Source organism: Engraulis encrasicolus, chromosome 14 (assembly GCF_034702125.1).
Source record: "Engraulis encrasicolus isolate BLACKSEA-1 chromosome 14, IST_EnEncr_1.0, whole genome shotgun sequence".
Classification (NCBI taxonomy): Eukaryota; Metazoa; Chordata; class Actinopteri; order Clupeiformes; family Engraulidae; genus Engraulis; species Engraulis encrasicolus.
In genome coordinates this window covers 16,751,661-16,871,660 of record NC_085870.1, presented here as the reverse complement: position 1 = coordinate 16,871,660, position 120,000 = coordinate 16,751,661, and the positions used below count along the sequence as shown (strand labels likewise).

Here is a 120,000-nt window from a genome sequence, read left to right as displayed (position 1 = left end):
GGTTATAACATAGTTGCTGTGCAAAGGGGTTAAAAAAAGAAATATAAATGTAGGCTATGCCTTTGAAGTGCAGACGTGCAGCCTTACAGTAAAACAAACAGTGATGCCATTTCCCAGCCATGCACAGTCAATGAGCTGTTCAGTGATTCAGGTAGGTGAGGAGACTGGCTCACTCTCAGCTTCATTCTACTCTCTGCCAGTGGCGGAGCAGAGGGGGGTGGCATAGGGGCCAGGAGCCCCGGGCCTCACCACTTGGGGGGGGGGCCCTGCCAAGGGCTTTCGATCGCCAAAGAACCGTGCAGGGGGCCAACACCATTAACATGCACATTCCTATGCTGAGCAGCAAACTCAGTATATATTAACTATTACACTGAATGACCAGACATTATTTACAGCCTATTACGATGGCAGACTCCAGCGCGACATTTGTCAGAGGGGGCCTCTGAAACATCTCCAGCACCCCCTGTTACGATACCAGTGCTCCGGCCACGCTCTCTGCCCAGCAGTGCAAAGGGGAAAACTGTTCCTGACATTCACACTAGGGGAACTAGTGCCATTTATAACATCAATGAGAGAGAGGAGGGGGTGGGGGGCCGGGTATTGTGTTTAGTGGTGTAAATTTTGCCATCTGACTTGTGCTATTTATAACATCTGTGTGTGTGTGTGTGTGTGTGTGTGTGTGTGTGTGTGTGTGTGTGTGTGTGTGTGTGTGTGTGTGTGTGTGTGTGTGTGTGTGTGTGTGTGTGTGTGTGTGAGAGAGAGAGAGAGAGAGAGAGGGAGTGTGTGTGTGTGTGTGTGTGTGTGTGTGTGTGTGTGTGTGTGTGTGTGTGTGTGTGTGTGTGTGTGTGTGTGTGTGTGTGTGTGTGTGTGTGTGTGTGCATGTGCATGTGCATGTGCGTGTGCATGTGCGTGTGCGTATGCTTGTGTGTGTGTGCACATGTGATCTGAAAGTGAAACGGCAAAAAAATAGCCTTTATAAATAGTTGAAATTTTGGACATTTCAATAGCCCATTGAAAATGGGAACTGGAGAAGGGAAGAAACCCCCCAAAAAAAGACCTCACCAATGTATATGTACCAATGTACCAGATCTGCAGACTATACGAGTGAAATTAATTTATATACATTTTAAAATACTGATTGATAGAAGAAAAAAACGACATGAGATTTTGATATTTGTGTGAAGTAGTGTAAAGAAACGGTGCATACTGTAAGCATTCTTTTTGGCCATAATTAATTCTGGGATAACAAAACAAGCTACTAAAACAAGCTATGGAGAAACTTAGCTATGGAGACATCGGTTTACCAAGGAAGGTTGTGGATCGGTACAACAGGACCACACAGATCTTATCTTATCAACAGTTACCGACAGACTACACTTGTGCAAGTCTAGGGTCAAAAGATGTGTCCCTTTGTGCAGTCAGACCATCTTGAGTCAGACACTGGACGGTGAGTTTCAATTAACCCATTGATGCCTAAAGCACCTGCAAAAAAGGCTGCTGTGCCTAAGCCCTTTTAAAGAAAAGTTGCCTAAAAACATGCAATAAGACCCTCATCTTTCATTAGAATGTGTTCATTCATCTTGAACATACCAAGATTTTTTTATAAAATTGTTTCAAATCTCATGAGCCCGGCGCCAGGGCCAATGTTGTACAACGCAAAATCCAGCATCAATGGGTTAATCTAATGGATGGGAGAGTCTGCATAGTCTGAATCCAGACCAATCAAAGCTGTAGACTGTGCATACTATGCTTTAAGTGGAGGGTTTTGAAATGATCTGTGGGTTCCTCATTCAAAATCCTTTTTCCGATAACACTTTATAATAATGTCTGCTTAGTAAAGACTTTGTAAATAATTTACTAATGATGAACAAAACATTAACAAATGTTTTTATCATTAACTAAGTTTTATTAATGCTTTATAAAATATCTACAAAAAATATATACAAGATTTTACATACCTTGTAACAGACTATTTTATTCATTTACAAGCAATTTGTAAATGTTTGATAAATATAAGATATTAACATAACATTTCCTAGTCATTTACAAACATTTGTTAACATTTCCTAGTCATTTACAAGCATTTGTTAATGTTTTGTTCATCAATAGTTAATTATTTAGTAAGTCTTTATAATGCTTTTTTGCATCCATTATTATAAAGTGTTACCCCTTTTCCAAGCACTCTCACCTTCACCTCAACCTCACTACACACTATCCTTCATACTAATAAGCGCCAAACATGATTCACAACGTCCCACTATGACATGATCAATTCAAGGAAGGGAAATCTAATGTCCTTCAAAATTGTGAAATAAATTGCAGCTGGGAACCTAGAAAAAAAACTTTTTAAAAACGACCAAATTTCCTCTTCTGTTCCTGTATTTTAAAAAAAAAGTTCAACATTGCATTCGGCAGAACGGTGTGCGAGTTCCCCTTCCTTGCTTCAAGTTAATCCACTGGAACCTACGCACCCACCAGGCATCAAGTTCAAAGGTGCGGTACCTCCACTGAAAGACTGTTCCTGTATTTAACCATTAGGGTAATGGCCTTCTTCCACTTAAAAAAAAGATCAGTGCTGAGAAATTAATGAAGCTCCTTAAAATGTTCCACCTCAATTCTATAAATTGCTTTTGGTGTCATTGCTCCTGTTTTCAACAGTACGCTAGGTGTTGCCCTCACCTCAAAATGCACTACACCAGTGTTTCTCAACTGGTGGGTCGCGACCTAAAAGTGGGTCGCGGAAGGGTCATGGGTGGGTCGCGGAGCCTTGGTGTAAAAAAAAAAGTAATTCCAAAAACTTTTCCTGCAAAAATGTACAACTTTTATTTTGATAGGCTAGTGAACTCCGTGTCATCTGCTGTCATAGATACAAACTGAATGTTTATGCGAGATAGATAGCATGCAACCAGTCATTCGAGTCTTGGTTACATTTTGAGAATTGCATTGAATAGACTTGAACGCTAAAAATATTAGGTCGCGACCGAATGAGAGTGGAAAATGGTGGGTCCCAAGACTGTTCCATTTGAGAACCACTGCACTACACTACGTTTTCTTTTTGAGGTTTTGAATAAAAAAATCTCTTAAGTTGTTGCCTGATTATCATCGACTTTCAAATCTCGTACCGAAGGTGTTGCATCACTACGAGGAGGACGTGGCCCGGCTATTTAAGTTGGGGAAACACCTGTCCTTACCAACAGCCTTGTGAAATATTCAATGTAAGCTTCATTCATAGCAAAGGTGATCCAGTTTAACGCACTGCACTGTGCTGCTGTATGCAAACACATGGAGACATGAATAGCAAACACTGACATGAACACTTCCTCACGTGTGCTAATTGGCTATTTGTTTATTCCTGAGAGCTTTGAGCTTTTAAGCTTGACAAAAGGCTCTTTTGTATTTGAGGTTGCGATCGGGCATCCGAGTACAACACCGATATGGCTGTACATTCGAATGTATTTTTAAGCAGCCAATCTGTTCCAGGAAAAAAGGAATTACACCACGTTTGCACGTTTCTACATGCAAGTATAGCTATTGCTGTAGCCTCTGCTTACTGCAGATGGGCCCGTTGACGGACCTTTTCACTCTTTGCTAAAAACAGTTGAATACATCATAACAACACTGCTATGACAATGCAGAGAGTCTTAAAGTGATACTGTCCTATTTTTTGGAAATAAGCTCATATTACACCTCCCCTTGAGTTAAATAATTGAGTTTTACCTTTCTCCTGTACTAACCAGTTGGTGGTTAACTGGTCTCATAGGAGTCAATGTTAACTGCTAGCTTGGAGGTAAAATTTGCACTGCTGTACTCCGAGAACAGTTGAGAGTACAGGAGAAAGGTAAAACTCAATTATTTAACTCAAGGGGATGCGTAATATGAGCTTATTTCCAAAAATGTGACAGTATCACTTTAAGTAACCTATTAAGACTTTTTTTTACCATTTTGGTGACAGTAAGGGTATAACTAAGGTTCTGTGCTACCGCTACGGGGTTACCTAATACAAATGGTAGACCAGCTATGAGGCATTACATCTGTAAAATTACAAATTGAAATTGTGGAAGCTGTGGAATAACGGTCAGGAAATGTCTTGGTCTTGGGCTCACAGGGTTGCAGTTTGGAATGCGTACCTGTAGGAAAAATGACCGGCGTGCCCTTGAATAAAGCATGTGACCATGAATTACTCCAGGAAATGCAGCCTGTTGCTTTGGGAGAGATCGTCTGTGAAATGTGATGTAGTGAAATTGTTATTTAAGTCCACAAGTTGATCCCCAGAAACGAAACAAAGCATATAAACTCTATCAGTTGTTTACACACATCAGGCTTCCAATGTTCTATCCCAGCATGCAGCTTACCAATGTACGCACAATTACCAACGTACGTCCAAATTGCCCTGCACAAATACTTGTTCTCACAATAGGTCAGATTATGGGGTAAACACACAATAATTAATGGGATTACAGGGTTAATGAGGGCATATAATTAGGTTGGAAACACACAGAGCTGTTTCAGATTTAATTTTAGACCCTCTTTCAAAAGTATCACGGTGCCAGGAAGATGTATCAGTTCATGCCACAAAAGCTACTGAAATAAAAACAACCATTACACTGACTGCATCACATATCAATGGCATTCTCACACCCAAGAGGTGTCTACCCGCCAGTGTTCTGCAAAGCTCACTTTTGATGAAATTGTAGCCATCTTTCTCGTGATCGCTACAAACCATTTACATGCCAAATCTAATGTTCCAATCTAAAAAAATCACAAGTCATCATATTATGCTTATGCATATGCATATATGCTAGCCTAAGGGCATGAATTCAACCTTATTGATGTTGATTGTTATAATGTCTGATTTTGGGTGCAGTTCTGTCTGATCAGTTTTAGTTAATGATATCAAAGCTGAACACACATTTTAGTGTTTTTTTTTTCAGACAGTTGACGTGAGGGCGTGTGGGTATACAGGGCAATTAAATTGGCGGCTTTTCACCGCCTATGATCTTCTTACATAAGCATTTTATTTTTTCTCTTAAAATCCCCTAAAACCCAATTTAACTGGCCTTATTTTGATGACAACATTCACAAGTGAAAGTGGATCAACATTAGCTCCTTATCCCAAACCCCTTTGGGTTGTTGTATTGTAAAGTGTCCCTTCACAACTCTTTACAGACCTCAGCAGGTCTGCAGCTCAGAAAATGTAATAAGGCCTTCAGTTCTTCAGACATGGTCAAACCGACAGGTTGAGTTTGACACTGAATTTAAAAAATAAACAACAAAATCCCCAAACAAAACAAAACGAAACGAAACAATGGTTTAGAAGGAAGTTAAATGCTTGATCTTGATTTAACCCGTTTTTAATGATGGCTGGGGCAGAGAGATGGGGCACAGGGCAGGGGCAATGCGAGTCTTGCCATGAAACGTGTGACAATAGCATAGCAATAGCAATGGGAACTGCTGCCTATAGAAGCCTATAGTGAGAGAGCCTAGGGCTGGGTGGGCGACTTCAAACACCATTGATAGGGTTTATCATGGAGCCTAGATTATGTTGATCGGCCATGTTATGATCGTTGAGTGTGACCTGCAGTCCTAATCTGACTAAATCCATTTTTCAGACACAGTTAGGGGTGAGTATAGGGCACAGCAGCCACAGTGCTACCCATTTGGGGGCCCTAGGCAAATATAGACATGGGGCCCTTTTAAATTATTTTCACTGGTATTTACCATGGTGGGACTGACAGTTGTGGGGGGCTTCAGAGGGCAAATTTGGTGGGGCCCAAGGCAATTGCCTAGTGTGCTTATTGGTAAGACATGAAGAACATAGACCCTGGTGTATAAAAAATGTGTTTTTAATCCCTAAGCACGGTCTCTGTTATAATAACCTTACTGTCACCAAAATGGTAACGGTTACTTAAGACTGTCATTGTCATAGCAACGTTGTTATGATGTAGTTGAGTGTTTTCAAAAAAGAGCGAATAGGCCCGTCAACTATGGCATTTTGGAGGACGAGAAAGGAAGTTGACAACTATAATTTTTGGCTAAAATTGAGAATTACATGCATTTGACTGTAGATTTATCATTTTCCAGCTTCAGGTGTTCTGGAAATCATGTACAACTTCTAAAATCAGCAGAATCAAGGCTTTATGCTAGTATTTCTCAACAGGGCCTCTCCAGCCCCCGGGGAGGCGTTATGGCTAAACTGAGAGGGGCAGGACTTCATTGCATATTTGGGGAATACATGGGTTCTAAAATTTTGCTTTCTCCTGACTGCGTGAAACTAGCTGCGCACAACTCAACCTCTGATTGTTGGAAACCGCTGTCGGTCAAAAAAATAGCTCACGTGGTTGGCTGCCAACGTCTTGCACCTCCTCACAACACCGTGTTTACAAAAAAAAAACCATCTATAGTCCATGTTATTTTTTTAATACTAAGGGAGGTCTTGGCAGGTTTATGATGATGTCAAGGGGGCATTTCGTTGAGCAAAAGGTTGAGAACCACTGCTTTGCGTTTAAGTCAACTGGAAAACTTCCAGACTAGACGGCAGCTTTAAGTTTATGGCATTTATCATATTTGCATCACTGCTTTATGCATAGATTACTTACTCAGGGCTGCCACATACAGTACCTCACACCGGCTCAGACATTCCTGATCAATTGACCATAGGGCTCATTAATACAAGTTCCAAAAGGACTTTACATGGCGCTATGTCAAAACACACTGTGCCGTAATGTATATAAATCTGACAACAACCCTCCACAAATATGAATTAAGGCTGTTAGCCAGGCCCTCTTATAGCTTATCCCACGCCAAACTCTCAAACTGGAGGGATTTTCGAGGTGGGCTACAGGTTTAAGCTGTCCGAGAGGGCCCTCAACACCATGGGTGGAGATTAGCATGCTAGCACCATGAGAGACGTAGTTAATTACAAAGGGCTGATTGTTGGGAACCCTGAGAGGAGGAGGAGGAGGAGGAGGGAAGGAGGGAGGGAGAGAGAGAAGGGAGGGAGTGCTTACTCAAGCCACAGGAGAGTAGTGGTTTAATATGGCCCTACGAGCTATATAAGAGAAAACAGGCAAAACACATGGTCACTTGACACAGAGGGTCAGAAAGTCATTGGATCAAGGGTGAGTCCTGGCTGCAATTGATGTTATTTACAGTGATGCCTATGGTGAATTCTAAATACCTCACTAAGATGTCACTAAGATGTTTAGCATGATGTGTCCCCGGACATATGAAAACTATCCTATTTCATATGAATAATAAACCAGACTTTTTTTTTAAAAAATTATATATTTTTATTTATTATGAGTTTCAAATTAGCCAGAGGTTAAAGTATATGGGTTTAGAACCTCTTCTCTTTGGAGGGATGTTTGTGGTTCTAACTAAGAAAGGTCTCTGGTAACCTTGAAAGAAACCATCCTCAACTGATGACACTGATCCATATTTGTCACTCATGCACACATGCAACAATCTCTTTGCAGGAGACCTGAATACTGTATATGCAGGACAATAGGCTTTCTGGTATAAAGAAGCTGAAAGGAAAAGGGTCAATAAAGGACAATAGGTAAAGGAGACTGCAACAAAACAACATTCTTCAAAGCACAGATTGAGTAAGTGTGATGCAGGCAGCACTTTTCCCTGGAACCACTGGTAAGGTTGGGGAGGCAGGCCTCATTGGAACACGTCACTAGGGGCACCTCTTCAAAAGTATGAGGAAATGGACAATAAAATACTGTAGGACAATGTGCTCTGACAGAGATAGCAATCGTGGAATGTTACATATTGCCAAATACAGTGTAGACGTTTCAGAGAATGTCATCTAAAACAACAAAGTCCAAGTCGCAGAGGGTTTTAACTTTGGCCATTGCAGCTCTGATGTTGCTGTTTGTGAACAGAAACTGCTGAGCTTTGGTGTCTACAGAAACAAACATTGCTTTGGTCTGTAAATGAATACTGTCCATAATCACCAAACCATTCCTAAAGCTTTTGGAGCAGGTACACCCAGAATTGTGTTATCGCTGCTATTCGAGGACACTTGAGGACTATGCACACTACCACGGCTTTTACCTACTTTCCCATCATCCTGTCATCCAACAATGTTGCAGAGATGTAACTAACGTCTACATTGGGTGGAAGCACAGATTGGAAGAAGAACTGCATTCTCTGAATTATTTGCTTCTAACCTCAGCCTTTTTTAGCCTAGTTTTACACCTTTAGGAAATTGCCCTTAGGCCATAGTACAACACCCAGGAATAATAGAGGAAGGAACTGATGACCTCACTACACTCTGAACAAGTTTTGCATTACCCTTAGCTGACACTTTCATCCAAAGTATTTTGTTATTTTACAGGGTATTGGTTGTAGTCCCTGGAGCAATGTAGGGGTAGGTGCCTTGCTCAAATGCACTTCAGCCATGGATGGAGGTGTAGGGAGAGTTAAGGCTGGGATTTGAACCTGCAACCCTCTGATTCTAAGACCACCTTCTGAACCACCACAGCTGCCCCACAATAATTTTTTTCTGCTGGCCTTTGGTATTGATCGTAGTATTTCAGACTGAATCTTTGTACAACGATTTGGTAATAGCAGAGATTATGGACTTGTGACGATAGCAGCTTTGTAACGTACAGTACTAGGCTAGGTTTCATACTGTACGTGCAAACGATCATACTGTATGTCCGAAGTACCTTGCCCTATGTTGAGAACATTGGGTAGGGAACTGATCCTAATCCTTTCTTTGATTAATCAACTCATTCTGCCAAGTGATTTACCGCTGACAAATGTTTTACAATGCAATGTTAAACACACATTTCTCCTTCCCTCAGACACGGTGACTATTCAGATTTTATTATAATCATAAGAGGGCATGCCAATGGTGACCTTACCGCATACAGGAAACAGCATTGTGAACTCGGTGCATCACCGCCATTTGGACTTTGATCTGCCATTTTGCCAGCCCTGTCTGCTTTGGCACATTGTGGCACAGAAGTGTGGTGGCAGGGGCAGGGAAACTGGCATGGGACATTACAAAGAGGTCAGTTGCCCCAGGCCCAGAGAGAGAGGGGTTCCTAGATTTCTGTAATGAGTCCTCATTACATTGTATGTATTGGATGGGGGCCACTTTTAGATGACTGTCCTGTGCCTGGCTTTAAGTTGCCAGCGGCCCCGGGTAAGGGAGCAGGTTTCTGCCAGGGCTTGAACTTCCCCATTGTCACACCTCTATGACTGACTGTGTATGACTCAGCAACAGTCATTTGACACCAGGACCGCATTTGCTGGCGCTGAGGTGGCGTGAGCTTGTGGGTGGGTGGCTGCTGGTGCCTGTGTGTGTGTGCCCAGATGTCGGCATGCCAGGCCTGCCCCTCAGGTTAAATTGGTTCTCAACTGACCAGGGATGACCCTGGTGTTGGACTTCGTATAGAGGTAGGTAGGGGTCCGATGAGGAATCACTCTCGGACGATTTGGGTTACTTGCCCGGGCCAGCTCAGATTTAGCTCTTCCATTCACTGATGGAAGGTGCAGGAAGGGCAGAGGCAATGACAAAGTATTACCCTGGCAAACGCAGCCAACTACCAAGATTACATTCAGGGTTTCGAATGACATGGCAGAATTAATAGTACCAGGAGAGTTGTGAGACAGGGTGGCATCTAGCATAGGACAAGGAATGGGGGGCATTATGGGGCACGCTTGCCAGCTGGCTGAGCAGACTGGTATCTGACAGCCAACAGAGATGTTCATGGGTGTTCTGAAAGGCGTCCTTGGCCTTATAAAACTGATGCCAGCGAGTTACCTGGACGCCCTGCCAAGGAAAAATCTTTTGCATACACTGGTGGAAACAAGGTCTAGAATCGGGTCAATCCCCTCACTCACTCTGCATTGCTCATTGGGGCACATTGACCTGAACTGACTTCTTTCAACTCTGTGCAACAACTGACAACCTATCAACTCTGCGTGACAATGGCAACAGTTCAGAAAGGCCTCAATGAGCAAGAATATGAATTGCAAGCACAATTATGATTATCACGCTTATCAAATACAATTGGCTAACTCAACTCTGTAGACACAATTCTATGCAATAGTGCTACGCTTGGCAATGAATGGATTGCCTACTGTGCAAGAGATTGTTCTCCTGTGTGCTTTTGAAATATTTTTGTTTGTACGCAAGATTGATATCTGCAGACAGATGTGTGCTATCACCTCCATAGACACAATGAACAAAGGCTGCGCTGTGCAAAATGGCACCTGTGCCTGGACAATCACAGTCACGTTCGGAGTCAGAGAAGCAATATGTGCTGTAGGTGTATAATAGTTACAAGACTGAAACAAAGTTTAAAAAAAAGACATACATAAAACTCCTTGCATAATGTTAATACAGGGGTGCATAGGATATTGTCTCAGGCCTACTGCAGTGCCTAATATACTGCTAGAGAATGCTGCCAAACGGAATGCAAAGCCTTATTGTCATGAAATACAAAGCCGCCCCTGACAAGTGTTCTTCGAGATTGTGAACCACTACTTTAAGGATTGTTGATACTGTTTTATATAAAAAGCCATATATTACTAACCTGGTTCTCACGTGGATGGTTGTTACCAAAGTTGGGCGAAAATGCAAGAAGGCCTGCGTGAGAACCAGGCTAGTATATTACTGGTTTTTCACCAACCCAGCAGGACTGATACTTACAAAAAGTTGCCTAACTTCAATTCACTTTGGAAATCTGCAATGCTGTTGCGTATGCTATGACTGTTGAAGGATAATTTTGCATAATTTTGCATGCATTTTTCACAAACATGGTTGTTACCTCGTGTAACTTTACTACCAGGAAGTTTTGTGCAGGTCTGTGAAACTGCGCCACGGCCTAAACTGGTTCTGGCTAACCCTGTCAAGACATATTACTCTCTCCCCAAGAGGATTGTTCTCTCTTCAGAGATGCCAATTGTTCTCATCCTTTTATCTTCTGAACTCAGTCAGTCAGTTCCCCCGCAGGCAACACAATGACCACCAAACAATGAGCATAGAGCTTGAAAGTGACGTCACTTCCCCCCATTTCATAATAATAATAATACTAATAACTTGGTTTTATATAGCGCCTTACAAGGAACCCAAGGTCACTTTACATTGGGGGGGGGGGGGGGGGGGGGGGGGGGGGGCTGAAGGGGCAGGTGGGGAGAAGGGGCAGGGGAAGGGCCAGTGAAGTTAAAGTCCATATGCCTCTGTGAATAGATGTGATTTAAGGTGCTTCTTGAACGTAGCCAGTGTGGGGGCCTGGCGTATGTTCCAGAGCGTGGGGGCAGCAACACAAAAAGCTCTGTCACCAACAGTACGGAGTCTGGCTCGGGGGATGATGAGATTGTCCTTTTCAGAAGACCGCAGAGACCTGGACTGGGAGTGGGGTTGGAGGAGTTCAGAGAGGTACTGAGGAGCAAGAGAGTGAAGTGATTTGTATGTCAACAGGAGAATTTTGTACTGAATGCGGGACTTCACTGGGAGCCAGTGAAGCTGTCTGAGTGTGGGAGTGATGTGTTGCTACCGCTTCGTGCGAGATATAATTCTCGCTGCTGAATTTTGAACATACTGTAGTCGTTCCAAGTCTTTCTTGGGTAGGCCATACAGTACCCCATTGCAGTAGTCCAGGCGGGAAGTAATGAAAGCATGGATAAGTGTTTCGGTCACAGAGTCGGAGAGTGAGGGCCGGAGTCCGGAGATGTTCTTGAGATGGAAAAAGGCAGATTTGGTGATGTTTTTGATGTGAGACTGGAATGAGAGGGAAGGGTCTAGGACGACACCTAGGTTTCGCACCTCTGAGGATGGCCTGATGGTATAGCCATCCACATCCAGGGACAGATCACCAACCTCCTTGGCCCGGGATGTGGGGTACACTGCAATGATCTCTGTTTTGTCGTTAATGAGTTTGAGTAGGTTTGCAGCCATCCAGGTTTTAATGTTGCGCAGGCAGTTGATGAGTTCATGGAACCTCAACTGCGTTTTTAGCCGAAAATCGTAGCATGTAATCCAATGGCGGTATTAAAATGATATTTCGATCCCTTTCGAATTGTGCCACGAGCTCCACTTATGTTGTTTCTGATATTTTTGTTTAATTTTTCGTACGAAACTCCAAACGATTTAGAAAGGTGTGTTTGTTAACATTTTTCATGCAGGCGACCTCGGAACAAAATATTGATACTTCTGCATGAATAATCTAGATCTAGCCTCATAAACAGCATATTTGTAGCCCAGCGCATATAATGACTGCAATCAGAAGATAATTACTCGCTACTAGGGCTGCACGATTATGGCAAAAATCATTATCACGATTATTTGGATCAAAATCATAATCACGATTATTAATCACGATTATTATATTAATTAATTAATTATAAAAAATTATAACAAAATGAAACATGACCAAGAATGAATTATATGCGGGATGAGCAAAATGAAATAAATTTCAATAATTGACGATTAATTGTGCAGCCCTACTCGCTACCATGCTGTTAGATGATCAGCTACGGTCCCATGAAATGCGGAACTAGGGGGCGGGACTTTCAAGCTCTATTCAGACAACTTTGAGAGGAATCAAACATGCTTTGCTGATCTTAAGAAAAGGTCGATTGAAACTTACCCATAGCGTACATTTATTGAGGTCACTTATCTTTAAATTCTGGTATGTGTTGTACGAAAGGTTACAAGCAAAAGAGCGTTTCTTGTCCCAAAAGCAAAAAAATACAAATGGCTCTCTAATACTGTGTATGCAACTTAGCTCTCTGGCATAGCAGCAGACAGGTCTGGTGAACATGCAAAATATCAAACTATTTTAAGGTCATGAGAAGACACAAAAGGGCTTAAAGCGCTCAGGAGGTTGTGCAAACAATATTACTCAGGTGCTCATCTATACCGGGTAAAGTGTAAGTCCAAAAAAAGAGGAAAGAGCATAGATGTCTAAGATTTCAGAATAAATATAAAATGCCTTTAATACAACATGGCAATTCTGTTTAAAAACACATGGGCCTACACCTTGCGGCCATATTGGCCTTCATCATGCCCAATGAAGACCAATATGGCCGCAATGCAATGCGTAGGTTATGTTGTTGTGATCCATCACAAAGAACTATGGACAACATCAATATAGGTACCTGGACATGACAAAGGGAGAGCAGGAAAGATATCACTGTGTTTGGGGGTGCTGTAGGGCATCATACCATATACAGACCCGGGTTTGAGCCTGGCCTGGGTTGTTTCCCAACCCTACCTTCACTATCTTCATTGTCTTATCATAATAAAAGCAGAAAAGGCACAGAAAAAAACCTCACCGTGTGAACTTGAAGTGGCTGAGGGATTATGGGGCAACAATAATGAGGTGATACAATGTCTTTTGTTCGGGAGTAGCACAAACATAAACAGCGCATTAAGGGCTCCTTAAAGCCTGTTACGAGAAAGCCCTCCTGGCATTGTGGTGCCCCTCTGATTAGAGATGTTTACGGCCTTCCCGTAATCTCATCACCTTCCCTGTGCTCTCTTGGCTCAAGGCCTGATGGGGGTTCCAGGTTTAGATTGCCCACCTGATGTGTGACCCATATATCTGCAAGAAAGGTGCGCTGGGGCCAAGGAGCAGGGCAGGCAAGGAGCGCGGCAGGCAAGGAGCAAGGCAGGCAAATGCTACTGCACACACTAGCCTGATTATCATCGACTTTCAAATCTCTTTGAGACTTGGTCTGACCAAGAGCATAACAATTAACGTTTCCCAAACGGCATGGTTGACCCGCCTCCCTGGGTTTGCTACTGGTTGATTGTGTCAGACAAAGTGGGTGGAGTTCCCGATTTTTCGGGAGATCAGAAACAATATTTGCATTGTTCTTGGCCTGACTAGAAGCAATGCAGAAGGAGCACGACAAGCAAGGAGCAAGGCAGGCAAATGCTGCTGCACACCACCCACTGAGGGGTAGATGGATGGAGCCAAGTGGTGACACAACACACCAGAGACGTATGGAAAAGTAGTAGCACTGTTACAGATGTAATTGCAGTATGATGTAATTTATTTGCAACTACTTTTTTGTGCGTACATTTTCAAGAAATATAAAACATACGAACATGACACTGAAGACAATAATCAACAAAATAAGATAAAATAAATTAAATAATTAAATAAATAATACTAAGAAAAAGAAAAGAAAAGGGCGCTTTATTACATTACTTCGAAGCTATCTAGTGTTTATTTGCAACTATGTACAAATCACTGATTCTTGAAAGTTTGGCAAAAACATGTCCCAGCAGTAAAATGCTAATTCTGTTGAAAATCAACTAAATTTTCACGAGCAAAATGAATCCAGGTAATGGCCAAGGAGTCTGTTACACAAATACACAGTTGTTTGAAATATTTAAGTGTAATTTTATTACTTTTCATGGCTATAAACCTGTCCACACCCTGTAAAAACGCCTGTCCCAAGGGCTGGCATCATCATTTCAATTGACTTAAAATACAAAAATCACTAACAGAATTGAACAATATCACCATGATGTGGAATACCACATTAAAGTGGTTCTACAGATATGCATATAGTGCATGTAAAACAATATTTACTATTATTTTCTGATTGCGCAAAATGTGTCCAGCATATTGGTCACCACCGTCAGATTTTTTCTAAAAGACAATAAAATCAGGTATGCACAAGGTCATTTTCATTACTGAGGACCCCTTTTCAAACCTTTAGGTCTACTGCATACTTCACCATCACTGAAGCTCCTGTAAGTTTACTATTTTGTCCTTAATTTGTTAATTTGTGTGTACACTGGTACTGTCCCAACCATAAACTGTCAACACCGTCGGATGTTTTAATAGTATTATATTACATTAATGTTAATTAATATATACTTTCTCAGAAAAGGTATGAAGCACCCAAGAAACAGAGCGAAAATGAAATGGCTAATGTGAACAAACAATGCATAATATGTAAAAGAGTGTTTTTTTGTCTCACACCGTCAGATGTCACCACCGTCAGATTTTGTTCCGCTCATCATCTTGTTCCATATTTTACTAAATTGTGCTGGTTAATGAAACATTACTAGGCATGTTAGTAATAATTGTGATCCAAAATGATACTCTAGCCACCACTGAGGTGCATTTGGAGGTTTTTTTGTCAGAAAACCTGACGGTGGTGACATCTGATGGAGTTCACCAAAAAACACATGTTTTACATGTTTTTGACATGTTTTAGGAATATGCATACAATAAGTATCTACAGTTATGTTGAATTGTTAAAGTAATTCACTTTAATACAGTAAACATATGTTTTTACTTCTAATTCTGTCTGCCGCTGTTGACAAAACAAGAAAGAGCCCATTTTATGAAAAATGTTAAACATGGGGAGCTTGGGCAATACATTCACTGCACAGCCAAGACCTACATTTATGATAATACACCTCTATATTTTGGATTTGAACAACTTAAAACCTGTTTTTGCCACATTTTCAAGAACCAGTGGTCTACTTCCTAGACTAGAGAATCTAACTAATGAAGAAAAAACACATGTACAAACATACTGTGCACACACAAACATAAAGTGTTTATGCAAGATGCCATTGACTTGAGAGGGCTATTTATTTTGCTAAATGCAGGTACAAATTAGGCCACTTTCACCACTCTCAGATTACTGTCACCACCGTCAGTTCTTAAGTCACCACCGTAAGGAGTTTTGGACATTTTAAATGAATGTGCTTACAACATTTTCCTTAGGAGTTGTTGAATTATCAAAGTAATAGCCAATTTAAGCCTACAGGAATATTTGTGAAATTACAAAAAATTGTTTGTTCTATTTAGGCGTTAAGTAAGCATCGTATGACGGTACATATTTTAAAATTAGAACACATGAAACAGTATTAAAATAGAACAAAAGTGAATTTTCAACATTTAAAGGCATATGTGTGAACCAAAAAATACACATAATCACTTAAAAACTCCAGATACATATGCAACCAAATCACTACAATTTTAATTACTTTTAATTGTGTCTGACGGTGTTGACAAAAAACAAGGTGTGATCAGAGAAAAGCCTGATTTCTGAAAAAAATACAAAATGGGGAGATTGGCCTTGTGCATTTCTGAAAAGCCAAGACCTTAGTCAACAAGGACATACCATATAATTTTGTAATTCACTTAGTTTTTTTCTGTCAACATTACAACCTGTTTTAGCCACTTTCTCAAGAATCAGTGAAATATCAAACTACTTGTACTGTAATAATTACATGCATAACAGGACTTCTACGTCTACTTTATATATCTTTGCAACACACACCTTTAACTTATGGAACATGGAAGCTTGTGGGTATTCTCTGACTAGCCAGGCCATACCCTCCTGGTGACGCAACACCTTCGGTGTTGCTTATAGTCAGGCCAAGAGCAATGCAAATACTGTTTCTGATCTCCCGAAAAATCAGGAACTCCACCCACTTTGTCAGGAGCTAATCAACCAGTAGCAAACCAAGGAAGGTAAGTCAAACAATGCTGTTTGGCAAACGTTAATTGTTATGCTCTTTGTCAGACCAAGTCTCGAAGAGATTTGAAAGTCGATGATAATCAGGCTATTCTCTGACTGCCATAGCAGTTTTTGTATATTGTTTTCTAAGTGCATGTTTGGTACCCCAGAGATGCAGGATAGAAGCTGGGTGGGGTGACTTGTTGTCCCCTATGCAAAACACAGCCTTTGAAGCGTTTGTGTAACGTGTTTTTTTTATTGAGAACTCTAAGGTCTGGGCAGTAAGGTACTGTACAGCCGGACGAAGGCCTTACGCATGCTTACGCACCCAGAGGAAGACCCCCTGACTGGAGGGGAGAGATGCGATTATTTGGTCTGTGCGGAGGTAATGGCGCGAGAGCCCCTTGGTGCCTTTTGTCACGGCTTCCGCTTTTAGATCCAGGTCAGAGTTTCTTTTGCAGATACAGTACCTGATCAATGGGTCACCGTTTCCCCTTCAGTCCCATGGGGTGACGGACCACTGCGGTGGAACCGGCCCACATCCGCTCCGCCATGCGTCATATCGATACCAACTGCGCATGGATGACGCGGCTGCAGCGCAATGATGATGTCAATTGATGAACAAACAATGCTGGAGGCATTTGAAAGAGACTTGCTTGCAGATCCTTCATTTGTAACGCGGAAATGCTTTCATATCAATGATGTTGACCAACCAACAACAATGGCGGGGCGCAACAAATGACAGCCGTGTTGTAATTGTGATCACGTGCACCTTCATCCTTGCAGACCATTGCACTATAGTCCACATGCCCGTTGGTATATGGACATGTCTTTTTTTTTTCAAGTTTAAAATCACTTCTCCATTCACTTGTTTTTAACCTGTCTTTTAAAAATGCACTCCACAATAAGCTGATGTAGAGGGGAATTAGCTGTCACGCTTCAGGATTTCAACAGTTATGTAAGAGTTGTATGGACCTGTTGCACTGCATGCTGCATGCTGACAACAAAGCCTTCTAACAATCCCCCAGCCACCTCTCCACAGGGCTGCATATAGTATGCATTGTATCGCCAAGAATGTAGTTAGTTTCTCCTTAATGTGTTACCAGAATGGCAATGTCCGATAGCAATGTATTTTAGTAATGTATTACTAAAAAAACGGTATAATGTTGTAGTACTATGGTATTTCATGGTCTTTTCAACAACTACTACAGCGTTCCACTGCTGGAACACTGCACATTATGAGGCTACGACCAGTATGAGTATGAGTAAAATATAGCAATGTCATGTATGAATACTTTTCAAAATGACGCATACCGTAATCTTATTTGAAGTGTTGATTCAGCACTTAGAGATTAGAAGGACCATACACACTCTACAGAAGAATGCTCAATTTGACTCTCTGGTACTGCATTAAAACACTTTGTGAGTGGATTTTAAAACTGTTCTGTGGGGTGTACAGTCCAACTCTGTATATAAATCGTAATGTTGACCTATTAGGCTGCATCACAGCCATCTCTGCATCTCTGACGCTACCCAAGGATGGGAAAACAGCGTATTAAACCAATTCCCCATAAATTCACGCCAAGGCTCTCCCTGCTGTTCTTTGGAAACGGGACATTTTATTTGCCAAGCACAAAAAAAGCAGTTGTTCACCGGGGCTCTGGCTTGACATGCAGCGCACACAATGTGCAAATTAAGCAAAGCAGCTAAGCTAAGCAGAGTATTAAGCCAAACAAAAAGTCCTCTGAATGAGATCAGTTGGTCGAGTACGTGCGGGAGCCCACCGCGCTGCCAGGGCAATCACATGACGCCATGACGACCGACCCAGGGCTGAATTAGCCCGATTGGTGCATTCATTCCCCGACAGCAGACGCAGCACGGCCCTTTCAAATGTCAGAGGGGTAAACCTACTGTACCGACCTCCCCACACACGTAGCCGACCAAACTGGCCACAGCTGGTCCGGTACCTACGTATAGTACAGTACAGTGCATTGCACTGCGCATGGGAATGGTAGGGGTCAGTGGCGGAACAACTGTTCACAGAGACCCAGGGCAAAGAACTGATAGGCCCCCCCCCATATGGTCTGGCAGGGTCCCCCACCACCAGTATGGGAGGGCCCTGGGCCCAGTGGTAAATGCCCCACTCACCTCTCCTATAGCTGTGCCCCTGAAAGGGGGTGTAGAGTGCAAAGACATGTCTTTTGAGGAGAAGTAGTTTTTTGCTCATGTGACTAACCGTGAGAACAGGACTTAAGGCTCACCTTGACTGTATGTTGAAGATTTCGAAAGAAAGTAGCTGCAAAGCAGCCCTTAGGTATAATGACAGTAGAGTTGGACAACAACAAGACACAGAAGCACTTGAGCATTACTAAAGATATCACATACGTAATGTCTGTATAGCCCGTCCTATTCCCAATGAAGACTGAGTGTAAAAAAAAATCCTTAGGATGGTTGCTGAAAAGACACATGCATGTCAAACGTGTCCACTTTGTGTAAATTTAGAAATAGTAAATTTTACTATTTCTGCTACACAATCAGGTGGTTCTGATGGATGGAGGGGAAACTGTTTGATTTGGACCGCAATGCAATGGTGCGAAGAAAGCCCATTGTTTTACTGTGGCCTGTTTATGTTTTCTCTGGCTAAAAGGAATTTTTCGTCCAAAGACGCATAAAGCGCACGGTTCTATATCTCGTCAGTCTTCTCTGAGTCACAAACGCTTCAGCATTGTGTGTGAAAGCCATGCTCTTTCCTGTTTCACTCACTTGATTATTTATCCTCTCTGCACGTGTGTACCGGCCAGATGTCTCCCCGCCGTCACGAACAATAGGTAAGGGCCATCATCCGCGCTGAGATGAGGTGCTCATAATGAGTCATATCTTCTCCTGATGTCCTGTCCTGCAGCAATGAAATGGTCTCCCAGCAGGCTACTGTAGAGTGTGAAAAAAAGATTTATTTAACTTGTTAAGATTTATTGACAATAATTCAAATTTTAAATGTATTACTTCGTAAGGGCGTGTCAAACTCATTTCGGTTCGGGGGCCACATGCAGTCCATTTGCTCTCAAGTGGGCTGGACCAGTAACGTAATAACAAAATATTGCAAATTTCTGCTTGATATTGGAATCGCGTTGCTAGTTGATCATCTCGAGGTGGTTGTCAGCGGGTATATCAGGAGCATTGACTGCTGTGGTGTATTGCTACACACGTAGTAAAATTGCTTAAAGGGACACTGTGTGAGATTTTAGTTGTTTATTTCCAGAATTCATGCTGCCCATTAACTAATGCTACCTTTTTCATGAATACTTACCACCAGCATCAATTTCTAAGTATTCATTATGACTGGAAAAATTGCACTTTTCATACATGAAAAGGGGGATCTTCTCCATGGTCCGCCATTTTGAATTTCCAAAAATAGCCATTTTTAGCTGCAAAAATGACTGTACTTGGACCATAGTAGAAAATATTTGTTTATTACTTAGTAAACTTTCATTTAAATATCAAATTTGGCAATAGGCAGCCCACTTTCAATGAGCAGCATAGTTGCAGTACCTTTTCTGACCATTTCCTGCACAGTGTCCCTTTAAGCAGACAACTGGAAGAACACGAAGGCGGATATGCAAGATAACACTTAACTGGTTTATTGGATAACCATAGCCACTATACATCAGTCATCAGTGCACTACCTAACTCGGCACGTACAGGAGAGAGAGAGAGCGCCTAAAGGCACAGTACCTTTTGTACCTCAGGGAACAGCCAATGAAAACACATCATTCACCACTTCAGTTTTGACAGCCTTCGTTTTGACAGTCTTCAAGCCCGGGGGCTACATCTGGACCCCGGGCCTTGTGTTTGACACCCCTGGCTTATATCATGCAGTAGGCCTACTGGATGTAGACTATAACATGCAGACACATACCCATAAACCATATACAATGGGTGGGCTAAAAGGGCTAAGACTAATTTCTCATATGGATTAAAATATGGATACATAACGACAACAAAGTCCAGAATCTTAAAATGCACGTCTGTACATTTTCCGGTTGACAACCATAAAGCCCCAATTTTGGGTCTATGGAAATTGCAAATGAATTATCAGAACAAACGAAGTTGAAACATATAGAAGTATCCAACTTCCTGTCCCATCCTCCAAAATGCCAGCAAAGATGTTTGATTTGACAGCTATTGGTCCTGACTTGCACTTAAATGCCTGTCTTGTTAGTGTCAGTCCAGAGTATGGGAAACGTGATTTCAATTTGAAGAGCTCTTTTCCAAAATGAGATATATCCAAGAATGTTGAGAAATTGACATTTTTGTATTGGGCATTACATTGAATTGCATTGCAAAATTAATTGTATAGAGGTTTTAAAAGTATGTTCTCAAAACATTTGAATGGCAAGAATTCACACATAGATGATAGGACTTCTTAACAGTCAATTCCAATATTAAAATGCAAAAAGTAAAAAATGTTGTACTATATAGCGTTTTGGAAAAGAGCTCTTCATTTCCTTGTATGACCTGTGCATATTAAGAAACTGACTATAAAGCTATGACTTGACTAGAGGATGGGCATGATTGACAATGGGCTTTGCATTTGCTTGACCATCAGAAAGTTTGCTAATATATCTTCCCGCATGTGAGCCAGTAGGAGCCCCTGAAGATAACCAAAAAACAATCACAAAGTCAAAATGAAATGTGAACAATTAAACAAAGTAGACTCAAAAGTAGACAAGAAAACAGGTTCAGTAATCCCATGACAGAGTGGAAATACACGAAAATGCATGCATTGGTGAAGAATGCATGGTTGGAATAAGACAGTCTTTGGCAGGTAGACTGTCCAGGGACCTTGTGCTTTGGGGTGATTGGAACTGTGATGAGTGATTTGTGTTCATCTACTGAATTTCCCCATATTATCCTAAACAGAAAGATGCCAATCCCTGTGTGTCTATAGGTCTGCTTATTCCCTCTGTGCATTGCTTAAGACCATGGGAATAATTGATTTACACTATAGCTATGGTGCAACAGGTTATTGGAAGGTCAGAGAGGTGGTGACTAGAGGTGGAGTGCAAATGATTTAGTGTTGCGTAGCGCAAATGCTTTATGCTTGCGCTGTGTGCCAGAATGTGACTGAGATGGCACAGTGGGGGGATACAGCTCTAATTTTTTTTAGTAGTACGATCACACATAGAACATTCACAATGTTCTTGTTGCCAGGTTAAAAATATCTTGGGAGATTTTTTTAGAACATAGTATTATATGACAATTGTAGAATGTTTATGTCACCTAAAATTCTAAATGGAGAATTAAAGTTTGACTTGGAACTGAATATTGCATCTCAAATATTCTACATTCTTTTCTATTCTGTGTGCATTGCTTTGCATTCTGATTTTTGAAGAGGTTGTAAGAGTTAACTTGAATATCATAAAGCACACATACCGAGTGAGCAGCTCTTTATGCTAGAAGCTTACTGTCAAGCTTGATGTTTACGGGCTCATGTCATATTTCATGTGATTCATGTGACACCACACTGCTAACTGTGCTCAGTATAGATGGCATAAACCTAAATTAAGAGACACTAAATATAGAGTACAGGAGACCTACATGAACCCCCCTAGTGTATAAATAATACTGTATCTGAATGATGCTGAATTGAACCTCTCAACCTGTAAGTTCTGAGAAGACATAGACTGCATGAAACATGTACTGTTACAATGTATAAAAAAATCTTGGAAATTTTACACAATGCATACAATATACAGTAGGCATGTAATGACTGTATACAAATAAATCTGCCTACAGGGTAAAAGAAGCCATGGTAATTTAGCACTTACTGTAGAGAGTACTCTGGAGAAAAATAAATTCCTGAAGATGTTCAAACACTTTTTTACTATGTATACATGCCAGAGATGCAAACGATTAATCGATTAATCAACTTTAATCAATCAATGCGTTAATAGATTAAAGAACATTAATCGCAATTAATCGACAATTCAACTGATAAGAGACCAAGGTGAAATGGGCATGTGTGAAGAGTGTGTGTGAAGAGGGGTGTGAATAGTGGGAATATTTAAATCACCTTTGGATTAAAGAATTGAAATAGAATTAATTGAAATGTGGTATATTATCTCAATTTTTAATTAAAATGTTTAGATTTAGTAGGTTTTTTTTCAAGAAACATTGAGATTTCGGGGGGAATCGCCGCTTATCAATTAATCGTAAGTCTATCGATAAGGCTATCAACTAATGATTAATGAATTAATCGATAATTTGCATCATTACATGCACAGAATTGAATATTGCAATGCAAATGTATTCGGCTGAAATGAATGTCTGATCCATCATTGGGCATGTCTACCTGCCAGCTGTGCTGCTCTCTTTATAGTCTGTAAATACAACAATTCTTCCTTGTTTTAGTGAAAACCTATTAAACTTAACTTAAGCTTTCATCCAAAGTAATGTACAGTTATTAATGTATTGGTTACAGAATCTCAAACCAGCAACCTGCTGCCGATAACAAGACCAACTTCCTGTCCCTTAGGCCACGCCTAGCCAGGCCACGCCCTCCTAGTGATGCAACACCTTCACTGTTGCTTCTAGTCAGGCCAAGAGCAATGTAAATATTGCTTCTGATCTTCCGAAAAATCGGGAACTCCACCCACTTTGTGGGACACTAGTCAACCAGTAGCAAACCTAAGGAGGCGAGTCAAGCATGCCGTTTGGGAAACATTAATTGTTATGCTTTTGGTCAGACCAAGTCTCGAAGAGTTTTGAAAGTCGATGATAATCAGGCTAGGCCACGACTGCCACACTTCATTTCATATGATTCATGTGACACCACTCTGCTGACTGCTCAGTATAGATGGCATAAATCTAAATGAAGAGACACTAAATATAGCGTTCAGGAGACCTAAATTAACCCCATAGTATAAATCAGGGGTGTCAAACTCAAATTCACAGTGGGCCAAAATCTAAATCTGGAACAAAGTCGCAGGCCAAACTCAATATTAAAAAAGTACTAAAATTGTGCATGAGCGCACATGCTTACAATACTCAAATCAAATGCTTAAATCTTAAACACTCAATCCCAACAGGTAATGTAGTTCAAATGTGCCTGCATAGTCTGTTGTAAATGAGTGGAGGACATCACTGATGCACTTGCATGAGCATGTGGCGCCCAAAGTTTCATGTTCAAGTCATATTAAAATACATTAATGTGTAGGGGGGGGGGGGGCAACTGTAATACACATTTGAAATGATCGCGCGGGCCAAATAAAATGTCTCTGCGGGACAGATTTGGCCCCCGGGCCTGAGTTTGACATCCCTGGTGTAAATAATACTGTATCTGAATGATGCTGACTCCAACTTCTCAACCTTTAAGTTCTGAGAAGACAGACTGCATGAAACATACTGTTACAATGTATAAAAATCTTGAAAAAATGTACACAATGCATACAATATAGGCCTATGCAATGACTGTATACAAATATCTGTCTATACTCTTAAAGTTTAAACCCTACAGGGTAAAAAAGGCATGTTAATTCAGCACTTAGAGAGTACTCTGGAGCAAAATCAATTCCTGAGGATGATGAATCAATTCTCTAAGTGCAATTACTATGTATGCATACAGAATTGCATATGGTAATGAAAATGTATTTGGCTGAAATGAGTATCTGATCAGTCATTGGGCATGCACGACTACCTGCCAGCTGTGCTGCTGTTTTTATTGTCTGTAATATTACAATTCTTCCTCGTTTTAGTGAAAACCTGTTAAACTCAACTAGATTACGCTTTCATCCAAAGCAATTTAAAGTTATTAATGTACGTATTGGTTACAGAATTTCAAACCTGAAACCTGCTGCCGATAACAAGACCAACTTCCTGTTCCCTAGGCCACCACTGCCACACTTCACACCCAGGGCCGGATTAAGATGGCCTGGGGCCCTTTGGCTACAGGTTGTTGTGGGCCCCCCGGGAGGCACATTTCAGGACACGTTTACATACACATTGTCATAATAACGAGCTAGGAATTAAGGATAACATGTCTACCAACTGTACTGAACATGACAGATGACATTTCCAATATTGCATCTTGTCACAATTTCGCACATTTTTCACTTTTGGCCAATCAGGGGCCTCCTGGCAGGTGGGGGGCCTAGGCTGCAGCCATATCTAGCCTGTGCGTTAACCTGGCCCTGTTCACACCCTCCAAAAGCTGTCCTCTGATGAGGAGCAGCAGGTCCTCTGGGGTCATGGAAACGTTGCCTTTCGCTGGCCCATACCCTCCATCCCCCCCGTCCTCTACCTAGCCAACACTCACTCAAGCAGGGCTGGTCTGGTCATCTGGCATGCAGGGCATTTTCCTGGTGGAATGACAGTCTTCAGTGGCCATTTTTTTCAGTGGTCAGTGTATTGTTTGATGTAGTTATTGCTGTTTTTTTTTTCTTAGACACTGGCCAACCATCTAGATGGGGCAGCCCACTGGTCCATCTTTACAGTAAAAAAGACAATGGACTAACCAAGTAGAAAAACACTGGGGCTGTGTGAGGGGCTTGTCTATGCCAGAATCGCCCAGGCCGTTTTTTTTGTCCCAGTCCAGCTCGTACTCAAGCCTACCTGGCCACATGCCCATGCTGTACCTCCCCTCAGACCAGCCCACTACCGCAGACTATGTGGCCCGCCCAGACCCCCTTTGTCTGTTCACTTGCCTGTTATCATTGTTTTAGCCCAATTTCAAAGGGGCCCTGCACACAACACAAAACAGCCCCAGGAACACATTTCATTTTGGCTCTTTTTTTTTTAAAGTCATTCTGTGATATTTTTTTGTCTCTGTCAAGTCCCCGCCACGTTCATTGTGCCTAAATGTGTCTTTTCCTGTGTTGCTCTATTGATTATTTTCATTCCTTTTGGTGGCTTTGTCGTGGGCCGGATGCCATGCCCTGTCTCATCTCAAACAAAAGGTGAAAAACATGGGTCCACTTTGATTTTCTCCGGCAAATCTGTTTGTTTGGACGCACCAGTCTGCCAATAAACACTTGTCAATTGCCATTTTCTGATGAAAGTAAATGAAAGTACGTACAACCGTGACGCAAAGTTTATCCCAGGCTTACTCCCAGCGTTTCTACAGGCCGGATGCTTGATATCCAATCTGGACACATGAGGAGTGTGAATGGACACTGCTGATGCACAAGGTGTGATGCTCAGCCTCACATCATGGAAACTGCTCCAGGCACAATGAATAAAGCAAAGTTAGTTATAGGTGACTGATAGAAATGCATATGATAGGCCTACTGTATAATATGCATATAATGTGCAATAATAATGCATAGGCTACTATACACAAGATGAATTCTTTAGTATTATTTCATTACGTATGCAATTGTAGGCTACCTGTGGAACAAACAAATTTGGTCAGGGTGTAGTAACATAGTTATAGGCCAACAGACCCTGGTACTGTCAGTCTGTTGATGATTAGTAGTAACATAATGTTTTTCAAGTAGGTATAAGTTTCAGTCTGTCCCTGTCAGAAAAGTCCCTCTGTACTCCTTACAACGAAAAGGAGAAAACTACAGGGAGGGACGCTTTCCCGAACTCCCTGAATGAGAATTCCAAAGAAATATCCAAATGTGTGCATGTGCGCCCTCTCGCAGCGTAATGGATATACCCAAAGCGCAGACTGAATTCAGTGGCGCATGTCAAAGTCAGAGTGAAATTGTTTATGTGTCACTTTGTAAAATCCCTAGATAACTCACTATTGGGTATTTTGTTTGCACGTATCTAAGATGAAGTTAAATTAGCGCGCAGCGGTGAGTTTTGCGCTTTATTTTGGCTTTGTTGTGGGGCACTACGTTTGGGCCCATGTCGTCCAATGGGTGCGCAAGGACGACTCCGAGCCTCCGCTCACACCCTCCGTGGCTCACACCCCCCATAGAAGACAGTCCCAGTCTTGCGTCAGCCAACCAATCACGCTAGCTGGTCGCTGCGAAATATATTTACCGGCTTATTTCCTCTGCGACACAATTCCCTGGTTAGACACTGACGTGAAGTGAACTTACATCGCAGAGCGAAACTTTCAGGCATCGCTACAGCTTTCGAGAACAGAAGATCTACTTACGGAAAAGTTGTGGACTTTTGAGAAAACGGTACCAACTCATCTGGTTACTTACTGGGGGAAGACTGACAGCTCCTGCTAATATTGTCTACGATTATTGTCTTGTCTTCATCATTCAAAATGCTACACTAACTACTACCAAGAACATTCAAGAGTGAAAGAGAGCGAACTAGACCGTCTACAAAGAGCAACTTCATATCGGACCCTCACTTTTATCCACATGGATTCTGGCGGCAAGGTAAGTCAGGCTAACAAAAGCTCGGTTCTTTAAATGGTGGGAAAACAATGCAAGCAAACCATAACAATAGTACAATTGTCCAGCCAATTCTACATGCTGTCTTACTTGTTTAAGTGTGTGCGCCAACTCGTCTATCTTTTTCTATGACTACCAAAACTTACCCAACTTTTTCCAGCGCTAATGTTATCCCCAGTTACACGTTGCTTGTCTATTGAACTGGCTAATAAGTCTTGAACTAGCTATTTGGGCTTGGACTAGCTGGGTAGACTACCTCTAGAGTTAACGTGTCTCTGGTTGACGATGGTGACTGCTCAGACAAGGGAAGCGAAGACAGACGCGCTATGACTAATGTCCTACAGGTGACTTGGCATCTAGGCTACCTGGAGTTGTGTCCGCATACTCGCTGGAAAGTGACTGTAGCTTGGCATAATATCGTGTCTACGTGCAGAGAAAAGTGTCGCTGCGAAACCCTCACGGAAAACCAGTTGGCATCCATGTTTGACAAGCAGATGAAACGTATCCAGAAGTCTACTAGAACCTATGGCAAAAGTTAGTTATTGAAGTTGCGGTGTCAAATTACACGGACATTTAAATTATTCAAACACATTGATAAACACAGCAGAACGAAAACGTCTAGTTGGTTATTCTAAACCGAGAAACTTCTGCTCATTATTGGCAGAAACATTTGCCTCTTGACATCATTGAACTAGCAAGCAACATCACATTTGACTAAGTTTACTGTTGAACTTATCGTCAAGTACACAAGTCACGTACTGTAATGCTTACTCAACTGCATAATCAGAAGCAGACTGATATGTCTACTAACGTGATTAAGACAGCTGAATAGATGTAGGCCTGCAAACCAAACACATGCAACATTACACTATAGCCTCGCCGAACTAATCAAGATTAAATAAGACACCAAACAACATCGAGGTCTTATCCTATACTTCTATCAATTGCCTTTGCGGTTAGTTGAGGTTAATTCGGTGGCTACGTGCGCTTCTAAAGGAGAAAGTGAACTGTAGGCTATCCAAAAGTTATACGTGACTCGGCATAAGAGAGCTATGGTCTTCTTCCTTATGCGTAATGATGTGGTTACCCCCCTCGTTCATGGTAAGACGTAACAGGGTGATGTCTGGCCATTTTCTGTATTATGCAGCAGTGGTGAACCTCGTCTTGTTTACTTGTTTGCTCTTCCTTGAGAATATCAGTGGTACTTTCACATGGTCCCTCCGCTCTTGTTTGGGTTGTTTTGTATGCGGTTCGCTGTTGTGTTTTTTTCTGGACCTGCCTCCCAGCCCCTTTCCAGTGCAGCATGCTGCTGTGCTGAGGGAGATGATGGGAACCATTCAGAAATAAGTCCACAGGGACCATGGAGCTTAGCACGGCCTGTCCTTTACCAGGGGAATACACCGCAGCCTCCACAGAAGGTCTCTTCGCTGACCTATTCCCAGTCTCCCCCCCCCCATCCCAGCCGTGCACACTGACAAGCAAGGAATCATATTGCATAAGAAAGTATAAACTGCTCCTGCAGATGCAAGCATCAGTTGCCTCACTGTGTGCCTTTTGCCTCATTCAGTAAGTTACAGACAAGCACAGGCTAGATAGCTCAGGCCTAGATAACTTGTGACACAGGTTATTACCCTGTCCATGTGTAATAACATATCACAACATGCATGTTGGTGTTTGTTAACATGTGCAGGTGCATATCATATCACATTTGTTATAACAACTTGCGGGTCATACACACTGTTATACACGCAAAAGAGGCACATCTTGTTTGTGTCCGTACGTCAAGCACTCATGTGCACACACACACACACGCACGCACACACACACACACACACACACACACACACACACACACACACACACACACACACACACACACACACACACACACACACACACACACACTTAACAGTGTAGTGTATATGTATACATTTTAATCCCAGAGGGACGTGTGCACTTGTTGCTTCAGATAAAACTCTCGTGGTTGGGCTTTGCATGCCTTTCCCGCTGCTGATCCTCTCAGTGTGTATCCGAGGAGAGGTAGGGGCAAGCTATGACTTAGCCCGCGGTGCCAAAGGCCACCAGTTGGGGACAGCGGCAAGTGACAGGCACACTAGCTTAGTCACACGTAGGCAGTGTGGGTGATGAAGTTTGACATAGTCATGCAACAGTGTGGCACAGGCGTAATGGTGGTGAAGTTTGACAGGACTGACACGCACAAAAATATTGTGTGCGACTGATCAACTGCACCCACTCTCGTAGATAATCACTCTCATTCTTTTATTCACTGCATTATCAGTGAGAGTGATATCACCAGACAGCTAAAGCACTTGGGCTATGAAGGAATTTGAAGTGAGCTATTCTGACAATGTTCATATCCAGAATAGCAAGCATATTTTCTATATTTGTTAGTACAAATGTATTATATTTTAATAGTATTTTTGCAGGCACTCAAAGCCCATTCACTGCTGAAAATAAATAGGCAAACATATCAACATTATTTTCTACATTTCTAAGTGTTGCTGCTTTTAAGTGTTGCAAAATTAAACAGTTGGTTTGGGTTATTCTCATCACCTCTCTGTGAACCTGAGAGAACAACAGCGGTGCGACTACTACGTAGGCCCTCTTAGGTCATTGCTGCCCTCTCTCTCAGGTGCAACTGCAGCTGGTAGTGCATTATTCTCTCAACGTTGATTAAATGCTCGTAGACGTAACAAAACACAAAGTGGAAGACAGGGGGGGGGGGGGGGCTGACAGCTAGAGCTTCTGATTTTGATGAAGTCCTTCACCAGAATCTCTCTTTCTTTCTCTCTTTTACTCTCTCTCTCTCTCTCTCTCTCTCTCTCTCTCTCTCTCTCTCTCTCTCTCTCTCTCTCTCTCTCTCTCTCCCCACAAACTACTGCTGTTTACAGGAAAAAAGACCATAAGCCCAATACAATGGCCCCAATGGATTCTACTCTACTGTAAAGCCTCATCTGTCAAATAGGTATTCAGCTCCCCTTCAACAAAAAAGAGGAAAAAAAAACAAGGCCGTACTTGAAGGGAACATGTTGTGAGTGAGTGAGGCTCTTTATTTCTTACCCCCTGAGCTAAGAGCATTACTATTTCTCTGGACTCACTAGGCAAAGCCTTTTTAGTGGCAGTGGTGTTGGTGGATGTGTGGTTGGTCAGACAGGGGGAGGTTGTTTGTCAGCGTCCGGGTACAGTAGAAGGTAATTGGGGTCAGGCATACAGTTGACCTGATCCACAGTAAGTGGAATGAAGTGGTATTTCCGAAGGAAAGGAGGAGGAGGAGGAGAGAGGGGGAAAGAAAGAACAAGAAAAGGAGGAAAAAGGCCTCAAACTTGATTTCTAATAGAGCTGGCAGTTAGAGCTTTTGATTTTGATTAAGCCCTTCACCAGAATCCCCCTCTCCCCCCCCCCCCCTCTCTCTCTCCCTCTCTCTCTCTCTCTCTCTCTCTCTCTCTCTCCCTCTCTTTAATTCCATTTCTCTCCTCCTCTAGAGGCGTTCTACTGTATGGCACCTTTTCTTATGCCCCCCCCCATGCTTCTTGGTTTGCATGACTGCTTTTTCTCTTCTCTTCTCTTCTCTTCTCTTCTCTTCTCTTCTCTTCTCTTCTCTTCTCTTCTCTTCTCTTCTCTTCTCTTCTCTTCTCTTCTCTTCTCTTCTCTTCTCTTCTCTTCTCTCTGCCTGTCTGCTCCACTGTAACTGTCATTCAGGCTTAATAAGTAGTAATGAGGTGTGTGTGTGTGTGTGTGTGTGTGTGTGTGTGTGTGTGTGTGTGTGTAGTAAGTAGTAATGACTGTTAACGAAGGTTTTTTTACGGAGCCTGGGAATAGTGCATGAACTTGGGGAGTGTGGGGAGAGTGAGGTGTGTGCGCGTGTGTGTGCGCGTGTTTGTGCGCGCCTATGACTGGCATCGAAAAGAGCGCGACTCTAATTCATTTTCTTGAGGACAGGGATGACAGATCGTACACCCTGTACCCTCCCACTGCACACCTCCCCGCGACATCCCTCCGTACACACAAACACATGTGCGCTGCCGCTGCGCATACACACACGCACGCACGCACGCCAGTACGCACGTACGCACAGACATAGATCTCAGCTGGCCGACCCCCTGGACCGCAGGTTGCTGAGTAAAGTCCCAGAAGCTGCTGTGGTGCCATTGGCCTGAAGAGAGAGAGAGAGAGAGAGAGAGAGAGAGAGAGAGAGAGACTTGAGAGATATTGGATTTCGATGTGAAACCAGAGGCTGTGGAGGGACGTGCGGGAGGCAGAGTAGGCCTATGACGGAGCTGGCACGGGACATGGCACTGGGTGAAGGGGTTGCCAGGTATGACTCACGACTACTAGCCTAATAACAAGTGCTCCAAAAACGCTGGCCTGGAGGCACTAAATCCCGCCCAATTTGAACGAAATTGTGGTTGATTTCCATGGCCCTAAATCTAAAAACCAGCCACGTACATTTTTTGTACACGCAGATGGGCCATGGATGGGAAACTGCTCAATCTGGCAACCATACTGTGTAGAGAAGGGTGTGTGTGCATGTGTGTGTGATGGGAGGAATAAAGTGTTGTTGCCAGGAATAGTTTTGGGATTACAATGTGCTACATAACAACGCAGCATGGAGTTGGATTGTACAGGTGGACTATGGTGGTGCACAGGTGGTGTGTCTGAGTGTCATTACGCTACATGCAAAAGTTGTTTTTTAGCGTAATTAGAACTAGAAGGCCTCTACTTCAGCATACTCTTATGGCTGTGACAAAACTGACATCTTTTTTTGTTTGTTTATCTGTTTACACTGTCACACCTTTTCCACAACTTTCACACCATCACATCCACCCCACCCATCACAATAATAACAGTGACAGAGTAACACCGAAAACTGAGGTGAGGCAGCACTTCATCGGATATTCACTAGAATACACAGACCGCAATGCTCTCAGCTACCATGCTGAGTCTAGGCCTACATGACATGAACGCAGTCCCTCTGTTATAACCTTATTGTCACCAAAATGGTAATGATCAAGTCTGAATCGGTTACCTAAGACACCTAACATTACCTAACATTGTCATTGCAATGTTGTTATGATGTTGTTATGATGTGGTTGAGTGTTTTCAGAAAAGAGTGAATAGGCCCGTCGACTCGTCCATCTGCAAGAGGCTACATTCGATGGAAATATTTCTGTGACCTTTTTGGTTGTCTGTGCACAGCTGACTGACAGCCTGTGACCTCACATGTCTTGCAGTAGTAGGCCTTCATGATGATGGTGAGGCGCCTTCTTCTTGACAGCATATCGTGTCTAACAGTACACGATGCTGTGGTTCACCTCAGTGTGTGATAGCTGGTTTCGGGCTAACCAGAGGGGCTGTACGAGTGTGTGTGACAGACGTGCTCGCTGCTCTGGCTCATATGGCAGCTCAAAACAGGACGTGACACACTCACACTCAGAACTTCCTGCCATAAAGCATATTTCCCAGATCAAACAACAGGCAGGCACCTCATGCAAACTAACTATGCCACGAGTTACGTAGCACCCAGGTGACTTGTTTGTTGTCTGTGGCTTTGAGATATTGCTCAGGGACTTGAATAGTTGTTATTGATTGTTGTTGTTATATATTCTGCAGTTTGATTATATATTACGCTTACCATTGCTAATAACAACTTCCCATAGAATATATCTAGTTATCCACAGTCTGTTTGCACACTATTGTATTGCATTATATTAGTTACTATTGTTATTATCATTATTATTGTTTCTCTGTTATACCTGTCTGTGTCTCATGTGCCAGCGTCTATACTGCAAACAAAATTGCCCCATGGGGGACAATAAAGTACTACTACTACTACATTATTAATATAATAATTATTATTATTAGTAGTAGTAATAATAGCATTATTATTATTATTATTATTATTATTATTATTATTATTATTATTATTATTATTAAGTCATCATTGTTATTATTATTATTACCTATTGCTTTTTAGGAAGGGAAAGGCCCTTAAGTTAACACAGTCAGTGATGTGACATGAGTAAAACTTTATTAAATTGAATATACAGTAAGTCTTACGTAGTAGCCTGTTTCAAATCAAATGTAGTGTTTCCATAATCCACCTGTATTTCTTTCCTGCCTCTCTCACATGATCCTTTTGTGGTTCATGTAGGGTGGAATGATTCTGTCACTACCGTGTGCCAACATAATAGGCAGCTATAATAGCCCTGCTCTGCTCTGCTCTCCGGCGGTCCATGTTTGGAGAGCCTCTGTGGCCGTCATAACGAGTTGTCAGCGTCATACCTTTTATTGCGTCATTTGGTCGTAATCTCAAGGGTCTGTGCAGTCTTTTCATTATTCAGTCACCTGTGTGTGTGTGTGTGTGTGTGTGTGTGTGTGTGTGTGTGTGTGTGTGTGTGTGTGTGTGTGTGTGTGTGTGTGTGTGTGTGTGTGTGTGTGTGTGTGTGTTTACCTGCGTGAATGTGTGTGGCAGTAGGTATGCTTTGTGTGTGTGTGTGTGTGTGTGTGTGTGTGTCCACTGTGCAAACTGCAATTCAGTTCCAAGAGTGTAATAATCCGACAGCCCCAATGGCCTCTCCAGTGTTTACTGAAGGCAAGCTTGTTGTCAGGTACTTATTGCCTGTAGCGACGAGCTCTCTACTCTCTACTCTCTACTCTGCCCCTGCTCTAAAAGCGCCTTGTTTCGTCCCCTTTACAACAGTGGAAAATGCAGTGTGAATTCAACACGTAGAGAGTCGATTCTAGAGTGCCTTTGGTCCCAGAGTACTCTCAAAATGTTGAATTAACATTGCATTTTTCTACTGTGTACGTCAGTGTCAAGGTGTAATTTGTCCAGAGGTATCCCAGACGCCGGAACCGCCCGAAGTCGAGCGTCCTCCCCCCACAACGGATGGCCTCTGGCGCGGGCGCGGCTCTCTGCTGTCCCGGATCAGGGCCGGATCGCGCGGCTCCACGGTCTGGGAATCCTCCTGGATGACCCAGATCTGCGCTCATTTCCACACGAGGAAGAAGAAGAGGGTATAGGCTGCATACCAGAGGCAAATTGAAATCTTTTGGGTTTTCGTCTTAAATTTCGTTTTTCGTTTTTTTTTGTTTTTGTGTTTGTTTTTCATTACTACTCTCCCTCTCAACACCCCATTAGGATGTCAGGATAGTGTAGGGATGGGAATAGTTAGTCGTTAGCAGTGAGGTATTAAGGAAAACAGATGTTTAACCCCTTAGCACAGCACTATGGCTCTCTGTAATGTCATAGCAATGTTGTTATGATGTAGTTAAGCATTTTCAGCAAGTGAATAGGGTCGCCGGCGACCCCAGCTGCAGTAAGAGGCTACATCAAATACCGTAGTAGATAACTTGCTTTGGAAGAAGTCCCATGCGATCCATCACATTGTTGATCCCAAAGCATACAGTTGCCTAGTGTAACTCTACGTATTCAGTATTGGCCCCTCATATAAATATTATGGGACATGAATAGTCTGGTGACGCACATTCACATGTGCAATGACTGTGTTATGCCCTTTAACTACACATTTTTTTCATTGCAAACATTCACTTGGCAATAACTTCACGACAGAACAGTACTCAGCTAGCAGCAGCAGGGAAGGCTAACGTACCTATAGGCTAAACCAGAAGAGTACAGTAGGGTGATGTGTTCCAATCACTTACATAACTGTACTGTGCTTAATGACGAATCACGGCGAATCGGGATGATTTCTCTGATTTAAGTGTTGCTTCAAGTCTGATCGATTTGCTGTTCCGCTGTCTCATCCAAGATCGCATTGATCAAGTTTTAACCTAACTGTAATGACTAAACCAATGATGCAAAACCCAATGAAATCTAGTTTTGTTTTGTACTACTCTTTGTACAGTTTGTGTAGTACATTGGGACATAAGCAGCCTATTTTCCGCAGACAACTCCCAAAGCAGAGGAAAGCTATATATGGCCTGGTGTGAAAACTGTTTACACTTAGCACTGCAGTGACAAGTATTTCAACTATTAGAACAGTTCTGACATCAACGATAATCCCTGTCATATCTTGCGTTTGTTATGGGGAGCTGCGAGTACACAGCAGATTGTGGCACATGGCCTATTAAGAATGTCAGTCAATGAAAACCTTCTGAAAACATGTTAAAAAAATGTGAAATACAAACTCACGTCTCGATAGAGTGAATACTCCCACACAATGCAGGTTAATGTCTCATGTACGCCTGTCCTTCCGTACCTGGCCAGTGTTAGAGAACAGAGACAAGGGCACACTTGATACCACTGACCTACATCCATATCACTCTCTTCCACACGTCACTGTGTGTGTGTGTGTGTGTGTGTGTGTGTGTGTGTGTGTGTGTGTGTGTGTGTGTGTGTGTGTGTGTGTGTGTGTGTGTGTGTGTGTGTGTGTGTGTGTGTGTGTGAGCGACTATGAAAAGAGCACGACTCTAATTCATTTTCTGTGTGTGTGTGTGTGTGTGTGTGTGTGTGTGTGTGTGTGTGTGTGTGTGTGTGTGTGTGTGTGTGTGTGTGTGTGTGTGTGTGTGTGTGTGTGTGTGTGTGCGTACATTGTGTACCAGTATGTGCAGTATAAAAGAAGTCAGTTGTGCATTAAGAATTTGGGTAAAGGCAGATGACATTCTGCTGAAATACCTGACTACACACCCTTGCCTGGGCTTGTGTGTGTGTGTGTGTGTGTGTGTGTGTGTGTGTGTGTGTGTGTGTGTGTGTGTGTGTGTGTGTGTGTGTGTGTGTGTGTGTGTGTGTGTGTGTGTGTGTGTGTGTGTGTGTGTGTGTGTGTGTGTGTGTGTGTGTGTGTGTGTGTGATGAGCTACCTGCCGATGTGTAAGTAACTTCTGTGCCATAATTAGATTCTTAGCCACAGTGCAAAGCATTCTTCTACGCCCCCTTCTCCTCAGGCATAGTGCACACAGTGTTTACATACCTCTCTCTCTCTCTCCTCTCTCTCTCTCTCTCTCTCTCTCTCTCTCTCTCCCCTCTCTCTCTCTCTCTCTCTCTCTCACTCTCTCTCTCTCTCTCTCTCTCTCCTCTCTCTCTCCTCTCTCTCTCTCTCTCTTCTCTATGTGTCTATGTACACAACCCAACTTGTAGACTCATAATGCACACTTTCAGTCTGCAAAACGCATCACTATTTTTTGTTGAAAAGACTTAACTACCTTAGTACTACACTACTACGACAGTATTTAGAGCAATTATGTTACAAGTCGGTCATTACCATTCCGATAGCAACAAACTTACTTACAACAGGGTTCATGTTTGGTGTCTTAGCCTAATCATAGAAAATAATGAATGAACTCCCTGTACCGCTGCCATACCAAAAAGGCTCCACGTGTAACAAAAACAAACACAGTGACCCACAAGGGAAGATGTGTGTGTGTGTGTATGTATGTATGGAGGCAGGTCACAGATTGTAGTTAGGTGGGTGTGGTGTTCGTATGTGCATGTGTTCATACATGCATGTTTATGTATGACCCACCGGGATGGGAGGAGGAGTCTGTAATCGTCGGGGTGATGTAGGCGAAAGGTAAAGATGCCACAAAGCAGCGTTTCAGTCAGTCAGGAGGCAAGGCAAAGGCAAAGCCAGGCAAAGATTATTTATATAGCGCATTTCATACACAGGCAGCGCAATGTGCTTTAAGTAAGAAACGCAATGAACACGACAAAAACCAAAAGGGAAAAAAAGAAGACATGTCTAACATTGTTAAGAGACATTAGTAGGATAAAAACAAAACTAAACAAGGTATACAAACAGCTAAAAGTTAAAAGCTAAAAGGTTAGGAGGAAAAAATGAGGAGAGCGAATGAACATGTCCTAATCGGGAGGCCTCCAGAGGCAGACCAGAGGAGTCCATATTTAGTGCAGGTGGGGGTTGGGGGTTGGAGAGGAGACGAGAGGGAAAAAAAACTGCCTGTTTCTTTCCGGAGCCAAACACTTCTCCAGGACACTTGGCCACGAGTAACATCACTCAGGTTTAATTCAGTTTAGTTTAGACACAGTAAACGCAGTGTTAATTCAAAACTTTATAGAGTCAATTTAGCATCAGAGTGTATTTGCTCTAAGTGTTGTTATGTTTTAGTGTAGAGCTTTTAATTGACTTGAGAGAGGTATTAACTTTTTTGCTAAAAGCATTTTTAGTTGTACAGGTAGTTAGACAAGACTCATAAGCTCAGCTCATACACTGTTAGCGTCCTTCAATTAGTTCCTTATTGACATTGCAATAATGAGGATGAACATCATGCATGAGTATTTCGTATCATGCATTAGACTGAATAAGGGTGTGTATGAGATATGAGAAGGGTTTATGAGATTATTGTACTTATATGAGGTATACTACTGGTTTATTGTTATATAATAGGGAGTTACTGGAAGAACATGGGACCAGGCCAGAGATAAAAGACATTCAAAAGCAATAAAAAAGCTCATATCTGTTTCAGGGTTTTTTTGTGTGCCTTTGATGGTGCTGCAACTGTGCGCTCTCCCTTCAATCCCTTTTATTAATATATCTGCAACTCCATTTGTGTGCGCATTTCTGTGTGTGAGAGAGAGCACGCTCACACCCTGTTCTTCTCGACTACTAATATGACGTTGTGAACTCAACGACCTGAAACAAGAAGTCATGGGGACACGGGATTGGAGAATAGTCTGTAGTGGGCAGGGCTAGGATATATGAGCCACGACGTCCCAGAAATGACTACAAGTGGGTGGGCGGATTCTCAAGGATGGACACACACACACACACCATCTTTCTCTTACACAGACGAGCAGATGCAGTACACACACGCGCACACACACACACACACACACACACACACACACACACACACACACACACACACACACACACACACACACACTTGGTCTCTCACACACATTTCTATTTAATTTTTCCGAAACCTGTCTCCTCCCTTCCCCCAGTTGGTTAGGTTACCCAAGCAAGCTCAGGATAAATGCTGTGACTCCTGTTTAAATCCAGGTCTATTTACATTTTTAAAGAAACATATATTTGATTTAATATAAAATTCGAGTTGGCCAATCAGATCTATTACATAAACTGGTCGTCCAAATAAAGTAAAATTAAAACATTTGGAATTAGAAACTTTCAAAGAAAAACAAAAAGTCTGACATGCTTGCGACAAAACTTCCCTTTGTTTAAATATGTATATTGAAATATGACATAGCTGTCTGATGTTTTTCTGACTTCCCATTTTTATTCACGCACTTCCTCATATTTTCCTTGTTGGGGTTAATGGGACATGCTGCAGAGATCTGAAACGTCACACACTCACATGATCAGTAGTGGTGTGAGAAACATAACACCCCAAAGAAATCTTGATTTGTCATACTTGCATCCCCACCCAAACATTCTGATGTGACTGTTGTCGTAGCAACCAGACTGCTGTGCTCTCGACCCTTAATCCCTGTGTTGTGTGACGACACATCAACAGACCAGCCAGACCCCCCCGGCCTGCAAACATGTCAGAAAGAAGAGATACTCCCAAACAGTGGAAAAGTACCAGAGCCAAGCCACTCCCCAGCTCCAGCCAGCGCCAGTGCTATCAGGAGGCCCCTATTGCTCAGCATAGCCACGACCACACATTCGGGACAGGATGCTAGTGGACTATGTGATAGGTCTGACTCTGAGCCGGATGAGAGCCAGGTCTGGGCCAAGTCCAGTGCCAAATGTGGGGTTTTGAGTGTTCCACACCACAATCCCCTGTGTGGCAGGATGCGGCGTTGCCTGAATGCCAGGTTGGCGTGACTCATATCTGGTTTTGTTTACGCTGTACCACATTAACATGAGAGAACACAGACACACACACACACACACACACACACACACACACACACACACACACACACACACAAACACACAAACAAACAAACAAACAAACAAACACACACACACACAGACGGGCATTGCGCTGCACATCATTGGCCCTTTGACAGGGTAAGATGCCCAACACACCCACACAAAAGCATGCGAGCACACACACACACTCATACACACACACACACACACACACACACACACACACACACACACACACACACACACACACACACACACACACACACACACAGCATGCAGCATTCCAGGCAGCGTGTTTGTCATTGGGTGTTTTCGTAGGAGGACTGTGCTAAGCTAATCCAACCCATCCAACTGGTTTCTGTGGAACAACAGGAACCAGGACAATAGCCCTGCTACCGCCCCGGCTACGTACCTCCCCGGCCTGGCCTCTCCTCCTCTTCCTCTCCCTCACTCCCTCCCAACCTGGGAGGGAGCCAGGCTGGACGTAGGGTCCTATGCGTAAACAGAGCCCCAGATGATGGTCAACGTCGGCGAAACCGACAGTGGAGGGAAAAGGGGTTATTTGTCCTGGGCCCAGGGAGAGGGGAGCTCTCATTGCATATGTATGGCAAAAGAGGCCCTTTCAGATGATTTGGTTGTGGGCCTGCCAAAAGCTGTCAGCTGCCTTGGTCATTGTGACCTCCCTCATGACCTTTCACCTCTCTGTGGGGCCACTTGCCCTTTTGTTTTTTTGTTGTTGTTTTTAAAAAAGAAAGTATTATTATTACGAGCGCTGGTCATTGGGCAAGGCAACAAGTGAACTTTAACCACATTTTAAGTTTAACATCATCAGTGTGTTGTTGTGCAATGACTTAGAATGAGGAAATGTGAATGTGATGGGCATCTCTTCATTTGATACTTGCGCTGGCAATTTTAATTACAAATTACATTTCCCTTCCATGGAAGGTGTATGTTTCATTACTTTGCTTCAGAGGACCGTGTCACGCTTTTGTCTGCTATGAGGAACTGATGGATATTGTCGAGAACCACTCTCCCAGGGAAGTAGATAAAGATATTATGCGCAAATAACATTATAAAATGAGTCAAGGTTAGCTGGTCTGTACAGTTCTCAGAGTTATTGTCTTACAGTGCTGCCTGTTCATGAAGAACACTGAAGTCATGTGTTTGGCACAGCCAAGACAAAGTTTTCGTCTGTGTGTGTACGCATGAACAGAGTGGCCTACAGCTATCATGCGGGACATCTTGTTTGTAAACAATTTTCGACTCATGGGTTTTCTTAAGTCTCGTGTCTTTAACACAACTTCAGTGTTGGTTCTTATTTTCTGCATTTTGTTGTAAAAGTCTGTAGTAAAATACAACTAAGTTACCGGTATTTCCAGATCTTGAAGGACATCTAGACATAGAAAAAGACATAGATTGGGGTTACATTTTATTTGAAGGTATCTACGTAAGAGGGACTTGAGCTTGTTGTGAGCATGACTTGACGTATCTTATAGGTGTTATTGATGTTCATAATATGTGTCATGTCGTGTTTGTAAGGGGCTCACGGCACCCCTATGGAGACACCGTCAAACAAAGTGTAACACTAAGACTGAACTCATGTTGTCAAAACTCAAAACCAACATAGTGGTGGTTTTGGTGCTGTTCATTCTGCTTATTTTGTCAACAACAATAATAGTAAGACCGAGGTGTGTGTGTGTGCGTGTGTGTGTGCGTGTGTGTGTGTGTGTGTGTGTGTGCGTGTGCGTGTGCGCGTGTGTGTGTGTGTGTGTGTGTGTGTGTGTGTGTGTGTGTGTGTGTGTGTGTGTGTGTGTGTGTGTGTGTGTGCTGTGTTTGTGTGGGGTTTGGGCCACTTGAGTAGTTGTCTTTGCACAGGTAGTGTCAGCAATCCTTAACATAATAGCATGTAACCTAATAAAACTATTGGTTTGCACTTTGAGTTTCAAATGTTTTTGAGGAATTGAGTCAACCCAACCTCAGAGTTTGGGCTCTGGGCTTACAAGAAACTGGCTGGTATTGGTTGGCAGAGGAACAGAAAACTGCACTGAGAGAATGGAACTGAGGCTCTGGTATTTTTTGCCAGAGAATTAACTGAAAGCTGATTCATTTCATTTTACCAAAGGAATGGTGTTCTGGTGTCAATAAGACAACCTCAGAGCTACTTGGATCTCTTGAGAAAAATCACAGAATGTGTACTAGTGTTAAATGTTAGTGTTGGCCAAGAATAGTGACTTCACATACGGTAGGTAGTTTAAGGGACCAGGAGTTTTTTTTTTTTTTTTACCTCCGTGAAGGTCCAGAGAAATGTTCAGTTAAGGCAGGCAGACTTTTAAAAACTTCTACCCAAGATTTCTTGCAAACAAATCATAGAAAAATGCTGTTTTATGTCGACACTACCAAAACAAAATCCTAATGGCTAATATCAGTATATAATAATAGCTAGGGCAGTGTGGCTAATAATAGCTCATAATGATAATAACAACAATGTAGCGTGGCTGTTTATAACAACTTGACATGTCTGATTCGCTGTGCGTCTCATGTACATATCGTATATTAGCGTTTGTGAACTATAGACGTGACTAAAGTGGTGAAAGTAAGCATGCTCTGCTCTGTCTCTCTCTTTCTCTCGCAGCAACAAGTGACCGCCCAGCTGCTGTTGGCTGTGGGGACGGCGGTGATCGGCTCGCTGCAGTTCGGCTACAACACCGGTGTCATCAACGCCCCTCAAAAGGTGAGTTTGTCTGCGCTATAAATACAACCCGCTTGTTTGCACAATACAACCCTTGCTTAGCATTTGCCATCCCGTCCCACTCAGTAGGGCTTTAAATTATGAATTTGTTCATCACCAGCCAAAATGGCTTGTAGAAGTTTATCTCACTAGTAACAGACTGTGGCTAGTAGGTTGGTCTTTTCTACCAGCCAAACTCAAATTTCACCTGCATTTGGCCAGTTGGCTGGCGTTCATTTAAAGCCCTAAATACAGCTCTTAGCTTTCACCATTCCCCTCAGATTTAGCAACACTGTGGTTGGGTGTGCTGCCGCCTCAGCGCTGGGTTTGCACAATACAACCCTTGGCATTCACCATCCCGTTACGGCTGGCTGTCAGAGGTGGGATGGCATGGCACAACAGGGCAGGATGGGCTGAGGATGGTGACCACAGAAGTAGGTGAGGTCGACACGTCAGGGCAGCCGACAGGAGTGGGGCAAAGGGGTACTTTGTCCTGGGCCCAGCGAGGTGGGTGGGTGAGCCCAGAGGGGTGCGTTAGCAACTTACTTGATTGCAATGCAATTTCCCACTGGCAACCTCTGAAGTTGCTGACTGGTACACAACGATGCTTTCGAGAAACAGGGTTCAGGATTAAGTCATCATTGCATTGTATCTATACAGTATAGTATGAAGGGTGGCCCTTTCAGATCACTTTGTCCAGGGCTCCAAAGCTTTCAACGGCCCTGGGAGGGGTAATGGGATGGTCTGATGATTACGGCGGTACGGTAGTATGCTGAGTAATCGGGTGAGAGGTGGGTGTTGTTGGGTGGGCAGGGCTGGCTATATTTGCCCCCCCCCCTACCACACACACCTTTGATCTCACAATGAGACATGGTCCCCTTTGCTCCAGTGTGGTCTGCTGGCGATGTGCATGTATGTACGTGCCCGCTGGTCGCCCGCCAGCCAGCCAGCCCGTGCCGATCCAGATCAAGATGTTCCTACCCATGGCGCGGATCAGAGCGGCAGGCAGCAGGGTGGCCAGATTGGGCGGTTACCTGCCCAATTGGGCTACTTGGGATGGCCGTCTGCGGGTAAAAACGGGAAAATTTGGCCACTTGGCGTTTTTCTATGTCGTTTTATGCCCATAGAAATCAATGTAATTTGTTGAAATTGGGCGGAATTTTGGGCATCTTGGCGTTTTTTGAGAACCTTTTGGGCTGGATTTGATCAGACACATCTGGCAACAGTGGCAGGTCAGGGACCCAGAGCAGAGCCCAACACCGTGACTCTAATTATAGCGGCCGAGGAGGTGTCGCAAGCCTCAAACCCCCTACCAATCAAAAAGCCCTCTCAGATTCCTGGCCGCCACCCGCCAGCCCGCCCGCCCGTCCGTGTTCTGGGACTTTTCCATTCCGTAAATGGAACCCGGCGCTGGCGTTATTATACGGAACATCAGGTGAGGTCCCTAACGGACTGCAGAGCGCATGTGCCGTCAGCTTCCACCTGAAGCTGAGGCTGAAACATCTTGAATGAACTAAACAGCGTTGCAGGCTGCATCAGAACTACAGGCCGCTGTATGCAAGCAAAATGCTTGTGTATGCTATTAGGTCAGCAGGTTCAGATCAAAGCAGCTGATGCCAATTAAAGTGTCATGTAAAGAGTCATATTAAAGCTAATATGTAACAGCATGGGACCGCCTGTCTAGACTCTTGGTACCCTTGCCCACTGCGCTGTGTAGACATTCAGCCAATCAGCCAGCCTGCCAGTCAGTCTATTAGCCAATGGCATCGCTGCCCTTTTCTCTACCTTTGACCTATGCGGACATTCCTGCAAAGCCCCCCCCACACACATAGTTACACACACACACACACACACACACACACACACACACACACACACACACACACACACACACACACACACACACACACACACACACACACACACACACACACACACACACATACAACTATATATACAACTATATATACACACACGTGTATGCACACACAAATAATTGCACAATCACAGACAGGAACTCACACCTACAGTCACTGAAACACACAGACACACACAGACACAGACACACACACACACACACACACACACACACACACACACACACACACACACACACACACACACACACACACACACACACACACACACCTTCACCAAGGATACTTCTTTAGCTGCAGCTGTTGCCTTGTATTCATCTGTCAGAGAGGCTAGCCACTGCCTGAGCATAGACAGTAGGAGAAAGCATCCACCAATCATTTACACACACACATACACACACACACACACACACACACACACACACACACACACACACACACACACACACACACACACATACACACATCATGAAGTGTAGTGTCAGCGGGTGTACACATTCACAACCACACAGCGTGTCAGTCCGTCAGTCTGTTCTGCTGTAGCCCTAAGCTCTTACTTCAGTGGGCTAGTGCTGACAGACCAGCATGAAGGTATTTTCAGGTGTGTTCGGCTCCGCCGTTCAAAGCCTGTGCCACCTGTTTTACCTCTTTTTTTTACAAGGACACTCCTGCACACGCCACATTTCAAAGAGGAAAAATGTCCAGGGTCGTTACTTTTTTTTTTTTTAAAGACAAAAGCGAATGCTGATAATAACTATTTGGACACATCTGACCAGTTGGCCTACTACTCGAAGCAAAGCTCCTCTGCAGCAATAAAATGGGGTTTAAAATTGGATTTTAAACTCTATCCCTTAGAATCACGCAGTCCACAATTGTTTTACAGACATTAGCATATTATGGAACCAAACATCACAAACTATGGGCTCTAGAATGTCTTGAATGTCAACAATGTTGATTGTGTTTGATAATTCAGCGGTCTTCCTTAAAACAAGCAATTTCCTGAAGCTAAACTGTTTTTAAACTGAACTGAATTTTGGAAATGCTGTCCTCTTCCTATGTAATGCTCTGTGACCTCAAGGCATAGTGAAGAAGATGGAGCCCCTCACTGTCTGTGCACGTTAAACACCAACAAAGTATGACCAACAAAGGAGTGTTAAATTCGACTCTGAAAGCGCTGAGTTAACACTGCAAAATGAAATGGATGAGCGGATGAAGGAAAGCAGGATTCTTTATGCCGACTTGGTTTGGAGTCAGGAATAGCTTCTCCAAGGAAGTGATTGGCTGAGGGAGACCGCCTGGAGAGTCTGACTGGGGGCCAGAGAAGGCAACATGTGGATCAACAGAGAGCTCCTCACATAGAGAGACACAAGGCCTGCACAGAAACCCTACTAGTACTACTCCGTCTCACAGGCTACCACCTCCCAAAACCTCCCTACCTCGCCCATCATCATCATCATGCTAAACACATGGCTCAACATAGAGGGCCCCTTGCACCCCATGACTTCACGACAGCGGTGGAGAACCCAACTTAACTTTAGAAATTACAGACGTTGAAAATATCACGTTTGGTTGGACCATTTTCTGCATCAGCTCTTAATGCCAGGAAGAATTGGGAAGGTTTTCTCTTTGTGGATCTTCACCTGTGATAACTGGCGGGGAAGGAAGGCTAGAAGCCTCAGCTCTTGTCATAGTATCAGATCCAGTTTACACATTTTGTGAAGGCATCCATTTGGGCCTCTTGTTTGGAACGAAGAGTTCTAGCTCTTTAAAATGGAGATTTTCTAAAACGCACCTGTTACAACGGTGAATATGTAAACAGATATTTAAAAGGCTTTAGAGAGGCTACAAAGAGTCATATTAGATCCTAGCTCTTGAAAGGACTATGACAGGCAACTAATGGTAGGCATTTTGAGGCACAGTCGTACATGGAGGAGAAGTGGTACAGATCTGTGCTGGTGCTCTGTGTGCCGAATGGCAACCCTTTTGGGACTTCAATCTTACTAAGCCCATGTTTGCACAGTTCACTGCATTCCGAGCATGAGGAACTGCGATTGTCGCTGTGGAATGAGGATCTAAAATGCTTCACCCTGGTAACAATCTTTATAGCATTGCAGTTGCACACACAGCACTCAGCAGGTGTGTCTGTCTGGGACTTAAAAATGTTTCCTAGTAGTTTTTGTGGCATATTAAACTGCACAGTATTGTTAGGCTGAAGCGCACTAACCAGGCCACACCCTCCTAGTGACGCAACACCTTCTGCGCTGCTTCTAGTCAGGCCAAGAGCAATGCAAATATTGTTTCTGATCTCCCGAAAAATCGGGAACTCCACCCACTTTGTCATAAACCAGTCAACCAGTAGCCTAGGGAAGCGGATGAACCATGCCGTTTGGGAAACGTTAATTGTTATGCTCTTGGTCAGACCTAGTCTCGAAGAGATTTGAAAGTCGATGATAATCAGGCTAGAAGTGCACCTGCTCAAAACTTTTTTTTTCAAATCTCAGCTCAATTTTTCCAGCTTACGTTGCATGCCACCTCACACACTCACAAACAATGCACATGTATTGGGCAAGTGTAACACAACATAAAATACGAGATAACACTTTGTTACTTGTTTTGAAAGCACAATGAGGGGAAAAATGTCAACGGGGAAGTGTGTCAGATTTGCAACATAAAACAGCTGGCATGAGGCTGTCTGCCTCACTGATACTGTATTATTTGCAGGTCGTGATAAGGCCAAGGAGTGAGGTTGCCTGTCTGACGCAGGCCTTGCTCTCCTCTCGGTACACAGTCGGCCTGTGATTAGATAAATATACTGTATGTTCAAGCAGGGCCGTAACCAGACATTTTCAAATACTGAGGTCAAATATTGTGTGCCGTACTGCATATTGTACATTTAGAATGCTTCAAACACTTTGTTTTCATTAATCACTGCCTTGGTGATAAATGGAGGTGACGTATATAGACTGAATTTATCATTGTTGATCATATATCGGTTTTCATCAATAGATACAATTTACATTGCTGAAAAAAATACAGAGGACATGACCTCTGTGTCCTCAATGGTAGTTACGGCCATGTGTCCAAGGGCTCTGACTGCCATCACTCTCTCCTCTCTCTCCTCCCCCTTCACAAGGCAGCTGCGGATGCCTTCCTCCCTCAGATGAGGGCCACGCGTGAGCCTCAGGACCTGTCTCTACAATGTGAAACATTGTAAACCAGTTGAACGTAAACTGTAAGTTGCCCTGCTGTCTTAAGTTTGTAAGTTCAGTCAACCCGATGCTCTCTCAAGTGGAGTTAACTTGAAAACTTAAGCAGCAGGGTAACTTACTTTATTACGTTTAACGTTTCTGAGATAAAAGAAACTGCTTGTCTCTTTTTAGAAGGGATACAATCCTATTGGAGGGATTCTGTTAAGGAATCTTTGTCCTCTGGAAGCCCTCTTGATTAAAAAAAAACTGCTGGTACAGCTGATTTCTGAGCCAACTCTTGTCACGAACCAGAGAAAGAGATATTGTCTGACCTCAAGGTTAGCTCCTAGTCATGGGGACACCTGTTATCGTCCTCTGGCTCTGATCTATGCTCCAGGGGGGCAGAATAGCCTGTGAAGTCAGGGCTCAGGGGGTTGGACCATTTTGCTGGAAAACCTGCTGACCTGTTTGGGGTGGGGGGTGACTGACATTCACGACCCAGTCATAATCAGGTCTCGGAAATGTCTGTAAAAACCTGAAATACAAGTTAGAAAGAGTTTCCTCAACATACGGCCGTGGTCTCAGATGTATTTCCTTCTACTCTGTTCTATGTCTTCTATATTTCTTCATGGCATTGAATTGCAGAAGGGGTCAATGTGGTAGCAACTACTACATCAACAGCCACGGATTTGATGTCAAAAAGCAGCAGACAGAAGATAAGCCATAAGACTGTAGCCCAGTGATTCTCAAAGTGTGGTCCGGGGACCACTAGTGGTCCGCGACAGAGCTCAGGTGGTCCTCGAGGGGATTTCTATTTTTCCAAGACAAGCTAGCAGTAAGCTATATTTGTATCATTATTACAAAGCTAAACATAGCTGAGGTTTCGTTTTCACCATAATAAGAAAAAAGTATGATCGGCATGAAAATTAGCAGTGTCAAATTAGCACCCGACAATCAATTCAGTTTACAGGTGGTCCTTGAACATTTTTGGGGGGACTAAGTGGTCCTTGGTCTGGAAAAGTTTGAGAAACACTGCTGTAGCCCTTCTCTGCAGACCCACAGGAGTGATGTACAGTGTTGCCAGATTGGGCGGGTGCCCGCCCAATTGGGCTACTTGGGATGAGCGTCGGTGGGCAAAAATGGGAAAAATTGGCCATTTGGCGTTTTTTTAAGCCGTTTTGGGCCCATAGAAGTCAATGTAATTTGTTGAATTTGGGCGGAATTTAGCGCATTTTGGCGTTTTTTGAGAACCTTTTGGGCGGGATTTGGTCAGACACATCTGGCAACACTGGTGATGAAGGTGCAACATCCACATTTGGATACAAGAGAATGCCAGAGATAGTCCGCGGCGGTTCGCCTGCCCCCTGCTATCTACTCCTGCTTCCCTTCGGCTGTGCGCCCGCCTGTCTTATCAGCAGCTCAGGCACCATGCAGAGTCTTATTTTTTTCCCTCCTTCAAATCGACTGCCCACAGCCATGAATGTACGGCTTTGTGGACAGACAGCTGGGCAGGCAGGAGTCTGTGTACAGTGTAACTCCTGGACCAGGACGGCAGGCAGTGAGAAGCTTTTTTTGCTGAGTCATTTTTCAGCTTTCAACTTTAAGTTGGACTTTTTCTGAATCTTTGGTTCCTCAAATCCATCTCAAACATACACGTACCGTCTCTTTGTGCAGATGGGGCAGAAAAGACTCAACCACATCATTGGTATAACAATACCAACTGCCTTAAGTAACAGATAAAGACTCGGTCACAAATACACTTTTGGTGACAGTAATATTATAATGTAGTCTCTGTGCAAAGGTATTAAATAAAACCCTTGGTTTTCCAAACTCAAAGGTCTCACCATGGCAATGTTGATATGTTTGCCTCTCAGCTAACTATTTCATCAATGCGTCGGCAGTAAACCAGCGGAAGATCCAGAATTAAACAACACACTGGCTCCTGGGCAGATCTTCTTCCTAAAGAGGCTGTGTGCTTATTTGAATGATTCGGCGTTACGTAACCGTATTTACATAAGGCGAGTATTTGTTTCTGAGGCGCATGGACAGCTCCACCAGTGATATTTAGATAGTGAGATGACCAACAGAACTGGCTGCACTTCTAACATGCTTGTGGAGTCAGAGGGCATAGCTGCGAAGAGCGAAGGAGAGAGAGAGAGAGAGAGAGAGAGAGAGAGAGAGAGAGAGAGAGCAAGAGAGAGAGAACGTCAAAGTTGGAGAGGAAAAAAAACATAATCTCATTGTCCTTGTTAAGAGGTGTGTGGATCAGTTCTATTCGTGTTCTTATGAAGCCCTACTCTGCCCTACAAAGGCAAAGTGCAGTAACTACATACTGTATTTTGTCAAAATTTAGTTTGTACTGAAAATGGTATTCAGAACACCTCCTTTATCTTGTGATATAGCCTTACGGTCCAAATGTGTCCCGTTTTAGAAATATTGCTAATTGTCTAATTCTCAGTCACTACAACCTAATACCAAGACTTCGAAGGCATTTTTCTCCGGTTTAATGTTGCCGTAGTTACTGCACTTTGTCTTTGTAGGGCAGTACTAGTGACCCCATGCCGGGAAGAGAAAATAAACGAGAGCGAGAGACATAGGAGAATGTGACACTCGGAGTGATTCGGCACGGGGTGTACACATTCCTTTACAACGGAGCATGTGCCACTTAACCCCTGTGGACATGGGGGCGGGGCAGTGTTTGTCAACACAGTGACGTCACTGCAGATGGGCTGGGCTGAGAGCATGGGCGTTGAAACCTGACGCCAGCCTCGCGTCACCTCATCTCATCACTGCTCATTACTGACACCTGTTGGCACAGCTGCAGTACTGCTACTGGCACTGTTCTGCAGGGATCGTCTGACCCAGATGTGTATACTTACTTTGAATGATATACGGGTGCTATTTTTTTTGTTTTCCCCTGACTGTGCGAAACCAGCTGCACACAACTCAACCTCTGATTGTTGGAAACCGCTGTCGGTCAAAAAAAATGTTCATGTGGTTGGCTGCCAGTATCTTGCCCCTCCTCACAACACTGTGTTGATAAACAAAACAAAAACCTGTCTATATTTGAAGGGAACATTGTGTAATGCCGTTGTGTTTGTTTGTTCATTTGTTTGTTTGTCTCAAAAGTGACCCAAATTCCAGGGCAATATCATTAACGTGAATGAGGATTGTATGAAGCAAAATGTATCTCTTAGAATTTACAGAGAGAACTTCAGTAGTGAAGAGGACAACGTGTCATAATAATGGGATTCTGTGTTCTTCTTACAGATCATTGAGAACTTCTACAATGAGACCTGGTTCGACCGGTATCAGGAACAGATCACCAAAACCAGCCTCATCACGCTATGGTCCATCTCCGTCTCCATGTTCTCAGTGGGAGGCATCTTTGGCTCCTTCTCCGTGGGAGTTTTCGTCAATCGTTTTGGAAGGTGAGCGGACTGTTTGCTTCATCAGTATACACGTGCACAAACACGGGCACATAAACACACATCGCACAAACACAGGAACAGGAACGGCCTGAAAAGTCCAAGCATAAGGAACCATAAAGGGAGCGAAAACACATCGGGGCGATCCAAAAGCATGGCTAATCGATTAACCTGCCAATTCTAACCTACTGTAGTTAAGAAAATGAGGACTCCAGGCTCTTCTATTAGATGATTTTCCAGGCTCTTCTATTAGATGATGATTTACTTATATTAGATGACTAAATAACATGTTGTCTTGTCTTGACTCCTTCCGTCCACAGGAAGAACTCCATGCTGATGGCCAACAGCCTTGCCTTCATCTCCGCCGCTCTCATGGGCTTCTCCAAGATGGCCGGTTCCTGGGAGATGCTGATGATTGGCCGCTTCGTGATTGGCCTGTACTCGGGCATGTCCACGGGGTTCGTGCCCATGTACGTGGGGGAGGTGTCGCCCACCGCCCTGCGAGGAGCCCTGGGTACCCTCCACCAGCTGGGAATCGTCACGGGCATCCTGATTGCACAGGTAAGGCGGGCAGGCTCTGTGTACTGTATGCCACCTTTAAAGGAAACCTTTACTTTAATTAAATGTTACTTTTTAAATTAAATAGCCATCATACTATTTTCATGTTTTCATATAGTATCGTAAGTATAGTATAGTAGTAGTAGTACAGTATCCTGATTGCACAGGTAATAAGGCAGGCGTTTGCTTATAGTTTACTAGTAGTGATGGTGATGGTGGAAGTAGTAGTAGTAGTAGTAGTAGTAGTAGTAGTATTTGTAGTATTCTATGTAGTAGTATAAGTGACTGTATTGTACAGTTGTTCACATCTAGTTCAAACATGCATAACAAACTAATAAAATTATTTATGATGAATAGCAATATACCGCCTCTATAGTCACACAGATGTACTGTATGTGTGTATTACTCACACAGAGTGTGTGTGTACGTGCCAGGTGTGTGAGTGTACTGTACGTGCCGCTGCTGCATCATGGGTAACCAGGACTTGTGTCCTCTGCTGCTGAATAGCAATATAGTATGTGCTGTGTATGTGATAATTAAGTGGTTGCCCGTGTGTGTTTTCAACAGGTGTTTGGCATGGAGAGCATCATGGGTAACCGGGACTTGTGGCCTCTGCTGCTCGGCTTCACCTTCATCCCGGCGGTGTTTCAGTGCTGCCTCTTCCCCTTCTGCCCCGAGAGCCCACGCTTCCTCCTCATCAACCGCAACGAGGAGAACAAGGCCAAGGCCGGTGAGTGAGCAGGAGATGCCACACTTACACACTTAGCATATACCATCACACCTCAAACCATACTTACCATACTATACCACCATACTTACCATCCACTTACTTTCCACTCTCATTCGGTCGCGACCCAATTTTTTTAGCTTTCAAGTCATTGCAAGTGCAATTCTCAAAATGTAACCAAGACTCGAATGACTGGTTGCGCGCTATCTAACTCGCATAAACGTTCAGATTGTATCTAAGACAACAGATGACACAGATGACAGATTTTTTTAGAATTACGTTTTTTTTACACCAAGGCTCCACGACCCACCCATGACCCCTCCGCGACCCACTTTTGGGTCGCGACCCACCAGTTGAGAAACACTGCTCTAGTATGTCATACCTCAAACTACACTACTGCATGCCCACCCACAGGGACCTCGGTTCGAGTCCTGCCGGGGTCATTTCCCGATCTCTCTGTCCCATTCGCTTCCTGTCACCACCTTCGACTGCCCTGTCAAATAAAGGCATAAAAAGCCCCTAAAAATAAAAAAAAATAAAAAAAACTGCCCCTTCAAAGTCTTTCACTACAAAGTGGCAACCAGAAATAGCTCAATATCTTTGCGTCTGTGTGTGTGTGTGTGTGTGTGTGTGTGTGTGTGTGTGTGTGTGTGTGTGTGTGTGTGTGTTCAGCTCTGAAGAAGCTGCGCGGTACGTCGGACGTGAGTGCGGACATGCAGGAGATGAAGGAGGAGAGCAGGCAGATGATGAGGGAGAAGAAGGTGACCATCCCCGAGCTCTTCAGGTCGCCGACCTACCGCCAGCCCATGATCATCGCCATCATGCTGCAGCTCTCACAGCAGCTCTCTGGCATCAACGCCGTGAGTACCGACACACACACACACACACACACACACACACACACACACACACACACACACACACACACACACACACACACACACACACACACACACACACACACATACGGTACTCTCTCTCTCTCTCTCACACACACACACACACACACACACACACACACACACACACACACACACACACACACACACACACACACTCATACAGTACTCTCTCTCTCTCTCTCTCACACACACACACACACACACACCTGATCTAGATATTTATTTCATCACTTCAGTGTTCATTAGAAGAACTCACTATATCGAGGATATTCATAATTGCAAAACTATAGGCCTACTGTAATGTAAAGGTAACCAACGAAAGTAACTCACTGATTTTTGTTATTTTGCCGGCAGGTGTTCTACTACTCCACCAGTATCTTCGAGAAGGCCAAAGTGGCCCAGCCTGTGTACGCCACCATTGGAGCCGGTGTGGTCAACACAGCCTTCACCGTGGTCTCGGTAGGTCCCTCTCCCCCCCCATCCCACCTCACTGCTCTACCTCTACACTGCTCCCAAGATGCATGCGTATTATAGTGTCTGTGTAGTAACACACTGTACTGTATATTCACTTTCAAATTATTCACTTTTGAAATATTCTTGTGTTGAAAAATGTTCATTTTATTTGGAGAAAGAAAGAAAGAAAGAAAGAAAGAAAGAAAGAAAGAAAGAAAGAAAGAAAGAAAGAAAGAAAGAAAGAAAGAAAGAAAAGACAAGTGTAGGACTTGTCTGTCCTTTCTTTCTCTCTCTCTTTCTTTCTCTCTTTCTTTCTTTCTTTCTGTTTTCAACTGTATTTTTCTCACAATCTATTTCTCTCTGTCTCCCCTCTGCAGTTGTTTGTGGTGGAGCGTGCTGGCAGGCGGTCTCTGCACCTGCTGGGGTTGATAGGCATGGCTGCCTCCGCTGTGCTCTTGACCATCGCTATGGCCCTGCAGGTACGTCCTACAAAATGCCTGCATAACAGAAATAATGGTCTTTTCCCATTCATGCACTCGAAAAACCACCAGTTGTTTTTTTATCTGTAAAGTCCAACTGGGTTGAATTACAATGCAAAGCCACTGGTCAATTTTGACCTTATATTTTATTTTTTGACACTGACTTAATTTTAGAGTAGAGATTGCTGTTAAGCCATTCAAAGCTGTTAAGAGTGGGGCTAATGGTGGTGCTGTGGTGCAGCGCGTTAACACAATGTACCATATGCGGGTGACCTGGGTTCGAGTCCGGCCTGGGTCATTTCCCAGCCCTACCCCGTCTCTCTCTCTCTCCCACTTACTTCCTGTCATCTCTTCAACTGTCCTGTCTAAATAAAGGCTGAAAAGGCCCAAAAAATATATATATTTAAAAAAAAAAAAAAAGAGTGGGGCTAATAATACTGACCTTAAATTGATGATTTTGACAGTGCGTGAATGTACCGTATTTGAGATGCGGAGTGAGGATCATGCGCTCATCATCAGCATGCCTCTGTGTCTCTTCCTCCCCCCCCCCAGGCGCAGCTTGAGTGGATGTCCTACCTCAGCATCGTGGCCATCTTTGGCTTCGTGGCGTTCTTCGAGATCGGACCGGGCCCCATCCCCTGGTTCATCGTGGCCGAGCTCTTCAGCCAGGGGCCCAGGCCCGCCGCCATGTCCGTGGCCGGCTTCTGCAACTGGACGGCCAACTTCATTGTGGGCATGGGCTTCCAATACGTTGAGGTGAGTCCGTCTATCTCCCCACCTACTTGTATTTAACAGCTGTAATGTAATGTCATGTAACGTAATAATGTAATGTATTTAACAGCTGTAAGTATAGGATTATTATTTAATGCTTAATGTAGTTTCTCCTGATGTCCTTACTTGTTTGTTGATCAGTTCCTCTGTCACATGTGGGATATTGAAAAAGCAACCAAATTGGTAGTTAATATTCCAGCAATAAGTTTGATTGTTTTAATTTGGACTGTACTTTAGGGGTGTCACTCATCTCTGTACTACAATACGTACAGCAACTTATTCTGATATATCTTCTTCTCCCCTGGTCTTCCTCTCGGCCACAGGAGGTGACGGGGCCGTACGTGTTTGTCATCTTCACCGTGCTCCTCATCTTCTTCTTCATCTTCACCTACTTCAAAGTCCCGGAGACCAAAGGCCGGACGTTCGACGAGATCGCGGCAGGTTTCCGCCAGTCGTCCGCCACCGGCGCCGAAAAGCACCCGGAGGAGCTCAACAGTTTGGGGGCAGACTCTCAGCTCTGAGACCCCCCCCCCCCCAAACCAAACGCTCCACCACCCTCCATCCTCCATCCTCCACCTTGACCCACCCCTCATCATCCTGACGGGGTCTATCACACTGTGTTTAATCCCCACTCTTGCCCCCCCCAACCCCTCCACCCCTCATCATCCTGACGGGGGTCTATCACCCAACCCCTTCTTCTTCATTCAGTTGCGTCAGCACTGTGTTTCACTCCTTACAACAGGGTCTATCAACCACCACCACCACCTTCCTTCAGCTGCTTCAGCACTGTCTTTAACCCCCACTCTTGCCCCACCCCAGAAATTCTCCCTAAAACAACCTCTTGAGACTGATAGACTGGCTCATTATAGGCTAATACTGTACATCTCCATCCTCAGTAGAGTAGACATTCATTGTCAAGAGGCTAAACCTGCTGCCTCTCTCAGTTCACCTCCGTAATCACCTCCGCTCTCATTGCTGATGTCTTCCTATTTGAGATTTTACTTTTCTTTTCATGCTGCTTTTCTCCTGTAGAGAGCAGAATAAGGTCAACCGACTAACTAAAACTGGTAGCCCCCAAGAAGCCATTGTGTTGTGGAGAGAGGGTGTGAACATTGTGGTCACCTTGATCATGGTTGGGGAGAACGGAGAGAAGATTATGGAGGGGAAGAGAGGAGAGGAAAGGAGGAAAGAAGAGGTGTCATAAAGAGGTCACATGGTGATGAGGATGATGGGGCAGTGTGATGTTCCGACTGACTGTTTCTGTCTAACTACTTCGAAGCTTCCCTGCTTGTGCTCTTTCTAAATGTTTACCTCTAGACTGTTACTTTACACTGTACTGACTGCTGCTTGAGTGGACACATAGCGATGGCTTCACTCTCCCCCCCCAGCCCCCACCCCACCCCCCCTCCTATCCTGACTCTCTCCTCTCCTCTTTCTATCTCTCCCTGCTGTTCATATCAGTAGATGATCTTTACTAGGGGTCTTTTGGGCCTTTTGTTACTACTTTATGCTGACAAAAAAAAGTTGTTTGACAACAACAAAAAAAGAGAAGTTGGTGAAGAGGAAGGAGAGACCCTTATTCCAATGGTTAGACCTTTCAGCTGAGTGTCATGCCCATGCCAGTCCTGTGGGGGGTACTAGCGAGACACTCTTTTCAGTTTCCTACTTGACAAGACGGTTTCAGGTTACTGCTGAGCAAAATGGAGACCCAGAACTGTATTTATTTGTCAGACATTTCTTCATGAATAGAAACTCGTCATATACATATATATATATTTTAGTGCTTACACTGATTGTTAATGATCATTTGTATTCTGAAGAAGAATCGTTATCATGTAAATATATATTTTTTACACTTGTTTGAAGGTATTTTATCCACAATATGGAACTGTAAGATATTTTAGCGAGCAAATGAAATGTAGAGTCATGAAATAAACCAAATCATGAAGTTTAAGATGCTGTAGGATTTCTAGCAAGACTTTCAAAACAGTTGCATGAAGAAGAAAAAAAAACATCTGATGCTTACAGATTAAAATGTTACTTCTGAAGAAGGAGCCAGCGTGTCCTCCCAGAGTTTACAATCAACTGCTCTGGGTCAGTGACACCCTAGCTCAGAATGTACGTAGGCTGGTTGCCAGGGAAGGGGGGAAGGAGTTATTTTCATCAACACCTCTCACCATCGCATCCGTTTCTCTGATGCTGCATTTGGCACAAACAATTCACTGATATGCCTTATTAGTCCAAACCCAATCAATAACAACAATTTACAAGAGCACACCAGATCATCCCATTGACTCCCACCCCTGCAGAGGCATTTGCTGTTTCATGTATCACTACTAGTGTCATGCAGGCTCTTTTAATAGTGTCATTGACAGTGCGGAAAGTGACAGACAAGGTGCATCCTTTGCAAGAGGGACCAAGTCAGGTGGCAATTTTGGTGGGGTTTCGTCTGCGCCGCGCCCGCTTTTGCAATCACAGTCCACTCGGTGGATCACTGCACTGGCGTTGAAGAGAGCTAGCCTGTACAATTAGTTCCATGCCAGGCAGGTCGTGCCGTGTGTTCAGTTTGCACTTCTGTCACCACAGTTACTGCTCGCGGCACCCCTTGTGACTCAGAACCGGGGCACGGGTTCCCTGTGCGCATCCTCCACGTTTTGATGTTGCTGCAATCGGTCACTATTGCTGTTGCGTTTGTGCGATTATTTTTGTCTTCGCCTGCTGTCTCAAGCCTGCTGTGCCACCCCAAGAGTGTTCCATTGTCTACTAGCAGCACTTTACCAAGCCGGTCACTGCCAGCCAGCCTCCACTGTAACTATACCAGCGCAGTTTTCACCGCTCAGGTGCAGGGATGCCAGGTTGGCCCGTTTCCCGCCCAATAGGGTTGTTTAGGACAACCATCTGAGGATAAAAATGTATTTGGCCGGGTGATCCTGATGATTAATGGCCATATAAATGAATGCAGTTTAGTTCAAATTGGGCGGGATGTAGTGCCACCGGGTGCTTTTTGAGCATTTATTAGGCTTGAAATCATCAGTCACATTTGGCAAGCCTGCTCAGGTGGTCTGGAAGCCTGTCATGGACAGGGAGTAATGTAGGTAATCATCAAATCAGACACCAGCAAGCCTTAAAAGTGTGACCTGAGAAGGTGCTAGAGTTGGGTGTGTTTCGTTCTGTGTTTCTCGGGGGTCATGCTTTCTTCCGTTTGTAGTGTCCATTGCGAGACACCCCTGAAGGGTTTTTGAACTGTTTCTGTCAGCTGGTGGTTTGTATGCTCACCAAACCTTGACGGAAACCCTTCAAAGGTTTCCAGACCACTACAAATGTGCATTGTCAGCATTAGGCTGGTAGCTTTTCTCCGGAAGACAGTTTGATATTACTGAATTTATGTTACTGAATAGTAGAAGGTTGAGACTTGTAGTGCTGGATGCACTGAACATTTGAACCAACTAACCCAACCGTTGTTTTGGTGAACAACGTACTATACAGTAGCAGGCCTAGAATGTTAGTAACCTAACCTGAAGCGTGACATGGAACAGAAATCAACTTTTAACTTGACTTTGTTGATATGCGAGAGGTTGTGTATGGCCACAAACAATGTAATGAATGTGACACGTAGCTGAATGCTGTTTCATATCTGAACCCCAAACGTCTAAAAAGGCACTCAAAATGGGCCAGAACAGTCTTGTTGTCACTTCATATTCATCTGGTAATGAATTGTGATGGCCAGAAGTGGACGTCCATCTAGATAAAAAATGTCCAATTTCAAACTAAATACAATCTTGGACATTCGTACATTTTTCTTTAAAGAAAGAATTAGAGCTGTTTTATTTTGACATGAATTACGAAGGCACAATGCTTCATTCAGCCTTCATAATACCCCCTTTACATCAACCTGTAAACCGTCATTGCCTAGTTACGGTAACCACAGCGATGTTAGGGTCCAAGCAGGCATTATCACCAGTACAGAAGCTGGATTTATTGAAAGCATTCCATGATGACCATTGGATGGATCTCTTTGTAGTATGGTTGGAGCCTTGGTAAACTAAAGGTAATCTGAACCAAAGATTTGGCCTTGCCTGTGCTATCATCATCAACCAGTAAGACAACTTTGCACTTGAGTATTTTTTTTTTGTGCATCTAGTTTGAGCGTTGAAACCTTTGTCCACTGGAGTTTTTAATTGTCAAGCGTTTTAACTGACATTTATGACATAGGCACCCAAGATGGCTAAAGCAAACCCCTCACCTGCTCGTGATTTTTCTAATGGAATAGAGATGGTTCACTTTATTTTTTATTAGCATCACTTTTTTTTGTTGTTGTAAATACTATAAATAATCAGAATCAAGTGTATAATGCGTCAAGTTTTAAAGAGTGCCTCCCACATCATTTTACTATGATTCCCCTCCCCCCTTCATGATTTTTCATGATTTTCATGATTCATGAAAATTATGCACATTTTCCCCCCTCTTATCTGATGCGCTGTCCATCATTCTTATACTGTAAATCATTGTAACAAGGCTTTTATCGTTCAAGGATAAACTATTTATTAGTTGTAATTTAATTAGTTTTTTGTGTTTCATTTTGTTGTTGTTGGTTTGAAATAGAGTTTACTGTATGTGCTGTGTTTAAAGAGAGGACTGGCTTCAGAATGCCCCTGTGTGTGAGTGTGTATGAGTCAGTAACGTGACGTCAATGGCAGAAGGACGTTTTGTAAAAACTGTGCCATGAAGATGTATGTACGCCTTCCACCTGACTGTTCTTCCCTTTTTTTTGTAAGATTTACACAACGTTTGGTGTTTGAAACAAATAAAAGCATACAGAACTCTTCAACCGAATGGCCTTTTGTTTGCACACTTTGTTCTTTTTTTTTACTCTCAACATTTTTTTAATGTTTAAATTAATGGACACTTGAATGTGAGCCGAACTAAGACAGTAGTTGATGCCACTGATGTCATTCTCCTGCTATGAGAATCATGGTAAATACCAAACATGAAAAATACACATGAACACCCTACCATGTGATATTTACCACTGAACAACTCATAGAATATTTTGACACACGAGTTGCTCAGATAAGGTGACCTTTGATCTTGTGAACATGGCAGAGAAAATTTGTAGTTTATTTCTTAAAAGCGGACACTATTTTGAAATATGAATGGTAGGATAACACCACTACCATTACAATGCTAATGATAAAATGCAAGAGCCCACCAAATATGAATCACAAAATGGTTAGACGTACAGGTATGTTTGGCTGTTTCAAACATGCACACTAAGAACATTGTCCGGATTAACTTCAGGATAGGTTGATCGATTAAAGGTGGCTAAATTAAATTTCATTAAGCCCTCATTACTTACAGAACCTTGATGTGGACTGGTTAAAATATATACTAATCCTATTTTGACGTGTCATTATAAATCAAGCAAAAAGGCATTTGGGCTGTGAGGGCCAAATAAATTGAATTTAGAAGCTACAGTCCAAACCTCTATTAAGTGCACAAGTAGAGCCATGTTTGAATATACCTGCATATTAGTTTAAATCAAACGTACTACTGTCTATGTGGCCCTGATGTGAATTAGGCAGAGGCAAACTATTGTTTTCCTTCATTATGCAAACACGCCACAAGGCCACAAATAACCAGTGATGGGCAAAATGTATTCATCAATTATTATCCAGTTCTACATAATCCAAATGACTTGTTTTACCTGTCCAATTCGGTCAGGTGATTGATTGTTCAGTTGAATTGGACAGTTAAAACAACACATTAGGAATATGTGGCCTTAGATCAGAACGGATGAATCCATTTTGCCCATAGCTGATGGCACATGGCATCACATAGGCCTACAGTATTGTATATAGTAATAAACGTGAGTTGCTGTGAAGTGCTGTTGGCTCCATCTGCAGGCCAATGTGTGTTAACGCACCACACTAGGAAGAACCAGATATTTTGTACAGTATACTGTGTGTGTGTGTATGTATGAAAGTGAGTGAGTGAGTGAGTGAGTGAGTGAGTGAGTGAGTGAGTGAGTGAGTGAGTGAGTGAGTGAGTGAGTGAGTGAGTGAGTGAGTGAGAGACTGAGACTGTGCTGAAAACATAAGCAACTAGAAATGCGCTCAGAGAGTGAAGACCTCCGCCAAGGAAGCTGTTTGATAGAATATTTGACTATGTTACACCCTATTTTTTGTTAGTCTCTCTCTGCCTTCTTTTTGTGGAGTTAGAAACAGGAATGTTACTGTAAAATTTGGCCTGTCCCACAATCCAATTTGTGGTCACTAGGGGCGTCTAGATTTCTAGGCTAGCAATGGTGAAGAATCTTTTTTAAAATCCTGGTTCTGGATCATGATCCGAATCACCACCAAATTGAATCACTTGTTCCTTTTGCCATTTCCAACAACTCCACAAAGTTTCATCCAAATCTGTTCAATAACTTTTTGAGTTATCCTGACAGACAAACAGACAAACCAACGTGACCACAAACATAACCTCCTTGGCGAAGTTAACCCATTGATGCCTGATGTTGCGTTGCGAGACAACTTTATTAAAAATCTCTGTTTGTTTGAGATGAATGAACACATTCTAATGAAAGATGGGGGTCTTCCCGTTTAAATGCAACTCAGGTCATATTTTTATGTGCTTCAGAAGCTGAGATATTTAGATTTTTATAGGACTGAGGGCAGCTTTTCTTAAAAAGGGCTCAGACATTCAGCACCCTTTTTAACACGTGCTTAGGCGTCAATGGGTTAACCCCTTAGCGCAGAGCCTATGTTATAACCTTACTGTCACCAAAATTGTAATGTCTATGTCTTAATCTGTTACTTAAGGTTCTCGGTACTGTCATAGCAATGTTGTTATGATGTAGTTGAGTATTTTCAGCAAATAGTGAATAGGCCCGCCGGCGACCCCATCTGCAGTAAGAGGCTACTAAAAGGAGAAATGTGATGTTATCTGTAAATGTTTATTAAAAGTGGAGTAACCAAACTGACAAAGAAAATCACCACACTTATAAATATATGATACATTTTGATAACTTACAAATGGTCACTATGTAGATAAAGCAACAAACCAAGGCCATTATAAAGGTCTGCTATATTGTCACTATTTATCAAGTTTTTGAAAGTCTATATGTGGTCAATTAATTACATTTAGTGCAACAGAAATAGAATATCTACTGTATTCAAATGTTTACGTTTGATAAGGTTTGGATTTCCTGACATTTAATGATACATATCTTGGTGCTGGAGAGTGATATATAATTAAGGCATTGTCACTAGCACTGGCTGAAGTTTTACACACCATGGCTACACGGTTTTTATCTGTGTTTAGCCGGATCACACCGCACTCTCGATTGAAAGGTGCCAAACATAAACAAAAACTGTGTAAAATAGAAAGAAAAATGTCTGCACACTTAAATCCCCTTTGTGTTCTTTTTAATAATAGGCCAAGCTTTCGGTCTACTGACCTTCCTCAGGGCTCAGTTGTCTAACTGAGCCCTGAGGAAGGTCGGGACTCACTAGTTTGACGCCCGAAAGCTTGGCCTATAATTAAAAAGAACACAAAGGGGATTTAAGTGTGCAGACATTTTTCTTTCTATTCTACACGGTTTTTATCAAAAATCCTGTCACGTGATAGGGGAAACTTGTTATCTGACATTTTTAATGAGCTGCTACTATTCACAGATTCAAAAATACCGGTAAAATGACAGAATCTATGTAGATGAGCAAGTTCATGCTTGTGGCCGTTTTTGCTGAAACACCTGTTGCATCTGTCATGTTTCCCCTTCTCCACAATGATTAAATGCTATATGAAAATCCTGCAATCCTGAAATACAGAAGGTCTGCATACAAACAGCTGTGGTATGTGGTGCATTTCAAATATAAATGAACAGTAACTGAACATCACTTCAATGTTGATGTATGATATGAAAGTATTGATGTGACGTTAAACTTAAGAGTTAGGAGGAAATGAGGAAAACGCCTCAATGACATGGACCATAATGGAACAGAAACATGTAACTGTAATAATACAGTCAATAATGAATGTAATAAGTCAGTTTGAGGAAGTCTTGAGTGTGTGAGATGATTTGAGGGGGGTGGGGAGGGAAAGGGAGAGCTAGGAGGGTCCTTCTATCAGTATATGCCCCACTACAATATTGAACAGGCTGTGGGGTACTTTGGGATGTAAACTTGGTTTTCCCTTCCATATACATAGTAGTCATAGTCCTTCCCATGGTAGGAGTAGAAGGCATGGGTGAGAGGAACCAGCTCTATGGTCTGGCGCTGTGGAAGAGATTCACACACATACATGTGTGTATGTAGACACACAGACACACACACACACACACACACACACACACACACACACAGGCACGCACACGCGCGCACACACACACACACACACACACACACACACACACACACACACACACACACACACACACACACACACACACGAACGCACGTTTAGTTGATTCTACTAACTAAATACAGTATCTGTAAATACTATCACGTGTCAATTTTGTCATGGCAATACCTTTCTTGCAAACAATACTACATGAACAGTATCAAGTGTGTCCAGCTATTATTTTTTGTCTGTATTATTATTATTATTATTATTATTATTATTATTATTAGTATTAGTATTATTATTATTATTATTATTCACAAATACATAAACACTCAGCACATCCATTTGACATTTTGCCATTAAAGGTGCACTGTGTAATATGTTTTAGAAGTTTATTGCGAAACTTACTGTACTTTGGTCATATACTAGTAAATATTAGTTCATCATTTAGTAAATATTCATGAAAATATCACATTTGGCAGTAGACAGCACAGTTCCAATAAGCAGCATAGTTGCACTACCTACTTGGACCACCATCCTATACAGTGCGCCTTTAAACACATTTAACAAGTTGCTCACCTGCTGTAGGATGCGGCTGACTGGGGAGAACTTGCTGACGTGCTCCTCTATGCCTTTCTTAGACATGTCACAAATATCCTGGTCAGGAAAGCCCACGATAGGATACACCTAAGAATAGCAGCATAGATAAGATACTGTATAATGCTCCGGATAACAGACCGGGGGGTGCATTTCTCGAAAGCGTAGTTAACAAGTTAGCAACTTGGATAGTTGCCGATGGGAAATTGCATTGCAACCAACAAAGTAGCTAACATAGTTTACAACTACGCTTTCGAGAAATGCACCCCAGAATAGAAACTACAATTTACTCAGTGAGCAGGGCCGCTGGCAGTCTTGGCTGGGCTGGAGACAAAGTCATATGATTTTCCCACCCTGTCGGCTTCACTGACAAAAAGTCTTTAGTTTTTTGATATCATACCCCATTTTTCCAAAAATACAGAAACATATCAATCAATGCTAGAAACATGATTATATCCTCTTATAAGCAATACCGCACACGTTTCTGAAAAAAAAAGCTCAGATTACACCTCCCTTAGGGTTAAATCAGTGGTTCCCAAACTGGGGTTTGGGGCCCCTAGGGGGTCACGGAAGTACTGCAGGGGGGTCTGGGACTGGAGGAACTTTGCATAAAAACGAGAAATGCACAGGTTAACAGCTAACATAATTCCATTAATTTGGTAGTAGAGATTGGCTTTTCTTGTACATTTCTTGCAATACCAGACACACTATTAATTGAAAATATAACAATATTAATGGACAAAAAAGGCCTGAGGCTATGCAGGGTGGGGGATCGCGAAAAATGGGCTCCCCACAGAATGAGTGTTGGAAGCACTGGGTTAAATAACTAAAATGAGTTTTCGTGTTCCTGACCCTCCAGCCATTCTCTTAGTCTGGTGTTGGTACCTCCACTTCCAAGCTAGCAATCATCATTGAATCTTATGGGATCAGAAAGCTGCTGGCGGCTCCCATACGATTTAGCCATATACCATATGCTTGCCTGGAAGAACAGGAGAAAGGTAAAACCCTAGGAAAGGTGGAAAATGAGCTTATTTCCAGAAATTATTACATTATCACTTTAAAGATAGACTGTGTAACTAATTAGGCGTTCAAAATGTGTGTTGCCTGCTCACAAAGTTCCCCATTTAATGACAACAAATTGTTATCCCCATACCAGAAGGTTTTCATCCTCAAAGAAGCCGTCTCCGGACACCTTGGCAAACTTCTTCAGGGGGAACTCTGGTGTTTTGTCTGGTATGAATTCTAGAACTTGATTCTTCCTGGCAGAAGGAGAACACTTTTGTTACTATCATGCAGCTTATTAACAGGATACTGGGGACAGGCAAGAAAAAGCATAATAAAAGCATAATTTTTTATACATATACCATTCTTTTTATTTTATTTTTCAACAAGGAATGCTCAATTTCGTTGTGCTCATCACAATGACAAATAAAAGATATTGTATATTGTATTGTATATTGTATAATAATTAAAAATGATTGAATCAATCATTTTGTTTTAGGACTTTGTCACCACACAAATACTCACCATGTGATAGTAAGCTGGATGAAATGCATAATATTTCGATACCCATTGCAGGTCGAGCAGGTTTTAAAACCCCGACCATGACACTGAATACATCTGCAACAATAACAACAATTAACAATTAAAATCAAACATTTTCACAATGCCATAAACAACAGCTGTTGCATATGCAGATCAAAAAAATCATACCTTTTCATTCCACGACCGTGGCATGAAATACACCTCCTTCGGTCTTTGCCTGTGCGAGTGTGTCCACTGCCATGACAATGCATACAACGCACCTGAAAAATACAACACCTATCACATTACATGTAGCCGACACTTTTATTCAAAACAAGTCTACATCGGAGAGGAACAGCTATACTGTAGTCCCAAAGAGGATATAAACATCTACAAATGGGGGAGTACAGAGTGTGCAAGACCTAAAAAGGCCATGGCATCCAGAGAGCTTGTTGTGTTACACAGGGCACGCTATAGAGTAGGAGTGTGAAACACAAGGCCTGGAGGCCGGATACGGCTTGCCAGATTGTTGAATGCACTGTGGGTTTATTTATTTTATTTTTTGCTACACTACTATATTCGTCAATAATGTCATCCATAAATTCATCACTAATTCAACCATCACTGTGCTATCAGAGGTATGGTTTATTTAATCTGGACAATTTTCTTTTTTTATTATTAGAAGTTTTATTTTTTATTTTTTTATTATTATTATAATATTATTTTTATTATTATTATAAGTGATCTTTCCCCCCCTCCCCTAAAGAAATGTGTGAGTCTGTGCAGACCCACAAATAATACAAGGAATACAAGAGTGTCATCAAGAGGGGACTGTATGAGTGTGTTTTGAAATTCCGCTTTTGGCCAGAATGCCTTGTCAGTAAAAAATAATCAGAGCTATGGAATAGCATTACTGTAAGTATCAGGCAAAGCAACTCACTCAGTTTTAAATCAGGTCTTAACACTAGAACTACCAGGATTTTTCTGCCTACCTAGAAGTACCAGAGAGGGGTCATTTGACCCGGTGGCTTTTACCTAATACACTAATCACTCATTTTGTTATGGTAATGAGGCTGTTAGGGGCCGTGTGTGGGGTGAGGGGTGAGGGGGTCACACCTTACAGTGCTAACAGCCAAGACAGAGGGACAGACAGCTTCTTCCCAAGGGCTGTCAGCCTCCAAAATCAGTCACCACAGGTAAATAGCAACTTGCATGAAGATATCAGCAATAAAGACAGATAGCACAGTTTGGCGGACAGTTTGTTACCGTTTTTCTCCATTGGTTTGGCTCATTTCTTGAAACTGAGATGTCATTCTCAAAACATGGACAAATCCCAAAACTAATTTGCAGTTCCTCACAACAGAATGGCATTTATCATTGCTTTCATCAAATTTCAAATGCTTTTGTACATGTCTCAATCATTTAGTACATCCTTGCAAATGGTTATGTACAAGTATCCTACAGTTAACACAATCAGCTTACATTTAGTAGAATTTTCAACTGAATGTACCTTGCTGATCTATCCCAATTGGTTGATTTTCAGTGTAATAGTTGTCCTGAAAACATGTCAGCACATTTTCTTCATATAAGTCATCAATGAACGAACGTGTGAATGTCCCATGTGATCATGACGAATCATATGACTGCAACCAGATAATGGTTGAATTACAGTTTTTCTCGATTGTTTTGGCTCATTTCTTGAAACTGAGATGACATTCCTATAACCATTGGGTCATTTGGACAAACATTCTTACAGTTCAGATAACTAGCAAAATGTCATATACCTCCCAAAACACCTCATTCTTGCATCAGCACTAAACCGTCTGACATATAAATAGTCAGTACCATCAAAATGGCATAGATCCTTCTCAATTGCTTTGGCTCATTTGCATTCATTTAGTCCTTCTGTCAAAATAAACTGGATGGTTCAGCATACATGGACTACATGAACTACATGGATCTTCATCACTCGCTCATATCACCCCAAAATCAGTTTACCCATGTGTCAAAACTAAATTTCTTCCCCACATATATCATCAGTACCCCCAAAATAAATTGTCCCTTTGCCATTGTGTAAGCACTGCCAGTCAAAATGGTTAGGTGTTTTATCTACGTTCAGCTAACAGATTTCGACTATGTATAAAAATGAAAAGTGAGTGAAACTATTGAAGTTTGACAACACAGATAATTTACCAAGGACATTTATCAGTAACTTTCTTTACTGTAAATTCATATACAGAAAGTAATGCCCATATATCACAGGTTTCTCATGGGTTTGGCTCATTTCTCAAAACAGAGATAACATGGACAAATGCCAAAGCAACTAGCAATTGTTCAAAACAGAATGTTGTTTGAAAAAATGTCATGAAATTAGCCAAATAACATGGAAACTGTAGTATACACGGTTGTAAAATTATTTTCTACTAACTAGTAAAGTTACAATACCATCTGACCTGTTGAACACTGTCATGAATTTACTATGTAATGAAATTCTTAAAATATGATGTCCTTGACCGTTTTGGGAACTACGTAGACCACTTTGCATATGATGACTTACACAATGAAATAATGCTGACGTGTTTTGGAGAGGGCAACCATTAGACTGAGAATTGTCTAATTCGTTTAGATAAGCAAGGTGAATTTATTTGGAAAATGTGCTGAATGTATGCTGAATGTGTCAACGGAAGGGTATTTGTACATATCCATCTGCAGAGATGTACTTAACATTTGAGACATGTACAAAGCATTTGATATCTGATGAAAGCAATGAAAAATGCCATTCTGTTTTGGGAAATTGCAAGTTGGTTTGGGGATTTGTCCGTGTTGTTTTGAGAATGTCATCTCAGTTTCGAGAAATTAGCCAAACCAATCGAGAAAAACTGTAACGTGTGAATCTCCCATGCCATGTGACCATAACGACTCATGTGAATGCAACCTGGCAATTGTTAGATGGATAAATACCAGTGCATGTGGACTACTGCTTAATTTCCCTCAAAAATGTTGTGGTGAAAGAAGCTCCTCTCCAAGGAACGAAGATGCAGAGATACAGCACTCAACAGGCATTGGAAATGATCCACACACACACACACACTCTGTGTCTCAAGTGACAGCTGTGAGCTGCTAACAGCCACATTTCCACAACAAAAGGAGTGTCCGCAGGGGGTCCAAAGGGTCAAATGACCCCCTTGTGGGGCTTTTAGGTAAAAAGGTCAATTGACCCCTCCGTGGTAGTTCTAGTGTTAAGAAATGCCTAAAACAGTCCCCTCTTGATTCAAGGCATGCAGCTCAAAATGCTTCACAAATGGAAAAAACATCAATGTTAAAGATGGAGTTAAAAAGAGAAGTAGAAAAGAGAGACAGATACAAAAAAGAATAGCAAGAAGACAAAAGAAATAGACATCATAGAGATTGTAGAGGCAAAAGGTCCACATAGGTAGAGGCATAAGGTCCACAGTGGGTAGACTAGTACAGGTAAAGAGAGACTTGATTTTGATCATCGCCAAATCAGTTTGAAATGAATGGCAGGCAAAACAAAGAGAATACTTCATACACGTCCTCTAGAATGGCACCGTCCACAACGCACACTCCCTGTACACTGACATCCATAGCACCCCTGCAACCATAAGACACAAGACTTCATATTAAATGCAATACTAATATAAATACAATGTTGAGATGTACACACCAAAACACAGCATGGGGAAGTAAAAACAGGCTATAAACAGGTTAGTTTTTTTTCACTTACCATAAAGCCATAAAATGATTGATAGAGGGACCATAAACACTTAAAATATCACTTTGTATATTTTTATCTTTTACATTTACATTTTACAAGTTATACTGTTATCAGTATCACTCTTAGCCCATACACTTTTCATGCATAAACACATTATGTCTCTTTTGCAGGTACGCACACTTGGTCGCACGCGGTTGTGTAGGAAATTTACATGCCAATTGTGAATGTTCTCCTGACGATATTAAAACGGATTTAGGATGATACCATTCACAGATAAAAAACTACAGACAAAGCAGGGTGCGATTTGTCGGAAAACCAGAAGGGGGGATATGTTTCAGATTGTAAGCTATATGAATGGAATTACATCGAACTGTGATAAAATCATGTAGAAAAAGTGGCGATTTCAAGACCAGAAGGGGGGACAATCCCCCCCATCCCACCCTAAAAAATCGCACCCTAGACAAGAGGGTAACGGTGGTACCTTAACAGAACAGGAGTGGGGCACTCTGACTTTGATGCACATGTCTGTGAATTTCTGAGGGTACTGCACTGGAACCTCCCATGGTGCTGGGCTCATACCGTTCTCAGGCCCGTCCACCTGCTGGCCTGTGGAGGCAAGATTAATAACAAACTGATATTAATAAGAATTAGTCAAACTTTCACCACATGCAAACAGATGACAAAATGCTGCTGTAATCTCTCTCTCTCTCTCTCTCTCTCTCTCTCTCTCTCTCTCTCTCTCTCTCTCTCTCTCTCTCTCTCTCTCTCTCTCTCTCTCTCTCTCTCTCTCTCTCTCTCGGCATAGATTACAGTACCAGTAAAGGGCTCTGATTCCCAGGAGCTTGATCTGGCCTCTGTGTAGGTTTCCAAGCGGTACTAAAACAGACAAAAGTGGATCATAAGAACCATCAACTTACTACAAGCCTCCAGTTACTGTCACATCAGAGCCTCGAGTTAACGAGCATCAAAATCAGATAAAAACAGTTGCAGCTCTTACATCTAAAAAAATGACACTGCATAATTGACAAATACAACCTTGCTGTTATGATGCGGTCACAACTCCATAATATGACATACATTATTCCTATTACAAATAAATGCTGTTTTCTAACCCAACCAAATAAGCACTGAAGGTTTATTCTGTATCCGGTAGACTATACCTAGGTCCGGTAATGACTCCATAACACTATACACAACACTATTCCTAATATTTTTATCTTAAGTCCCATCAGCTAAGCAATGTGCGGTGGGTGTTTTAGGTACCCGGTAAACTGTGATTGGCTTGAGGTCCTTGAAGACCAGGTTTTTGGCTGGCTTGCTGCTGTAGGTCCATTTCTTCTCCACAAACTGCAGAAGGGCTTCACGGGCCACATCCTCTGACACAGTTGGCTCCCTTCAAACACAGGATCACACACAGTACATCTTGCCGTGTTAGTAAACACGTAGACAGTGGAATCAACATATTCTAGTTTGCAACTGTTCCCAGATGGCTCTCTAACTGTACACGTACACTTGGAACAACCAGAGCGACTGAGGAGCTGAAGTCGTTGAAGTTTCACCAAGTTTCATCATTGTATTTGGTCTGGACGTGATATTGACATGTTTTATTTAGCTAATCACAGAATGATTCTGGCTTTTCCACTTGGGACATTTGGAGGTATGAATACTCCAACTGGTATATGTACTAAAGTGTTAATGTACTAGAGTCAGATGAAGTACTTGTCTACTAAGCAGAATGAACGCAACGGGGGTGTCTACCTCACATTGAGGACGCGGGCGTTCTGGTCGCTGTCTGGGGGCGAATATGGGGGCGGTGGGGGATGGTAATTCCCATCAGGAGTTCCTGAGAATAACACAGAAAAAGTTTGAAAGCAAGAACAGATACAAAACACAAGACAAATACCTGTGTCCTACATCATGAGCAGCGATACCACAAAACAGTACAAAAGTAGAAAAATTATCATTATAAATACCCCAAACACAAAATAACTCTCAATCCCTTTTAGCTATGTACATTTTTCATTAAGTAATATGGCTTTGTGAAATGCGGGTCCATGACCAATATACGAGTATACAGTATTCCACACAGAAGATCACTTCCTCTACCTCCTGGGTTGGAGCCTTCGTAACCTGCAATGTTGTCCAACCATCCAGGAGGGGGCGCTGATGGTCCCTCTTCAGGAATATTAGGGTCCACCTCCACTACAAGAGACAGAGACACCTGTAAGCTCACAAACTGAACATATTTGGGTTACACTTTCAGTTCTCTTGCGAATATGTCTGCATGTAATGACATGTAATATAATATCACAACAATAACATAATAAAACATTTTTTATAGTAACCCAAACTGTAAGCTTATGGTACCATTCGACTGATGTAAGACGAGGGTAAAATATAGTGCAGACTAGTTCTGTCTTTTTCACCATGGCACAGTCAAGTTGTATATAATGGTGAAATTAACATATAATAATAACTTGGTGAAAATGATCTGTGAATAAAAAATGTGGAGTATTCTCTTGATTTGCATCAGGGGTGATTATCTGAACTAGTATTTGCCAGTCATAAGCTTATTAAGAAAAACAGGTACAGGGAATAAATATTTTGGCAAAATCCACCATGAATGGAAAGATCTGTTTGTAATAGATATTCGATAGTCATAGATGTCTCCATTTTCAAACAGCAAAGGTGACAAGGTCACATCTCAGTCATTCTAAAGTCCAAAGTGATTTTAAAACCAAATTCCAACCAAAGAAAAACAAAAAGAGATTCCTTTGTGGAGCCATTTCACCATTTCTCAGATTTGTAGCTATCTTTGTGTACAATCTATAGTAGGCAATGTAAAGGGTGGTGGTCCCAAAGTAAACAAACATTGGCTACGATGAAACGATATGACTCATCAGAAGTTCAAAACAGCTGAGTGGCTGAATCAAATTCATGAAATGGGACAATGGCTCAATGGCGTGCCTTTCAGACTGCCATTACTTTGAATGGGCCATGCAGCAGGAAACCTATAAATACAACCCATGTCGCAAGTATTATGCAAACGCACACAATGCTGAGAGCTGGGCAACAAAAATACCCCCGCGCGAGCGAAGGAGTTCCCCTCATCTCAGATCTCTCAACAGATCTGGGAGCTTAATGAAGAGAGGAGAATGTCCGAACATAAACAGCATCATAATCGACACAATGCGAGCAAAATATTGCCGCTGCAATGAGAAGATTAGGACATAAGTAACACTCGACATGGTTACGAGCAACACTTCATACAAACACACTGTTGCTAGCACTTCATCATCAAAGCTCAGCTGCACAGCAGTCAAAAATAGTCCATGAGATCACCACGGGGGCCCCAGCAGTGCAAATCAGTGCTGCTGGTCACGGGGTCCTTACAAACTGAGTAGGACTAATACACAACTGTGTAAAGGCTTATTAAAGAGCTCTTTGTAATGGATAACTTACTACAGTAAATACTGTTTACAGACAACTTGATATAACGGAACACCTTTAAAACAACATGTGCATCACAGTTATTTTTAAATGTTGATTGTAGTGTGCTTAAATGTGCTTATTAAAATTTGCATCAGTTTTAAATTTTATATTTAACTCACTGTAGTCTGCTGAAATATGATTATGAAAATGTGCTTATGATGCTCACGAGAAATAACACACCCTAATCAATTTATTTATGTACGCATGTCATTGTCTCATTATGTTCTCTGCAGCTCTCCTCAGCACTGTTCACAGGGTATATAATGCTCAGTGTCTTGACAGTTTGTTACCCTGCACTGTGTAGGCTAATCAAACAAGCTTACAGATATTCAAAATGTATGAAATGAAAGTAATTAGTTTGTTTGCAAATAACATGTTCTTTACAGCCATACAACCTGACAGTTATAACCCTTATTTTGGTCTTAAGACAGTGAAGGCGGTGACAGGAAGCGAGTGGGGAGAGAGAGATGGGGAAGGGTCGGCGAAGGACCCGGGCCGGGAATCGAACCCGGGACAGCCGCATGGTAGACAAGTGCCCTACCGTTTGGCCACGGCATGGCCATAACTTTTTTTTTCATTACAAATGCTGCATGTTTTTTTTTTTGCTAATTCCATCCACTCTGGCTTTCCAGTGTTTTTGTCAACCAAACACAATAACGTGGTCTTCGCAACTCTCTGCGTTTGCTGCACTCAGTACATGCTGCATTCTGCCCTTGCAGCTTCCTGTGTCTGTTACACAGCGTTAACAGACAATGCAAGGCAATATTTAGAACTTACCTCAGAGAAAATAGGGCCTATTCTTGTGTCATCTGAAAAAAATGTCTAGTGCCATTATACCATGCATGCAGGATTACATAATGCTGCATTGTATACGATGGTATGACGCAGTACTGTATGTAACATGATGGAGTACTGTCTGATTATATCAGTGCAATAACACATTGATCGTTTTGAATGGTCACTACAATGTGCATAGCTTTGGCAACTGTCAAATTTGATGCATCATCAATATCCTGTCATTTATTTTGAGTACTTTATTGTGTTGTCAATTATACTGTAGGCAGAGGTTTAAAAGCAGAAGTTAAGTAAGTTACTGTTACAGATGCAATTACAAGACAAGTTGTATGATTTTATTCCATAGTTGCAACTATATAATATCATCTCATTAGTATCGTAATTACATCACATCCCTTCTACTTCTACTTTATACATCTCTGACTAAGCTTGTGAAGTTCAACTCTGCTGATGTTGCAGATCTGTGCTAAATCTAGGGGGAGTATGCGTTCAATCCCAACTCAGAAACAATTTGTTTTGGTGGCTGGTCCAGACTATGTGGCTCTATACAGTAACAATAGGGGGTGTATGAAAATAAAAAACCCGACACCCTGGGGAGAAAACTCCCTCATAAATAAACTACCTGTTCAACAATGGTTGCTAATATGTTCATGCAAAGGAATAACATATTCTAGGGTTTAATGAGTCCATGATTTTAAGCCAATGCATTTTTCTTATCAAATTAGATGACTGTCCCTAGCCTGGCTCTCACACAGACCCTTCGTGCTTTGTTCATCTTCGTTAAACTTCGTGGTTGGTAACAACCATCACGTGAGAACCAGGTTAGACTGTCCCTACCCAGGGTCGCCTTTTGTCCAATACAACCATCACACCTCACAGTGTGTGTACTTGATGGTTTTGATTTCAACCTCTGATTTCTATGAAGATATAATTAATCTCAAAAAGGTTTATACATACCAAAATAATGTAAAAATCTAAATACACATTCATTTGTAAATATTGCCAACAAATTTGTAAATATACAAATACAAACGTACAAAATTACAGTTATTATAGAATTTGTATCGCTTTCTTTGTAATCTTCTGCCTTGTTTTATTTCATCTGTGTCCATGCTTTAGTACTCCATACTACACAGAATTTACAGTCAGAGATGCATAGCCCAGGTTCAAGAAACTAAAGTCCAGCCATAAGCTTGTATTTGTTGTATTCAATGAACCAGCTAATCAAAGATACAATTCTTTGCCAGGCAGCTGAAGAACAACTAATGTGAGAAATTGCGCGATAAATAAACAGGTGAAAGGAATAAGCTTACATGCATGTCAAGAATTGCATTTCCTCAAGTCTGTTTGTGTCCACATCTGGACATACAGTTATCTCCATTGCAACTCTACAGTGTAGGCCAGATATCAAATTTATGTCGTGATATCAATATTGTTGTCAAATAATATAAAATTTCATAATATCGAGTTGAAACAATATTCTTTTAACAATTAACAATTGTCTACTGTATACTGCCAAAAGATTCCCCTCCACTTGAGACATTGCAAGCACAGAGCAGACTTCAATTTCAATTTATTTGTTTAGGCGGTAGCTCCTTGAGATAGGATATCTCGTTTTCGAGGGGGTCCCCAAAGACTTGCTACCCAATAGTCATGCAGAACACCAGTGTGTTTCTCTATGGCCTTCCACTCCCACTGCTGAAGGGAGGGAGATTGTGCATTGTTTAGCACGATTATTTTGTCTAAAAAAAATATTGTGATATCAATATTGACTGAGTTAATGGTGATATTGATTTTTCCCATAATCGAGCAGCCCCACTTCAGTGTTTACCTTATTACAGCCTGGCACGACCCCAACCCACTCCTGTTCTGAAGAAATCAACAAAGCGTTGATTACAAAAAAACATCACCAGTGTTCATCAACAGTAATCTTTAAAAAAAAATATATCACAGCACAGCTCTAACTGTAACAATGCAAACCAATCAACATGCAACAAAAAAGCAGGGAAAAATATGGTCGTAATTAGATTCCCTGATGAAATCAAATGGTGACAACCTTTCATCTGAAGTGTTAAGTGCATAACACCCTTGCCTAGATAAGCTTGGGACATTTACTGCATGAGGAGGGTTGCTGTGCTTTTGGCAGCGCACACTAGTGTCTATCACTACGTCCACTTGTTTTCTTGGGGCACTGGATTGTGTCACCATGCATAAGACAACAGACTTAGGTGCTGTTTACACGTAGCTGGATATTTTTATATGAGGATATTTTTTTCTCCTGCTTGTATTGGTTTTGCATTGGTTTTGGACTTCTTTTTCCACGTAGCAGATATTTAAAATCCAGGTATAAAAAGCAGGAGGAGAAAAATATCCTGTTTAGGGGGCTGAAACGCATTTGTTACAATGGAGGATTTATTTTTATCCACATGCTGCGTTTACACCTAACAGGAGAAAAAAATACCCTGCTAAGAAAATATCCTGCTACGTGGAAACAGCACCTTACAGACTTACAGACTACAGACTTACACCCTTAGCCAAATCGGCTAAGGCACTGTAGTACTGTTGTGCAGGCGACTTGGGTTTGATTCCGACCCGAGGTCATTTCCCAGCCCTACCCCATCTCTCTCTCGCAAACATTTCCTGTATGTCGCTTCAGCTGTTCTGTCATAATAACACCCAGGAAAAAAAGGCCAGGGAAAACATCTTTACAGATTTACAGAGTACAGGCATATGCATGGAATTACTGCAAGTATGGAAATAAAGGCCATGATCTTGGAGGGGAAAGTCCCTCACAGATAACTGCAGCACTTACTGCTTAGGGTTTGGCCAGTTACCGCACAATAGCCACTAATGACCAAGAAAACAAAAAAGACAACTGTGTGTGTGTGTGTGTGTGTGTGTGTGTGTGTGTGTGTGTGTGTGTGTGTGTGTGTGTGTGTGTGTGTGTGTGTGTGTGTGTGTGTGTGTGTGTGATGTGCTAAGCTAGGCCAAAGTCATAGCTGTTTCCTCTCACCCAAAAGTGCGGCTTGTCTGAAGTAAAAAGTAAAGTGATGGATTTTTTTTTTAATTTCGTGACATTTACTTTGTACACAGTGCACATACTGCAGTACTTGTGTTAAATCCTGTTTTCTCATCAATTAACAGCTTTGCTGGAAAAGGTCATGAGGTATTGGACCATACCACCTGACAGCAAAAGAGGGTGTGTGTGCTCTTACGTGTTGCCCTTGTTCTTTTAAGACTTAAATAAACAATATCATAATATTGAGTACATACCATAATGTAAACTTCATGCCACACCTGTGCTTGACTATACCTGAAGACACCCATATCATGACACTGTAAAGGGTATGAACCAACCTTTTAAGAGGGACAATTAGTGAGCTTGCCTTCATACCATGTCTGATGAAAACGTATGTTGCTTACTTCATTGGCCACACTCAGTGATCTTTCCATGTCTGTGTATCATATCATCTATTCATTCATCCTATATCACAGGTCGACCTTTCAATATTGTTGACCCTCTGGTCTTGTTTACATGAACACCACAGGTTTGTTGATTTGCCGGTCAGACAAATCTTGATAAAATTGCCTTACAGGTTTTCTGAACAATGATCTTGTCTGAGCTTTGTCAATGAGCAGATGTGGTTTTATATTAGTCCTACAGAATTGACACTGAACAGAGATACAAACAAACAAACAAACAAACAAACAAACAAACAAATAAAACCAACAACATGTTGGTGTTGTAGGCCTGCGTTGGTGCAAAATGACAACAAAAAGATAAAATGAACTTAAGCTATGTTCATTGTGGTCCCTGCAGACCTAGCCCATATTGGACATTATGCCCAAATATTTGCCTACATGAAAATGTACAAAGTCAACCTCTCAAACATAGGCCTGTTGTGCAGAAAGCAAACTGCGACTCAACAGGTTTGGGTGAACGAAAATAGGGCCTACAAGAGGCAATTTCTATTTAATTCAAGCAACCCAAGGTCTTGATCCTACATTAGACATATCCAACTAATGTCCATTTTAACAGTCAAAACTGTCCGTGTGCCAGTATTGCAAATATCGTATTGCCATATTTTCTTCTACTATTTGTTTCTAAACCACTGCACAAAAAAGTACATCCATGTTGCATAACTTCAAACTTTTAGACGGACAAAACGATACTCATGATCTGCGGTGTCTGGCCGTTGACTGTTGACAGATCACTGGCAGAGCATGTAGCAAACAGAACAGGCTACTTCTGCTTTTAATGCCAGATTGACACGGAAACATTCTGCTACACTTGTAACAGTGTAGAGCTATTGTAACATATTTACACCACGTGATAGACCATCGCTAAATTGTAGCCTATATCGCCAGAGAAAGTCTGGTATCGTGAAATCCTCACAAGAAACTAGGCAAGAAGAGTAGTCTTGAACGCTCGCCTACACATTTCTATTGGTGCCGTCCATTTTCAATTCTCCAAACACTCACCGAAATCATGCTTTTCGTCCATTATCTGCTGGCGACTGTTCTTGAGCTTCGTGCATTTATGGAGAAATAAAATCTTCAGCCTCTGTCGGAAGAAAAGTGCCTCCTCTACGACGTCAAAGAATGTAAATTGGCCACGCCCGTCCCGCCTACTCGCGAGCCTTCTTCATTCACAACGGGCCAGCTGTTAATGTGTCTCAAGAATTCTAAAACACCTTTGATATTACAGTAACTTGGGCTACGGAACTATAGGCTACTAAGTAGACATCCACACCAAAGCTTAAAAAAACTCCACAGAATAACAAATTCTAAAAAGCAAGGGAATATTTCATTTGATTATTTTATTGTCAAGTGGACTATGGAAGCATGGAAAGTAACTTACAACATAATACTGAAGCCTAATTACTGAAGCAGACCTAATTCTACCTCTACCAAGCCTACTACACGGAGTGATATTAGGCTACTGTACCATATGAGTGTATTTTACTTTTTTGATATCTTTTGATATAGGCTAGATTAGGGCTAGGCCTATATAAAGTTTCAACAGTGCAGATTTGTAACAGTGCAATCTATAAGTGCTGGCCTATGAAGACATATAGGCTATGCAGCCAGCACCCCTCACCACAGTGTAGAAATAGGTAGGCTACATACATTTCCACCACCCCTATAAACTCTCCCCATTGTACGTATATCATTATTGTCTTCAGTTCAGGCGATGACACAGCAGCATTTTGCTGGGTAATCTTTGGCGTAAACCTTGTGTTCGGCACCGTACACAAAATAGATGTGGGTTTTCTCCCTCCAGGTGAAGTGTACTCTTGTCACTGGAATGAGCTCAATGGTTTGTCTCTGAAAACAAACAGGTTATAAAATGTTTATAACATTGAAATATTTAGAGAACAGCACAACTGTACGGTTATAAGACAAATACATTATTTTATTGTTACAGAGACATTTCAGGATGCATGCTGTTTTTAGCAACCATGCATGGCCTTTACAGAGGAGTTTGTCTAATGTTCGGGTTGTAACATGATATGGATTTCATTCACATTTTAGTCCCCGCATTCAACAAGTGTCTCTCACATTTGTACTGTTATCAAATTGCAAGCCTGTGAGCGAAAGCAAAGACTGCCCTTTGAGCTTCGGTGTTCCTTAGAGAGTTGTGTCAAACAAAGATACAGTACACACCCACTGAAAATTTCCCTGAGAACAGAAGTAAAGAGCACTTTACTTGAGAATGAACGACTGTGTCAGGTGATTATTCTGGTCGCTTATTAACCCCCAGAAAGGTGGGCTGAACACTAAAAGATAACCTTAGTGTAATCGATTTGCTGATCCCTTGTGGAAAACGACCAACAAAATTGTATCACATTCCTTGTAAAATCTCTCTCTCTCTCTCTCTCTCTCTCTCTCTCTCTCTCTCTCTCTCTCTCTCTCTCTCTCTCTCTCTCTCTCTCTCTCTCTCTGCCCTGATCAAGGTGTTACCTGTAGTTACATGTACAAGTAGGCCTACAGAGTGGCTTATTAATTTCCAGAGAGGTGGGTTGAAGACGTAAAGATAGCCTCAGTGTGCTTAGCTGATCCCCTCTGCTGATTCCGAAAAATGACAAACAAAGTTGTGTTGCCGTTCTCGTCTTTTTCAGCTGAAATCTCTCAACGTAGTAGCCTACGTGTACAGAGTGGAGCTGGGAGGGGCTCAGGTAGGGTGCATGCCGCTGCTGGTAACTTGCTTGTGTTTGCCTGCCTTGCTCTGCCTGTTCTGTTTGTGTGCTTTGTGTAAGGCAGTGGTTCTCAAACTTTTCCCATCATTCCCCCCTTCGGAGGGTCTGGATGCTTCCGAGCCCCCCCCCCAAGCAACAACAGTGCTCGCGCAGATTGCTTTTTTCGCTGCGTTGCGCAAAATCAAAGGAAAGGTGATTGGTCAGATAAAACAAAGAGGGACGTGTGTTCATTTCCTATGCTATTCAAATTTATGTCAATTTATAATATAATGTTGGTGAGGGCTTAAAATGTATTTCTTATTGGAGAGACAGGAAATAATTTCCTTGGGGGGAAAAAACCCAAAATCAGATGTCACACGTCCCCCCTGCAATGCCTCCGCGCCCCCCCAGGGGGGCTTGCGCCCCACTTTGAGAAACACTGGTGTAAGGTATGTGTTCTGTGGTGTTAATATTAACCAGGAGTCATTTTCGGTAGAGTGCACACATCTAAAGAAACGTTTAGCAGGTGCCAGATGATAGTGTTGAAAGAGGTGAAAGAGGTAACTTAGTTAGGTGTGCACATTGTCAACTGAGCCATAGCCTCGCAAAGATCCATGATGATTGAAACACTGCATTGTTTAATTGATTAAAGTTTATCTATGAATAATGTTTATTTTGGAGCTGAATTTGTAGGCCTATCTCTTTCTCATTTTAAAGATATGGCAGGAGGGCTTCAGGGAGTGGTGCGTCTCCAGTACACAAAGTACATAATGCTGGACTTTGATGTAATTTCTGTGAGCAATATTTGCACAAACCGTTTCAAAAGGGAAAGAAAGGAGTCACCGGAGCATCTTCAGATGTGGAAATTTACTCGTTTTACTTCCTTGACTCTGAAGAAGACGTGAGAACGTTGAAACATTAGTCTTGGCACTTGCCCAATAAAACAAATAAACTTCCACATCTGAAGATGCTCCGGTGGCTTCTTTCTTCCCCTGCATCTGCTTGTCCTTTCCCGTGACGCACCAGATTGTGAAGTGCAGGAGCGAGGAGGATATCTCTCTTCTTTACGTTTCAAAAGGGAGTTTTGACACCCCCCCCCATTCATTCATTCATTCATTCATTCATTCATTCATTCATTCATTCATTCATTCATTCATTCATTAGTTAAATCATTTTAATGTTACCAGGATGATCACATTTTGTGAAAGTGTTGCTGGTGTGTACTGTACCTGTTGGAGGATGCGACAGGTGGTGGAGAACTGGGAATGGTGCTCCTGCACAGCTCTCTTGGAGGCAGTGTTCACTGCTCCATCTGGGAAACTCTCCACTGGGTACACCTAGCAGCAGAAAAACATAAAACAGTCTTCTTTTTTATCTGTTCCTTAATTATTCATTATATATTGACTATATTCATTAAAATAATCTAGGGTCGTAAAACTTAAAACATAAAGACGTAAAACTTCTGGGGCAAAGGTCTTGTAAACTTGACTATAATTATGAAATTTATTTTGAGTGCCAACATTTACAATTCATTATTTTATTGCTATTATGGTGTGTTTTCATATAACTTTTTCAACATGCTCAAGTCACATATACTGTACTATTCATGAACTTGATTATAACGAAGCATGTTGAGCACTATTAAATACAATAAATAATTGAATCAGGGACCATTTTGGAAACAAGTGTGGTACGCTTTTACATGTAATCCCTTGGATACCCCTTTGTCTTACTATGTCCATAAATAAAACAAACCAAACCAAAAAAAGTGTTACTTGTATTAAAGTTGATCTTATCTTACTACAGTACAAATATAAACTCTTAAAAATGCTCAATGTATTGTCACATGTACAATCTCATGTCCGTACCCGTTGGTTCATGTCAGTGAAGAGCATCTCCCCCGCTACCTCCTGTAGCATCTCCACAGGGAAGCCAGAGCGCTTGTCCACCACATGCACACTGCTGTGGTTCTTCCTGTCGGTTGGCCGGAAGAAGAATTAATTTAAGGAAGAGGTTCCGAAACGGGAAACCACTACTAAAAACTGCTGAAAATGGTTGAACTTCCTAAAAGAGCCCATCTTGAACAGAGACACAACTCCTTCTCAACAAACTCACACCTTTACAAAGAAAATAAACATTTTCAAAACATTATGATCATAATAATTTAGCATAATTCAGGTTTTTTTTAAGACATAAATGTCAAAGAACAACTGTTTCTTTTTTTTCTTCAAGCTGCATTGTGAACTTTCCTCCGAAACAAGGCAAAGAATAGCCATCATACCATTTGACTGTGAGTTTAAGGAAGCACAGGAGCTGCCCTTTGCCTTGACAGATGGGACACTGCAGTGACCCCACGCCTGAACACACCCTGCACCTGTGAATGAGAGCACATACATTACTGCATGAAAAGAAATGAGCAAACAGACGGATTCGATGGTGTCCTAGATCTGTGTTTTTCATGATCATGTTTATTGCCAAGCTGGCCGTCTTAACAATTAAGTGCTGTGGGAAACCCTGGTGTTCGTCTCCTACTTGACTAGTCCCGATCCTCTGCAGTCTGAGCACCTGTGTTCACTGCCCCCTTGCTGATCACGCCCTGATCCATGGCACCTACCACACTGAACCTGACACAGCAACACAACACAACACATAGCCAGCAGAATGGTTTCATTTCAAAAAAGTTTAGTTGAAGATAACTGGATTTTTTTAGACATTTTGTCTTTTCAACTGGATTTATTCACCCACTGCACTCTTGTTTTGTCATAAAACTTCAAATAGGTACCAGGCTGCATCTTAATTGGTTATTGTGATAGTCTTAGTAACCAAAAATGAATGAATTGTGTACAAGATATAGACGTGTGAACAAGGATATTTAGAGACATTTTGAGTTGAACACACTCACCCGTCCGGATGTGATACATTTGTTACAAGGGGATTTTCCCAAAGTCATGCACTGGTTACATCCCTGAAACAGAATAACAATCTTACTTGAAAGTAAAAAAAACACCATCCTGCTAGCTTGCCATAAGCACATTTGGTAAGTCTAAGCTTATGCATTTATTTCTGAATACTTGATTAGTTCATAAACCATACACATGCATGTGCATTTACAAATACAACCTAAATGGTACATCAGGTAGGGCTGTTGACAGCTTTGGCTGGGCCTGGGACAAAATCATGTGAAAGTCCCTGTCGTGCCGAAAAGTGAGTGCCTGCCAGAACACGAGTGCCCTCATTGAAACCAATGACATTTTTTGAGAGAAAATTATACACATTTTTGCTGAATGAATTACATAATTTATGAACTAAAATATGCTTATGAAACATTACTCGTCCTCCACTTAATATGAGCTATTTGAATGAAACTGTAACATTTGTTATGACAATTCTTCGATTCTTTTATGGAAATAATACTGAAATTGTAACCAGTTCTTTGTAATACTTCCAGAAGGAATGTAGATTCTTTATTGATAGGCTTTCCATCTTAAATTGTGTCGGATTTATCTGCAAAAATGGGTAACAAATGTCTGAAAAATTGGTCATTGGTTTCCATTGGTTTCAATGAGGGCACTCGTATTCTGGCAGGCACTCACTTTTTGGCACGACATCCCCACAACGCAACAAATACAGTGTAATGGGGAGCCAAATATGGACCCTCTCTCTCATTTTTGTGCTGGACAAAAGACCCCTTTGTTCCCCCTTGTCAGTTCCCGTGGGCATGTGTCTTTTCTGTTTATAACTGTATGTCATCATTTATGTTTTATACAATGATAACATGTTGCATATGTTGTTATGCATGTTGCCCATTTGTGTTTTTTAAGTCATTAAAAAAAGTCAATGAGATCACAAAAAAAAGATGAACAACCTGTAAACCAATACCTTAAACCAACACTTCTTAGCATGAGCAAAGATACAGGATGACAGGTTTCTTAAGTTGCTACCTTCACAGAGGATGAATGGGGCATACGAACGTCCTTCTGGCCATCCTGGAACATGGCAGGGATGGGCACGGGCAGGTCCCATGGTCCCAAGGCCACAGCACCGGGGGCCTCCAGCACCTGACCTGAGCAGGGGAACACACATGGACCAGTTGGTTCAAAATGGTTAAATATTACACAACACATGTGACCATGAAATATACATAATGTTAATGTGTATTGTATTTATGTAACATATACAAACGTATATATGTGTTCACACCACACATATTATATTACACACATTCTGCACAATGAATTCAATCTGCTACCCTCAGTTCAACGTTTCAGGACATTAAACTGCAGACTGAAAAACTATAACAACACTTTTGTCCCAACTGCCATAAGAATACTTAATGACATAGACATGCCATATACAAGCAGTGCACAGTTGTATGGTTGTTTAATGTTTTCTTTGTTTTTGTGTTTTTACGTATGTTATGTTGTATGCTGGATATGTAAGTACTGCATGTAATGCAGTGGGTGAAGCCCAAGACAAATTTCCCCCTGTGGACAATTAAGTACACTCTACTCTATTTACACATAAATTAGTATTACACACATAGCAAACAAGACATCATCATCAACAACCAGTGTAAAGGCTGGCCACTTACCGCAATAGGGCTCACTAGCCCACTCAGTAGTTCTGGATTCTGTGAAGGTGTCTAAGCAATACTGGTGGGAAAAGATATGAGGACACATTACTTAAACTGGAAACTTATAGAAATTATAGACCGATGTTGCCTTAGAGTAAAATCATTCTCAAACTCACTAGACTCAGATGATTGACTCACAGTAAGGATCATGTTTAGGTAGAATATCAATGAGCACCAAGAACTCATCACAACCAGCCTGAAGTGAAAAGTTATGGCCAGCCCTGAGCATGTTGGTGTACAGTAAGTCATAGGGTAAATTCAAAATGGTCTGTCATTCACTATGAAGTCGTATTCAGCCTCTAATTTGGGGAATAACAGAATAGTATTGAACAGAACTGAATATAATATAATATGAATAGAATAGAGCAGAATATAATATAATAGAATAGAGCAGAATATAATATAATATAATATAATAGAATAGAATAGAATAGAATAGAATAGAATAGAATAGAATAGAATAGAATAGAATAGAATAGATCAGTTCTTATTCAGACATAGGTGACCCACCCTGTAAGTGTTGAGGGCATGCAGGTCTGAGAAGACCATCTCCTTGGCTGGCTTGCGGCTGTAGCAGCATCTGCTGGCCACATACTCAGCCAGAGCCTCTCTGGCCAGCTCCTCACTGATGGAGGGGATCCTACTCAGAACACACAGAGCCATAAAATAGAATAGAATCGCATGGAATAGAATAGAATAAAATAGAATAGAATAGAATAGCATGGAATAGAATATAATAGAATAGAATGACAGAATAGAATAGAACAAAACAGAACAGAAAAGAATAGGTAATATTCAGACAGTCGCTCTGGCCAGCTCTTTGCTGGTCCTGCCCAGTACACAAGGGCAACCGCGCCACTTAGTGGAAAAGAGGAGAAAATGTGATTACAACAAGGCATCTAGGCATAGACGTGTATGCCTTAACAACACCTTAGATCAGGAAACCTTTTTCATTTGAGGGACCACTTCAAATTCGATAAAGTCTTACAAGGGCTGTACTACGAACACAAACAAATAATTTCCCTTTCACTTCAGGCTTACAGGCCTACTGAAGGCGGCCACTTTCACAACAGACCCCACCTTCATCAGGCCCACTTAAAATATAACTGAATTAATCAGTTAATTAAGTGGGCATATTGCTCATTTAGAAATTCCTCAAAGTGAAGCCTTTGTCAGATGTAAATGGAATAACACTTACTCCCAGTGTGGTGCATGGGCTCCAGTGGATGGAACAGGGTTGTCTGTGTATGACGTTGGCAGAACTGAAAAGAGCACATGCACAAATGATACAGCTCCCACACTCCCATACTCTCCATTGTTTGTCTTTGTGCATGCATTACGACAAAAGCAACGCATAGCATTACATGGTAAAATGTGAGCTTGCATTTTGAGAAAAGTAATCTTCACTGTCAAGGTGGAATATCTGTAACTGACTAGGATGGATACCTTTGCCAGCGCCTGCATTGTTTCCAGTGAGATGGGTGACTTCATAGGCAGGCGGCGCTGTAGGTCCAACTGTGTTTTCCAAGAATAATAAAATAATGTAAGATGCCATTTGCAGATGAAAACAATGTTTTTGTTTTTTGAGGGGTTTTTTTTACAATGAGTAAACCTTTATATACGTACCCTCTTTATTTACAATGAAGTTTTCTTGTACCTTGTCTGGTTCATCTTGGTCACTGTAAAACACACCCAATATAAGCTAACCATATCAAAGTAGCCAAGACTATATAAATTACACCATCAAACATATTCAAACTTTGACTGGAATAGATAGACTGGCAAGGCAACAAACTGCAACATTCAAATCCAAGCTTGAGTTGCTGAACGTCCGGGGTCTAGGCCTACTCAAAGTAGGCTAACAGAATTCCATTTACTTTATAGCTCAATATGAAATATTTAAGTGTGACAAATATTGTCGTGCGCTGAATACAGAACTTTATCTAGAATGTTCTTATTTACCTGAGCAAGTGGCGCGTGTCCATTCTGTCTTTGTGTCGGATGAAAGTTTGCTACATCCGTTCGCTTTCGTTTTCCTCCTTTCTTTTGCAGAAAACGAAAGTGATGGATGTAGGTTACAGCTAGTTTTGTGTGGACAGGCATATCACATTTCTCTGGTATTCTTATCACGGAAGGAAGATAGTACCAGCTCATTCAGCCTGACGAGGGAGGAGCCAGCCCAATATAGGGTGATTCAAAGTAGGACCTAATTCAAATTGCGCATCAGGCTCACGTATATTTGGCGATCCCTTTATCTTAGCGGTGTATTAATGGCATTTTACAGGGGTATCCCTTGATACATTAAATTGCATCAACGTAGCCAACACAGGAAAGGAAACGTATCTAGTGTTAACCATTGCGAAGAACAACCCTCACAGAAGTGAAGTAATTTGTTCTTGACTTTTATCCTCCAGTGTTGTTTTCCAGTAGGCCTATCTTCTTCAATAAAATTGTTACAAAATAAGCCTGGACGCTCTAACTAAAGGATGAACCAATTGATGGAACTATTTGTAGAAAAAATGGATGACATAGTCGCTATTTAAAAGTTAAAATTTTAAAATTAAAGGGCTGTAGCCTACATTTACAGTTTTTCTGGAAAATGATTAGGTGTTGAAACCAAAATTCTGCTCGAGGGCATTGTCTCTGTCCAACTTGATAGCTTGTAGCATATGTCTAAAGGTGGAATTGTTAACCAAAGTATTTATACCGCAAGCAAACCTCAAGAATTACACTGCACCCACATGCTTGTTATTAATGAAAAACATTTTGAAGAACCATAAATATATGTTTGTGAAATAATAGGCTTTGAACGCACAGAAGGTCAAGTGGCCTCTGCTTCCTGAGCAAGGCACCAGGGTGCACTCACTGCTGCATCTGATCTGACCTCAGGGTTGCCAGATGTGACTGCCCGGAAGCACTAAATTCCACCTGAATTGAACTTAATTCTACCAATTTATATGGCCATAAATTGTTGGCCATATAACAAAGGTGGTTGTGGTGGTGGGGGGCGGGGGTTGAATTTATGGATCGCAAAACAATTCTAAGAAGAGATACCAATATCCGATAGGGAGGAATTGCAGACTCTGGCAGGCATCAAGAGATCCTAACTTCCGGTTTCAGGTAGAATACAGAGGCATGTTGTATATGTGTCAAAGACGGTATAAGCGTGTGTGTGTGTGTGTGTGTGTGTGTGTGTGTGTGTGTGTGTGTGTGTGTGTGTGTGTGTGTGTGTGTGTGTGTGTGTTTCTTGATGATCTAGTGTTCACCCCAGCACAGACCTTTTGCCAAGAACAGAGAGAACACTAAATATAGGAAGTAAATTTGAAGGAAGTTGTCTGACGTCAGATGTAGAAGACCCATTGACTGCCCCCATCTTTTACGGTAGGGCGGGTACAGTATGTGTGTGTATTCATATGACTGTGTGCATATTCACGTTTGGATATGTTAGATTTGGGCACTCAGAAAGGCAGATAAAGTTATACATCACTCTTCGAGTAGTGTAGGATTGAAAAAAAAATCTGTGGCTTGGGGATTACAACAAAAGAGACGTTCTGTTACATTTCCACAAACACTTTTTTATTTTTTCTTCACTCCCTTGGAAAATGCCAGTACCAGGAAGATTCACTGGTGAAGGATTCACATCTGATTTAGTATCCCATGGTCTAGAGAGGGGGAAACAAATAATGATACAGTATAAGTAAATAAAAACATTGCAAATTATTCACAAACACATTTTATTTATTCTCATGACAACGTTGATCTCATAAAAGAGCAATGAAAGGTGGTGACAGAAATATGTTAGTTTGCATGTAGGCCTATGCGCTTTACTGTATGTGGGTCAGTGACGTTTCAGCAGAACCTGTAGCACACGTCAGGGTGGTGCAATGACAACCACTATTGTATGGACTATTTTTGTTTGTTTGTTTTTAAGCGGAGTATCTAAGAAGAATATTTATTGCAGCATATCAACCACCAATTAGGCCTACTAATTAATTGACCCTGATTGGCCCAAAGAGAAGAATTGCAGAATTGTGACAAGGTGCAAGATGAAAACTTCCCACTGTGTGTACTCTTCCATGTCTGGATGCGTGATACATGTACAGTATGGGGATGGCAAAGGATACTGGACAGCATTTTGGTGTATTTTGTACACTTTGCATAAAATCGTCTGCTATGTAACGTATTGTCTATGAATTGATTCTTTAATAACTTTTCCCAATGTCAAATTGCTTATTTGTTATCTACATTTACTGTATTTCAGAGTGGAATATGGTAAACTGATTATACACTACAACTGAAATTGAAACAGAATAAGCTGAAATGTCAGTGAAAAGTGTGGTGGTTGTAAATTGTGGTGTTCTTAAAGTTTTTTACCGGTAGTGTACTGTATGCGTGCAGAGCCGCTGACAGCTTTGGCCGTGCTCAGCTGAAAGTCATCTGACATGGCCCACCCAATACATACAATGTATGGCCCACCCAATACATACAATGTATGGAGGAACCCATTCTGTATTGTGTTCTTTTCCCTGGGTTACATCCCATTGGTCCGACAGCCCATTAGTCCGACTATGCCCAAACCAAAACAATTCCTAACCCTAACTGTTATTAAAGACATGTCCTGTCAGAATGCAATTATTTCATTGGCATAATTTTGTAATTATTCACTTTTAAGTTAAATGAAAAGTTAAAACTATGCCCAAACGAAACAATTTCTAACCCTAACCGTCATTAAAGGCATGTAGCCTGTTAGCCCAGTAGCCTTAGCGTTATGATCCTCTATGGCTTATTGTCTGACTTATGGGCTGTCGGACTAATGGGCTGTCTGACCAATGGGTCTTCTTCCCTGTATGTGTGTGTGCGTCCTCTTACCGACTCGATCCAGCTGCTGAAAGCGGAGACGCGGGTGAAGACAGTGGGCCTCTGGTAGGTGTTGCAGCCTGCGGAGGACACGAAGCTGGTGACACCGTGCACCACGTACCTGCCGCCCACGTTGCAGTTCAGAGGGCCGCCAGAGTCTCCCTGCAGGTCACAACAAGAGCAATCAGAGCAACCTGCCCCTCATGGCCAACGCTAAATACATGTGGTGTGATGTGATGTGATCTCTCCTTGTGCTTGACCTTAGTGTCTTATTTAGTGTGCGAACCTGCTCCCACATTGAACTGTACTTTTTGGGTCCACGCAACTTATTTTTTCTAAACATCTAGACAGTCACAATACCCTTGCCCTTGCTTTTTCAGAGAGAAGAAGGTCAGATTGTAATTATTATCCCATCTCCACCAATAGGGGTATATACAGTATGCACAAGCAGTGGTACGCACGTTGCATCCAGACTCCGCGTAGCCTCCTGCGCAGACCATGGTGGTCTTCACACTGCCGCCCCACCAGCCACTGCTGGAGCAGACGTTATGGCTGACGATGGGCAGGTAGGCCTGCTTCAGCTGAGCAGAAAGGCTACCACCAGCTAAAGGAGAGAAAGGGCAGAGAGAGAGGCAGACAGAGACAGAGAGACCATGAGTACAGTAATAATATAATGATAATAATAATAATAATAATAATAATAATAATAATAATAATAGTAATAATTCTCTAACTGTAATTGTATTTGTATAGCACAATTGATGCAAACATGCAGCAAAATGTATAACAGAGTGAAAAACCATGAGGTTGGCAATATTAAATTAAGACTGCTATGAAAATAAAACAAGAATTCATGAGGAACTCACTGGCGGTGCGACCCCATCCAGTGATGTAGCAGGGATTGTCATGGGGCAGAACCTGGCCAGAGGGGGGCAGTGTTGCCAACTGCACATAGGAGTTCAGTGTGGCATCAGAGGAGAGACGCAGCAGGGCAATGTCATATCTGCCGAATACACACACACGTCAAGCACACACGCAAGCACGCACATACACACATACAGACACAAGAATGCATGAAAAAACACACACACATGCACGCACACACATACATACACAGATAAACACGCACACACACGCACGCACACACACACACACACACACACACACACACACAGAGTAACTTGCAAAGCTTGTGACATTCTGTTTTGGGAATGATCAACAAGTTACTTACCCGCCACCAACGTTGTTGGGGTTCCATCCGGAGTGGATGTAGACGCGGCTAACGGAACGGATCTGTTCCCTGCCAGAGTTGCTGTTCAGGTCGTGCTCTCCCAGAACAACTCTCCACGTCCTGGAACTGTGGAGACAAAAAGCATCTCAGCAGTGGTGGAACAATTGCAGACAGGGCCTCAGGTCAAAACATTGATATCCCCCAGCCTCACACAGCCTACGAAGGTCATAATAGGGCCCCCACCACCATACGAGAGAGCCCTGGGCCCAGGGGCAAATGCCCTGCTTGCCCCGCTTATAGCTCCGCCCCTGGATCTCAGGTCATATCCTATGGTGTGTGCATGCGTACATGTGTGTGTGTGTGTGTGTGTGTGTGTGTGTGTGTGTGTGTGTGTGTGTGTGTGTGTGTGTGTGTGTGTGTGTGTTCATGCGTCTGTGTGCATAGGCGTGCACAGATGAGGACGAGGAGGTGGTAAAGCACCTGCTTTGCCCTGCTGGACATAAAAATGCCTTTTTGAAAGCTGTGGTCCATTTTGACGTTATAATCTACAAATGGTTCAAGATCAAAAGCATGTGACAATAATGCTCTGATAACACTAGACTCTATGGCCTTGTAAGGCAGCTGGGGGTTCAACAGCCCCCGAGCACCTGTCCCCTAAAATGTCTGCGAACGCCCTCGGTGTGTGTGTGTGTGTGTGTGTGTGTGTGTGTGTGTGTGTGTGTGTGTGTGTGTGTGTGTGTGTGTGTGTGTAGTTTGCACATATGGAGACGAAGGTGTTTTGTTTATCCTTAAAGGTTTAATGCTACAGCAAGACAGGTACTGGTATAGGTATGTAGTCTGTCAGCCTATCATTTGACCTCTTCCACAATGTTTGGATCTTGTACTCCTTGCTTGTCTCTTGGATCCAAATAAAATAAATCAAATGTGTGTGTGTGTGTGTGTGTGCGCGCGCGTGCGCACACTTTCATGGTGTGTGTGTGGTGTGCGTGTGTGGTGGGTGTGTTGTGGCTTATACCTGTCCACACAGTGAGCAGCTGTCATCACCCATCCCCTCTGGATCAGAGAGCCTCCACAAGTGTGGTAGTAGCTACTCCCAGAAAGGTACTGAAGAGAAATCTGAGAGAGAGAGAGAGAGAGAGAGAGAGAGAGAGAGAGAGAGAGAGAGAGAGAGACAGAGACAGAGACAGAGAGACAGGCACAAGTATGTGAAAGCTGTGAAAGCCCAAAGTGAAAGCCTAAACTGGGAAACTCCAACTCCCATTGTCATTGTGACACAGCACTCCACAGCTCACCAGTGTTCACTGCACACTGCACACAACAAAATTGCATTTATGCCTCACCCATGCAAGGGGGCAGCCCCCAATGGCGCCCCACCGGGGAGGAGGGCAGCGGGACGGTACCATGCTCAGGGTACCTCAGTCATAGAGGAGGATGGGGGAGAGCACTGGTTAATTACTCCCCCCACCAACCTGGCGGGTTGGGAGTCGAACCGGCAACCTTGGGGCTTCAAGTCCGACACCCGCTTACCCATGACTGCCCTATGATGATCACAAACAACAGTTTACATATGGTGTGACAAGCTATTCCCTGAATAGACTTCAAAACTACTTTAAAACCCTTAGAGCAGAGCCTATGTTATAACCTGATTGTCACCAAAATTGTAATGGTTATAATGGTAATTATTGGTATTATGGTAATTATTATGTCTTAATCTGTTGCTTGGCTATCATCAGTAATGAATGTTGTGTTATAATGTAGTTGAGTATTTTCAGCAAATAGCAACCCCATCTGCAGTAAGAGTTCCCAAGCTGAATATTTTTGCAATATTTTCCTGATCCAGGGGCACCACCAGAAATGTTGGGCCCTATGAAAGATTCGAATTTTGGGCCCCTGTTAGTGCTTTTGGGCCCTCTAAAGGGCCCTTGTCAGTGCTTGGGCCCTTAAAATTTGTAACATCTTTCCCCCCCTGGCGGCATCCATGTCCTGATCCCCACTTTGGGAACCACTGGAGTAGACTACTGTATTGTGTGGGTTACCTGCCAGGGCCAGGTATTGGGTGTGGCCACCTCACCTCCCACCACCCTCTCGTTCTCCGAGGCAACTTCCTCCATGTACCTGGGCTCAGGAATCCTAGCCAGCGCTGTATGATGACAAAAACAACAACAACAGTTTGATAAATACACTGCAAACAAATGAAATCTTAAATTAGCAAGTTTATTTTTCTAGTTTCAAGTAAAAACATCTTATCAATCTAATTTTAAGTAAAATGACCTAATAAATTGTACTTTTTAACTGAAATTAAGAACTAGAATTAGACTATTTCAACTTGTTTTCAAACATTTGTCCATGGGCAAGATATTTTTTACTTGGTGATATTGGGATACAGGGACACTGTGTGATATTTTTAGTTGTTTATTTCCAGAATTCATGCTGCCCATTCACTAATGTTACCTTTTTCATGAATACTTACCACCAGCATCAAATTCTAAGTATTCATTATGACTGGAAAAATAGCACTTTTCATACATGAAAAGGGGGATCTTCTCCATGGTCCGCAATTTTGAATTTAAAAAATAGCCATTTTTAGCTGCAAAAATGTCTGTACTTGGGCCAAACTAGAAAATATTTGTTTATTACTTAGTAAACTTTCATGTAAAGATCAAATTTGGCAATAGGCAGCCCAGTTTCAATGAGCAGCATAGTTGCAGTACCCTTTTTGACCATTTCCTGCACAGTGTCCCTTTAACTTATTGTAAGGAATATGGAACGAGTAAAATAATCTAATCAAGTAAAAACATCTTGCCCCATGGACAAATGTTCGACAACAAGTAAAAGTAGTCTAATTTCTAGTTTTTCATTTCAGTTAAAAAAACGACTAGTTATTAGGTAATTTTACTTAAAATAAGTTTGACTAGATGTTTTTACTTGAAACTAGAAAAATAAGCTTGCTAAGATTTCTTTTTTTGCAGTGTAGTGAACATACAGAAAGACTCAATCGGTACAGTAGGCCTATATAACTAGTTTACAGGGAATGGGAGAAGGATTAAACAGGCATTAGTAGTCTATTATCTGTAAATGGGCATTATTTCCAGTGTGATCATAGGGATGTTGGTTACCAGTAGGGGAAATGTGTGAGCCGTTGGGTATGTTACACAATGCACCATTGAGCAGAAACTCGGCTCAGCTGAAAAAGTAGTTGCATAATAGACAAAATGGTGTCCAAATGGGCAAAACATCATACCGTGTACAGGACCGATAGTATTCAGTCTCAGTTCTCAGTTTTTCATTTTACATTATTACATTATGTTACATAGCATTTAGCAGACGCCTTTGACCAAAGCGACTTACAAGGAGGAAAATTAAGCAAGAACAGGGTAAGACGCAGTGTACAGTTGCAGCACTGACAGCATTGTCCAAAACAAAGTAAAGAGGAAGACGTAGCAAAGAATAAAATGCATTAAAAAGTGGCAAAAAGTAAACAAAGACATAAAGCCACAGTGTGCAGTAGCAACAATGGCAGCATTGTCCAACACATGGTGCAGCATAAAATAATAAGAAGGGTCAAAAGGCATTTTGAATAGTAAACAAAGACATCTAGGTGTCTAGACCTCTTTTTGTTGGCAGATTTTCTTTCAAAACTTTTTCAGGCTCAGTGTTTTCTTCTACTATCGGGCTTGAGTATAGTGTATGCCCAGTAATGTAATGGTGGTGGTGGAGGTGCTTACCAAGGCTGGCCAGGACAGTCAACAGGACGAGTCTCAGCATGTCTGCAGTACTGTAGCTCTGTAGGCTGAGGAGGTCTGGACACTGGGAACACTTATATACCACGCAACCAAGGCAAGCAACACTGTGTGTGTGTGTGTGTGTGTGTGTGTGTGTGTGTGTGTGTGTGTGCGTGCGTGCGTGCGTGCGTGCGTGCGTGCGTGCGTGCGTGCGTGCGAGAGAGAGAGAGAGAGAGAGAGAGAGAGAGAGAGAGAGAGAAAGACAGACAGACAGACAGACAGACAGACAGACAGACAGACAGACAGACAGACAGACAGACAGACAGACAGACAGACAGATAGTTTATGCCAAGCTCCAGGTGTGCTTCTTACACGCTTATCTTGTAACCTCAGCTCACCCCATCTCAGACCTTGGGTCTCCTTTCAAATATCCAGCCACTATATCCACATTAACACCCGTGTCCATGGGTGCCGCGAGGGGGGGAAAGGTGGTACAGATTCTAAGGGCCCGGCAGCACTGACAGGCCCCCTGGAAGGATGCCGATAACATAATTTGTCATTTTGGGTGCCCTAAATTTTAATCTTTCATGGGGCCCAACATTTTTAGCGGCGCCCCTGCCCGTGTCGATCCTATAATGACTGGCGGCCCGGGCAACGCCCCTTATGGTGCCCCGGCCCTGCCTCACCCCGCTCCCATGGCAGCCCGACCTCGTGGCGAAAAAACAAACAAACATGCATAATCTGTGATAAAACTGATGCTGATAAAACTGCTTATAACTGCTTTTAACGGCTGATAAAAATGCCAATGCCATGTTATTATTGCGGTTGGCCCCTGATTAACACACACATACAAACACATACACACACACACACACACACACACACACGTGCGCACACACACACACACACACACACACACACACACACACACACACACACACACACACACACACACACACACGTGCGCACACACACACACACACACACACACACACACACACACACACACACACACACACACACACACACACACACACACACGAGCCCTATCTCACGCCTTTCGTAAAGTCTTCACGAAAATAATAGATTAATTTTCACGCTGCCTATTCACTTGAATTGCCCCACTGCTGCTATGGTTATCCAAACGTCTGCAGGGGCGGGGAGGGGGTGCTGACAGAACACTGCTGATACACTCGGGACTCACTAATTCGACGCCCTTTCGGTACTTATGCCTTATGTACCCTAAACCTAAACCTAAACCTAAACCTAATCCTAACCTTAACCCTACTTAAACCTAAACCTAACCCTAACCCTAACCTTAACCCTAACCTTAACCCTAACCTTGACCCTAAACCTAACCCTAAATTGCTTGTTTGAAATGTTTGATTACCATGTGACGGTAGGCTACCGAAAGGGCATCAAACTAGTGGGTCGCTAGGCAACAGTCGGGCAATTCAAGTGAATAGGCAGCGTGAAAATGAATCTATTATTTTCGTGAAGACTTTACGAAAGGCGGGCAATAACGTGAATGCACCACGAAAATGAATCTATTTTTTTTTGTGAATACTTCACGAAATGAGTGAGATACGGTTGCACACACACACACACACACACACACACACACACACACACACACACACACACACACACACACACACACACACACACACACACACACACACACACACACACACACACACACAGTATTTCCCCCCTTATTTATGTAGGCCTATATAAAGCTAGGGATATGCTTGCTGCAGGATACGCCAGCATGTGAACTTCATGAACGTCACCATGCATATTTTATGCTAAATTATGCAGACATGTGCGTACGCTGCTATATTGGCAGAATCGCGAGGGACGATCTTCCAAACTTCCATGTTGAGTCAAACACTGATGAAAAATATTAATGTGATCTGCCCCCACATGATACCTCCAGTATCATGCATAATGCTCTCATCGATACTGAAGAAAGTATGTGCACAAGGCCACACACAGTCGAATGCCTAATTTGTAGAAAGCGTTTTTACATTTGCTATTGTCTGTTGGTTTGAGAATGCTACAGTTGCACAAAAAGGAAGGCTAAGGAAAACAATAACAGTTACTGCCAGCAAGCTGATTGGCATCAACCTTAAAGAGCTTGGAGATGATCTATGCAGAACGCACACTGGGTAAAATGGACACGATTTTAGCAGATAACAGACACCCTCTATTTTATACTTTTGAATTATTGCCATCAGGGAATAGATTTCGCTACCCTGCTCTCTCCAAGAACAGAACCAAAGTATATTTTATTCCACAAGCCATTAGCCTTTTTAATAAGCAAAAAAACCCCATCTTAATTTTTATATTGATTTTATCCTTAATTATGATTGTTCAGCAACTACTCAGCGGGCCTGAGCAGAGGAGCCATATCCCTATTTTCATATTTTAATACTCATTTTTATCCCATCCCATTCTATTGAGGATACATGTTTAACTTCTAAGGGTTTTATTCTTTGGTTGTTTTTTATTTATTTATTTACTTCCTCTTGCTGTTTCTTGCACATTCCTCTAGTATACTTGATATAGGATAGGCCTACTTAGTGCTATTCACTTCCCCTACCTAATGTACTTGCACAGCCAGCGTTTTTTGCACACCAGTGAAGTTGAAAGTTGAGCTGAACTGTTGAATAATTTGTCCTGTCCTGTCCTGCCTATTGTCATAATATGTCTGTTATATCTACAGTAGGTGTGTATTGTATGTGTTAAACATGTTTTTATCATGTCATAGGCAATACAACCTGCCTGATGTGTACCTTACCTGCTGACAAAAATTTCCCCATTGGGGATAATAAAGTTTCTAACTAACTAACTAACTAACTAACATAATTGGAGGCTCACAGCAAGCATGTTCCCAGCCAAAGTGCAATGCGCAGGAAAGTTTCACAGACAAAGTTTCACAGTGAAGCCACATACAGTTATCTTGGACCAAAACTTGCTTCCCTCTACTCAATGAAACCCCAAATATTGAGGATTGTTTTTCGGCAGTACAAGGCCCCAAGCAACCTCCCTTGGTCAAAATAGGTATAGGTGGAGAACCAGATTAAGGCCGTCATGGCCAGTCTAATCTACAGGCTTGAATCCCATTGCAATTCTTGCACCAGGAGTGGAATAAAGTCATCCAACAACAATCTGAAAGACTGGTGGAAAGCATGCCAAAACTAACCAAAACTTAACAACCAGTGTTATTCCACTAAATATTTACTATATAAAAGAAATGTATTAATGTATTTAATATCTATACATGGATCAGTGAAGTGTATAGCAACGACTGATGTAAAAAATGAAGCACAAAAATATGATGCAAATGCTATCATTAATTTAATGTTTCCCTATTATTACAGTGGATCTACCACATTAGGTACAGCGTAATAACCAGTGTAAAAATATTTAATACCACGTAGTGGTAACACCATGTACCAATTTTGTACTTAAATTATGTATTGATGTGTAACTGGTGTTACGTGGTATTACATATTCCACTGGTATTACGCTCTGCACTTCAGGGATATAAATAGCTGTAAAACCCAGTTGCAAAGAGCAACAATGGCTATCCACACCCAGATGCAAATAGAAACAATGGCTATTCATACCCAGATGCAAATATCAACAATGGCTATTCACACTCGGGTGCAAATAGCAACAATTACTAATAAGACTCGGTGCAAATGGCAACAATGGCTATTCACACCCGGGGGCAAATAGCAACAATGGCTAATCAGACTCGGGTGCAAATAGCAACAATGGCTATTCACACCCGGGTGCAAATAGCAACATTGGCTATTCACACCCGGGTGCATCCACTTTTTTTCCTATACCTACCTATACTACCATGCATCTTTTGAATGAAAGAGACGCAATACTTCATGCCACAATGGCTAATCACACCCGGATGCAAATAGCAACAATGGCTATTCACACCCCGGTGCAAATAGCACTATTGGCTATTCACACCCAGATGCAAATAACAGCATTGGCTATTCACACCCGGGTGCATCCACTTTTTTCTTATACCCACCTATGGTACAAGCTATTACTGTAATATCTACACTACAGTCTTATTTTTCTATCTGTGTCAGTATGCAGCTGTTGAATGAAAGAGATGCAATGCAAAACTAGGCCTATGCAGTCGCCTCCGACTGCTAAAAGTATATCCCTGAAACGCAATGCTTCCAGTCCTCCATCATTCCTTCCACTCCTGTCCACCTATTTATAAACTTATATAAAAATTAATTGACAAATTGCAACTCATTCAAAATTCTGCGGCAAGAATCCTAACAAGAACCAGAATGAGAGAGCACATCTCTCCTGTCTTGGCAGACCTGCACTGGTTACCTGTCTCATACAGAATCGACTTTAAGATTCTGCTCACAGTATTTAAAGCATTAAATGGACTTGCCCCTAGCTATATCTCAGACATGCTCTCTTTTTATGCCCCTGCTCGAGCTCTCAGGTCCACTGATGCCAAGCTGCTAAGGACCCCCACCCCCCCGCAGAAGAAGATCGGCGACGCCGCGTTTGCCTGCTATGCGCCCAAGAGATGGAACGCCCTCCCCATCGAGATCCGATCAGCCACCTCCGTCGACTCCTTTAAGAAGCAGCTGAAGACCCACCCCTGCCAACTCCTAGCTGCCAAGGCGTCATAGCGTCCCAGCTGCCGCAGCGCCCTTACTACTCGCAACCAGCCCTGGCAGGGGGCTCCCCTAGGTGGCCGCTGGTCTCTGCCTGAGGTTTCTTCCTGACTATAGGGGGTCTTTTTTTCTCAGACTTCACTGAGCTTTTTTTTTTCCCCTTACAAACTATGAATCAAGCGAAAGGGAGTTTTTCCTCACCCCTGATGCCACCAGGGGCCGCACCTGAGCGCCCAATCTCTGTGTGACTATCTATGACTTATGATAGGCCCAGCCACTATGGACCTTACACATCTAAGAATCCTGGTCCTATCCTACGTTGACCTTATGACTCTACATTCTCTGTCTATCTCTTCTTCCTCTGCCTTCCTGCTTTTTCTGCCTCTCCTCTATACCTCTCCTTTTAAATCTATCTCTAAAAATGTTTTTTTTTTTCCATTTGTTAAGCACTTTGAGTTACATGCCTTGTATGACACAGTGCTATACAAATACAATTATTATTATTATTATTATTATATTATATACAAAATATAAAAGAAATATATTTAATATCTATACATAGATCAGTGACTTGTATAGGCTAACCAAGACACGCTGCGCGTTTCAGGGATATAAATATTGCCTTTATGTTGTTTCAAAGTGAAAACAAAGCGAATTATTATAGTCATTTATAAGATGAAAGCACAATGTTCATTTAACTCAAACACATACCTACAGCTATGAAATCAGAAAATGTTTTCTTTTTTCAGAGCTCTTTTCAGAAAACAAAAAACATATACAGTATATTTTATTATTTTTAAATATTCTTCTACACAATTTTCCACAGATAAAACACTACCGAAACATGTTGTCCATTTGTCACTACCAAAACAAGCATGTCACAGTAGGAATTTGAATCAAATGTTTCAGTTATGACTGGTTCGGTAGCAGTATTATATTGTGGACTGCACTGTTAAAGGTTTCGGTAGTGACATGAAAATCAGGGACATCATTTCTTTCTTGGTGCTTCCCATAATTCGCACAAAAATAGCCAATTCATACTGTATGTACTTGTTTATTTTTTAATCAAAAGTGTTCAAAATCATAAATCTAAAGAATTAGTCTATGGTTAAATTAAGATCTACAACAAACTCGCAATAGACAGTATTGTATAAATGATTATATTTTCTATATTCAACTAGAAACTATATCAAAATAATTTTGTAACGTCATAGTTCTATATCCTTACATTTTCCCACTATTCCTAGTTTTTTTGGTTCTGGAACTTCAATTTGCACACATTTTGTAGAACAGCCTTTATAAACAAAAAGCACAAACTAAGGGAAAGGTTTCTGTTTTTAAAAATATATCTGGCTATGTGTAAACACAGGCCCGTTGCGTTAAGGTAAGCAATGTAGGCAGTTGCATAGGGCCCCCGAGTAGGTGGGGCCACCAAGGACGACAGGTTATGTACCCAACAGCAATGACGATTTCAAATAGCTTTATAATAAGGCACTGTCATCTGTATGAAGGGCTCTGCTGCGAGGGAAGCAACAGCGCCTCTCTAATACCCCCTGCTCGAGGGGGGCCCCCTCCCAATAGGTTTGCATCAGCGACAGCCTGAAAATGTCAATTGCCGAACAGCGCAACGACAATTTAGTCAGTCAAAGTACCCCCATCTGGAGGGGGGCCCCCTTCCAATTGGTTCAAGCGTCAAAATCCAGCGCAAATACAAACTGAAAGTCAAGCGACATAATCTCTCACTGGATGTTGCGCAGACACCAGTTTACATTACGCTCTACATATTTGGCTCAAGACAGTTGCTTTTCTAATAAAAGTTAATTTTGAAGACGACACATTACTCTCTATACTGCCAAACCACCAAACTGTCCCAGGCCAGTTGACATCGCACAGACAGCAAGCTGTTGCATTTACAGTGTATTGTGTTTTCAAAAACGTCTGTGAAGCATTAATCCACGTGCTGTAAGCACTGGGCAAACGTCGATTGTTCAATAACGCGCCTTTTCCCGACACGGAACTGTTATGGATGTGGACAAACGCAAGAAGAAACGAATGAACAATGTAATGCCTATCAGATAACACAAATTCGGAGCACCCATCCGGATGTGGCGCACGTAGCTGCAGCGACTCCTTACTCTCCCAACTCGCAGTGTTTATTTGTGTTATAATGTGTCATTCGAAATGTCTATCGTCGGAAACTATGTCGGAACGCATGTACAGTCGGCAACAGCTGTTGCAGATAAGAATGGACAACTTAAGCGATGTATTGGATATACCAACAGAGACACTGGAAGAACTTGGGATACTACGGCGGCATACATCGGACCCGTCTGCTTCGCCTACATGGAGACGGCGAAAGAGGTGCTCCAGAATTAGGAAGAGAGGCAAACGAGGTGGCGTCGAAACACGGCTTGCAGCCAACCCAACTCGTCCAGCAATACCATCAATTCTCTTGGCAAACGTAAGATCTATGGACAATAAGATGGATGACATACGGCTACTAAGATCAGCGAACAAAACTGTGAGGAACTGCTGTGTGACCGTGTTTACAGAATCATGGCTGAACGACGGCATACCCGACTCGGCTTTACAACTGGAGCAACTTACGTGCCACCGAGCGGACAGAGCCCTTGCAGAGAAAAAAACGAGGGGGAGGAATATGTGTTTACACACATGATGCTTGGTGCAAAAATGCTACGGTGGTACAGAGACACTGCTCTCCACTAGTGGAGTTCATGATCATCAAGTGCCGACCCTTCTATTTACCAAGAGAAATATCCGCCATTCTACTGGTCGCAGTTTACCTCGCTCCTAGCAACACCAACAGCGCCAGAAGCGAGGCACTGAACGAGCTGCATCAGGGAATCAGTGAACAACAAGATGCACACCCAGATGCCTTCACAGTGGTCATGGGAGATTTCAACCACGGAAATCTCAAAACAGTACTTCCAAATTTCATCACCAACATGTTAACTTTCCAACAAGAGGAAAAAACACCCTGGACTTTGTTTATACCCCAAAACAAGGAGCATACAAGGCAAAGCCCATCCCCCACATCGGCCTATCAGACCACCTAACGATTCTGCTACTGCCAGCCTACAGACAAAAGGTAAAACTCACCAAACCAGCTCTGAAGGAGGTGAGAAAATGGCCAGAGGGAGCCGTGTCACGACTACAAGACTGCTTTGAAACCACAGATTGGGACATGTTCAAAACAGCTGCCACCCACAGCAACCACATTGACATTGAGGAGTACACAGACACCGTGACCTCCTACATCACAAAATGCATTGATGATGTCACAGAAATAAAACGCATCACCACCAGGGCCAACCAGAAGCCATGGTTCACAGGAGACGTTCACAGACTGCTGAGGGCCAGAGACAAAGCCTTCAGAGCAGGAGACGTAGCTGGCCTAAAAGCAGCAAGGGCAAACCTGTCCCAGGGCATCAGGAAAACAAAAAAAGGAATACTCGGACAAAATAACAACACACTTCAAAGACAGCAGAGATGCACAGAGCCTGTGGCAGGGCATATAGGCCATCACGGACTATAAGCCCGCACCACGAAGCTGTGACAACAACACCTCTCTGCTAAACGACCTGAACAGTTTCTTTGCCCGTTTTGAAGCACAAATGACACTCATCCACAGAAAACTCCCCCTCCCCCCCATGATCAACCCCTGTACCTGTCCTCTGCCAGTGTGAAGAGGACACTGGCCACCATCAACCCACGCAAAGCAGCTGGCCCAGACAACATACCTGGCCGAGTGTTGAAGGATTGTGCAGAAGAGCTGAAAGGATGTCTTCACAGACATCTTTAACATCTCTCTGAGCAAGCAGTCATCCCATCACTTTTCAAAGCTGCTACCATCATAACCCGTGCCGAAGAAATCATCACCATCATGCTTCAATGACTACCGTCCTGTAGCACTGACGCCCATAATCATGAAGTGCTTCGAACGGCTATTCCTGTCACACATCAAAGCCACCCTACCCCCCACCCTGGACCCCTACCAGTTCGCATACCGAGCCAAGCGATCCACGGAGGATGCAATCTGCTCTGCCCTCCATCCAGCCCTCACCCACTTGGACAATAAAGACTCATATGTGAGAATGCTGTTCATTGACTTCAGTTCAGCATTTAATACCATAATACCACAACAACTCATCAGAAAAATGGACAAACTAGGTTTCAGCACCTCCCTCTGCAACTGGCTGCTGGACTTCCTGATGCAGAGACCACAAGCAGTACGGGTAGGGAATAACACCTCAAGCACCCTGACCCTGAGCACGGGGGCTCCGCAAGGTTGTGTTCTCAGCCCCCTGCTGTTCACGCTGCTGACACATGACTGCACAACGACCCACAGCACTAACCATCTAGTGAAGTTTGCGGATGATACAACACTGGTGTGGCCTCATCACTAAGGGCGATGAGACCCACTACAGAGAAGAAGTAGACCTGCTGGCCAGATGGTGCAAAGACAACAACCTCCTGCTGAATGTCAACAAGACCAAGGAGATTGTTGTCAACTTTCAGAGGGTCCAAAAACAACTGCCACCACTGACCATCGACGGTGATGCTGTGGAGAGAGTGAGCAGCACCAAGTTCCTTGGAGTGCACATCAGCGACGACCTCTCTTGGACCACCAACACTACATCACTGGCGAAGAAGGCCCATCAGCGTCTCTACTTCTTGCGCAAACTAAAGAAGGCAAGTGCTACACCCTCCATCATGACAACATTCTACAGAGGAACCATAGAGAGCGTCGTGTCCAGCTGCATCACAGTGTGGGGAGGAAGCTGCACGGAGAAAAACAGGAAGACACTCCAGCGTGTTGTGAACACAGCGAAGAAGATCATTGGAGTACCACTCCCCTCCCTGCAGGACATTTTACACCGCACGCCTCACCCGAAAAGCACTGATGATCATCAAAGACACAAGCCACCCTGCACACAAACTGTTCAGCCTCCTGCCCTCTGGAAAGAGGTACAGGCGCCTCCGTTCCCGTACCACCAGGCTTGCAAGCAGCACGATGCATCAAGCAATCAAGATACTGAACACTCAAACCCACTCTCCCTTCACTGTCAGCCTCTAGCCAGCCAGGCCACTGACAACGCTCCCCCCCCTCATCCCCACCACCATATCTGCGACTGAACATTCCACCTGCACTACTACATCTGTGACTGAACTTTCAACCTGCACTAACTCAAAACATACACATGCACACACACACACACACACACACCACCCACCCACAACACACACACACATAACACACACAGACACACACACACACACACACACACACACACACACACACACACACACAAGCACACTGCACTTTCTGCACTAAACCCAAACATACACACACTGACACACAACTCATACTCACACACATACACACACACACACACACACACATACACAGGTACACACACACAGACGCACACCGCACTTTCTACCTGCACTAAACACACACACACACACACAGACCCACACACACACACACACACACACACACCCACACACACACACACACACACACACACACACACACACACACACACACACACACACACACACACACACACACACGCACACAAAACACATACAAACACACACACACACACACATACTGCTGCTGGTGTATTTAATAAAAACCTTTTTTAATTATTTATTTCTTCAAATGCTACTATTACTATGTCAGAACGCTATAAAGGACTTTTAGAAAAAGAACAACAAAATACCTCCTCTTAATGTATGTTCTCTACAAGTCTTCTGTTGTCCAGTCTTGCACTTTAAATGTCTGTATGAGTAATGTCTACGTCCATACTGTCTATGTCCATGTATGAGTACTGTCTATGTCTATACTGTCTATGTCCTTACCTAGATTAGTCTATGTCTGCATGGGAGAGCAAGAAACGCAATTTCAAATTCTTTGTATGACCAGTGCATGTAAAGAAATTGACAATAAACTTGACTTGACTTGACTTGACAAGTGCGCTGAGTGGGATAGCTAAATTGTAGCACAATAGCCTTTCTTGCTATTACTATGTGGATTACACCTTGGAATTTAGGACAATGATTGTGGAAACGCGTGGATTACTGTCAGAGGTTGGGATACATTCTGGGTTACTTTCTGCGGTCAAGACAACGCAAGGTACGTCTAAGTCGTAAGGATATTGGTCCTCCCCTATAATTGACACAGTTGTCAACCACGGAGTAACGTAGGTGGTTGTTCAGTGATCCTTGGTCGCTACAGAGTAGCCTATTTGTGTTTGCTGCGGTATTACTAACAACACAAACATTTGGATTGTATTTTCAAGTGCGTGATGGATGCAATACGAAAAAAAATCTCGTCGGGGAGACCCCCATTGGCTTGGTTACAGAAATCTTGCTTACCAATATCACATCCCCCCAAACCCCCACTGTGCCTGCTACTTCATTTCTCAGCCTTGAGTTTCTGAACTGTAGGCCTATTGTTTTATGAGTCAATATTTCCTTTTGCACAAATGGAGCACCCTCGGTTAGATTTTAAAAGTGATTGGAAAGATTAGACCATTCTTTATTTGTGATTGGCAATGATCATGATTTTCGTGGTAGGGTCAAAAAACCTGATTGGGCCATATAGGCCTACTTTCGTGTGAGAGGTTAAACAACTGAACATTCAATTAGCCTAGGGCCTACTTCATGAGAAATGATGAGCCTACTGAATGGAATGGGCTATATTTGCCCAGGTCTTTCTTCATAAAGTTTCATAAAATGAACTGTAGGGTAGTTATCATAATAACTAGATTGCATAGCCTAAAAACAACACTGTCTAGGTATGAGGTAACATCCCCCCCCTAGCCCGGAAAAAATAGCCCTGCCCCCGACAACCCCTTTGCCTAGGGCCCCCAAAATCCTAGAAACGGGCCTGTGTAAACAGTGTGTGAGTCCCAAAAGATGGGTGATTTGGCAAAGCAAGTCAAAGTCCCTTCCCATAGGTCATTTCACTCAGCGGCCATCTTAGCTACACCTCAGTGTTGCAATTTCAGATTAGTAAGACCATGGGCATCTTAAAATGAATGATTACTGAGCGACGCACAACCCATATGGTTGGAATTGCAATGAAAACCAGATTACAATGGCTATCTGAGATTGGCCGTATATATGAAAGCAACGCTGCAAATCATCGTTTTCTTACTGTCTTGAGCTGCACATGTGTGGAATTTCAAAACAGATGGCTTCGTGGTCAGTGGGATCAAGTGGGCTCGGACTCTGTAGCAACCTCATGCCAGTAGCTACCTGATGTGAGTCACACATGTTGTCTGCAACAGGACGGCGGAAGCAGATTCCAATGGCATACCGATTGGGTTTGAGCAGTCATAAAAGCTTACGCGTCAAGGCGGCGAGATGATTGGATAAATGACAGCGTCGCTCAGCAAGCAATTGCCTCTTGTTGCCAGACAGGTGGGATATGTGCAAGCACGCGCCATATTGCCGTAACAAATTGCCCCTGTTCATTCCTATGGACGCTCTCTGAAGTTTTCCGTCTCCTCATATACAGAGAGTCTCTGAAGCAGGTAATGTATAAACAACTACTGGTTTCAGGCAGAAAACAGTGGCATGTATGTTTCTGTACGGTACCTATAGAATCTCCATAAAAGTAAGAGTATGCACATCCCACCTCTCTGAGGCCAGGTGCAGGACAAAGTCTGATAGTGGAAAAGAGTAGAAGTCCGCACACTGTAGCTCCGCGGACATCTAGTCTTTTCCACTGTTTATGTACCTATACCACCAGATGCAACATATACTGTGCCTGCCTCAAATGCATCAGGTTGAAGTTGTCTGACCTCACATGAAAAGGCCCATTGACTACCCCCAACTTTTACAGAATGGCCTACATACTGTATGTGTATCCATATGGTTGTGCACTTTAAAAGGCAAATTAAGTTATACATCATCACTCTTTGGGTGGTGTAGGATTAACAAAAAAGACTGTGGCTTTGTACATTTCTTGGGGATTAAAACACAGAGACTTTCCATCACATGTCCAAAAACACTTTTTTATTTTTTGTTCAATCCATGTCAGAAGGTAGATGCACTGATGAAGGAATCACGTCTGATTTAGATCCCCATGGTCTAGAGAGAAAGACAAATAATCACATTCAAGTAAATAAAAAACATTGCAAATTATTGACAAGCATGTTTTGTCCATTTCCATGACAATATCAATCTCAAGAAGACGAAAAATGAGTAGTGGTGGAAAAAATATGTTAGTGTGCATGTATGCTCAACTGAACTGAAACTGCCTCACTATCAGTAACTGGAGCTCTGATGACTGAAGAACGGAAGGACTATCCTCTGTCCTCATCCTACCAGACCTATCGGCAGCCTTTGACACAGTCACAAAGATACTCCCAACCATGGCAATCGCTGGTGCTGTCCACTCTTGGTTCAACTCCTACCTCTCTGGACGCTCCTTCAATGTGTCATGGCAAGGACAACTGTTCCAACTCACACCACAACCACAGGTGTACCCCAAGGATCAGGGCTTGGGTCCCTTCTGTTTACAATGTACATAATCTTACATCATCTACCTTGGTCATGCCATCAGTCATGTCATCAGGTCACAAAAAGGCAAGTGAGCTAGGAAGAACGAAAGTCTGCATATTGGAATGCACATATGGTCTCTCAGTGGTGGAACAAACTTCCAGAGGCAGCATGACAAGGCTCATTTCTCTCAAACTTCAAGTCCTCTCAACATTTCATGACCTAGGAGTGGCAAATGGCAAGCTGGTCCTTGCCACAGGACCTCAGGGACCTTGATTGGGAATAATGCTTTATGTTCTGTCTACTCCCCACTCATTCATTCTTTTGTTTACACTGTGTATGCAGATTCCCAGGTTATACAATACAGAGAGTGTGCACAGCGGCTTCATGCGTCCTGGTGTTGTTTATCTACAAAGAAGTTTTAGGTCCGTAAGGATATAATTAGAGTCAGGATATAATTAGAGTCAGGATATAACAAACTTGTGGGCTAGTGTACGTGTGTGTCATCTTACCGACTCGATCCAGCCGATGAAAGCGGAGACGCGGGTGAAGACAGTGGGCTTCTGGAAGGTGTCGCAGCCTTGGGAGGACACGAAGCTGGTAACACCGTGCACCACGTACTTGCCGCCCACATTGCAGTTCAGAGGGCCGCCAGAATCTCCCTGCACATGGCAATGACACACACATGGTTACATTTATTTTCAGAGTTACAAGTTTTGGAAAAGTCATGGCATTTGAATGTAGTTTCAACACACCTACAGCCCTTCTATTTAATTATCATCAGGCATTTCAGATTATTCCCAAATGTATACTTCTGCATGCTACAAGAAATGGAAAACATAATAACTAACCTTTAAAGTACGCAAAAAGTTGTGAAAAAATCACAGAAAAAAAGAAATTTTGAATACTATATTAGTAGTAGTTATTATACTTGTAGTAGTTGTAGTTGAAGTAGTAGTAGTAGTTGTTGTTGTAGTAGAAGTAGTAGTAGTAGTAGTAGTAGTAGAAGTAGTAGTAATAGTAGTAGGAGGAGCAATAGTAGAAGTAGTAGTGGTATTGCTTTCAGGGTTTGATTGTGTATGCATTTGTTTTCTGTTTGTTGGTTTGCAGTTGATTTGTACCAACTGCTGGATGTATAGTTCCAAAGTCTTAACTACCATATGCATGTATGGCTCAAGGTGATTATACTCTGGCAGAGGTCTTCACTCTACAGGTACTCTTTTTTTATACCACAACGCTTTTAAGGACTGTGGCTGGCTCCCACCTGGCCTCCAGTCACATTATAGCCCCTTGTCTTAGCCTTTGAGATGTCAGACACCTTCGATTTAATGCAATTGAGGCAGAAAAAGCAACATCCGGTGTCATAAACATTAACTTACATCACATGGATTTCTATGGAAACCGCTTGTTATTTTTTTCTGCTTCGCTTCGGAAACGGAACTTGTCTGACATCACGGTGACAAAAAAAGGCTAATTATGGTAATCGCAAAGCTTTTAAGGAGAGTGGTTCCCACCTGGCATCCAGCCTCGTCATAGCCTCCTGCACAGACCATGGTGTTCCTCACATAGCTGCCCCACCAGCCATTGCTGGAGCAGACGTCATGGCTGACCACGGGCAGGTAGGCCTGCTTCAGCTGAGGGGAAATGTTGCCACCAGCTAAATGAGAGAAGGGCAGAGAGAGACAGAGGCCTCGATTAGACAATAATAACGACAGCATTTGTATACAATCATGGAGCGCAATGAATAATGAGTTTGGCAATATTTAATTGGCATGAATGTTATGTGGCATAGCATAGACATTACTTTGAGTCAGACTAAGACAGCAATGGCAGGAAATCATGTATTGAGATTGATTCTGCTGTTTAAACTGTGAATGTTTTTTTTTGCCCCTTGGAGTCCTTCTCATTGGGTGCAATCCCAGATTATGAAACCTATTGGGTGTCAGTTTAAGCGTCCATGCTGCTATGAGTAAGGCGAGGGTGGAGAGGTGGGCATGGGGATTAGTGATACAGCTTGACTGGCTACCTTTTGAGGAATTCTGGCTGTATCTCAAAGTCAAGGATCCTGGCCTTGCTAGGACGTGAAATGCCCAGTGATTGGATACTCTTTTGTGAACTCCGCGGAGTATCCAATCACTGGTCATTTCACGTTTCAAATTTCATGTCCTAGCAAGGCCAGGTTCCTTGACTTTGAGATACAGCCACTGTCTTGGTTATGGGGGTGGGGCATTGGTTAGTCTTACACAGGCCTAGGTCATAGCATTTCTAGATCATAGAGCGAAAACCTTTAAAACAATAAAATAAAAGTTGTGAGGAACTCACTAACGGTGCGTCCCCATCCGGTGATGTAGCAGAGATTGTTATGGGGCAGAACCTGGCCAGAGGGGGGCAGTGTTGCCAACTGCACGTAGGAGTTCAGAGTGGCATCAGAGGAGAGACGCAGCAGGGCAATGTCGTTCCTGCAGAATGTACACATGCTTGTTATTACATTATGTTTGGGGAATAATCAACAAGTGCAGTTCTTTCAGGTCCATTTAAGTCGAGAAACACAAGACAAGAAATTCTGAATGCAATTTCTTTATTGAAAAGATGTGAATTAGATTTGGTGGTATGGCTCTGTTCCATAGAGGTAGAACAAAACAGTAGAGAGTGGCCAGGCTATGCACGACAACACCGGAAAACGCCATATATTTAGCCACACATTTCAAATAGGCTACTGTCCTTATGTTGATGGATATTTTTCATGGAATTGTAAAGGTCGACTTCCAAAAATGACTCCCAGGATTCTCAGGACAATTGTGGCGTGGCCACTCTGTGGTTGGTTCTACTATGCTCTGAAAAGCAGAATTTCAGGGGATAGTAGCAGCATGGCAAATGCTCACCCAATTTAAGATTAAGAGAGCAAATAATCCTCCAATGAACAGAGTAGGCAACATGACAAAGAATAGCTAGCCTATGCCATGTCATACACTACATGGCGAAGCTGTGGACTGATGAGAAGCCAGGAGACTTGATGAGTTTATAAATATAATAATTGTATTTGTATAGCACTGTGTCATACAAGGCATGTAACTCAAAGTGCTTAACAAATGGGAAAAAACATAATTGTTAGAGATGGATTTAAAAGGAGAGGTATACGTAGAGGAGAGGCAGAAATAGCAGGAGGGCAGAGGAAGAAGAGATAGATAGAGATTGTAGAGTCATAGGGTCAACGTAGGTTAGGACCAGGATTCTTAGATGCGTAAGGTCTATAGTGGCTGGGCCTAGCACAAGTCAATCATAAGTGAATCAGAAGTGACAAGCACTTGACTACCATGGCCTGGCCAGAACTAACACTGCCGCTAGAACTAACTTACCCGTTCGAAAGAGCGCTGGCGTCCCATCCGGAGTGGATGTAGACGCGGCTAACGGAGATGATCTGTTCCCTGCCAGAGTTGCTGTTCAGGTCGTGCTCTCCCAGAACAACTCTCCACGTCCTGGAACTGTGGAAACAAAAAGCATCTCAGGTCTTACTCCACTGACACACGCACACACGCACGCACGCACACACACACACACACACACACACACTCACACACACACACACACACACACACACACACACACACACACACACACACAGCCCCACCTTTATATCTTTGTGGGGCCTTTACATAGGAGGCAGAGAGGGGGACCGGAATTGGGTCCTCATTAGTCATTACTAGGTATTGAGTGTGGGGCGCTTGCACTTTCGCACGCGCACACACACACTAGGGCTGGGCGATATGGGCAAAAAAAGTTATCTCGATAATTTTTAGAATTTTCACGATAACGATAATTTGACGATAATTTCCAAAATTCCGGGGGGGTGGGGTGGGAATCAATGTGTACCGTAATATGGGAATTTGGCATGGCAGGGAAGGGTGAGTAAAGCAGAACATTGCAAGCTACACATGTATGCTGTCTATGATTTGTGCATGATTCCAGACTGATTTCAATTCTGCACTGGAGGTAGTAGTGCTGCATTTGTGTTTCAACTGGGGAGGGACAGAGAGTTGGGAAAAAATGCTGTGCTGAAGAGCTTTCACTTTTTGAATTTAATAATATGCATATGCTGGACTGTAAAGTAATACTTCATCACTTGTCATGAAAACATATCCATGTAAATAAAAAAAAATAGTTTTATGATGTATTGCTAATGATTCTGTTAGAGGACAGTCATGGAAACAGTGCATTTGTAGATAGGAATCAGAACCTAACTATGGCAGCTGCAAATTGCATGTGTTGGATTTCACACATTGTAATTTAACTCACTGCGCGAGTCTAACTTAACATTACTTTTCCACCTAAGCAGTTATGATATACATGCAGGTGGGTGTTTGAGTAGTGAGTAACAGCCAATCTATTTGTAGAGAACAACATTGCTTAGCTTAGTTCGCTAACTAGCATGCTAACGCGATTTCTCAGACCAGAGACAAAGCTATTTCTCTTCCTAACTATTTGGCTTTCCATAATCACAGACAGTTGCTGATTAAAGCACATAGTTCCAAAACGCCCTCAGCATCATGCAATGGCTGGTTTAATGGTTGAATTCCTCATGTAAATCCACCATTTGGATAACAGCAACTGTCCTTCACTGCCCAGCAGCAGAAGCGCTGCAGGAGTTGTTACTGGACTTGAGCTGCCACCTGCGGTTGTTAATGTGGTACTGCAACGCTATTGTCATGTACAAGATTACCCAGTGTACCTCCTGTGTTGTTGCCTTGTTGAACATGAATAGTCAAGTACACCAGCACCGCCGTGTCCTCGTTCTTGCACATGAAACATGGTGTCAGAAGTGGCTTAGCTGTTAAAAAAAGTATCGACGACTTGACAGCTAATGGACAATGTACGAACGTAAGTCATCAGCTATGCGTGTGCCGCATTTTTTTTGTTTTGTCAGTTTAGCAAAGTGCCGCTAGCATTACCGGGCAGATTAGCTTTCGAAGACTAGCTTCAAACTACGGACAAGATGGCATACTATCCGATCCCGCCTCCCGCGCCAATGAAGCTCAGTGGAAACTGGAGCACAAACTGGGACATCTTCAGGGCTGAATTCGAAGATTACAGTTTGGCAATGGATTTAACGCAAGCATCGAAAGCTGTTCAGGCTGCTACTTTGAGGACTGTCATGGGGCCAGAGTGTCGTCATGTCTACAAGCACAATCTGGAGTTGACGGCGGATGAACGCAATGACGTGAAAAAAGTCCTGGATAAATTAGAAGAGTACTTCCACCAGTCAAAAAATGTGATTTATGAGCGCTATATCTTTGGCTGTTGCAAACAGGATGAGGGTGAGTCTATTGACACATTTGTTACCCGTTTGAGAGAAAAGGCAGCAAGCTGTGAATATGGGGCTCTAAGGGACGATTTAATCAGAGACAAACTAGTGCTTGGCATAGCCAACGAGGCCACTCGGAGACGGTTATTGAGGGAGCAAAATCTAACGCTGACCAAAGCCTTGGAATTATGCAGAGCCGCAGAGCTTACAGACATAACGGTGAGAACCATGGAGCAAGATAAGCCACCTACAGACAGTGTCAATGCAGCATTTAGGCAACCAAACACAACTCCTCGTCCAAATTGGAAGCAACAAAAAAAACACACCCCTGCCATGGCCACGGGCAGTGTCCCAGCATGCAGATACTGTGGTGCCCAGCATGGGAGGGGGAGAGAGCAATGTCCTGCCTATGGAAAGGTGTGCAAAGCTTGCGGTACACCCAACCACTTTGCTCGTGTCTGCATGAAAACAAAAGGGCTCGACGCACCTGCTCATGTTCACTCCATGGACAATCCAATACTTACCCTGGACACAGAAAGCGGAGATGATCTCTTCACAACCGAATGCATTGGGGCCGTCGGTCCAAAAGGAAAAAAGTGGTTTGCTGCTCTCATGCTGAATGGTACTAAGCAAAGGTGCCAATTAGACTCAGGAGCCACGTGTGACGTTATGAGCCTGAAGGACAAGATGCGCATTGCACCTCGAGAAAAACTCATGCCAAGCAGCACCAAGCTCAAGCTCTACTCGGGTCAATTGATGACCTCCCTGGGCCTGTTCGTGACAGAGTGTGTCGTCCGAGACCACAAATACACCTTGGAATTTGAGATAGTCAACACCAGCCAGCAGCCACTGCTTTCGGGGTCCACGTGTGAACGCCTTGGACTTATGCAATTTACCATCCCAGCAGGCCTTAATGCAGTGGACAGTAGCACCCAGGGTGGGTTTCTGAGAAGGGAGGCTCTCATCGAGAGGTATCAGGATGTCTTCACTGCGCCAGTAGAATCCGTACCAGGAGTGGTGCACTTTCAGCTAAATCCAGCAGTTGAGCCAGTCCAGAGTGCCCCCCGCAACGTGCCAGTCGCTATGAGGGCGGCAGTGAAAGCTCAACTGGACAAATACGAGGCGGAGGGCCACATCACCTCAGTCACAGATCCTACGGACTGGATCAGCAACATGGTGATCATCAAGAAGCCAGATAAGTTGCGAATATGCATTGACCCAAAGCACCTCAACCAAGCTCTACTGCGATCACACTACATAATGCCCACACTGGAGGACATACTTTACAAGCTCCCCAAAGCCAGGACATTCACCTTGGTGGACGCGAGGGACGCCTTTCTTCAGTGCAGACTGGATGAGCCAAGCAGCTACATGACCACCTTCTGGACACCCTGGGGGCGCAAGCGCTGGCTGAAACTCCCGTTCGGCGTCTCTGTGGCCCCAGAGGTGTACCAACGGAAACAGCATGAGCTCCTGGTGGGGCTCAATGGGGTGTACCCCATAGCAGACGACATCCTCATTGTGGGCTGTGGCGATTCAGATGAGGAGGCAGGGCGTGACCACGATGCAAAGCTGCTCGCCCTCATGGACAGATGCCGACAAGTCAAACTCCGGCTCAGCATACGGAAGCTCCAGTTTAAAGTGCCAGAGGTTCGCTTTCACGGACATATCCTCTCTGCGCAGGGCCTGAAAGCAGATCCAGAGAAAGTGCAAGCGGTGATGGACATGCCCGTCCCGTCAGATGTGAAGGCTGTGCAGCGGTTCGTTGGGTTCGTAACGTACCTGGCCAAGTTTCTACCACGCTTGTCAGAGGTCTGTGAGCCACTGAGGAGGCTCACAGATAAAGACACAATGTGGCACTGGCTTCCGAAACACGATGCAGCAGTGAAAGAAGTCAAGCAGCTGGTGACCACTACACCAGTGCTGCGCTACTACGACGTGACAAAGGCGGTGACAATTCAGAGCGACGCAAGCCAGCATGGCCTGGGCTGCGTGCTGTTGCAGGAAGGCCAACCTGTTGCATTCGCCTCAAGGGCTCTCACCCCGACAGAGCATAATTATGCCCAAATCGAAAAGGAATGCCTAAGCATTGTATTCGCATGCCAACGCTTTCATCAGTATCTCTATGGGCGCAACAGTGTCACTGCAGAGACTGATCATAAGCCCCTCGTCGCCATTTTCAGCAAGCCACTGCTGAATGCCCCGAAGCGCCTGCAGAGCATGTTGCTGTCTCTACAGGGCTACAATCTCGCTGTTGTGTACAAACCGGGCCCAGAGATGTTTGTGAGTGACACACTCAGCAGGGCCACAGTGGCAAATGCATGCACAGGCTCCAAGATCCACACACGCACAGTCTGCTGTCTGGAAACTGAACAGAGGGAGGTAGAGCAAATCAACCAGGCTGACTACCTCAATGTCACAGACAAAAGAATGATTCAAATTCGACAGTTCACAGAGAGAGATGAGCAGCTTCAGGCGGTGAAGAAAGTGACACTGACGGGCTGGCCTGAGCACAAAGAAGACACCGAACTGGAGGTGAGAGAATACTGGGATAACAAGGATGAGCTCAGTGTCCAAGATGGTGTTCTGTTCAGGGGAGACAGGGTCATTATCCCTAAAGCACTGCGTCGTGAGATGCTAATAAGAGTACATACAAGCCACATTGGGGGCGAGGCGTGCTACAGGCAAGCACGAGATACACTGTATTGGCCAGGGATGCGAGCCGCAATCATAAACTATGTGGGCAAGTGCACAATCTGCAGTGAGTATGCAATTCAGCAGCAGAAAGAGACGATGATGTCGCACGAACTGCCAACACGCCCGTGGCAGATTGTAAGCACGGACCTTTTCCAACAAAACGGCAAAGATTTTCTGCTGATAGTTGACCACTACTCAGACTTCTGGGAAATTGACCCCCTACCAGATCTCTCAGCAGAGACAACAATCAAACGCTGCAAGGCACAGTTCGCCCGTCATGGACAGCCTGACCGTCTAATCTCAGACAACGGCCCCCAATTTTCGTCGCTCCAGTTCAAACAGTTTGCAGCACAGTGGGAGTTCGAACACATCACCTCATCTCCACATCACCCAAAGGCCAACGGCAAAGCTGAAGCAGCTGTCAAAATAGCAAAGAGCTTGTGCAAGAAAGCCCACCGCGAGGGCAAGGATGCATGGAAAGCAATCCTGCAGTGGCGCAACACACCGACTGAAGGAATGGGCAGCAGCCCAGCACAGCGCCTGATGGCAAGGCGTCTTAAGACAGCACTTCCAGTTGCCAGCAAGCTGTTGGAACCATGTGTGGTGTCTGGAGTGCTGGAGAAGCTGCGCCATAGGAAACAGGTTGCCAAAGCAACCTATGACCGCTCAGCCAAGGACCTACCCGAGCTCACGGTAGGCCAAGCGGTGCGAATGAAGCCATTGCCTGGTGACAGAACAGGCATCTGGAGACGGGGCTCATGTCTGCAGAAGGTTGCCCCTCGCTCCTACCTGGTCGACATAGAAGGAGCTCTCTACCGTCGAAACAGGGTTGATCTTCGGCCGGCAGAACCGACCCCAAGCACTCTCAGTACACCACAGGTCTCGGACAGCATTGGGCACGGAGCCGAGCCAGAGGCAGTTGCTGAGGAGCAGGCCAGTCGTGTGGGGTGTGCTACCCCACCTCAGCATGCTGACAGCCCACCTGTTGACATGGCCGCCACTCCAACAAGGCCTTCAGTCACCTCACGATATGGTCGGATGACCAGGCCGCCAAACAGACTGGATCTGTGAACAGCCTGAGGTTTTTTGTTTTGTTTTTTTTTTTTGTTTTTTCTCCCCTTTTCCCCTTGGAAAAAAAAAAAAAAAAAAAAAAAAAAAAAAAAAAAAAAAAAAGGGGAAAGACAAAAATGTAGTGTGATTGTTTGTTGCCAAATGTTTATTTATGTTCTTTGGCTTCAGGTATAAAACCAGCAGTAACCGGTTACATACCAAATCTGTTTGTTGCTAAATGTTTATGTTGCCGCTGCAGTTATAATGTGCAACAATGATAGTTTCTGGAATGACAAAACAAGTAAACGCCTTGAGTAGTCAGTATGTCTTGGTTTTAGGCATCAGTTCAATTAGCCATTGCTTTAATTAAGAAAAGGGAGATGTTACTGGACTTGAGCTGCCACCTGCGGTTGTTAATGTGGTACTGCAACGCTATTGTCATGTACAAGATTACCCAGTGTACCTCCTGTGTTGTTGCCTTGTTGAACATGAATAGTCAAGTACACCAGCACCGCCGTGTCCTCGTTCTTGCACATGAAACAGGAGTGACACGAGATCTCTTTCTCTCCGTCTGCTAAAAACGCTGCAGCCCGCCCCCCTCAGCACTGTCTGCTCATTGGTTCACAGACTTATTCTCCAGTTCACAACAACATTACTATTGGCTCAAAGGCTTGGCTGTCATCGCTGTCTGGAGGAGTCCTGTCACAGCGCTTTGTTGAGTTTAGCGACTTCATAAAAATATCTCGATATTGCAAAATTACTCATCGTCAAAACAACATTCACGATAACTTCGCAGACGATATGTATCGCCCACCCTTAACACACACACACACACACACACACACACACACACACACACACACACACACACACACACACACACACACACACACACACACACACACACACACTCTTTCATTCTCTCTGGCACACACACAGACACACTCACACTCACACACACACACACACACACACACACACACACACACACACACACACACACTATTTCTTTCTGTCTGGCACACACACAGACACAGACACAGACACAGACACACAGACACAGACACAGACACAGACACACACACACACACACACACACACACACACACACACACACACACACACACACACACACTATTTCTTTCTGTCTGGCACACACACAGACACAGACACACAGACACAGACACAGACACAGACACACACACACACACACACACACACACACACACACACACACACACACACACACACACACACACACACACGGGATTGATGTGGACTGCCATTATACCTGTCCACACAGTGAGCAGCAGTCATCACCCATCCCCTCTGGATCAGAGAGCCTCCGCAAGTGTGGCGGTAGCTACTTCCAGAAAGGTACTGAAGAGAAATCTGAGAGAGAGAGAGAGAGAGAGACAGAGGCACACCCATATAACGCTTTACTTTATGGTACAGTAATTAGTAGTGGTGTCAACAGTGATCAATTCGGCAATGCAATCCAATGCGGGGCATGGACAATTCAGAATCGATCCGGCAAGTTCCAGAATCGATCCGGCATTTTTTTTTAAAGTTTCAACTACTTCCATGGATATTGGAGCAAATGAATGTTAAATTAAATAAAAGCACTTCAAAACCTTGCAAGACTGAGACAGACTGATACAGAAAACAGCCAATAAATTGTTGCTCAGTATTTGACTACTTGTATTGCCACATCATGACTGATTAGACATTTGCTTTGCTTTCAGTAGAAATGTAATGCATTGCAATGCATTGTAGAATTGAATCGGATCGGATTGGATCGCATAGAATCGAATCGAACCGAATCGCTACCTCCCGAATCGTGATCGAATCGGATTGTGAGGGCAGTGCCAATCCACACCACTAGTATACTATTACTGTGTACACTCTGCGTAACAACAGGGTAACAGAGAAGTTACATGGTATCTAACAGGAAAAAAGGGATCATTACAAATTAAATACCATGTATCACATATCTCAAGAAATGAAATGCATATCTCAATTACTATGTAATCTAATCATCAAACCTCTCTCTGTTACTTGCTGTTACCCAATTAATGGGATTTACTTTGTAATTACACCCTTTTAACCTGTTAGATACCATGTAACTTCTCTGTTAACCTGTTGTTACCCAGAAAGTAGACAGTAATTACATATTGGTAACTGTACCATAAAGTACCTAACTGGGTTACTTTGGTGCCGTTTATCATGTTTGGTCAATGTTTGTTGATGATCTGAGTGTTTCAGTAAGATTTATTGGGTGGAAATTAGGGTAATTCAGCAGACTGTAGTGTTGGGTTACCTGCCAGGGCCAGGAGTTGGGTGGGGCCACCTCTCCCCCCACCACCCACTCGTTCCCTTCCTCCAGGTACCTCGGCTCGGCCAGCGCTGTACATCATCAACAACAAGCAAATCAGCAGATTGCCGACTTAAATAACACCCTCACCAACACGGACAAAAAGTTGCCAACAATGTCATAATAATTGAATAATAATTGAATAATAATATAATTGTATTACAGTATAATAATAATAATTGTATTTGTATAGCACTATATCATACAAGGTATGCAGCTCAAAGTGCTTAAAAAAACGGGGGGAAAACATCAATGTTATAGATGGATTTAAAAGGAGAAGTAGAAAGGAAAGACAAACAAGAGAGAATAGCAAGAAGACGAAAGAAGAAGACAGATAGAGATTGTACACAATCAGAATGTAGTCAATTGTGCCAAGTGCCCTTGAGCTACTCAACCTTATTGCTCCATGGGACTGTAACTAATACCCTGTACATAAATTGCCTTAGATAAAAGTGTAATTTAAAACTGGACATGCACTTTTTTCCCAGCAGCTGTTCATATTGTATGTGTGAATCTTAGGGTTTGCAGTAAATTCCTGTAATGTACAAAGTGCCCTGTGACAATATTATGATCTCACAAGGGGCAACACTTCAAAAAAGGTTGATTTTTAATCTGATCAATTGGGAGGTGGTTGTGAGGTGTACAATGTTTTTCGTTACCACATGTTGGGAATACTAGATGTACAGGGTTGTGCAAATACTCTACCTGGCAGAAAAATGTGTCCAAAAATTGTCCAAATGGGTCTCAAATTATACAGTATACAGGGGCTGATAGTATTCAGTCTCAGTGGCTGAATTCAGGATTGACAGATTTTGTTTAAAAAATGGTTCAACGTTCATGCTCAATATTTTCTTCTACTATCAGGCCTGAATGTATGCCCAGTAACAGAAAAAAATACCACCGTTACTTTAATTCTTAAAGAGTTCAAATAAACTCCAACATTTTACTCTTTTGGTCAGTGTAACATTTTCACCATTAGTTCTACTCAATATTTTTGTACATATCAGTACTGGAATGTGAAAAAAATATTGACCATTGGTGGCATCTGGATCAGAGTGGGCAAGTAATCATCTTGCTGTAGACTTGAAATTACACTGATCACATTTTTGACTTTTGACTGTGAGAGCCATTTGACTCTGCAGTGTTGTAAATTCTCTATCTGGAGTTATATAAGTAAATTTACTCTGGACATTTTTAAAATTTTGAATGTAATGGTGCAGGTGGAGGTGCTTACCAAGGCTGGCCAGGACAGTCAGTAATGTAATGGTGGTGGAGGTGCTTACCAAGGCTGGCCAGGACAGTCAGTAATGTAATGGTGGTGGAGGTACTTACCAAGGCTGGCGAGGACAGTCAGCAGGATGAGTCTCAGCATGTCTGCAGTAGCTCTGTAGGCTCAGGAGGTCTGGACACTGGGGACACTTATATACCACACAACCAAGGCAAGCAACACTGTGTGTGTGTGTGTGTGTGTGTGTGTGTGTGTGTGTGTGTGTGTGTGTGTGTGTGTGTGTGTGTGTGTGTGTGTGTGTGTGTGTGTGTGTGTGTGTGTGCGTGCGTGCGTGCGTGCGTGCGTGTGTGCGTGTGTGCGTGTGTGTGTGTGTGTACTGGACCTTCGTGAGGCGTGAGGCCACTGCTATAGGAGCACACCAACAAGGTGGGGCCTTCGCTCCATGTGGGGCCCAGATCCTGGACCCCACATGTTTTGACTCCCTTTGCTGCGGTAGTTTTGTTGTTCCTGGTCAAAATAAAAGTGTGAAAAACATTTCCTCACTGACAGGTTAAGGTTAGGGATTGTTTTGGTTTGGGCACGGTTTAGCATTCTTTAGCTATTGTTAGGGTTAATGTGAATGAAAGTGGGAGGGCCCCACAAAGATATTAAGGTGGGGCTGTGTGTGTGTGTGTGTGTGTGTGTGTGTGTGTGTGTGTGTGTGTGTGTGTGTGTGTGTGTGTGTGTGTGTGTGTGTGTGTGTGTGTGTGTGTGTGTGTGTGTGCGTGTGTGTGGGCGTGTGTGTGTGTTTACGCCAAGCTCCAGGTGTGCACATTACACACTTATCACACCACACCAAGGTCAGCTCGAACCAACTCAGACCTTTCACCTACTTTTTTAAAAAGGTTTGTTAAATCTTGAACATATTATTTGCAGATACTTTATAGAGCATTAATAGAACTTAGTAAATAATACAAATATTTGCAAATGTTTTGTTCATCATCATTTATTTACTTATTTACTTAGTCTTTATAGTGCTTTTCATGCCTCCATTATTATAAATTGTAAGCAATGCACTGCACTTGCCCTGGTGAGTTGACGTGCTGTATACCATAGAGTGTGCATTTGGTCCTTTGGTACTTGGTACTTAGTGTTGAATTTCCGTTCCCTGAACTGGTTCAAAGCCTTCATTGCAACACGTTTTGAACACATTGGTTTATAAGCTCTAAAATGTGACTCTAATTTTCAGAAACTTCTCCTTAGCTAAGTTAAGGGGCAGTTGTGGCCTA

The 120,000-nt window shown here is 42.8% G+C and overlaps 5 protein-coding genes across 6 annotated transcripts; 1 reads left to right on the top strand and 4 right to left on the bottom strand.

Moving 5' to 3' along the window:
- The first annotated feature begins 26,389 nt into the window (after window positions 1-26,389).
- Window positions 26,390-58,597, top strand: LOC134462200 (solute carrier family 2, facilitated glucose transporter member 1-like). Of its 2 annotated transcripts, XM_063215103.1 has the most exons (10): window positions 26,390-26,801; window positions 41,286-41,384; window positions 49,717-49,877; window positions 50,195-50,435; window positions 51,000-51,162; window positions 51,832-52,019; window positions 52,416-52,520; window positions 52,892-52,993; window positions 53,546-53,749; window positions 54,088-58,597. In XM_063215103.1, exons 1-10 carry the CDS (start codon window positions 26,784-26,786, stop codon window positions 54,283-54,285), a joined length of 1,479 nt encoding a protein of 492 aa, XP_063071173.1. In that variant the 5' UTR covers window positions 26,390-26,783; the 3' UTR covers window positions 54,286-58,597. The 2 variants fall into 2 exon arrangements, with proteins under 2 accessions (XP_063071173.1, XP_063071171.1); XM_063215101.1 differs by lacking the exon at window positions 26,390-26,801 and having other exon boundaries at window positions 38,853-41,384.
- A 2,806-nt stretch (window positions 58,598-61,403) lies between these two features.
- On the bottom strand, window positions 61,404-76,839 carry ssuh2.1 (ssu-2 homolog, tandem duplicate 1). The gene is made up of 12 exons (XM_063215100.1): window positions 76,734-76,839; window positions 70,071-70,166; window positions 69,723-69,807; window positions 69,228-69,357; window positions 68,780-68,840; window positions 68,446-68,570; window positions 67,779-67,841; window positions 64,418-64,509; window positions 64,232-64,324; window positions 63,858-63,963; window positions 62,687-62,794; window positions 61,404-62,040 (listed from the first exon to the last, which is right to left on the bottom strand). The coding sequence occupies exons 1-12, from the start codon at window positions 76,753-76,755 to the stop codon at window positions 61,906-61,908; spliced, it is 1,116 nt and encodes a 371-aa protein (XP_063071170.1). The 5' UTR covers window positions 76,756-76,839; the 3' UTR covers window positions 61,404-61,905.
- A 225-nt stretch (window positions 76,840-77,064) lies between these two features.
- Window positions 77,065-85,107, bottom strand: LOC134462198 (protein SSUH2 homolog). The gene is made up of 13 exons (XM_063215099.1): window positions 85,026-85,107; window positions 84,690-84,742; window positions 84,510-84,578; window positions 84,262-84,325; window positions 83,574-83,703; window positions 83,022-83,082; window positions 82,372-82,493; window positions 81,333-81,395; window positions 80,963-81,054; window positions 80,712-80,804; window positions 80,299-80,404; window positions 79,660-79,767; window positions 77,065-77,579 (listed from the first exon to the last, which is right to left on the bottom strand). Exons 1-13 carry the CDS (start codon window positions 85,046-85,048, stop codon window positions 77,439-77,441), a joined length of 1,125 nt encoding a protein of 374 aa, XP_063071169.1. The 5' UTR covers window positions 85,049-85,107; the 3' UTR covers window positions 77,065-77,438.
- A 1,510-nt stretch (window positions 85,108-86,617) lies between these two features.
- Window positions 86,618-92,955, bottom strand: LOC134463142 (elastase-1-like). Its single transcript, XM_063216378.1, has 8 exons — window positions 92,877-92,955; window positions 91,188-91,291; window positions 90,167-90,267; window positions 89,152-89,277; window positions 88,787-88,923; window positions 88,382-88,524; window positions 87,933-88,082; window positions 86,618-86,725 (listed from the first exon to the last, which is right to left on the bottom strand). The coding sequence occupies exons 1-8, from the start codon at window positions 92,914-92,916 to the stop codon at window positions 86,711-86,713; spliced, it is 816 nt and encodes a 271-aa protein (XP_063072448.1). The 5' UTR covers window positions 92,917-92,955; the 3' UTR covers window positions 86,618-86,710.
- A 12,621-nt stretch (window positions 92,956-105,576) lies between these two features.
- Window positions 105,577-118,893, bottom strand: LOC134462195 (elastase-1-like). The gene is made up of 8 exons (XM_063215098.1): window positions 118,837-118,893; window positions 117,451-117,536; window positions 116,422-116,522; window positions 109,441-109,566; window positions 108,407-108,543; window positions 107,599-107,741; window positions 106,597-106,746; window positions 105,577-105,673 (listed from the first exon to the last, which is right to left on the bottom strand). The coding sequence occupies exons 1-8, from the start codon at window positions 118,874-118,876 to the stop codon at window positions 105,659-105,661; spliced, it is 798 nt and encodes a 265-aa protein (XP_063071168.1). The 5' UTR covers window positions 118,877-118,893; the 3' UTR covers window positions 105,577-105,658.
- Window positions 118,894-120,000: the final 1,107 nt, after the last annotated feature.

What these genes read in the sequence shown, in the direction of transcription:
- LOC134462198 (XM_063215099.1), bottom strand. Translation starts at nt 85,048, where the DNA reads ATGGACACGCGCCACTTGCTCAG. An exon ending in GACACGCGCCACTTGCTCAG is followed by an intron (nt 84,743 to 85,025) that starts GTAAATAAGAAC and finishes TGTGTTTTACAG; the next exon opens with TGACCAAGATGAACCAGACA. An exon ending in CTTCATTGTAAATAAAGAGG is followed by an intron (nt 84,579 to 84,689) that starts GTACGTATATAA and finishes TGGAAAACACAG; the next exon opens with TTGGACCTACAGCGCCGCCT.
- ssuh2.1 (XM_063215100.1), bottom strand. Translation starts at nt 76,755, where the DNA reads ATGGACGAAAAGCATGATTTCG. An exon ending in GCCCGCGTCCTCAATGTGAG is followed by an intron (nt 69,358 to 69,722) that starts GTAGACACCCCC and finishes CTGTGTTTGAAG; the next exon opens with GGAGCCAACTGTGTCAGAGG. An exon ending in CACGGTCGTGGAATGAAAAG is followed by an intron (nt 64,325 to 64,417) that starts GTATGATTTTTT and finishes TTATTGTTGCAG; the next exon opens with ATGTATTCAGTGTCATGGTC.
- LOC134462195 (XM_063215098.1), bottom strand. Translation starts at nt 118,876, where the DNA reads ATGCTGAGACTCATCCTGCTGACTGTCCTCGCCAGCCTTG. An exon ending in CCAACTCCTGGCCCTGGCAG is followed by an intron (nt 116,523 to 117,450) that starts GTAACCCAACAC and finishes TCTCTCTCTCAG; the next exon opens with ATTTCTCTTCAGTACCTTTC. An exon ending in CGGATGGGGACGCACCGTTA is followed by an intron (nt 107,742 to 108,406) that starts GTGAGTTCCTCA and finishes TCTCTCATTTAG; the next exon opens with CTGGTGGCAACATTTCCCCT.
- LOC134463142 (XM_063216378.1), bottom strand. Translation starts at nt 92,916, where the DNA reads ATGCTGAGACTCGTCCTGTTGACTGTCCTGGCCAGCCTTG. An exon ending in CCAATACCTGGCCCTGGCAG is followed by an intron (nt 90,268 to 91,187) that starts GTAACCCACACA and finishes TCTCTCTCTCAG; the next exon opens with ATTTCTCTTCAGTACCTTTC. An exon ending in GCTGCTCACTGTGTGGACAG is followed by an intron (nt 89,278 to 90,166) that starts GTATAAGCCACA and finishes TTGTCTCCACAG; the next exon opens with TTCCAGGACGTGGAGAGTTG.
- LOC134462200 (XM_063215101.1), top strand. Translation starts at nt 41,253, where the DNA reads ATGCTCTGCTCTGTCTCTCTCTTTCTCTCGCAGCAACAAGTGACCGCC. An exon ending in CAGCCTTCACCGTGGTCTCG is followed by an intron (nt 52,521 to 52,891) that starts GTAGGTCCCTCT and finishes TCCCCTCTGCAG; the next exon opens with TTGTTTGTGGTGGAGCGTGC. An exon ending in CCATCGCTATGGCCCTGCAG is followed by an intron (nt 52,994 to 53,545) that starts GTACGTCCTACA and finishes CCCCCCCCCCAG; the next exon opens with GCGCAGCTTGAGTGGATGTC.